Genomic DNA, 144,179 nt, shown 5'->3' on the forward strand with positions numbered 1-144,179 from the left:
GAGTATTGAAATGGGTGCAGGGCCAAGGTTGGGCAAGGCTCACTGCCAGGGTCTCAGTGGGATGCCCTCCTTTCTGGGAGCCTGCTCATCCCCCTCCTGGGGCCCCGGCAGGGTGCAGGGATACATGGTCAGTGCAAGACGGCTCCATCTGCCCCACCACTACCTCTGTCCCCGCTCATGCCAGCACCCTCATATCACCTGCTCCATCGGCACCTTATGGAAATGACCTACTGCTGCCCTGACCTAGCTGACACACATGGCTCACCTTCAGCATATGCCGCCATCCATGGCTTCTGTGTTTATGAATGGTCCAGGGCACTTGGAGTGTTCTGCTTCTCTGTTTTTTCTCTTGTTAAAGTATTTGCCATTCTAACACAAAAAGAAAGTAAAAAAGTTAAAGCTATAGTCCATAACTTCTGTTGCTACGCATGAGAAATTATTTACCTATAACAACGCTGTCGGCACATCAATATGAGGTAAGCCTTCAGTGATCGCACATGGATTCTATTCCATTACTCCCTGTAAATGCTGCCCTTCTGCGAAAATACAGAGATAGTTTTTTTGTGTTAAAAGGCTTAATTGACTTTTTCGTTTACTTGTCTGGCGAAGGCTTGATTGAACCGACATTCGTTTATGTAAAAAAAGAAACGCAGGATAGCTTTAAGTTAGGTCAGAGCAATTTACATGGAAATCACATTAACTTTGAGTACAATAAAAACTGTTTATTAATTGCTTCCCTTGCAGCTGTTAGACATGAGGCATTCTTTCTCACACTGGCAATGTTGTAAGCGGGTTCATGCCACTTACCAAGTGAAATGTGTGTCTGATGTGGTCGAGTGTTGTGGCCGCAATGCAGTGCTACACAAAGAAAATGTGGAGTGGGATTCTAGAAATAAAATGCCCTGTATTTGTATTTTCGACAAAATGCCAACACCTTCTTCAAAAAAGCCCAGGTGTGAAAAAGAGCACGGCACTTATAGCGACTAAAGAGGTTCTGAGTTGTATGACATCGGCAGTAATGTTTTTGTGGATCTTAACACAGCCATAGTCTTTTCTAAAATACTGCCTTTCAAAACCACTTGCATTTGGTGCCAAACGTCTTCATTTATCACTCTTACATCTATGGGTATTTCCCTTTTTTGGGGGGCAGTGTGGTGAACAGACATGGTGTACTGGCTTTAATAAAATATGTGTTCTCATTGAGAGGTGTTAAACAAAGCTCGGCTTGAAAAGGAGAAGTCTGTTGTTGGTTTGACGTATACTCTTTCCAAACTGCAAGTAAAGAAATGCTGGTAGTGTTTTTATTTGTATTGACTATATCATCAAGTAGTCACTGAAGATCTTTCTCTTCATTTACTATTGAAAACTTGCATCTTCTCTACTCTTGTGCAAGTGTCTCAACAAAAGTAAATCAAATCAAATCAAATCAGTTTTAATTGTACTGTATAGCCCAAAATCACAAATAGACATTTGCCTCAGTGGGCTTTACATTCCATACAATATGATACAATATGACACCCTGCCCTTACACCCTTAGCTCGGCTGAGAAAAAACTCCCAGTAAAAAACCCTTTACCGGGATTAAAAAATTGGAAGAAATCTCAGGGAGAGTCGACAAAGTAAGGGATCCCTCTCCCAGGACGGACATACTGCAATAGATGTCATAAGTAGAGAAAAATCACGAAGGAATTTGATCATTGACCAGATGTTTACATGGTAATACTAAAGTAAAGTGCGAATAGTGTGGCTGCAGGAAGACTTCAGATGCTGCCAGAGGGGGGACCGGATCCACACCGTCTCGTCTCCACCAGGGAAAACTAAGGTTTCCAGTGCCGGGATTACATCACAAGTAAACGTTCCCTTTAGCCTCTTGTTAGCTGCATGTATGGACTGTGTACAGTCAGTGCATGTATTAATGTGTAGGTATAAATGACTGACAGACTACATATATCTATAGAAAACCAACATCTTTTGATGATATTTTACACCAAAAATCAATAGGAATGAAGAGGTTTGATCTTTATGATCTGAGCACTCCTTTAAAGGACAAAACAAAACGAGGCGCTCCCCTCCATGCCTCTACAAATGGGGCAGGCGGTGCTCTCTATTGTGCTGCTTTGGCTGCCACCATTCTGAATGGGCTGAATAGGGAGCAGTCGTGCCCTCTGTGTAGCCTCAGCTGTCTTTGACTGATAGGATGGAGGAGGGGGGGAGGGGGGGGGCGAGGTGTAAGGAAGTTGGGAAGGCCTGCAGGTTTACAACAGAACTGAACAGGCTGTCGTGTTAGTCATCCTAACTAACCAGCCCACCAGCCAAAGCAGTGGGCTGCTGCGTTAACACCCAGCGCAGTGGGCTCAGAGCAAGCTAATTAATGCAAGCCAAATGAGATCAGCGGCAGAGGCCCAGGCCAGGGCCATATTGCTAAATAGCTTCCTTCAGTACCGGCCTGTGTGGCATAATTACCAACAGGCCACCCGACAATGCCGCCTTTATGTCCCACTGAAAGTGATTTCATGTCCCTCATTCCCCTATTAGCGGCTTGTTTTTTCAAATGTGATGAGAGAAGTCTGTCAATGGTTATTGTCTGTGTTGGTGTGAGAGAGTGCCAGTTTGCTTTGAACATAATGGACAGCTCGGTGAATGTACTGAAGCGGACACATGTTCTTTCGGCGCAATGAATCCGAGGCCGCAGCCCACCAACGTCAATTATATGAAAGACTAATAAACATTAAATGATGATGATAGCCTATGATTTGCTTTCATGTTTTTACAGTAGAGAACTACATACAAAAATGTAAGGTATGTTGCTGCAGAAACAGATCACAAAACAGAGAAAAGGGGATATAGGATGTGTGAATGTTATTTCTTTATTCAGACATTCAAACATTAATTTACACGTTTAATTATCTCTATCCTGTAATCCAAAAGAGCAATTTGCTAATTTTACCTCATTTGGCTTATTTAGGAGTTGATTAATGGAGGGAATAGCTGTCAGTCACACTTCCATATAGGTTTCTATGATTCATGTTGTTTTTCTTCTATGAGGAGAACGTCTTATTCTGTCTCTTTTTTTATTTAATTTTTTTCACAGCTATATAAATTTAATTAAGTGTTTCTTATAATAAAATGAAATAATAGCCCTATGAAGAAAATGATTCACCATTGAGGTTTAACTGAGTGTAAATGAAGGGCTAGAAGGGCTATGCAGTGGGACCAGAATATAAATAAATTGCCTAGTTGGTCGTTGTGTCTCCCATTTTTTCTTCACCTCCATATGCTGCGTCTGTCCCCCGTCATAATCTCCCCAATTCAAATCAGCATGAATGCAGACACCAACAAGCGTTTGGTGTGTAATGTAGCAGAAGCATCGAGCTGGTGGCCACTATAGTGCCACCCTGACACTGTCAAAGGTGCCACGTTTAGCCCCAGGCACTACTACTCAATCACTGGCTGATTCACAGCAGCAGCAGGGCCCACTAATGCTTTACTAACCCCATCACCTTCTCTGTTTCCCCCTTCTCTTCTCCTCGTCGGGACATGCAAAACCAGCAGGTCCTTGTGGATGGAGCCCTAGGCATGAACAATCTGAATATCTTTTATCTGATGAAGAAAAAAAATATGTATTTGTTCGATTAAGATGAGTTGTCTATGACTTCTCTACCGTCCAACGTGTTGTTTTTCATGTGTGCATTTTACATTGTCACGTTTAAGCAATTTTGTAGGAGCTACGTATGAAATATGAACATTTAATATATATTTGAGGTAAACATACAGCTCCTTTCAATTTGAACACTACATTTGGGGGGGAAAGAGATAAAGAAGAGAGGCACAGCATGAATGGGAAAAGAAGAAAAAACTATTACAGAGAGAGAGCGAGGATATTGTAGACAAATAAAAGTACAAAAAAAAAGTAGACAAGAGATGAGAGAATAGTGGGGAAGCATGGCCGAGCCTTATAGATCACATCCTTTATTCACAGGTCCAGCTGGTTGGGAGGTGAGAATCGAGGGTCAGGCTCTGACACGACTCCCTGACTCCTAATTTGGAGATTCTCATTTTCAGCTCCCGAAACCGAGGGCAAGAAATTGTACCTGTGAGAAGCCTTCAGGCAGAACAGGGAGAGGTGTGGAGGAATCTGTTTCTGTCGCAGAGAGAGGCTGCCTCAAATACTTCGCATTTGTTCCATCTGTGCTTTAACACAAGTGCACAGTTGAGAGTTGTTAGTTTATGCACTTGGAAAACTTGGGGCTGAAGTATTGCATGCAAGCTAAGTGCATAACCACTTTCTTGACTACAACACTTTGTTGAAGGATAAGTTGTTGGATGAGGGCATATTCTTCATTTTCTAATTCACATCCAGGACCATAAAAACCAAGACAAACAGTCACAAAATTGATCAAGAATAATATTTGTATTTTAAGACTCAATTATTGTCAGAAAATATAATGAAAAATAATTATTATTATTATACATTATACTGGACACACTGTTGTCTCTTTTTCATAAAATTCACAGACGGATAGGATTGAACAGAGTTTGAACAGTTAGTTTTGGTCTTTAATGGGCTTTGTTGAAATGAACACATAAATACAAATACAAAGCCCATTCTTAATCTCTACGGTTAGGTCACGTTAGGTTCAGGCAACTAAAACTAAAAGTAGTCTAAGTTTAGGGAACAGATGTACCGATAACTTTGGTAAATTTGTGTATAGTAACGCTAGTTGTCATAAAAAGGGGGCGGCGTTGTCATGCTGTCGTCATCAAACTGAGTTGTTACCCATCACAGACACACACACACACATTTCGCCACTTTCAGTTCGAAATTTGCAATTCACTCACAATCATGATTAGCTGCGTGTCATGTCACACCTGCAGGATATGCATGCAATACCCTCCCTCCCCCCCTTCACACACACATACACACACACACACACACACACACACACACACACACACACACACACCCCTCTTTTTTGATTAGCACACCCACACAGTGAGTGTGCTAGGTCAGTGTTGTTGGCCTCTGATACTGTCATCTCAGAGTTTAGATGATGAGGTCATCTTGTTAAAGAAACAATGGACACCTTTTTCTAAGATGATCTTGTTTTCAGTTCTGCATTATAGCATGACACACACAACCACACACACACACACACACACACACACACACACACACGCACACACACTCACACTAAGGGGTGTTTTGTTAACGGATACTCCACCACTGCACCATTTAGGCTAGCTATCTTGCCCTCTATTAGGGTAGCCTGGAAGAGAAGCAATCAAGCCGTTAATAAAATGATTATAGTGATTATATAGAGTAAATTACAACAATTCTTTAAAGAAAATAAATAACATTATCAAGTTAGTTGTGTTGTACTAGTTGGCAGAGTTATTTAAGTCTGACTTCTAAGTCAAAGTCAAGTCTACAGCTTGCATAAGTTTTCTATTGTTTTGCTTTGCAGTCTACTTCACCAGGGACTTTTTGTTCTGTTATTTTAAATTGTAAAAAATTAGATATGTTTTTTTTTCTTTTTCTTTTTTGTATCACCCCACAGCCTCAGTATCTTTCTCTTTTTTTTGTCCTGTTATGTTTACCTCAGCTTAAATTGCACCGATACGTATCTCTTCTCCTATATCTTGTTCCTACAATCCCTTGTCTTAAAGCCGGGACTTATACTGCCTGGGCAGGTGTCAAGGGATTTGGTTTGTCTTATAGACTTTCAGAAGACCTTCCTCTCCTGTTAGCCATATACGCTCTGCAGGGCTGAAGGATTCACTCAAGCAACGACATGACATCTTCCCCTTTCCACAGAGAGCACCATGTCTCTCTCCCCCGAAACCTAAGAGACACAACGTAGAGATACACACACACACACACACACACACACACACACACACACACACACAGGCGCAAGTGTCCCCAGCCACAGACACTCTCTGACCCCTTCCACCCAGAGTCCTGCTCCGTGTACTCCCCTCTCCCCCCTCTGCGGAGAGGCGCTGTATTGAGCGGGAGCTTGAAACCATGCTTGTATTGTCAAAGGACTTGCCAGCACTTACCTCCACTTGAACATTTAGTGCTGTCTTGCTGGGCCCGGACAGAGAATAGCACTTTTGGGTCACAGATGAATTCCTATTTCTGGAAAAAAAAGGGATAAACACACTGCTTTGTAGGGATTACCCCCCCCCCCCCCCCCCAATCTGTGGCGACAGAGCAGAGATTTTTTATCATCTCTTTGTAAAGTCCAAGTTATGTTTATGTGTGTGCATCTGGATTGTTGTACTTGGAATATAAGATCTGAAAGCGGTACCATTGCGACAACCAATGATTTGATTTAGTTATAGTAATCAATTGCCAATTGTATTATGAAATGTCGCATTTGAATTGCTTCAAACTGACTTTGACCTACAATGCCTGGCCGTATTCGTGATCAGTGCGTTTGTAATAATATTATAGAAATACACTATCAAAAATAATCGTATGTGCTAAATTTCCTGCAGGGCATATCATTTTGTACCAAGACTTAAATCTTTCCACATGTGTTTTATAGTTTTTGTTGAGTGCGTTACTGTAAACCAACCAGGTAACTGGAACACACATGTTTCTTCATTGGCGATGTTACCGAGGAAAGTGTATAGATTAGATTGACTATAATTTCTCCATCCAAGCACATGCAACACTTTTTCTTTTTCACCCAAACTTGTGTCAATAAATGATAACTAATTTAAAACCTACTAACATCAAAAGTGCTACGAGGAACTTTAAAATATTTCCGAAACAGTATCAGTTTTTCTTTATGCCTTTGTCATGGATACGCTCACCCAGGAACTACAGCTGGCGTAGAAAAAATATTACTAGGGGGTGCAAGAATTAACACAAACTGAAAGTCCCTTTGGAGCACTTTTAACATAATTAAATTATATATTTTTTTACTATATTAAATCTGGCGCTCTTAAATATTAGGCTATGATTATAGTCAATTCTAATCATGCAGCTAGAAATGCCGATTGTTTAATGCCAGTTATGTTGCTTAAAATAATTATTATTCCTGTTGCAAAATTTAAAAAATTAAGTTTTGAACTGCAACTTTTGTAGAATCCGTTTAAGCAACATTTAATTTTTGTAATTTAATGGCTGATACATTATGATGTATAGTTGTATTAATGTATTATTAACATTATATAAAAGATGCAATATATAGATAATACAGCATAGATATACAGCATAAATCTAAGCGAAAATCTTTTAGAATTTAAAGTTGAAGTTAAAATGGTTCAGTGGTTGCAGAAGTGTTTTGTTCAAACAAAATCTTAAAATTAATTTCTTATGTGGGCTTAAACTAGCAACCTATGAGAGTGTGTGAGACGCCCTAAACAGCTGTCACTGGGCATGTGTGTGTTCTGCACATGTGGGTGTCTGTGCATTTTAATAATAAGGTGTTGACTGTGCCCTCTAAGGCTCACCTGTGGGGATTCCCAATACTGTGCATTTCGGACCAGTGTACATGTGTGTGTGTAGTGTGTGTTTGCGTGTGTGTGTGTCAGTTTGGGAAACACATATCTGTGCACCCCAGCGCAACACCTGCCAGAGGCTGTGGCTGTTTATGACAGAGGCTGTGTGAGCTGGAGAGGACACCATGGAGCATCGCCAGTTCTACGCAGGCACGCGCACACACACACACACACACACACACACACACACACACACACACACACACACACACACACACACACACACACACACACACACACACACACACACACACACAAACACACACACACACACACAAACACACACACACACACACAAACACAAACAGGGCACACAAAAAATGCTGTGATTTTTTATTGCAATAATTCATACTGTACCAATACAAAATTCACACAAGCAAACACTTCTAAATGGCCAGACATCACACCTACACTGTAAAAACTATGGAAAAAACCCTCCCCTTTACAAACACACACACACACACACACACACACACACACACACACACACACACACACACACACACACACACACACACACACACACACAAACACACAGGTAAATGTAATAACCACAGGGCCGGTGTGTCTCTCTCCCTAGGTCTTGCTGGCTGTGCAGGTCCCCAGCAGCTCCTATATTACAGCAGAAGGCAGGGGAGCCTGGCAGAGGCCCCGGCCTACAAAGTTCAATATAAACGAACAGTGGGATCTCCCAGGGACCTGGCAGGAAAAAGCTTAGCAAAGTTAAAGCCTCGACAGCCCTTCCTGGCTGCCCATGCCAGTGTTACAACACACACACGTACAGATACAAGCCTGTACACACTCACACACACTGAGAGCCCACCTTTTTCCCTTGAAAGGAGTTGAAGGGCTTTGTTGCTTTACCAATAGACCAGTATTCATGTTTTAAAGATAATATACCTTGTGTAGATTTGTGAATTTTGTACAACTTAACTTTCAAATTGAAATAAAAAAAATAAGAATAAATTAAGAAAGACCGGCGGGTCGACACATAAGTAAGAGAATATAACATTTGATAAATGATCAGAGAAATACAACATATCAATGATACACACACTAAAGCCGAAACAGAATAAGTTAAAGGGAAACAACAAATTCCTTCTTATTGTCTGACATGACACTTTTTTAATGAATGAGAAAGATGAGATAAGATGAGACCCAAGGGAAAATATTGTGCAGCAGTCTGCAGTACAAAGCATAAGTGTTCTTGGAGTGCTCAGGACAAAGTACATATTATGATCAAAATAGGTATCCATAAATAGGTATCCATGTAGCAGCATGCAGAAGAAAAATGGGAAAAATTAATAAAAATGAATACACATTATAATCCATTTTGTCTATATTTTCATATTTCATTTTCACAGCAGTGTCCATTGTACAGTATAATTGACATCTTTCTTCAAATTATTTGTTGGATTCGTGAGTAGAAATCACTGCCTTTGCTGGATTACTCTCTGTGAAAAGGACAGAAAAAAAACCCAATGTTCACTCCCTGACTCTATTATATCCTCCTCCTCCTCTCTCCATGCGCTCAGCCTCCTCTCTGGCTTGCTTTGCAGGGTTGCTCCTCTCTTCAGATGGCTGTGGACGCAATAATGACCTAACAGATGGGTTTATTAAAGGGCGGTTAAGGCAGCCAGCGGGTGGTGCGTTCAGGGGGCGAACGAAAGAGCCCGAAAAGCGCCAGCAGCTCTGGGTGAAAAGGAGACTGACGGAGAGCCAGTGACTCTGCCTCTCTCCTCAGTTGTTGATCCAATAGGATCCAAGAGTCTCTTCCCTGGTAATGATCTCGGCCTCCAATTCTTGTGTGTAGCTGTCCTTGTGTATTGTGCGTTCTCTGTGTCACACCCACACATATGTGCTCCCTTGCTTACATAATGCGTCCACGCTTTTTGCATTTGTACATTTCGGTACACATGTCTCCCCCCCTGAAAGCATGTGTCGGGGCTTTTTGACATGTAAATGAGATCCAAGCCGGCTTTGTTAGCTACCTGTGTGTTAATGCTTGTTTAAGATGTCATCTGTCTCTTTTTCTTGCCTCTCCATTCAGCGGGGCGGGTGGTGTGCATTGTGTCCCAGGTGTCGAAGGAGGTTCTTCAAACCCTCGTTAGTGTCCTAGAGTGTTTGTGTGTGTGTGTGTGTGTGTGTGTGTGTGTGTGTGTGTGTGTGTGTGTGTGTGTGTGTGTGTGTGTGTGTGTGTGTGTGTGTGTGTGTGTGTGTGTGTGTGTGTGTGTGTGTGCGCGCGCGTGTGTGGTTGCATTTGTGTGTGTGCACCCTGCTGGAGCATGCCTCTGTAGATCACAGGACAATACGGCCCTCATCAGATCATACAGAGAACTTATTATTCCCTCTGTACTTCTAGGTCTCTCCAACACTTGTCGGCTCAATGGAGTTGATTTAGCAATCAAAGGCGGAAAGTGGGACATTAACTCTGACATATGGATGGGATTGCGCATTCAATGAGAGGGAAATCAATAAATTAGTGTCTAATTAGCTGATTAAAAGAAGAGCAGAGGTTTTGGTTGCAGTTAATCATTGACAGTAGAGGACAAAAAGTTGCCTTTTTTTATTAAAATTAATCTAAATTCTTAATTTGCTGTCATCTATAATCGCCATTCATAGAAAAAGAGATGTTAAAAGAAAAAGGTAGAAAAGCACTATACAAACAGAAGTGAGACATTCAAAATAATTAATTAATTAAGGAATTAAATACTATAAAAGTATAAACATGTGATGAGGTCTGTCATTACAGTACAGTCCAAAGAGTAACATGATGGAAATCTGTACTATAAACCCAGCTGTGCAAGAGCAGTTTGAATTCTCATGTCCATCCATCAGCTTCTTTTAAGGAAGTAAGGCATTTGATTTTAGAACAGAATATGAAGCATGACTATGTAACTTTAAGATTAAACAAATGAAAACGGAAATGAATGAGGAATAAAAAGCGCTTCGCTGCTACAACCTAACTTGATATAGTATGACCAGTAGCTTATGGTGGCATATACAGTATAAACTAATGTTTGCAAACTTTGAATACATTTTGCTCTAGTGGCTACTGAGTCACTTTGCTGTTGCACTACATTTTAGCGTTTGCAATTATGCAATAAATGCGAAGTGGCCACAGTGGCTGCTGTTCAGCTAAATTTACACAGGCTCACTTCAAGGTTTTACTCATTACTTTTAAAAGGACTCTTCCGTTTTCGGCACACACCGTTTTCGGGTGTTTTTGTACCCTCATATACCTGCAGTAAAATTCAGTCCAGAATTATAACAATATCAGATTTAGCGTTTGCTTTCAGGACTCTTAAACTCATTCACATCCTTCCTTTGGAATTCATCTTGCTACCTAGTGACACTAAATTCTATTTATTTTTATAAACTTGCATTTCTGCATGAAGTGGTCGTCTTCATAATACATTTTTATAACACTTTTCATCTTTGTCTGGAATATGTGGTTATGTTATAGGCTACTGTATTTTCCACATTTTAATTCCTGTCCTGACCTTATTATAAGATAAACTCATCAACACACTATCGACATTGAAGAGATTTTTGTGAACGCTCCTTAATGCTCATCACACACAGAAGAAAATGCCTCGGAGCAATATAATATTGCTTGCAGACCGCTCATCTGAGGAGTGTAATGCACACGACACCTGGAGGTAGAAATCCAATGCATGTTATGGCTCGGTGGATGGCCCTTCACGGTCTCTCACCTCCGAAAAAAACCACAGCCCAGGACCACCTCAACCCCGCCCGGATACTGGTGACCCACCCACCCACCCCTCCCCTGTCCTGTATCCTCCTCCCCTCTCTGTCTCTTTCAAAGGTCATCCCACCCTGCCCACTCCACCCCCTAAACCATGGAGAGACACACAACCAAGGATATGAACACAGAGCTTTTAGCCCCTTCTCCTCTCTGGGGGTATATCTATCCCCCTTTGTTGTCTCAATCCAACAATGGTGTACAATACACCTCCACCGTCCATCTATCATTTATGGACACCATGTCCTTATAGAGTATGAAATCGCTGCACTGAAGAGTGAGCTAGAAAAAGGAATTATTTACTTTCCCGTGCGTTAAGGGTTACAGTCAAACATGAGTCATCTTGATGTAAATGATCTATTATTGTGTTGCTGTTATAGAGCTTTATTACGTGCCTATCATTCCTTGTGAAAATGTCATATTATACATATAGTGCTGTTCTTACTTTGCAGTTTCAGATTTGATACAGAAAAATATTTATTATCAAACCAATTGAATATCCAAAACAATAAAATATAGAGGTATTTCTGTAGATTAAAGCATCAAACAGCAATTGAGACGCAGGACTAAAACGCTGCTCCACATGAATGCATGAATATGTATAATCTTGTATTACTTATCCCATTAATGCACAGATAAACACACTTTTTTTCAATTTCTTTATTGACACACGCACATACACACCGCATGGGCACCCCTGCTGCATGCACACAGGCAGAATTCACCCATGTCTGTCATTTCTGTAATCCTCCTAATCTGTCTCCATGATGACCCAGGGTAATGCCATGTCACCACAAGTGTTTGGCTTGGCTTTCCACTCGGCTCATGTTGACACCCCGCACGTCTCCTCAGAAAACTCTCGCTGACCCTGGCTGCAGCCCTCTGGCCTCCACCCTCCATGCCAGACCACAGCTCCTTCTGCCCTGTCTCAAACAGCTACCATCGTCTCAGCCACAGTTTGGCCCGGAGCCCACACCACGCAGTACACAGCGACCCCTCGTTCAGGTGGTGTAAATATAGCCCCAGCCACTGACACTGAGTGGAGGAGGCTTTACAGACAGTACACATGCACCTGAGATGTAAACAAACCAAAGCATCAAAAAAGGGGCCTCCCATGCCCACAGCAATCTCTCACTAAAGCTTATACGATATGATATCCACTCATGACAAAAAAGACCATGCCAGAATCTCTCGCGTCTCACTTTTTGCCTCTTACTCTTTCTTCGCGTGACATGGGGGCGTTTGCACCGAGCGCCAATTGGCCTGACAGTGTGACCCCCCCCCCCCCACCTCCCCCCACCTCAACTGTTTTTTTTCTGCTTGTCCCCAACATCTCATCCATGGTTCTTCTTCCTTAGCCCTTTTCCCCCCTCATCATCCATGTCACTGCCTGCCCCCACCCCACCCCTTCTATCTCTATAACTCTCACCCACACACTCACGCTTTGCTCTTCCCCTCAATGACAATATCCCGGTAATGGTGTGGCCTTTGTTTTTCTTGGCACCAGGCGCCTGGATTTGTCAGGATGCATTTCCTGCCCGCGGACTGAGGGGGGCTGCTGCTGCGTGGCAATCTGGGCTCACTTCTCAGGCAGCTAAACCCTTTGACACTGTGCTTTTTAATTAAAATTACATTATGATTAATCAGGCAGAAGGAGGGGCCCTCCCCCCACCACCATCACAACCACCTCCTCCTCCTTGCTCAGTTTCCAGGCAGGTTTGATTACAACCTGTGACGGACGTTCCTCACTGCCAAGTCGCTAAAGATGTGCTGGCAGATGCGGTGGCCTGGCCAGCTTGTCAAGCCCCGGGGTTGCAGGCAGCAAGGGGAGAGAGGGAGGGAGAGAAAGAGGAAGGGAAGGAGGGAGGGAGGGAAAGAGTGGGGAAAAGAACAAGAGGAGCTGAGATAGAAAGAATATGGCAAAGAGAGTGTGAGCAAAGAAAGGCCAGGTATGTGACAAAAGAGTGGAGAAAAAAAGAGAAATCAGGAGGGGTTACATACAGAGACTTAAAGGTACACTATGCAGTTTCAGGATAAGGGGAATTTGTTTACAGCTGCGGAGCCTGCAGTTAGTTTACGAAACATATTTTTTCTTCGTGTAATTCTTAGTATTGAATAATATTAAGAATTAAACTATCATCATTAATCAAGAAATGTTTTGTCTAAACCTAAGACTAGAATATGTTTGCAAACAAAACTGTGGGCCCAGCTTTTTTTCAGTAAGCTTTCTTTACTTCAAACAGTGTTCCAGTGATGAATTTTCCCTGTGAAAAAAAGGATTGTTTATTCAGTTATGAGAATATACTTTAGGAAAATGTCCAATTCTCTGACACACCCAAAGTTGCATAGTGCACCTTTAAAATCCTCCAGACACTCCAGAGACTGTGACAAGCCACCGGGCAGATTGACAGACAGAGCTTGTGTATGGCCGTATTGATCTGGACAGCTCTGTGTTGTGGCGCATTCACTCACTCACTCACTCACTCCCAGGACAGAGGAGGAGACACAGGGCCATGAAGCGGGGAAACATTTCTCCCTACAGCAGTACAAGGCACCTGGGTACAAGAGCCCCATACTTAACTCCAGTGTCTTGGCTGGTACTCTGGGTCCTTTATACCACAGGTGCAGTAGTAGAATGTAACCTGGAGGTGTGTGTGTGTGTGTGTGTGTGTGTGTGTGTGTGTGTGTGTGTGTGTGTGTGTGTGTGTGTGTGTGTGTGTGTGTGTGTGTGTGTGTGTGTGTGTGTGTGTGTGTGTGTGTGTGTGTGTGTGTGTGTGTGTGTGTGCGTGTGTGTGCACTCTTACATGTTTGCCTACTCAGGCTGAAATAGTCATGTTCGAAGTATGTACAGACATAAAAAGAAAAAGGCCGAGCCAATGAAGAACATGTTCAATGAGCGACCACAACAGGCACAACATATGAGTACTTTGTGATATTCTGCATTATTTTTAATAATAAAAAAATAATAAAAAAAGCTAGTAAAACATTATATTTGAATGAACAATCTGGAAATAATTTTTCTCTGAATGTTTTCTTTCTGTTCTCTCCAGCATACAGCAATGTACATGATAAGAGGACTGCTTAACACTCAATGTAAATGAGGTCAAACGGCTGTCAGCATGTCCCATATACCACCATTAGCCTGCATGATCTACAGTTGCCGTGAATGAAATGTCATTTTGCGGATACGTCTCAGAGATTGAACAAGTGTGACTGTGCGTTCAAGTGCGTAAGTTGTTCGTTTTTTTGTCCTATTATTGTGTGTGTGTGTGTGTGTGTGTGTGTGTGTGTGTGTGTGTGTGTGTGTGTGTGTGCCGATGTGTGAGTGAGTGTGTGTCTGTATGTTAGAAAAAGGCATTACTGGTGATAAAGGAGTTTAAGTGTGTAAATGAGTCAGAATAGAACTCAGATAGGTAGATAAGTGTACGTTCAAAATGTACACTTTAATACATAGACTTGTACTATTGTGCGTTAGGGAGCCACTGTAGTGGAAAGAAATGCTACGCAGACTATAACAGATCATTTCTGACCAAATTGATTAGAAAAACAGCTTTATTTATACATTTAAAAAAAAATTTAATAAATGAAATGTTCTTGTAATGCACAATCAAATAGACTTTTGTTTCCCTTTTTCCGTCCCTGTCTCTCTACATAGCTCTCACCCATTCAGCCCCCTGAGCAGAAACAGGCATATGTATTGAGTGTCCTGTGGCCACATTGACAGGCAGTATTAAAAGCCAGTAGGTGGTCTTTCACTGTCACCAGGCAGAAGCCCCTCGTCACAGCACATTAATTACACACTCTCACCAGCTCAAACAAGCCTCGCCCGTTCATGCAAAGGAGATGGATAAAAGACAGGAGTGAAGTGTGTTTGAGTGTTGTTTTAAAACCTTTAATTTATGCCTGCTCATGTCCTTATGTTTTTTATTTATTATTTATTATTATTTATTATTTATTATTATTATATATTTATTGCTTTTTTTGTCCATGAACATACAGCGATAAGTGAGCAGTCACAATTCTTTTTCAAATGTGAAAACGAGTCAAATCAACTTCGGTTAACCTTTGTGATGGTTCTGGAGTAGGCTGGAGAGGAGGAACAATCTGGTTGGATAGGCAATTTTACTACTTCTACTTCTATAAATACTGGTTCTGTGGCTGCTATGAGCGAGATAAAATGTCAGTGACCTTTTTTCTGTCAATTCATCAATGATGTCGCTCCGTACTCCATGTGCACTTGTGCATGTAAAGATGTTGTGTGTGTGTACCTATGCAAGTACAGGTTTATTGTGTGTGTGTGTGTGTGTTTGTGTTTACGCATCAGTATGTATATTGATGCGCAGGTGGTTGCATGCAGGTGTGCACACATGCATTTGTGTCTGCACGGATAGCCACAGGATCCAAGAACCGTCGCCTTTTTCTTCCTCTGACCTGGCCCGGCCGTGAACTCTGTTGCCCTCTCGATCCATACGTATCGTTTACCCGATGCCCTCCCTGTCGTCTCGCCTAATGCACGGAGGCGTGAAACACCTCGTAATGCTCAATCACAGCGGGGCACGGCATGCTAGGAGCCATCCAGAGTGACAAGGGTCGGGGAGGGGAGAAATACTACAGCGCCCTTAGGGAGAGGAGTGGAGGGAGGTGGAGGAGGAGGGAGAGGGGTTAGAGGCTCAAAGGCATGGGCAGAGGGGGAAAGGGGTATTGAGGTACAAGACGGGGGTTAAGTTGATCTGTGTCCGGAGCATCATGATGCAGCTTCATTTGAAAGAGCTGTTTGCTTCTGTCAAAGGGTTATCAGATGGCCACTCGCCAAAGTTGCGGAACAGCTCCAAAGATCTATCTCCTCCTTCACGTTTTGTCAACAAACTTCAATTATTATTATTTCATAAGAACTGCTGTTTTTCTGACACTTTTGACAAACATCGTATAAACTTTGCCAGCAGGGTCTTTCCGGTCCCCTTCCACTTGAACCCCTTTCACACTGGCCAAAAAAACCTTCCTTAACCTTTTAACATCCGGCTTTTGTCTGAAGTGTGAATGCGGGCAGTCGGCATTCACTCCCGAGTCCAATGACTCTGCAGTAGACGCGTGTATTTATCTTATCGGCTCTGCCTCCGATGGGCATTGATGTGCACATCCAACCCGCATAAACACACTCATTTGCGTGATAACGTGTGTACCAATGTCTGCACGTCATACTGTAGAATTGAGCCCGCAACGGCGGTACTAACAATCACCCTAGATCAAACATATCTAGGGTGATTGTTTGATCTAGGGTGCAACAGGGATTTTGTTCTTCACAGTAGACACGTTTGAAAGAGGGACGAAAGTACAGGATATGGTAAAGTGACGTTGACCACCGTCTCACTGTCTTCCATGCTGCTTTCTGATTTACTACACTGTTTCCAGGCCTGTTCCACATCACTCACATCATTACATCAAACATGATGAACTGTACCGTATGATGGCGACAAAACCCGGGTCTGCCTGCAGTGTGAAAGTGGGCAATTGCATAATTTAAGCGGGTTTAAAAAAAAACACGTTTACATGCCAATTTTGTTGGGAAAAAGGTATTATCATATTTTATTTATTTAAACACTATTGAGGTGTTGTCAATGACGTCTTTCTCCTTTGTTGTGAGACATCTACTCAAACATGAAATACTGATTTGATAATAGGTACTTGCCAAACAAGGTCGGGACCCTGACAGCATAGATGTAAAGATACAGCTTGATGGCCACTCCTGTAATGCACTAGCACAGCTACACGTCGATACACAAAATCAGTAATCACAGAAGTCAATGGAAACACACACAGCATCTTAAGATTGTTAAGTGCTTAACCATGACAGTTGGAAACTCAGAAACGCCCCCCCCCCCCCCCCTTCAATTTTCTCAGTTTTTCAGGGATCGTAAAAGCCAGTATATGAGGCCAACAATCTGGATGCTGAAGATGTCTTGGACGGGTTCTCTGCATGGCAGAGAGAAATGCTGGGATTTAAAAGTGAAAAACATTTAAGGAAAAAGGAGGAGGGAGGGAGGGAAAAAAAGGATGGAGAGACACAACAGAAGGAAGTCACACTTGTGAAGTTGGAGGTGTGAAATGAAAAAGACTTGTTCATGTTTAAAGGCAGCTTTTTGGACTGCTGTTTTAAAACCCATCAATGTGCTGCTTAACTATCTTTTTTACACTTTATCAACAAACTTGAAAATGAGTCTTGTGAATATGATGAATCAAGTGTCATTTTGGAGTCCATTAATATGTTGTGGCCCAATAATTCAATTGTTTAGCTAATGGTAATATTGTGTACACACCATGAGACACATGAGACACCTTAACCATCATTGAGCGCACATTCTTCTGACTCACTGGCACCTCTTCTACTCTTAAAAACCTGACTATAGCTAGCATCTGCAGACTTTTTACACATACGTACATAAGCCTCAGAAAGTGTGAGACACTGATGTTGGCACGGGGATCCATCTGATGCAATGGAGAATACAACTGCTCGAAGTCAGCAGAATTTTTTTGTGAAATATGGAATGTAAACAAGAGGAGAGAGATCTGCTTCCATCCTCCTGGCAAAGCCTCCCTTGTCCTTGCCCATGCCCTGTGGACTGATGCCCAGGACCTGGGCCTCTCTCCCAGGCCAAGCTGCCCAATGGTCCAGTTAATCATATGCAGCGCCGCGAGGAAGCTTATGCCGGTCCTATGCCAGTTTGTGACTCCGTAACTGCGGGGTATCTAAGGCCAGAACCGCAGACAGACTGGCTTTGGCATTGGAGGGCTTTGGCATTGGATTTTGTAAGATGAGTGGACCCCTCAGAACCTGAGTTAGTCCCCCCTCCCTCCCTATGTTTCTTCCTAGTGTGTCCAGGTCCTGCTGTGGGGCCTATGACCTCGCTGACTGTGTGGACAGAGACCCCGCTGACCCACACAAACACTGACATTACTGCCTCGCAACAGGGACACACAAACTCTGAAGGGCAGTGTGAGGGTTTCTGTGTGGGTCATGCATGTATAAGCGTGTCACTTCAGAAAGTAAAAAGGTTGCATCAGGATGTCAATATATCCACAAACAGACCGTGCTACGCCTTATTCTTTATAACAGTAACGATATCACTCTTTTTTGTCAAGTTATAATATTCAAATATATGCATGACCTATACATGTACAGATTGACATTCATACACATACCCACAGGGTTGGAACAAGGCAGGCGTACATGAACTTGACCTTGGGCAGAATTTAAAAGCTGGTTTCGAGGAAACTGGAGGACATGGAGATTTCAGTAAGGTGGACAACTTATTCTGTTTGTTTGTTTTTTCAAACCAAGAAATGTCATGTTTTAAATTTAGTAGCGATGTAAACACGATACACAATTGAAAAACTGTGTTTGCGGTCCCATCTATTGTTGATCTATTGTAGTTAAACGTCCTTGCCATTGCCACTCAAACAAGAGTGAAATATTGATCATTATAATTACTGGAAATATTGTCATCCATTGAAAACTCTGGTAGCAGGGTAAAAAAAAGGCAAATTACAGTTTACATTCATTTCTGCAATTAAAGTGGACCTTGATGTCTACAAAGATCTATTTTTGGGCGCATGCCAAATCAAACAGACAACCCCAGCCCCCACACACAAACACAAACTATTTGTACACATTCTCGCCCATCTACAAGGATCCGTCTTCTAAACAGATTAGAGACCTTGTGTGCCTGAGCGTATGCTGTCACAAAGCACATCGGAGGTGTGAGCCTTTAATGAGACAAATAGAATCATACCTGCCTGCCTATAATAAACCCAGATCTACAGTTTGGATTAAGAAGCATTGGAATGTTTGTAATTTATACATCCATGCATGATTAGTTTAACCACCAATGTGTCAGAAGGACACACAAACACGCACAACATGGTGTAAATGAAAAGGTGTAGTGTAAATCGGTGAACAGATATTAAAGCATGAGTGCATTTCGTCTGGGTGTTCACGCGCCGCCACAAAAAGAACAGCGTGGATTGACAGTGCAGCGGGGCTGGCCTCTGGCCGACTGTGACCTTTGACAAGTCACTGTCACTTCTCACCTCTGCAAGACGAGCTCTGTCATACCAACGCGCGCAACATCACATGCCTCCTGCCCCCCCATCCTACCGTCTCTTCGATTAAAAGCTTAATGGATGTTTTAGTACTCTGCCACTTTGATGACAGCATGCTAATCTGCCACTGTTGGATCTCTGAGAATCTGAAGGAAGGGAGGGAGGCAGAGAGGAGGAGGGGGAGGGTATATTTTACAGGTTAGGAGGGGGGACTGACAATATAATCACAGTGAGACACTGCTGCATGAGGATTTTTTTTTTTTCTGTTTTCACACCAAGACCCAAAGGGGTGATCCTGGTCGGGGCATCTAGCCGGAGAGCCTGGTCTCACCTCGCTGACATGGAAGCCACCCTGGCTGTCACTTTGCATCTCCAACGCCTAGAGAGGGAGACCATGAGCGGACTGACAGGGGCAGCGGAAGGTGAGGAACCCAAAATGCTTGAGACACACTTGGCTCTGAGCCAAACTCTGTCCTTCCTTAGCTTTCTACCGAATACATCCCCCCAGCCCCCCCTTCTCTTTCTACTGACACTTCAGAATGTCTATGTGAACTTTTATACTTTATGATTCCTAATCTTTATGATTTCTAACCTTTAGATTTTTGGGAATCAAATGTAAAAGGATCTGAAAGACCTATTAGTTTCTTCTTTCCTGAGAGCTAATCATCAGGTTTTTAGACCATATGACAAGTGAGAAAAAGGTTCACTTCTATTTGAATATGCTTTGCTTTGGAAGGCAAAATCCACCAGGGCTATGTGTAATATATGACTTCCATGCAAACTTTTTTGTTGTTGATTAAATTGGCTAAATGAGAAATGTGTTGAATGCATAGAAAATGGCTTTGCATTGAAAGAATATAGGATCCTAATGCCACTGCAGCATGTTCTAGTGCCAAACCCAGGGCTGCCTTTACCTGCCACTAGGCCCTGGGGCTGAGAGGTTTGGTAGGCCCCCCCCCCCCCCCCCCCCCCCGGGCGGCGGTCTTACAATACAGATGCGTTAAAGCCATGTTTGTCTACACCATGAAATACAAAATCACTTAAGGTAACATGTACTTAAACTCCTTCCTGGTCTACTGAGTTTTAATAACGAAACACACATGGTTGGTTCCAGTGTTTTTCCAAGTTATTGTGGAGACAGCGGTGGGGACCCAGGACCTTCTAGGGGGGTCCGGGGGCATGCCCCCCCGGAAGAAAAATTTAACCTTTTAAAGTAAAATGCATCAATCTGGTGCACTTTGAGAAGAAAACTAAGTCTAAATCAACTGTGTCCTATGTGAGCTATTTTCTGGAATCATTTGGAGACACAGAAATACCAAAAAGCAGAAACAAAAATATACAGGTTTAAAAAATCCAGTCAGTCAGCATTCAATTTTTTTTTTAAATAATCCCTTATCCCAAAGCTACTTCTGTCTTTGAATTCTTTGTTTTGTTTTTAATGGCTCAACTCAATATAGGCCCTTGATCTGCGTTGCCCTGAACAATGTTATTTAAACAAAAATAACAAATTTACTGGTGAATGATAGGCCCCTTGATCTTCATAGGCCAAAAATAATGTGATTTTTTTTTTCCTTTTTCTTTAATGGTTCATGATGGGCCCCTGATCTCCGTACGCCCCCCCCCCCCCCCCCCCACGAAGATTAGGGGCCTATCATGAGTCAGTCAATAATCTATTGTTTTAAATGACAACGTTCGGGGCCTTCTTAGATTAGGGGCCTATATTGAGACAGAAAAAAATATATATATATTTAATTTTTTTTTTTTTTGAGAGGCCCCTGATCTTCGTAGGCCCTGGGGCTTCAGCCCAGGTAAGCCCGTGCATTAAGGCGGCCCTGGTCAAACCCACAACGAAATCCTTTTATCAGGATTCAAATTGAAACACCAAGCCTTATCAGAAATTCTAAAACTCTAACAAAAGCACAAAGAAAACACTTGTGACTCTGGAGCAACCCCTTTAGGACTGACAGATGTGAGACCGATGATTAATGCTTTGATACGTGTGTGTGTGGGGGGGGGGGAGGGGGCAGGGGATTCCACATCTCTTGCAAAACATCCTGAACTGCGTAGGTGCGTCAAGTTTTGGTTTAGATGTGATTTTTTTTCAGTACTTAAATGATCTGTAGCAGCGAAAATGCCTGCAGAATGGGAAACATGGCCCCATGACCCTGCGTTCCAAATTGCATACTTTCTGTTTTCCGATACTACTACATGCAGTTGTCCATAAAAAGTATACAAGTTTGCATACAATTGGGACAAACTGCTTTTTACATCTTGCTTGTATATCATAAGCGGTCCTTCTTTGTTCTGTTTCATTAGCTCAGTCGATGTGCTGTAGCTCCCACTGAGCAGAGGCTTGCATGCTGTACAATTACGACCTGGTGTAGTAGGACATAAGGGTATTTTTGGCAAACTGCATTTGAGATGCATGTTTTGGGACATCCTAAAACCTTTTTGTAACATATTATATAGCATTGGAGTTTGGGTATTGAAACGTACCCCGTGACATGAACATGTTTGGTTATGTTTTAAAGCTGATCATCGATGAGCTATAAAATAGTGGATGAAATATAGGGGAGAACGGGGGAATCTGAGGCATCGGGTAATGTGAGCCACCCCCTGTATCTAGACAACGGAAAACATTTGTGGTCATGTGAGATATATGTTTTCCCTGTTTTCCCTCTCATTTCCCCATGGCCCTGAAAGAGAGGACCTCATGGTGCTGTGGTAAGCATGTTTTTTTCACCAAAATAGGTAGTTTGCATGTAAAAGTAAATTTTCTTGCTGTCAACTTAATCAACTGTTGTGCCAAAGCAAATGTATTCACGTAGAAAAACTTCTATCATACGTGTTGATGAACTACCAACATATGAAACCATGTGATGCTGAGAGGTAGTTTTTTCTCAAATTGTGGTGGTGGGGGAAAGTGAGCCAAATGCTGTGGGGGAAAGTGAGCCACTGTCTCACTTTCCCCCACCATAAGGCACAAGTTAAGTTTAGTCTTAAACATATTTTAATGTAATATTACATGACATATGTTTTATTTTAATGCCATACACATTGTAGAAAAGCCATCATGCCAAGGAAATACACCAGGAAGACGACTTGGGGCATCCACACGGAAAGAGCACCTTCTCATTTTTCCCTCTAACCTTCAGGGCTGGAATGTAGAGTAGGCCTAGTTGTAGAGTATGACAGGCTGATGTTATAATCCAGTTGGGTCTTCTCCTGTGTTCTGAGTCCCAGGCTGTTCTCGCTGGTTCTGATTTTCCTATGCTTTGACCCCCAGACACTAGCTGGCTCTAAGGGTCCTGTGTTCTGACCCCCAGACTGTGTTCTAATCTAACTGGTTCTATCTTTCATTTGAATCTTATTAAAACCTTTTGAATTATAATATGTTGTATTTGATTTTGTTCAGAGTTACTTTCAAGTGTTTAGAAAATTTGCTTTCCTTAATTGACCAAACCCCATCATTCTTTTACTAGTCCGACATTAGTTCTGGAATGTGTGGCTAGCTTTCAGGATTCTTACTGTTACAATATGTGTTGTTATGGTAGTTTCAGAGTGGAAAAAGTAAGTGGATCAGTTTACCCCACAGCTGGGGTAAAGTGAGCCACATGACAACTTTTTTTAAAACAATCATATTTTCACAGCCCTTTGTCTTGAAACAATTCTGCTAATGCCCATTTCTAGGAAACATCCTGAATTAATGGGAAATGTGTACATTTGAGTGATAAATCATTTTAGCTCGCTTAGAGGGGAGCAAATGTAAAAAGTGGCTCAGATTACCCCGTTCTCCCCTACTATAGAAATAGAAAAACTTACAAAACATTTGTACCATTTGCTTTATTTAGGTTGCAACTCACATAAAAACATAGCAAAATAACATAACAAAGTTATAAAATAATGTAATAAATAAATAAATATCGCCTATCAGGTTCAAGAAAGAAACAGTAAAAAATATATAAAATAATAAAAATAGATTTGCCTCTAAATGCTTAAGGAGTTTGTCTTTCCTAGATGGATTAATTTCTCCCAAATGTTTTCTCAAACTCCATATCAACTTCGGGATGCCTAGATTTGTTTTTGTAAGTTAAATCAAACAGTAAAAACAGTAAGAGTGAAGAAGTCTTCTGAAAGGGTGACTTGTTTTTGCTGCATGCGACACACTCATCTGTGAACAAAATGAGTGGTAAGACAAAAAAGAAGTGTGACTGTTGCCTCTCAGGTCTTCACGGCAAGAGGCCTCTTGAGACGTAAACAAGTTGAAATAAAATTAAAAAGTTAACACTCTGATACAGTGTTGCTGCGTCTATCATAGGTCGGTGCTGTTCAGCAATTTCTCAGGTGAACGAGAATGTGAGACCAAGGCCATTTAATGTGATGCAATCCTTACATGTTCTAAATATAGGTAACCCAGTAAAGCATCTTCATCTGTGGTGTTATAGTGAAGGCGGATGGGCAAACTGTAATAGTGACATCATAGTAAGAACAAGAAAACACCACTCAGAAAGGATTTTTCCACACGTCACAATGTAAACACAGTCATATGGCATGTTTCTATTGAGGCAGATACATTCAAATGGTTGGGATGAGTTAGGGTTTACATGTTTTATCTGCTGTAGTAAGGAGCATTTTCTTTTTAATTCGGATTCACTGACTGCATCTATGATACCTGAAAACGGACTATATGTTGAGATGATATGGCCGTCTGAGATTGTGTCGACTCATTTGGTGCCTGGTTAAGGTTAAAGGATAAACCACAATCGTGGTTGAAGAAAACTAACATATCAGTAAAACACGAACAGTGTTCTCCCATGTTAAAAGTCTGACACTATTTTACCCAATAATCGACCCTGACCTTGTCCCCTTGTCACCTTCCCTCCTTTACTCCAATCGGGGTCATGATCCATATGGTCGTTTTGACTGGAATGTATGAATGTATTTGGCCCAAGAGGTCAGCGCACACATGGGTGGGTGGGTGATTTCTTTGGACAGATGACAAATGTTGTTATTTTTGGAAAAAAAAGGATTGAATATACCTAATCAACCAATATCCAATGAATCCCCACAAATCTGAAAGACACAGCGCTTCCCTCCATCCACACTTTATTGCATCCATTCATACATCTGCATGCCCTGCCTTCTGATCCCGGCATACTGCGTTGCACAGCTGAACTTGTGCACCCTGCCTTCTTGTTGACCTCCCTGGCAGAGTGCTGTGAACCTAGTTTCCCCCCCCCCCCCCATCCACTAACCACCCCCCCTCCCCTTGTTCCAGCTCTTTCAGTACAGCAGACTGCAGATCCCGCCTGGACGCCCCTTGCCGTCTCACAGAAGTGCGAAAATAAGATGGCATTGGATCTATTAACACATTGGGCTGAGTGTTAGTGAGGGGGGCCCCAGCCGAGACCACTCTCGACCGCCATTCTGCCCCTGCTCTGGCCGGGGGCATGGTGGAAGGTTGTGGGGGAGGGGGTGGGGGTGTTTACGCAATTAAAGATTTCTGAGAGGTTAAGGAAGAGGTAGCAATGGAGCCTGAGTGTTCTGTACTGGGCATGCTGACACTTGTCCACTTGACCAATTTCACCTGTTCTTCAACAGCCCTTGTGTCAATTGATGGATTGATTGGTGCAGTGATCAATAGCTACATGTCAGGACTTGTGTGCTTAGACAAACAAGAATCTCTGCACTCACCGACAATCCTGGAAAGTGGGAATCCGGTGTCGGTAGCATAAAAAAACAAAATTTGTGTGATACTGTGATATATATTTTTTATAAATAAAATTAAGGTGATATAGAGTGTCTTTTGCATGGAGAGGGGGGGGTGTGTCAGGGTGCATGTCTTCACACGAGGGTCCCTGTCTTTCACTCGTGTGGAAGGTGTGTGTTTGCGAATTGCGCATGCACCAAACCGCCCTCAATCAGCCAGCATATTTTCTATTCAGGAAGGTAAAACATAAACTGACGCATAAACTGCCATTTCTCAGATAACCTTGTTCCAATGTTATGATGACTTTACATGTGCTCGAATCCGCAGGATTTCACTCCTGAACTTGTTGGCACATGGAGATGTAATGTGTGTCTCTCTCTGAGTGTCTCTACCTCGGCGCGATTGCACGCCCACAGATCTACCAGCTCCGTCACAACAGCAAGAAAATAAATAAATGAAAACCTCACAACTTTTTGTCACACTTCAATCACATAACATTAAGCTACCGCATGTTAGAAATGAATAGATGTGGTTGCTGCTATTAGTATTTTCGCGACTTATCTCTTTTAAGCAAACGATGAATGAATGCGCAAGCAAACACAATTGGAAGACTAAGAAAACAGAAAACAACGTTTTAATATATGTCCGTCTGAATTTCTTTTCACATTATGTCCCAGACCACTGTGTAACATTGTCGTCTTTTGTGTTTTTCATCCTGGCATTGAGGGCGAATTCCACCATGGCTCCTCTGCAGTACTACAGCATGTAGCCCTCCCTCAGAGAGGGGCTGGTTACCAAGCAGATTAGACAAGATATTTACAGGTGTGAAAAGATGCATTCTACTAATACAGTGTGAAATGCTTCTGTTTTAGTGCGCTCTGTCCAATAAGCCTGTTCACAATGGGATGAGAGAGTGGAATAGATAGAGAGGGACATAGAGAGAGACATAGAGAGAGAGAGAGAGAGAGAGAGAGAGAGAGAGAGAGAGAGAGAGAGAGAGAGAGAGAGAGAGAGAGAGAGAGAGAGAGAGGGAGAGAGAAAGCAAGAGAATCCAAGAAGCGAGTTGTCTTGTGTGCGTTTTTTTTGGCTCTGTATTTTAAAAGGAGCTGAGGCGTATAGCTGAGCGCAAGTCTTAAGAAAAAGTGATAAAATATACAGTGCGAAAAGCTTTCAAAGTGTCTGGAAATTAAAGCGCGGTGCAGCAGCAGGGCGGGGGACGTGGGTGGTGGGGGGGTTGTCGGTTGTCGGGAGGAGGTGGTGGTGGTAGAGCAGTGTTCAAGACGACGGCAATCTGCTTATGTGACTCTTTGGGGAGGAAACGGAGCAGTTGTCCTCAGCGTGCTTAGCATTTTCCCACTGCATTCGTGGCATCACCATCAGTTGGACGATAACATTCAGGGTAATGATAATTTCTGAGCAGACTACGGAAGAGTATTAGGGTCATGGGACAGGTCAAAAATGAGAGGAGCTTTATTTTTTCATGATGCACTTAAAAAAAAAGAAAAACCAAGAATAAAGTGGTAACACAATGTCAAGAATAAACTCTACAGGTCAAGATGCGGAACATTTAAAAAAGATGTTGACAGATTTGAACTTCCGGTAACTCGTGAGCATAACTTTATTAAAACACAAATGATGCATCTTTGTTACAAACTCATTTTATTAGCCAAAATCAGACTTCTCTAAACTCGACTTATCACTGCACTGCACTGTTTAAGAGGGGAACTATAGAATATATTTCGCTTTAGTGTTCAGCGCGCTTATTAGACGGTCCTTGCCCTCAATAGCAAAGATGCATCGTTAGTGTTCAAATAGCATCTGATTTATGATGCCGGAAGTACTAATCCATCAATACCTTTCCTACTCTACCGCAGTCTTGAACTGTCGAGTTCATTCCGGACATTTTATTTCCACTTTATTCTCAACATTTCGACTTTTTCGAAGTGCATAATGATATGATTCGTGGCCCTAATACTCTTGCGTGTGTATCTTACACATTCTGCAACTTTTCTTTTTTTGGTGCAATTCTGAGAGGACATGGCAAGTTTTCCCTTTTTTTAGTCGCGTGGCGTTACCCTAAAAGCTCTTACCTTACGAAGTAAACGGAGCAAAGAGGAGGCTAGTGGAGGGAGCAGCGGGCAACTCAGTCCGTCCAGAAAAAAATAATTAGCAGGAAGGAAGGATAGGAGGCTGAAGGAGCTTGGATCTGGGTGGAAGCAAAGGGAGTATGGGGGAGGGAGGGAAGGAGGGAGGTGTGGGGGGGGATGAAGGGGGCGCAGGAGTGTTGTGACCACACGCCCTCACCCGTCGAGCGTGGCTTGGAGCCCAGACAAGTCTGCGCTTGGCCCTGCCCCGCCTCACGCCGGAGAGAGAGGGTCATTCTGTACAGGAGTCAGGAACAGCAGTGCGGGGATCAAAAAAATTGTTGCCGCGCCAACCCTCCACCCTGTGAATAAACAAACAAATGATCCTAGGTGAAATAAATGAATGTGACTGAGCAGCATTTGCATCGATGAGGCTCAAAGTAGAGAACTAATAGGTGAAGTTCAGGGTGAAAGATGATATTCAAGACAACATAATCATTGCAAATAAGTGTGGGAAAAGACAACGTGTTAATTGTATGATTAAAAATTCAGTTATTTTAAATCATTGACACAAAATGCAATATTTGATATAAACTGTGAAAAAAGGTGAAAAACACAAGAAAGTGTGATGTCAAAAATGGCTGCTTTCAAAGAACAATTTTCAGCATCTGTCCAATGTTTTCCTATTTCTAAAAGTCAATAAGAAAAACTTGCTCTGTTCCTACCAAAAAAACGGTGTGATTTCACCAAAGAGCATTGTGCGCTAAAGCTCGTAGAACCACGGTTTCTTTTGATGCCTCGCTGATAAATAAAACTCTTTTATCCATTTTTCTGCCAGTTGTATTAGCAGCTTGTTAGGCCGGCGGCCTCTTCTTTTTGGCGGCCTCTCCCACCGTTTAGAAAAAATAGCAGTGACACACTGCTCGGCCGGGGCAATGGGGCAGAGGGACTCCCCTAATTAATGGAGGTAATCTTGCAGCTTTTCAACCAGCCTTAACATTTCTTTTAATGAAAGGATTAGCGCAGTGCATTAAGATGTATTTAACCTCCAGCACTAGCTCTGTTTCAGTAAGTATTAAACAGGCCATTACATGGAGTGGAGGGCTCAATTAAAGCAGACAAAGGCCAGTGCACTGAATGTGGAGTGAGGGGTGGATCCAGAGAGCTGTTTTCATTTAGCATCTGCCCCAACAGCTCTTGGTGAGCAGGAAGAGAAAGGGAACTGACCTGATGCAGCCTGCAGATGTACAGACACAGAATGTTGGAGGCCCATCCCCGGCAAAGAAGATTATAAGGGGTTCAGAGAAAAAGCATTTGAAATATAAATAGATATATAATTTCTATGCATATAATTGTCCCTTCTATTTGCCATAATTTCTTTCCTGCGTTCAGCTTGCTTGCTAAGGTGACATTGTTTAAAAAAAAATTGCATGTGGTCTAACCACATTGAAAGCGGGGGGCCAGAAATCTTAGAAATCTATTTTCTAAGTTGTTGATTTTACAGAACAATCAAGGGCCACCGTGCAAGCCGTGCCAGAGCCCCTGCTGAACAACGATGGTATTGTTCACTTGGAAAGAGAAGAAAAAAAAACTGGCATGGGTTGCTGCATTTATCAATTTTCCCTTTCTCTTTCTCGCCCACAACTTGTTTGTCGTGGCATGGAGAAGGCCCGGTTTGGGCCCAGCAGGTTGTCCTATGCGCATGGCATCCCCTAAAATTAGTTCAAGTCAGCGGTGGCCTTTTTACAGCTTTGCCACTGAGGATGTTTGCAGATCCAATGCTTTGTCTCACTCGCTTTTCATATGTGTGACTGTTTTTTTTTTCATTCGCATTCATTTAAAAATAGTACAAAGATCAAAACAACATTTATTAAATAAGTAGGACATATGTATCTGTTGTAAATAAATCAAATATCAGAAGTCCATATAACCATATTATCCGTGTAGACGTTAAAGAATACAAATTAGGAAATCAAGTCCCTGGATTGTTAAACTCCTCAACACAGCAGCAGACATGACAGCCTTGTAATGCACATAAGTGTTAATTAGTTTTTAAGAATCTCTGCTTCCTCCCCATCTATCTCTCCATCATGAGTGTATTGAGAATGACGTGGCTCACTAGTTAAATACATTCCCTATCGCATGTCATTAGCCCCCTCCTGCTGCAAGATGTGGCGGAACGGCTTTTTTTTTCTCGAGTTGTCTTCCACCGAGATGATTAGCCCGAAACTACATCTCAAAAGTGTTTGTCAGGGCGCGCGGCATGCTACAGTGAATCCGGGGAAACAGATGGATCCGCTTGTGGACGGATGAGAGACAGAGGGAACATGGTGCGCCTTTAAACGAGCACTATGTAACTCTGGCACAAACCTTCAGTCCACATTACTGTACCCTTTCAAACCCCCCCAAGCTTTTATGGTAGCCTGCAGGCGCGCATTATGGTGCCCTGTCTGCAGCTATAGAGAAAATGAGACTGACAACTAGCAGTGAGAGTGAATTATATGGGTTATGGCTGAGCAAACATTGATCGGATAACTCCAAGTGGAAATGTCTTATTTGGTAGATCTTTTAATGCTGGTGGGTTATTGGGCTTTGATCAAGCCCTTTAAAACTTGTAGAATAATTTGTAAGACTGTTTAGCAATAGAGCCGTCCATATCAAACAACAACAACAACAGAAACTCAAACCTCTCAATCTTAATGCGCTAAACCTCCCCGTTTGCGCATCAATTATCTCTCTGACTGGAGGTGTTATTCACCTGCATGTAATACACTGAAGGCTTTGTCCTAATTTGCGATCTCAAGATCTGCAGCAGCAGCAGCAGCAGCATGGGATGAGGTTGTTGCCATGGAGAGGAGGTGCTATGGAGAGGAGGGACTCTCCATGGTATATTGTAATGAAATCTATACTGTTACAAGATCCATTGATTGGTAGCTGTTTTCAGTCTGTAAAAACACGCTGTCTTTCTTAAATTTCGCCATCTGATTGACAAAAAGGAATGCCGTACGGTAGTGTGGCAGTGATGTTTCAATACGTTGTTTTTTTTGCTATCATTATGATTTCATTCAATTGGAAGTTGTTTTTCTAATTGAGACTGTTTTGCCATTAACGTCTGATCAGTATTGGACTGACACAGAGTTTTTGATTTACATTAAGGCCGTAGATTTGCTTGATTTTTTAATTACGACTAGAAAAATCAATAGAGGTTGGATTGACAGTCTGTTTAGAAATGCTCCAAATGGTACAGGGTGGCAATGGGAAATCAAGAGCATCACAGGTTTCTCCCTCGTATGTCTTCCCACTTTGACTTTCAGCAAGCTCCTTGGTAGACGTCAGAGAATGATTGTTTATTGTAAATTGTATTGATCTGTTGAGGGGTTGATTTCCACCACTTTCACAGCGTAGGTGTTGCCTGACATTCAGTGACTGTGTGAGATCGCCCAACGAGCACACCAACTCCATGTGACTTAAAAGCAAAAAACGTGTATAAAGTAGTGTTTAATATACTGTTCATTTCCAGCGAGATAATCATGAAATTTCAAGAGAAAGGAGTAGATCATCCCACTTGACACAGTAGACAACAGTCTTTAAACCAGTGTTTGATGGTAGCCTTATGATTGTATAGGCTATGGTCATACAGTGGCACCAGTTTGACCAGGTTATGTTTTACACGTTTTTTAAGTTAAGAAACTTAAGATGGCCTTGCTCTGAGCATAAATTTAGTTGTTTTTATGGGTGACCACAGGTCTCATTTACCACCTTAACCAGCAACAGACCATTTACTACTAGCAATAGCAGACCTATGTCCTTCCTGGGAGAATGACCAAAATGAAGATTGTAAAGTTAAATATTCTCAGTACTAGTGTAAATTAGAGGGTTGGATGGATGGCAACTACAGTCAATGGGAATAACGCTGAATACATTTAATGAATGTATAAACCATCTATGTTTTTATGTGTGTACACTTTTAATAAACCATAAACAAGTTTTTAGAAGTTTGGTTTTTGGAAACACTTCCGATGGAGTATACTCAGGAGTTGGCTGTTTGGAAGTGCCACAACAAGCGAACACCACTCCCGCTGTGTTCTTTGCACCCCGGTCACAGCTCTCAGAGGTAATCCCAGCCTGTTGAATCCCGGGAAAGAGAGAGGATCAAATGAGAGGCAAAGGAGGAGAGCGAGAACATATGAGAAGGCAGAGAGAGAGAGAGAGTGTGGGGACTTGGTAAGGAAGTCTAAAACAAAGAGATGAATGATGAGGTGAGACTTGCCTTGTGTAATGTCCCCTGCCATGGAATCACAGCTTCAGTCCTTAGGTCTGATTTTCTAGCTCTTTCTCTCCTTCCCTGAACACTATCATAAGTCATATGATCGTGTAAAAGTGTAAAGAAATAAAAAATTAAAAAGTGACTCACACAGCAGGGTACCAACTTTGTGTGTGTGTGTGTGTGTGTGCGTGTGTGCGTGCGTGCGTGCATGCATGCATATGTTCGTGTAAGAGGACTTTTCTTCTCGTCACTGAGGCATAAATATATTTTGTGGTGTTTTATTCTTCTATGCTAGCTTCTTTGAAAATGTTGTAATTTCCTTAAGGTTAAAAGTATTTTTTGGCTACACTTTAAAACATAAAACTAAACAACAGCAACAAGGACCTGATCCCTCACTGGCTTCTGGCCAGCAAACACTGCTAATTGTGTTATTAGATGTTAACAGTAACTGAACCCCTGCCTTTGTGGTGGTGGATGACACAATTTGTGAGACCTGTGCCCCCTATTTAGGACACGTGTTCATTTTCAAATCCATATGTCATATTCAAATTCATAGTATTGGCTAACAGACACTCAAGATCCTAGCCCATTACATAATTTGAGATAGGTATTTATTTAACCATGTTTGGAATAAGCCAGAGCCTAAGAGTGATTTTAATTATTGGCAACACAGACATTTAAGCATCGGCGGGAAAAGTAGAGATCTAGTTAGCACAATAAGTTGATACTACAATCTTTTTTTATAAAGCAAAACACAACAAGCGCTATTATATAAGTGTTTGGAAGAAAGTAAGTTTGAATGTATATTCTGTGCAAAAGTGTCGTGTTTAAACTAGGATGAAACAGACTATGAAGTTCTATGAACTCTGTCAAAGCTGACTGGCTTCCCATTGCGTCACTGTGTTGAACTGTAACAAAGTTGAAATGCCCCAAGCCAAGACTGGAGGCCTCAGCTGTGGCTGAGTGGAGCCAACGCATGGTGAAGGCCTTCACTGGGGTGATGAGAGCAGGGAGCAGGGAGCCAGTGCATGCTAGCTATAGCTAGAACGTTTGGTAAAAGTGCAGACAGCTTGGGAGGTGCTAATGAATGCCGGGCATTGCTAACCGTACTGTACCCAGGCTCCGGGCGCAGCCTGGCAGCCTCCTGTCCCTCCTGCCCGTGCGAAATGTGAAAGATCAACCGGTTGGAGGGAGCAGACGGGAGCAAACACACACACACACACACTTGAGTGCACATATACTCGTTCAAATGCACAAACACAAAAGTGTGCACAAGTTGATACACACACCACTATGCATACGCACATAAAGGCCTACACAGACTCACACTTGGGGACAAACACACTCGAGCCTGGCTCACTACGTTATCACTTCATGAGGGCTCCAGCCAGGCCAAGCCATGAGGCCTCAGCTGAGATGAATCAAGATCCCCCACTGGGTCCTCACTCAACAAGCCAGGTGGAGCTCCTCACCACAATGACAGCACAACTCTAACACTTCAAGCTACAGCCTCTAAATGTGGAAATAAATGTGAGCTAATCAAAGCAGATTTTTGTACGAGTAATGTATATTTTGAAGTTATTATTACAAGACCAGTGTTTAGAAGATAATGATGGGGGGAAAATGCACTTTTTAAACATTTTGAGGACTGATTTATGCCTACATCTCACATGATTGTATAATTTTCATTTTTTTTTAACAAAACGTAACCTCACATCTATGCTGCACTGTACATAAGACAGGTGATAGTGGCAGGGTTGTGCTGCAGACTCTCCTTATTCCACTGCTACTGTCAAAATCATACACTCGAATATTGTTGAAAATAAATTTAACATTTTAGAAACAAATATTATTGCTGTATGACCAAAAATGTTATCTCAGCAAAGCAGTTGAAAAATAGAAAGTTGAGTAGTTAAACTTACCTCCTGTGGGGACACAGCCTCAAAGAGCATCACTGTGAAAAGCTGTGAACTCTCATCAGGAAATACATGCTGATAATGGAGTGATCAGCAGCTCAAATATGTAAAATACATGGTGCGTTTCAATTTTTTTTTCTCTTCCCTGTTTTGACAACCTGGCAGTAAGTCTCTGCTTGGCTCTGCTCTATACCCAGCTGTATAGGATGAATCATATTTACCTTCTTTTTTTAATGAATATTCATAATGAATGTTTTGCATATATAGCTTATTTAAAAAGATAAGAATGCTTGAGGATTTCAGTCACACTTACAATCCGTGTCCCACCATCTGTAATGTCATTCGATATGATTACAAATGGATGGGATTATGTTTAAGTTTTTATTCAGTGTGAAAAGAAAAGAAAAAACGCACATCATCAAAGTGTACAGGCAACATTGAAATATGTACGGTATATATGAAGCTCTTAAGAGCTCGTCATTGAATTTATTATCTTCAAAATAGTACTGCATTATCACATTTTAATATCTAACACCCACCTGACTTTTAGGTACAAAATGTAATGCCTCTGATTTTCCTCCTCAACTTTCTTCCTCCCAGTAACAGGCATTCTTGAGCAAGTTGTATCTCATTAAATGTTCTTTGCGAGTTGGCTGGAGATGTATCTATTCATTAGCTTCAAAAGGGTGTCATGTGTATGAATTATGCTAACAGGATCTAATTAGCAGATGCAAATGAGGTTAGTCAAAATTTTACTGGAAGAGAGAGAAGAAAAGCTCCATGGGATAGTTGGAGCTCGACAGCTCACCAACCGCCCCCACGCTGGGCACCAAATGTGATGGTTTGCCCCTGCTGCTGCTCTGTACAGGAGGCAGGGCTGAACCATAAACACAGAGGTGGGGAGGACAGCTGTTCAGAGGTGTTTTTTAATCAAAATCTGTGTTTTACTTTAAAATCGGAAAAACCTAGCATTGGGTAGCTACTGATTCATTATAGGTTGATAGCATGTCATTGCTCTGGATGGAGGTTTGTTCACCCAGCTTCGCCTGGAGCCAAAAGTTAACCCCGAACTCCTCACGCCTCCCCTCTTTCTGAAAACACACACACACACACACACACACACACACACACACACACACACACAGAGGCAGAAATATGCCTCCCCATCTCCGTCCCACAAGAAATAAGTTACACAACCAGCTGATGGAACTCCAAAATCCGGCGTGAAGAGGACTCACTAATAGCAGCCGCCTACAAGCTCCTGCCATTCTGACACCATGGCCCCAGACTGTGGAGAAGTTGGCAGGTCTCCGGGAGCATGCCTTCTGGCCTCGGCAAGGAGGAAGGCCAGCAGGCTGCTGCAGTGTAACACACATATGCACGCACACACTTCATCCTGCAGTGGGACTCAAACGCTAAGCTATAGTTCATATGCACAATAGGGTTAGAGGAGAGGAGGGAGGCAGCGAGTAGTGACCCCGTTCACTGTAGGAATCAGATAGTCTTCAAAGAGCGAATCGCTGTTACTATGTATGAATCGTCTCCTGCCTTATACCCTCTTGTGTTGAATCCTGTGACATGTCGGCCCTGCCAAGATAAGTCAGAATTTGAGGAGTAAGCAATGCTAACTGGTTTTCAAAACTACAACATTTCAGATTTACTTGAATTCTGTATCTGATCATACTTTTTATCTCACCTTAGATAAAAAGAAAAAAAAGTAGAAAACTAGAACTGCAGCCTGGTGGTTATATGACTCCGCGAGGCATAATATAGCCAAACAGAGAAGATACAGTGGTGGTAGGCAATGCATTAAAGAAGGTAAAGCTCCTAAGTAGCTACAATATCGTCACTGCATTTTGGAATTTGACCTACAAAATCTAATCAGTTCACCCCTCGAGTCCAAGTGTACTGTAAGTAGGCTATGTGCTAAATTTGACCAAAATTCCTCAATGCATTCTTAAAATATTGTTCTCACAAGATTTAAGGTTACAGTGACTTTGACCTTTGACCTCCAAAATGTAATCAGTTCATTCTTGAGTCAAAGTTTGTTCCATTTTGACCAAAATCCTTCTAAGCTTTTCTTGAGATAGTATAAGATTTTCATGAGATGATAACCAGTGACCTTGATCTTTGAACCCCAAAATCAAATCAATCTATCCTCAAGTCAGAGTGGACATTTGTGCAAAGTTTGAAGAAAATCCCTCAAAGCGTTCTTGAGATATGACATTAACAATACGCAAGGTCACAGTCGCCTTGAGCATTGAGCTCCAAAACCCAAAGAGTTCACCCTTGAGTCACAGTATGAGTGTGTCCAAAATTTGCAGAAACTCCTCTAAGCGTTCTTGAGATATTGCGTTAATTAGACACGATATCTCAGTGACCTTGACCTATGACCTTCAAAATCCTATCAGTCCATCCTTGAATCAGAGTGGACATTTGTGCACAGTGTGGAAACAATCACTTAAAGTGTTCACAAGATATCATATTCACAAGAATGGCCTGGACAGGCAACCCATAACTGTGAAGGGTGCCCTCATCACCAAGCTGTCACGGCACAGATTATGAACGGCCACGTCCCCACACTGTAATCAATTTCAAGTTGGTTAAAAAATATTATATTTGTCATAGTATGAAAAGCACAGATGTAAACAGCCTTTTCTGTTTTCTGTAGTTTTCAGCACCCGAGAGCAGATCTCATGATGTATGAAAACTGCATTTGTTAACTGATAAAAAACTGAGATACACTTGCTACACTTTTCAGTCTACTATCACCACAATTTAAACTTTCAAAATACTACTGAAGTGATTTTTGATAAATGGATGAAATCCAGTTGAGAAAGTGAAAGGGAAAATAGCTTTACGGTGCTACCACCCACTCACATTCTCGGCAGCTCTGAGTGACTCACTGCCAACCAATGCTAACCACACAGGTTAGATGAACCCTACACTTTTGTCTCCGACACCTACATGGATCACTTCAAAGTAAAGAAATAAATTGTTTAAGTTCTCATGAGTTCTACACTGATTTGTGCCCCCTTACCCCTACATAACCTAGCAAAAATGTCCCTTTTTACATTGTATTTCTTGCATTCTTGTATAGCATACTGTATGCAAACATATGTATGTAATGGCTTACTGATGGATCATTAAAAAAGGGCTGTGTACACCAGGGCTCGATCAATGCATATTCATGCTGCTAGGATTGTTCTTTCCACAGTGGGACCCTTAACATTTATGGCAGCTGACAATTAACAACTCTGTAGGCAACTATAGCAAAACCAAAAAAGCCTAACAATAAACATGATTAATTGAACATTTCACAAGACGTGAAAAACAAAGCAAAAGCAGTTTTCTCCTTTGTTCATTTGGACTGCAGCAGACACCCTGTCTTCACACCTCCCACATGGTTTAACGTGTTGCATTGTCCCCCACATGTACACACAGCCTCAAACACACAGATACCCACACACACACACACACACACACACACACACACACACACACACACCACAGCAATACGAAGACCACATCTGCCCGGGGCTCCCCTTTTTGTCTGCCTCTGCACTAAAGGTGTGATCGCTCATTGGGCTGGTGAGTAGGTGGGGGACATTCTCCTAACTAAGAGGGGCAGGGAGGGAGGGGGGCATTAGACTGGTGTTTCCTCCTCCGCCAAATCATATTTTGAAATTAAGGTTGGCCATCGTTGGGGATCCCCTCTATGACCCCATAAGGGCCGTCAAGGACTGTTACCAATTCACAAACCACACACACATGTGATTCCCTGCTCTGTCACAGGTTTGTGAGATGGGTATTACCTTGTTTGGGTCCCCCTCCCCTAGTTACCAGAACCTCTAAAACTCACTCATTAACATCTAATAGTTTGTATGTGTTTGCAGTGTTTATGCTAAGCTAAGCCGACCGGCTTCCAGTATACAAAGGACGTGAGAGTGCTATTAGTCTTTTATGTCAAACTATACCTTTAATATGTGGCTTTATAACTGATTTCTCAAATAGTGTGAGTCATACTTGAACAGCATTGTTATTTTCCATAAACCGTTGTGAGGAACTTTTATCTTTTGCCTGATAGAGCCTCGAAAGCTCTACATACACCAGATTTTTTAAACGAAGTCTGGGTTTTTAACACTGGGTATGAGTCCAGCATATCTCGGCTGGTCTATTCTATCAAGGTCTACAACCACCGGAAGAACCTCCAAACAAGCGCTCCCCTGTCAGACAGAATGTTTGTCCCATGTGTCTAGACCTCCACCATATCTGACCCGCCAGCACAGAAGGACACGCAAACACTCGACAGACGATCGTAAGGAACAAATACAGGCGGGCTCTTTCCTTCCACCATGTGACTTGGATATGCATGCTCACTGCTGTTCGTAATTTCTTATCATTGACACCCACCCCTCCACATCCCCATATACACTGTGTCAAATATGACACCTCTACCCACAAGTAACGGACCAGGTTCTCAGCCCCCTTCTAGAAAGCCTCTCTAAACTGTCCCACCTTATGAGTGGGCCTTCCCCTAAACGCCAATGACGTGTGCTTTGGTCTCAGTGCTCAAACAGACAGGGGGCCTTTTGCTTAGTCCTTTACATGTCTCCTCTGTTCTCTAGTCAGAGAAGGAGACCAAACCATGGACCACTTCCATGATATGTGGGAGTCCCTGCTGTTTCAATGGCAGGCAGCCTCTTCCTTCAAAGTGTTTGGATCCATAGCCACGGGAGCCCATCTGATGTGGTCCCCCACCCATCTGACTAGCAGCTCTCTTCCCCAGGCCCAGACGGCTGGAGGGACAGAGCAGACGAAAGGGGCCGCAGATTGTTGTAGACCATTTACATGTAAATACAGAGACCAGGCCTGGGTCTCCATTCAATATTGAAGGTGTCCGCTGCACTGAGGTCCCTCTGTGTGTGCATATATGAGCATGCGTGCATACACACCAACAAGTGCATATGAATGTGTGTGAGCGTACACATGCGTGTGTATGTATGTATGTGTGTGTGTGTGTGTGTGTGTGTTTTCATGTATGTGCATGGCATGATCCAGTACATCTAAATTATACAGCTGCCAAATGGCTGCAAATGTTTTTATACAAAAGCATTCTGTGGTCTCTAATTATATCTAATGGCTGCTGGATGCATTTCTCCAGAGCTGAAACAGGAGGCTTTTCAGTGAATGATTTGGCATTGTATCAACTAGTTTAATTTTTATCTAATTACACAAAGCAATGACAGGAAATGATAATATTGATTTAAATGTGTCCAGCATTCCTATTAATGAGGCCTTAAAGGAATAGTTCAAAAATATTTATATTTTTAGCTTGTTGTTTCATGCTCGGGTTTAAGACAGGGCTAAAGAAAGCATCCCTTTAACTGTGCCTACAATTCTCCATTAAATAAAAGGGGCACTCATCGCTAGATAGTTTAGCTCAAATACTGCTAGTCAATAGGTAGTGTAAGCCTGCCTCCGGCGCCAGTCAGAAGCGCAGTGCGACTGCCTCAGCCTCTCTTCTCGCCTGCTCCGCATCCAACATGTATTCTGGTTCAAATAGATATGGTTCTGGCTCTGGACAGCATGGATTTTCTTCTGGTATGTATATGACTCTAAAATGACATAAAGTGCAAAAAATTGCAGTGCAACATAACGTGGTAAAAAAAAAAAAATCTCAACAAGCACAGTGCTGTTTATTGATGCTGTAAAGTTTATCTTCTGACTATCGGCATTGGCAGGCTAACGCAACCTATTGTCAACCAGAAAGGAGCTGAGCTAACTAGCGGTGAGCGACCTTTGCCCATTTCTTCTTCAAATATGCACACACAGTTAAAGGAATGGTTTACGTTGCCTTGTCTTGAACCCGAGAGTGAGGCAACACGCTAAAAATTAAAATAAATTAACTTTAAAGGGGGCTATGATGATGTTTTTTTTGTTGGACAGAGAGGGGCACCTGAAGGGCCTCCTAGCACTGTGGATGTAGGCCCTGCTCCCAAGAGGAGACTGAAGACGCAGAGGCAACATCCCCGTTTCACTGGGGGGTCAACCTTAAACCATTATTCATGTCTACATAACCTCCCTCCCACTAGCATATGCTTATGGCTGGTACACAGTAAGTCAGTTAGGGCTTTCCTCTGTGTCGCTCTAGAAGCTTTCATACCGGGAGAGAGAAGTGTTAAAACTCTACATTCTCACTTCTGACTCACTGATTTAACCACATTGAGGCAGGAGCAGCGGCGGAATACTCCTGTGGTGTAAATCTGTGAGAGTTCCCTGTCCAAAAAAAGAAAAGAAAAAAAAGACAAGTGGAGAAAAAAAATAAAGGGTCCTCAATGCAGTTTCTGAGTCAGGGCTGGTGAAGTGATAAAAGCCCAGCTTGTTTGGCAGTAATAGTGCTATGGGAAAGGAAAGGGAACCAGGGGTGAGCTTGGTTGGGGCGGCTGTGTCGCCGTGGCCGTGGCTGGTTGGTCGAGGAGCTCAAATGTGGGGCTGTCTCCCCCCCCGCCCCCCAACCCCCTAACCCCTCCCAGGATCACCCCAACCCTCCCAGGCCAAGAGAGTATGCCTGTTAGGGAGGGCATGTTATTGTGGGGGCTTAATGCCGAGTCGATAGAGCTGCGCCACCCTCCCTTACACCTCACGTTCCTGGGAACACGTATATCCAGTCTGTGCTGTCAAACTTTTAGCACCTGCTATTTTGCTCTGGTCCCTCATGTCAATTCCTCCAGTGTTTTCAAGAGGGACGGGGCCGGGAGAAGTGGGTCAGCAAAGGTTGATGCTAAAATGGGGATGAGGGTGAGACTCAGGCCATCAGACTACACCACCATCCACTGTTAGCGTCACAGGCTTCATGTTCCGGTCGTGATGACACATTGAGTGAAAGTAAAAAGGTGGCGGTGTCAGAATCAGTTCACTCATCTGCTTACCCGATTCAAAGAAGAAAAATATCTCTTCTTGGCCTCATGGCACATTTTTTTCTTTGTTGAGATAAAAAAAATATATATTTATACAGTATATATTATGTTCATGTATTTCACATTTTCCCAACATTTGGAAAACATTACCAGACTTGGAGACATTCGACATTGCCTTAAGCATTACAGTACCTGGAGATATAGTATTTGTGACAAAAAAATAAGAGAGAGAATAAATAAGAGGAGCACCGATACCTGAAACTCTGCTGCTTTCTCCCACAGGCCCGGGGTGACACTTTCTATAATGCAGTAATCCAAAAATCATGTTATCATGCCTTTGGGAATCAAATACAGTGAGTGCAGCTTCAATCCTATTTCCCTGAATGCAGTCACTACACCTTATTTTTCTTAAGATGTATCTTAACACAGTGGATTATCATTGCCCTCTGAAAACTTGTGCATCGCAAAAGCATCGAGGCTCACATATCCCAAGATACATTTCTGCAATAATCCACCGCTCCTTCCACAGACCAGACACACAAATCAGGCAAACAAACACACACACACACACACACACACACACACACACACACACACACACACACACACACACACACAAATGCACGCATGCAGCAACATGCTGACATTGAGACTTATCTATAGAGATATGGCGCAGAGTAGCACACAATTGTTTTTATGCAATCTGGCGTGTTTTAATGTATTTGGAAGAATTCTAACGTACTGCATATATAGAGAGAATTCCCACGGGTCTCACTCACTGACTGGTTGCAGATGGAAGGGAAAGATTCCCATTTCAGGATAATTTGCTCTGCCGGAATGACATCTGAAATAGTCTACATGACATCAAACATGAATCTACATATTCTAATCTTCTTTCAGTGGGTTTTTAAAAAAAGGAAAAAAGAATTGCACGTTGACAAAAGTAGGAAGCTCTTATTTTATACAAATACATTTTGTCCAGTGTAGAAGGGGGAAAGCTTGCGCTGTTTAAATCATGAAGAAACCGGTGGAGACAGGGAAATAAGAAAAAGTGAAAGTAATTGATGAAAGCAATATGCAGCCCGAATGGAAATTGATGAAAGCTGTCACCTTGGTATCTTTGAAGACAGCAGCATGTCTGTAACATAAGCTCTCCTTGCGTAAAAGACTACGGCTTTGATTAAATGTTAGCGATTCCTACACACTGGAAAATATACTGGGGGGACATCTTTGATAAACTTGCGAAATAAATTCTTTCCAATAAAAACGTTCTTGAGGATGATGATTTGCGGAGGAGCGCGGCGTTGACATGGTGCACATTGCACTCAGTCCTGTTCCCAGCACCCCTCCCTCCAGGGGGCTCGGTGGAGAGCATCTCTAATGAGACTTGCGTTATTAATCCTTGCAATGGGGTACATGAATTCACTCAGGAGCAAAGGCTTCAGCAGCCACCTTGGCCCATAAAAGCTGGAATGTATTCCTTTCATGTGCTCTGTTGATGATCTAAACTGACAACAATATGGTAAGACTTCCCTTCCCCTGTCGCGCGGGCCCTGGCCTGGGGCCAAAGAGGGTCATCTCAGACACACGGACTTTTATAGGTGTTCAAGAAACATGCTGACAGGTCACAAGTGGGAGCTCCTTTATGAGTATGACTTAAACATCCACCTCATTTGGAATTAGTTTATTTATAGGTGGCCTGTAAATCACATTTATTTTGTTTTCTGAGTCCTTGGGGTCATTTTGGAAAACCAACATACCGTACGTTGGACCACGGCTGTTAACCCAACAGCGTTAAATGTATTTTAACAAGCTTTTCTCTCAATGGGCATGTAATTATCTGTGAAACATAGCCGTAAAGTGCAATGATCAGTTGTGAAATAAAAAATAAAATCATTTATCTTGACTTCTATCTTGATGAGATAGTAGGATCAATGAGGCTGGGCCAGTGCAGGTGGCATAGCCACGAGGCAATACTTCCCTCAACATAATTTATCAGTAGTTTGCTGATTGTGCAAGGGACAATTAAACAGGAAAAAGCTTTACGCTCAGGGTTGCACTAATGGGGTGTTGACAACTGGGGTGTGAAATGTTTGCCTTTCGTTCAAATACGAATGCAGCTTCCTTTGAACTATAGCTTTTCCTTTCTAACAATTAGAATGACAGACTGTAGCAACACTGCAAGAGAGCAGCACCTTTGCTGTGTGTTTATGTGTAAGAGAGAGGGGTAAAGAGGGGGGGGGGGTAGGATATAGACAGACAGAATTACAATAAGTCTATTATGAATAATCCTGGATCAAGTTCACAGGCCCATGATGATCCATGCATATTTCCAGCTTGTGTTAATTTTGCCTTTTGCATCCAATATTCACTCGAAACAGATTCATAGGAAAAAAATGCCATTCAAAACAGTAGCTTCTCTTGATTTTTCTCAAATGGAATTAATGACTTAGAGTCACTTTATCCATACAAAAAAATCCTGTCTATAATATAAAGCTGCTGTGGTGGCATCGTTTCACAACTTCCCCAGAGGAATTCAGCATTTGTGACAAAGAACAGAAAGGAGAAGGCGTGAAAATCAGGATTTTGGATACGCCGCGGATAAGTGACACTCTCTGTTGAGAGATTGGTTAAGATAAATAATAAAACGGGTTATTGAGTCATTTAAAAAATAAAAATATAAAACGTTTGATGTCATTTTTCAAATTTTGGGTGTATCCACGTGTGTGTGTGTGTGTGTGTGTGTGTGTGTGTGTGTGTGTGTGTGTGTGTGTGTGTGTGTGTGTGTGTGTGTGTGTGTGTGTGTGTGTGCAGCACTCTGGAATGGGCCCTGGGTTCTTGATTGACAGGTTTTGTGCGGTATGCATGTAGCTCTGGTCCCCTGATGGCCCAATAGCCAGCTCTCTACTGTCCCATTATGACACCATCCAATCTGCCTCCAGCCGAGAATCTCCCTCAGCTTTTCACAGATTTGTATCCCCATTTTCCCCAAATTCATCTCACCCCTTTTAACTCCCCCCTCTAGCTTACTTTAAGACTCACACATCACATGCACAACAACTGCCCACACACAGGCACACACACACACACACACACACACACACACACACACACACACACACACACACACACACACACACACACACACACACACACACACACACACACACACATGGAAACACAGACACAGGCTGAGTTCATTGCAGTTGAAGATGATGTGAAGTGAGATGCAAGTGGACGAAAAGTAAGAGTTGACGGCCCGGCATGCAGCTCTCTACGGTGTGAAGTTACTTGGATGTAACCAACGATGGGGTCAGTTGCCCTGTTATCCTGATCCGTCGCTAGAGAGCGCTGTCCCCGTGTCACTCCCGAGAAATCCCCTCCGGCATCATTAGGCCTGGGTACAGTATGAACGGTGTTGTTGTGCGTGCGACATATTTCTCTGATTTTTAGGGAGCTTTCGATTTCTCTCACTGCATGGCTCTCTTTCAGTGTGTGTGTGTGTGTGTGTGTGTGTGTGTGTGTGTGTGTGTGTGTGTGTGTGTGTGTGTGTGTGTGTGTGTGTGTGTGTGAGGATATTCGTATTCCTGGGCAAATTGCTCAATTTTCAATCAACATGTTTTTTTACATTCAGTATTTGAATTGTTAAACTACATCTGTGATGATATTCTTTATTTATTTATTTTTTATTCTGATCGTTCCTTCGCACTGCGTGCATGAAGACTGAACGTTATTTAAAATTTCAGTGGCTTAAATTGATGGAGAGTAACCACCATTTAAGCACGGCAGCTCACCTCCTTCTGAGGCACGCCGATAATTTAAAATACAAATAAAAAGATAGAAAAGAGACTCCATCAAGTAGCTAGCTAATCAATATCAATATTAAATGTAATTTAAATATTTCAAAATCTGATTAACCTGGGTTTACAACAGTTTCATATTTTCATTTGAAGGTAAACTAAATTAGAGAGTCGATCTGATTTGTTAGTGGTTATTTTAATGTAAGCTCTTTATAGCCTAAATCGTGTTTCTGCAATGTAACATTTATTTATGTATGGTTGGTTTGAGGAGGAAAAAACACAAACTCCGAAAAGAGAAAGAATAAAACGAAATAGTAAGATAATTGAAAATATTTTTTTCTGTTTCTGAATGGAAATGAAGCCTTTGCAATATAAATGTAGCTTTGCCAGACTCTTGAGAAAAAAGGTAATACACGCTGTCCTTAATTAAAGTCCACTCACTTTATTCGACTTTTTTTTTTCTTTTTTCTTCAACAGAGATAAATAAAAATGATAAGAGTAATACATTAAAAAAGCCTGTCTTTTAAATTTAATGTTTTTTTGACGGTGTTTAATATTTTAACGGAGCCTAATCTGCAAACCTGGAAGTGGAAGAGATGACGGAGGCCAATTATAGGAAATAAGGTGCACATGTGATTTTTTTGTTGTCCCTGAACGTGTTCTGTTGTTTGCATGGGGAGGAAAGGGACTCTCGGTGTTTGCTGTTGATCGAAGAGAAGTCCTCTCGGTTGAGTGGGTGGGGGTGATAGATGCCACCTCTCTAAAAAAAAATTTTTAAAGCCGAAGTTTAGAGGTGAATGTGAGTACGCGTTGGGGAATGCAGGGCTGGTGACGGTTGGGTGACGAGTGCGACTAATGTGGGCCATTTTCTGTGTTGCGTAAAAGGTAAACTATTATTATAAGAAGTTAATGAATTGTGCCTGTCATTTTTTGTAAAGCCTCTTGAGAAATCCTTTTCCAATCATATTTAAAGTCAAATTGAAGATTATTGACCCTTAACATTTTTGATTTGTGTTGCTGGTCACATGTATATGCTACCTTGTATTGGATATGATAGAGAAAAAACTAACTTAAACGACAGTCAGTACAAATCTTCTCTTTAATATTTCTACCAGACTCTTTCTAATTAAATTAAGAGTAGCGAGTAGCGCGGCCATTGGCTATGGAGAGGGCTGGTGCCTCTCCAAAAAGCTCCTCCCCTATCGCTGACAATCAGTTTGGGTGTGTGGAGGAGAACTACATCTTATAAGAGCCGCTCAACAGCCCATGTCCAGCCCACAATCTGATCCGAATATCCGCAGGTGAGGAGACGGTCTAACCTCCTTCCATCAATCGATTAGGGAGGGGAGGCGCGTGCAGCAGATACACAAAACAAACCAGGGCGCCGGTGGCAGTGCATGCTGTCGCCTCTCCTTGGCTTGAGATTCACTTCGAATTCGTCCTTTTTGATTGATTTATTGCAAGATCTTAAACAATGCAGTTGGAGAACATCCTTCCCAGCGCTAGCATCAATTTACCCAAGACTTTTTACAATCTCTCGTCATCGGACAGCGCGAACAACAGCCCGAGGCCATCGTCGCAGCAACAGCTTGACTATCAAGAAGTCGAGCGGACGGAATCAGAGTCCAGCAGTAGCGCTCCTAAGAAGTACCTGGGCGGGATGCTGGGCGAGGGAGAGGGGGACACTTTCACCAAGAGCGGGCCCGACGGGAGGAAAGGCTCTTCCCCGGTGGCGGTGCTCGGGAGCGGCGAGGACGAGTTGACGAGCGCTCGGCGTTACAATATAGACGAACTTGGCTCTGACAGATACTTCATCTCGTCGTCCCATCAGGCGAGTTCCGACATGGCAAGCCCCTGTTCCCTCTTCCCCTACGCAGGACAGACCGGCTCAGTTTACACCACCGGCTCCAGCGGCTCCAGGTACCCGGCCTCGCTTCATTACGGATCGGTCCTGCCGCCAACGGGCTTCTCCTCGTCGTCCGTGTGCAGCAGCCGCAGTCAGTTCAGCAGCGGCGGGTACCAGTTCAGCCAGGGCCCGGGCTGTTTGTACCCGTCCTACCCAGGCACGGGCACGGGCATTGGGTCCATGTCTCTGCCGGGCTCTGCCGCAGGAGCCAGGGCGCAGGTCTATCTGTGCAACCGGCCTCTGTGGCTGAAGTTCCACCGGCACCAGACCGAGATGATCATCACCAAACAGGGCAGGTAAGCAGATTGCGCTGCCGAAGTGGCTGAAAGGCCCAATTGAAATGTACATACAGTCAAGTGCAGAACGAGATTTAAATTTTTTGGTCCGTTTAATCATATTTTTCCCCCCAAGCCGGCCATTTCTTTTACCACATTTTACGCACGAGCAAGACTTTACGCACACGATCCACATCTTCCTTTGAAAACGGTTTAACTGGTTTTGGAACTTGTAAATTGTACATGCACAATTACATAATAGGCAAAATATAACACTCATTAAATGTACATTTATTTCGAATTACTCCTGAAATTGTTATGCCAAATGCGAAAACATTCGAAGCAAAAGTTTTTTGTTTTGGAGTTTATTTTGTCTGCTTTTATGATCACAGCTGTTAATTGATCCTGTTTTTACTTTTCTTTCTCCCCCAGACGGATGTTTCCATTTCTCAGTTTCAACATCACCGGACTCAACCTCACGGCCCATTACAATGTCTTTGTAGAAGTTATTTTGGCAGACCCGAACCACTGGCGCTTTCAGGGAGGAAAGTGGGTCACTTGTGGAAAAGCAGACAATAATATGCAAGGTGAGTTGGAGAATGAACAAAACCCTATTTGGCTTCGGAATTAATATTATTTTTGAGTTCATAAATATTTAAAAGATGTATCGCAAAGGGAGAAAAAAAACGATGTTGCATTTAAGTCACGACACCTCGATGGCACGAGAATAAAATCTCGGTGGTAAGACTCATTGTTTTAGAAATGCATTTAGTTTTTTCTTCAAATATTAAAACAATGGATTTGATTTTGATTGTTTTTAATGCAATTATTTGGTCTCCTCAGCACAGTTTTATTATTTTTTTTAAAATTTGAAATGTAAAGTGTGAAGTCATTTCGGGGGACCAACTGAAGCCCAAGCATAATCCTTTTTAAATGATTAGTACTCTAAAGAGCTATAACCTTTTAAATGAAATCGAAAATATAAATTATTTTGATCATTTGATCAAAAATAAAGTTTAAAGAAAAAGCAGCACTCTTTGCTTCTTTTAAAGCAAAACTTTAAGAAATTCCATCAGCCCTCTCTAAATGTATTTTTATTTTTTTTATTGAAACAGTCTATACGCTTTATTTTATTGTTTCACATATTTCATTTTACCACAATTTTCCCCTAAAGCTCCAGGATAAATACAAATATAATAAGAGTAATGTATTAGCCATTGGGGGAAAAAAAGGCAAAATGCTGTTTGTGATTTATGTTTGTAAAATTACTCACCAGTATTATTCCAATTGTAGGTAACAAAATGTATGTTCACCCCGAATCTCCCAACACCGGTGCTCACTGGATGAGGCAAGAAATTTCCTTTGGCAAGCTGAAGCTGACAAACAATAAAGGGGCCAACAACAACAACACACAGGTTAGATATTGATTTTTGACATGCTTGAATTCACCATTTTGCCAAGAGGACCGTTGTCAATATTTCTTCAGATTTTATGTACTGAAAATAATCATTTTGATATTGTCACATTTCCAGTGTGACTGCCATCTTTTTAACAAGATGAATTGAAAAGTAGACATTTTATTGTTGTTAATTAATACAAATGAATTCATGCAGCCTGTTTGAAAAGCACCAAATTGCATTGTTCTTATCACACATTTTTGTTTCCCCTTTTGCAGATGATAGTCTTGCAGTCGCTTCATAAATACCAACCGCGACTGCACATTGTGGAGGTGACAGAAGACGGAGTGGAGGACATGAGCAACGAGGCCAGAACTCAAACCTTCACCTTCCCAGAGAACCAGTTTATAGCCGTCACTGCCTACCAGAACACAGATGTAAGCCTTTCAATAAAATAAAAAAATACTTTGTTTTGATCTAAGAATGTATTTACTTATTTAGATCATTTACACATTTTCCTGAATTTCACATATTGAACCTCATTGACTTCATTATTGCTCTTCAGTCACACAATGCAGTTGTTTTGCTTAAGATGCTCATTATTTATGCAGCGTTTCTTTTGTTTGTTTCAGATCACACAGCTGAAGATTGATCACAATCCATTTGCAAAAGGCTTCCGGGACAACTATGACTCGTACGTATCTCGCACTTCAAGCTGTGTGTGGTCGATGTGTTTCTTCCTGTTGTGTCGGACCCTGAATTTGCTTTGCAACTAATCATTTTTTCTTTCTCTCTATGCCTGTTCTCTTTCTCCATATGCGGGTACAGAATGTACACGGCCCCAGAGAGCGACAGGTTGACTCCCTCCCCTACAGACTCCCCACGCTCCACCCAGATCGTACCCGGCGCCCGCTACGCCATGCAGCCTTTCTTCCAGGACCAGTTTGTCAACAACCTGCCTCAGAACCGCTTCTACGCCAGCGAGCGGGCCGTGCCCCAGACCAACAGCCTGCTCTCCCCGCAGACCGAGGACGCCAGCTCAGCCGCCGCCTCGGCCCAGCGCTGGTTTGTGCCCCCTGTCCCGCATCAGCCGGGCTCCAACAAGCTGGACCTGTCCTACGACAATGACTATTCCACCAGCAGCCTGCTGTCCTACGGCATCAAGCCCCTGTCGCTGCAGACGTCCCACCACGCCCTCAGCTACTACCCGGACTCTGCCTTCGCCTCCATGGCCGCGGGCTGGGGCACCCGCAGCTCCTACCAGCGCAAAATGACCACGGGCCTGCCCTGGTCCCCTCGGCCCAGCCCCCCGGCCTTCCCAGAGGACCAGCTGGGGGTAATCAAAGACAAGCTACCTGAGGAGAGTGCGCCACTGCTGCCTGCAGCCTCCACCTGGATCGAGACATCCCACTCACTGAAATCAGTGGACTCTTCTTCTGCAGATTCGGGCGTGTACTCGGTGGTGTGCAAGAGACGCAGGATGTCTCCCGGGGGCTCGAGCACAGAGAACTCCCCGACCATCAAGTGCGAGGACTTGACTACTGAGGAGTACAACAAGGACAACCCGAAAGGCATGGGTTATTATGCATTCTACACCAGCCCCTAAAAGACTGTATTTATTGAGCCTTAAAAAATCTGAATATTTTTATTTTCTTTTTTTATTATTGAGTGCTCTTCATCCATTGTTAATGTATTTTTTCTCTTTTCTCTAAAGGTGCCAAAGCTTAGTGTCTCTCTCCCCCCCCCCCTCCTCTCCCCAAGCAAGCTGCACAAGGTTATTTTTCCCAGGCCAAGCCCCTCACATACCTGAACAGAAACATGCATAATGATTGTTGTTTTTGAGTAAAAGCATATCCCCCTTTTTATTCATCAATCTTTACATAATTTTATTTTTATTTTTTACAAATGTGATTTTTATCCCCCCCTCCTGCGTATTTAAATCATTCCCGTTGTACAGTATTCGTGCACTTTAGAATGTGATGTATCTTGTACAAATTGTCTTCATGGAGGTGTTATTAAGTGGATAATAAAACTGCTTTTCACAAAGCATTGTCCAAATGTTTTTCTCTGTATGTTTTTTGTTTCTATATTAAGGCCATGTGATATTTAGGCAGGCCAGTGGCAGTTCTTACAATAACCTGATCAGCTGTAAATAAAAAATACATACACGCATACAAACTTACAGTAGCTGCTGCAGGGAATGAGATAATTGTGTCTGATACATTCTCAGTGAAATGTAAATAAAAAAGTGCAAGTCTTGTTATGCAGTGAATGTAATTGAGTAGTGGGACTTTTAAGCCTACGGACTTGTTATAAAGGCCATGAATTTGGGCCTCTGTTATAGAAGGCCCTGAGTGATGCTGATGAAAAACTAATCAATCTAAAAAATACAACATTTTCCATAGGTCAAAAGAAAATTGCATATTTTTCTTGTTTTAGAACAAATACAGAAGTATTTTAAGTGTTATCAACATTTCTCATGTAAGCAATGTAAAATAGCTACAAATGAGTATGAGACAACTTGTCCAGCAACATTATTTTAAAACATCGATAAGCTTCTGCCACTTTTGTTCAAATGTCCTCCTGATCTCATAAAGCATATTGTGCATAATTATTTTCAAACAAATATTTCTTTAATATGCAAACTCTTATAATCAGGTCAAATAAATATAAAAAACCATAAGTCCAGTCAATGAAAACAGAAAATTATGAGGGTGCAGGGTGGCATGTTGGAAGGCCACATTCAGTGAGCGCTAAGGAATTTTTGGTGAAGGGTAAAAAATTGGTGTGCTGTATGGAGATGAACTTGACTTGTGACAAATGTTGATCCATATTTCTTATGCTATATTTAGGTTGACTGGATATGAAGATATATAAGTAAGGCTTTTTTTCTCATCATGTAGGGTAAATGTGTGTTGTCAACATATGTTTTGCTTTGATTTCCTATGATGTAAATTTTATATGTTGGGAAATCCAAATAAAATCTTAAAAAGAGAAAAAGGTGGTTTATGTTTTCTTGCTCTTGGAAATAAAAAAGAAAGAAAATGAGCTGAGCTATTCATTCAAAAAGCTCCATACAAATGTTACAAAATAACGCACAGCTCACAGTTCAAGTTGAGCAAAGTTAGATTTACGTGTCTTTCATGACATAACATAAACCCAATTAGGTGAATATACCACAAAAACAAATAGTCCTACTATTCCGTCTGTTGTTGCCATGGTATTTTCACACATTTTACCTAAGTAACACAACTGCCTTCAAGGCGTGTGTCCTTATAAAATGTGAACACAGGAAAATGGTCCGTCAACCATCCAACTGAGGGCAACGTACAGCTCAACACCTTTATTTATACTGCATATCTATGGCCCCTCCGAAAGTAGATTAGTGGAGATAAAACCCATGAAAAGAGAAGTCATAATATTCTCACACATACTTGGCTCATGCTATCAGCACCTGTTTTTCCCTCAGTGAAAATACTTCAAATCCTCCCCCATAAGGGACCCAATTTGAATTGATTTACATACTCGAATTCTAATTAATTCTGTTGTCAGACTCCTTGACAAAGTGAGGAGTCTGCCTAACTCCAATTAACACCTCCTAACAAGGTAGAGTGCTTGATTGCCCCGGCCTCTCCGGAAAGCTGTAAGAAAAAGGCTCCTGGGGGGAGTTTGAGTCTTGAGAATAAAAATGTTTGCACTTGCACGTGTCAGCAAATAGTACTTCATAAGTAATAGAGTGTCTGATGATGTTGTTCTTGTCCTTTTCATGTTGTCTTGACCTCAGCGCACTACGCACACCTATGAGCTTCTGTGTTTCTCACAGAAGCAATTGTAATGACTATTTCACACCAATCATGGGATAAATTGCATTTTCTAACTTCCAATGTACATAATGATAGCTGGAATTTATTTTTTCCTCAGAGACCAAGTAACACGTGTCAAGGGTCAAGGGTGCAATCACTGTCTATCATCCTGTTTAAATGCCTTGTCAAAATGGCAATTGGGCATGAATATTGGTCACATTCACGCATTCACAATAATGTAATACAATGTCTTGTCAATAAAGTAATGACATTGATGTGTTTTTAAACTACAAGTCAACTCATCTGCAGCCCTGCGTACCTCCTCTCTCATAATTTATCTGGTGGAGATTCTGCAACTTAATAACCGACCACCTTAACAAAAAGTCGATAGATTGTGTGTCCTCCTCAACCATTCATGCAAGAAGCACAGCAATCAATAGACACCTCTACAGCATGCTTCCACAAATTCAGATCATGTTGACTTAAAGGAGATAGGCGCATTGGGATGAGACCTGAAGAATTGACTACCGTGCTCTGCTGCTGTTGTTAACATAGCTACGTACAGTGTCTGTAATTGTCTGAGTGTGTGTCAGAAACACAAGGCCCAGGAGGACCAACCAGTGGTTTGTAGAATGTATAGTGTGTTAATAAAACTTCACTTGTGGTTTCATGTGTGCGAGCAGCCGTGCGCCATGTGCCCTTACCTCAGGCCGTCCATGGGTGACCGTGTTGAGAGTTCATGTAAGAAAGGCCAAGGAGGCTACGGAGACATTGTAGCCAAGGAGGGCTGACATCTAAACACAGACCAGGGCCTGGGGCCATTTCCTCACCTTCAGTCACAGACTATTACTGCTCTCACTGACTAAATGCAGCCACAGGCAGACGCGTGTCTGGGTCATGATTCTTTAGACGCCCCTTTTAAAAAAAAATAAAGTAACCTACAGATGAGACAACCAAGACTCAGGCGATTATGTTTCCTCTTCACACTATAATTCCCCCTATGATGTGTTGATAAATGTCACCTCTGTTAAATGATTCTCAAGCCAGTTAGAATTACAGTAGAATTGTTCCCCAGGGACGGTCTCAAACAGCCACTCTGTTGATTGGTCATAATCCTAGTTAAAGGCGGAGTCAGCAAATCTGGCGAATGCTTGTTGTCAAAATCACTTTTCGTCAAAATCAGTGAATATCTCCTCACGATAAGCTACCTACGTGCTGTGTGTGTGCTGTGAAAAAAATCCCAGTGTTAATACAAAACATAGGCTCTGTAAACGGGCATGTTGCTCCCTTTGTTTACATACCCTTTGTTTACATACTAGTTTACAGAGCCTAGCCTGTGTATTAACACCAGTTTGTTTTCAGTGCGCACACAGTATTGACAGGTAGCGGATCGTGAGGAGAAATTCACTGATTTTGACAAAAAGTGATTTTGACAACAAACGTTCTCCAGAATCAATAAATCCACCTTGAATGACTTTCATTTGACAAAGGATTTTGATGTTTATATCTTGACCTTTTTATCATTAGTCGACATGAGTAAGATACCGTCTTTATAATTGTATCTTAAATAATAGACAGTTTAATTCGGTGACTGCATGCACATTCCCACACCTACTCCATGGAAGCAGGTCCCGTGTACTATATCATATATTTTACCACCCTTGGGGATAACTATGCTACACAGTTGTTCATATAGATACTTTCTGGCATCAGTCACATGTTGTGCGATATTCATTTTTATGTTTAATGACCGTATGTTCTTTGTGTTTTTAATTAAGTGGAGGTCATGGACATTGGCGGTCCTGATGATGCTGACAAAGGATCTAATTTTAGCTCGCCCCAAGGTGTCTATGTATATACACAACACAATGCTTTATTTAATCTTGCTACCTCTTTTGGCCCTGATTAACGAGCAGTTAAAAAGAGTGGGTGCGGGGCTGACTGACTAGAGTATATACGGTTCTGATGCTCACAGGCCTGTTAGAGTGAGACCCGGGTGTGAGATGAGTCTCAAGTTAGCGGGGCCACAACTGTTTGGAGAAGGGCGTCGGGTGTTGGCAGAGAGCGTGGAGAGGTGAGAGGAACCGGAGGCTCGGTAGAGGGCCATGTGTTGGTGCCCCTTCAGAAGGCAGCATGTGCAGCGGGTGCAGGCCAGGCCAAGGACCCTGACTCACCGGTGCATGGATAATGTAGGAGAGAGTATCCCGCGGCTAAGCTGCACTTAACAGCACATTGATTTCAAACCCCCGTGTTCCCTCTTGAGGGCAGTGGGACGCACCTCAATTGGTCGGACCCCCTCCAACCTTCTTCTTTTCCCCCCTTCTGACCGCCGCCACCATTTACCAATCTCCACAACCTACCCCCCTTCCTGCCATCTACCCTATCCCTTCTGAGTCGATTTGGGTACAACCATGCTGCTCACTGGCCTCCTATACCCCCCCCCCCCCCCCCCCCCTCGGGAGTTTCCCAGAGGAGTTGGACAGGATTGAGGGGGCACTAAGCCTCCTACCTCAAGACCCCCCGGTCTTGAGAGCCATGTTTTGGGTTAGGGCGTTGCAGTGCAGAGGCAGCCGCGTGGAAAAGATTTGTGGTCAAAATCAATGCATTGGCACTTTGATGGAGCGCTGCAACAGATTTGGGAATTTTACATATCTCCTCTGTCTCTCCTGGCACCATGGAGAAGGCCTCACCACTGGAGAAAAGACAGCAACCACTAAACCTTCTGGGAAAGAGGGACTCATCATTTGTACAGCTTGTGGGACAGTCAATACTCATTTGGTGGCTTGCGCCTAACATGTTACACTCTCAAATCTGTCGCCCCTTGCTGCTCAAAGCTAAAAGAAAAACACATATTTTAACCTTTGCATTGATTCAGTAGGTTCTGCAGCCATGCCTCTACTACTGGATATGACAAAAGAAATTAAGAATAATATTCATATATGTTTTAATTAGTGTATAATGGCTTGAAAATAAACGTTTTTGTTTTTTTCCCTTAGAATGAGCCTTTTATATCTACTGTACATAGCAGCGGGTGACCCTTCACGGAGGCCGCCATGTACACTAGCAGGGAACGGACAAACTTAACATCCAAAATGAGTTTTTATAGTCCTGGGGAAATGCACCTGTTTAGAAGGAGTAGGCTACTATAGTAGAAATAAAATACAAATTCTCCTCATCACTTGACATTGATATGACAAGGGTTATAATTATTATACAACAGTTAGTTCTACAACTAAACTCTTCCTAATGATCCCCCCTCCCCATTCTCTGTAGCTTTGAGAGAGAAAACTTTCTTTCTCATCATCGCCACACCTTGCACTCTGCATCTTTTTATGTGAGTCCCAGCACAGGTTGATACCAGTGTGGTGCTTCTTCCACTTGTCTAACTTCTGACTCATCTCCCCTGCTGCATTATGCGGATGCATGTTTTCAGGAGCAGCACACAGCACTCTTCGTTTGTGCGCTAATGGGCTCTCAGCATCTTTAAGACTCGGGGTACAATTAAGAGGTGATAGTTTGATCTCCCACCTCGCAGTTCTATTTCGGAGCTGCCGCGTGATTATGCTGGAGGTTGATAGGCGGGTGAGGAGCGGGCTCTATTTAAAGGCAGACGAGACACCCATTAATTCCACTGAAAGAACAGACAACTTTTGCTGTTTGCACCTTTCTGAATTTGATCATAGCCGTATTGTATTATGACATGATCTAAAAGTGATCCTGTAAACATGACTAAGGGTGTTCATTCAATTATGGCAGAAGTTAACTTTTCTATTTTTCAGAGTCGATGCTAAACCACATACATCTGGTAGAAAGAGTCCTTAAATTGCTTCCCTGGCTAGATCATTAAAGGTAACTGTAAAGGGCCAAGAGTATCCCATCCTGTATCTACACACCAACTTGACCTGTCTAAAATGCCTTAGTCCCTCCAAAGCTTTATCTATGATCTAGCAAGATTTTTTTTCTATTGGTTTAAATAGTCAACTTATTGTATAGGCTATTACAGGCTATTTCCCTTTTCCAATTATGTAGAATAAATGACCAAAAATGGGATTTTCATCTCTAAAGTGTGAATAAGATGTGTTAATATCTGGAAGCCGGCTTAAATGACTAGAGAGAAATGGTTGATACAGCATTGCCATCTGCTGGTGCAAATCAATTATTACACAGTAGTTGTAATAATTTAAAAAAAATGTTAAGCAAAGGTGGGTTTATAAAAGATGGGTGATAAGCTTATGTCAAGAGGCTGTAGGATAATAAAAATAATGTAATATCAAAAATGTGGAAAAAAATTGTATTATCATTATAAGGCTTGTAAACCGACATCATCCCTATTTCTCACGGATTAAACAGTAGACAGTGATGTTGACCTCCCACTTCAAGAAAAAAGGTTTAGGGGTCTTTTTTGCCTGTCAGTTTTGGAAAAGCCTATACTGGTGTTATCATATTGTAGTAGTCCATTTCAGGCCACATAAACCTCAGGTTATAGGCTAACTAAACATCTACAAACAACGTACAATTGATTGTCTTAAGATGTTTCTCTCAATTTATTGAAGAATACATTTACCTTAAAGGCCATACGAAGCCATTGTTGACTGTTTAAATTACAGGTAGGCTATATTTGCACATTACCGTACATTTTGTGTCACACATATGGGTAGCCTATTTTCTTTACTGCTGTATTTATTCTAGTAGTGTAAACAAATATCTAACAGCACCTGAATAGCTTACACGTAGACGTTGTCGTAGTCCTGTTGCTTTTGTCAGTCAGTTTGGGGACAGTAGCAGGATCCCTTCCACTTGTTTTTTTTTAATTATAGTGGTGGCTCCTACATTTCCATCACAGACTTTTGCTTCTGTAGCTTTGAAGGAAAAAAGAAAGACATGTGATATAATATCACATATAGAGTATATCTCCTGTATGCATGTTTCCTAATCTTAATTTACTAAATTGTGTTACAACACTTCGAGCCTTTAGATAGGCCTATAACTTATTATGGCTTCAAGTCGTGATAACTTCGGGATCATCTTGACTGGAATTGTTCATTTAAAAAAAAAAATATATTCTCTGTATTTAAGCAATTCTCATTTGGCCAGCTTACATTTGAAATGATGGAAGGTCAAATCGGCCGAGTACAAGAAGTTAAAAATAAATAATACAAAAAAAAAAGCCCGCTTGGGACTTTGAGAAATAGCCCCCGCCCCCATCGCTACGTCCATGAATTTGATTGGCTGAAAACACCGGGCATTGAAAGCGAATTGGTAATCAATCACTGTCAATCAGGTGTAGGGGCGTGGTCTCGACGTTTCGTTGGGAGGAAATCACAAGTTGTCGTCACAGTTCACACAAGTGTCACCGGCACAGTCTCCTCCACACATCAACCGGCGAAAAAGAAAAACAAGAGAAAAACAAAAACAAGAGAACTCACGGTGTGTAGAAGACCGGCGGTGGAAATGGACGAACCTGAGGAACAAATGAGGCCCCTCCTGAGAACAGTGAGTACCCGCACGAAACAGTTAACCGTTGGCCCACAATTATAGCTTATCTGTGCGGCTCTTTGTCCGTGTTTTCCCCTTTGGAAGTAGCCTGCTACAGAGATGCTTGGGAGTCAGACTCAGTGAGGCACCATCCGGCTGCTATTGTTAGCCGGCTTTCTGCTTTTTCTTGACACGTGGCATGGGTACACGTTCTGTTTGAGTCTCTTGTTAAAGTCAGTAAAAAGCTTTCATCCAAATATATCATTTCAAAACAAATAACCGCGTCCCCCCTGCCCAGTTTGTAATTGTTGAACTCCATCTTCATTTGTTCTCAGATAGTTCTTGCTAACGTAAATGGGTTAGCCATTTGGGCAGGATCAGAGTCGAGCCTGTTCACTGAAGTTATTATACGTTATTAACCGTAGTTAGAAATGAAAACATGTCCCGTTAGCTTGCAAGTTTGGAGATACGCGTTTGTTAACTACACTATCTAACTAAAACCCTGCAGATAACTACACGTGATAAGCCTTTAGGTGTCGCCTGAGTAAGTCTGAGAATAGCCTGTAATCACTTTACGTTACATGGCTTTGTACCTGCTTGGAAGCATTTACGCCTCATGCAACAGGTTTACTCGTCCGTTACTTGACCATGTGCACCCAGCTAGTCTGTTCTGTTGATAAGATGTACTGGTACACACATAAATATTTGTCTCATTTACATACAAAACGCCCCCCCAAATAGACGCGCACTATGGTGTGACATTTATATGTCAGGAAATGATGCTCATTTGACTGCGAAAGCTTGTGCAACTAGAAAGGGCAGGGGAAAATAGACCTGAAACTGGAAGAGAAACGATGAAGAAGAAAACACATTCCGACACGTGTATTACAGTAGGTTAGATCCACCAACGGTGTGTGTGTGTGTGTGTGTGTGTGTGTGTGTGTGTGTGTGTGTGTGTGTGTGTGTGTGTGTGTGAGAGAGAGAGAGAGAGAGAGAGACAACTGAGATGTAGGCCTACAGACCCACATCCTGTCGGTTCGGTGTAACTTTACAGTCATGGACGGATGAGATATTGAGCGTCAAACACTAACAAGCCCAAAAAAAGAAACTGGCTGCAGTGCTAAGTTTAAATAGATTCTGACTGTCTGACATCAATGCTGGCTTAGGGTTGTCCACTAGTCTCTTTGTGTGTGTGTTTGACCTGCGCACACATGTGCATGTGTCTTAGGAAACTTGACCCTTGGCTGACCAATGAAAAGGAGTTGCTGGAATCATTCCTCAGGAATAAAAGTCAATGCATGCACTGTGACACTGCCACATGATCCTTCAGGCAATTATTCAACTGGCTGATGCCTTATAATGGACATATTAACTTCTAACACATCCAACATTCTCCACCCCATAGAACGTGCTATTATGAAACCTACAATTTTTTTATTTTCAGGTTTGCTGCTTGAAGCAAATGCTTTTAGTTACATCAAAATGTCACTTTCAAAGTAAAGCTATAAAGCAAATGGCTTGAACAGTGAGAATATCATACCAAGAATTCCACATGATGCCATTGGGTGGCCATTGTTTTGTTGCTCTCTTGGCGTTGGTAATCCTCTTAGGCCGTGATTCTTAGAAGGCTTTCACTATATGTGACGTATTCTCATCAGTGAGACATGAGCCAATTACAATGTTATAAGAATGATTTGATGGGCAATTGCTTATCTGGCTATATTTTGCAGGTTAAGCCTCTACTATAACTGGTGGTGCTACAGTTCAATTGATTGTCTGGTTTCAAAGCATTACCGTAGATGAGTGTTATTATTTTGCCTAACTCAGCCTATTTGTGCCAACAATGGCTATACTAGGTTTCTTTTCTTTCTTGAGGTTGATGAATTTGTGTATTTTATTCATAATGGCATTTAACTCTCACAGACCATGCCCTGTTGTAATGGCTTTAATATGGTCCACCATGTTCTCTTCATGTTTGTTTGGTCCATGGGTCACATTGTGACAATCAATACACACTTTCTGTCACTGGAACTCAGACTGAACTGTGTCTGTTTATCCACTGTACTAACATGGCTCTTCTCTACAGTATGAACTTTCATCGAATTGTATCTCAGGTGTACATCAGCTTGCCAGGAGAAGGTTTAAGTTCACCCAGTGCAGGCGCTGAGTCCTGGACTATAATTGGCTCAGGAGCACTTAACTGCCAGGCTTAGTGAGTTTTTCATGTTACACACTTACTCACTGTATGATACAGAATATACTGCTGCAAACAACCAAAGTTTCCAATAAATAAAATACAAGTGCAAGTTCCGCACCGCAATCAAAACAAGCCTGTATTGTGACGGTTCACTATGAATCTGTGTATTGTTACACACCTAGTAATTACACAGAATGATCCTCCTTCTTTGCCAGTCTGATGGTGTTCTGTTCTCTTCCGATATACTATTATGATAATCTGATAAAAATAATGAATTACTTCAGTACCCAGCTATAGGCTTATAAGTATACACAACAGAGAGCTTGTTTCTTTATATTATACGAATCTACTTTCTGTAAGTATGAAATGTACTTTCAGCAAGTAGGATGTGATAAAACGGTACCAGAGGCCACCAGACACTTGTTTGTTGTTGGTGGGCAGAAGCACAGTTACTTTGGGCCACTGCTAATAAGTCAGCATGGGTGTCACAGAAGGGGGACGGCATAGATAAGTAAAACCATTAACACAATAGTTTAAATGCTGGGTCAGTCCTTTTATATCCTAAATCGCAGACTGCACAATTTCCTAATTGCATTGTTTCAAATCGCGATTTTGATTTTAAATTAATTCAGTGTTCAGCTCTAGTCTGACTCTTGAATGTATTTTATTGCTGAAGGAAGGCTTAGGTCATTTATCGAGAAAAACTGAATACATTTGGGGTTTAAATTGGATTGGGGAGGAAAAAACAACGTGGTGACAGATCTCAGGTTGTTCAGTCAAATCTCTGCCTTTAGATGTCACTATTTCTATTTAATATCATGCAGATAATGCCTTCGCCATCAGTGGGGTCTTTATTTTATGATTGGTGTCATGTTTGCTTTTGTGGTTAGTCTATTGGAACTAATTGTCCCGGTTACGGATGCTACGTCCGAAGTGTGTATCTCTGGGCTGTGATCAACAGTGTGTCCTTGAATTACAAAATATTTACTGCTCAGTATTCATTTCATATGTTCCTTTTTGCCCCTACCCATGGAACAGTTCTTGTTGTGGACAGGAAACAAAAAATGACCCACAGTTCTTTGTAAAATGACAGGTTGTTGAAAGACATACACAACCTACAGGCTACGGTAAGGATTGTCAATGTCAAAGACATGCATGTGCAATCTTAATGAATACACCGCTATCCGTCCTTTTTTTTTCGATTCGTGGCACCCTCTGAAGAATGCCAAGCCCACACGTGCTGCTTGTTTCTATTTATCTGTGTTGGGGGGGTGGCTCTTGATTTTTGACCTGAATACCTTAGCGGGTGAGCATTTGAATGTCCTCCAAATGTGTGTGCGCACGTGTATGTCCTGTCCTCCATGTGGCGGCTTGTGTGTGTGTGTTTTTTAGGCTCTTGGCTCGACGAATGAAATATTCATAGTGCCATGGCGGGATTGGCTGCTGAGCAAAGAGCGGGCTGACGGAGTAGAGCAGACCGCTGTGTGTACCGAAGCAGCCTGCGAACCCCCCCCCCCCCCTCTCTCTCTCTCTCCTTCTCCCCGTATAAAGAGATGAGCTAAGGCAGAGGGACCAGACAAGTGCGACAGTTAGGTCTCTGTTAGGGCTAGGCTTACACACACACACACTGTACAACAGAGACGACCGTCAGAAGGAAGGAACTGGCTAACATCTCCGCTGGCGCTGCTTTGATGTTTTAGTCTAAATGGATGAACAAAGCGAAGGGGAGCATGTGCCTACGGTACGTCTAGTCTTGTGTGTGTGTGTGTTTGTGGGTGTGAGTCTGATTTAGGCTAACAGACTATCATTGCCTGGACTTAACCAGGATCCAATGGCTTTGTGTGTTTATTTTGGTTTGTCCTCTTGTGTTCTACTGTGGCACACATAGTGATTTGTGAGAATGAATAGGGCAGGTGGTCAGTACATTTGTCCAGAAGGAAACAAGGCACAGGTGTGAGGATGAGGGAATAAAAAGGTGAAAAAGGAGGTTAAGCTCCTTGAAATGGAAACGTTTCCTTTCTGCTCACGTACGAGACAGTTATGGCTGCTGCAGGCAGCGGGACAAGGAGAACAGGAAGGAAGAGAGGAGAGGGGTGTGAGGGAGATGAGGATGAAACATTGGTTCACCAATATAGCTGTATCCAAACAAGGCGCACACTGGCCATACAAATGATAATGCCTTTTGAATAAAGTGCAATAATTGCTTGTTTTCAGCACAAAGTGACACAATTACTATGGCAAGGAGAAGCAGGTGCGCATGTAAAGAGAAAAATATTTGGGAGGCAGAGAGAAAAAGAGGGATGGTTTCATCTTTGTGTTTATTTGTGTCTGTCTGCAAAGTCTGTGCGTGTTGTTTGTGTATTGATTACATCAAATGGAGACTGTGATTTGATATCTGTATATTGTTTTCCAAAATGTCTGCTGTGTGAATGTCTTCACAGCTGTTTTAACTAATGGATTAAATCAGGAGACTCAAGACACAGGGCACCAGCTCCTGACTGCCTTCTTTAGTTGAGCCCTGTTCAAACGTGATAAGGCTCCAGGGGAGATAAATAATTGAATGGCTAGTCAGCAAAAGGCAGCAAAAAATAGCTGCCTGATCAAATTATATTGTTATATCTTTGTTGATGTTTTACCCAGCATCAAGCATGGATGTTGATGTGGCCTCTAGAAAATAGTATGTAATAAAAGTATAAAACACATGTAATTCACATAAATCTAAATAAAATCTAATGTCCATCACATGATTAGCAGCCATCCATAATTGTCTGTTTCTATTTTCTTTCTGTTTTCAGGCATTGTTTAATTAGTAAAACAATTTAACATTAATTGGCAGTAAATAGATGTCAAAATTATCCTCGGTAGTAAAGCAATTGTGCATTTGGCAGTAAGAGATATTATTCAGTAATCTCAAGGGACAGGTCTCTCACTATGTAACACATCTCTTGCGTCAGCCCCTATCGATTGGACCGGGTCCCAGCAAGGCTGGCAAGGAGCTGAGATTAGAGGGAACCAGGCCTGTTTGGCTAGTTGGGTCTTTGGTTGTTTCATCCACTGTCTGTTTAACTGATGTGGTGTTTGGCTGTTGTGTTCTTAAATGAACCCCATGCAAACATTGTTACAGATGTGAGGTCAACCTATGTGATGTCCGCGAATAGGATAAGAATTTTAGCTTGTAATGAATGTATGTTGTACTGGGGAAATATTTTGTATAAAGCTCAGTGTTAGGTTCAAACAGTGTTTCCCAGGCTATTGGATGAAAAAATGGTAAGCCTTCTGTTTCATGTGAACTTTAAAGCACCCCTACCATCCTGTGCATAAAACTCAGCACTTTGGGATTATACCACCTGCGTTGATGTAAAAGCCACCAATGAAAATCCTCATATGCAGATGGATTTACAGTAATTGTCATACCAAGCTTTTATCTTTCATGGGTACAGCACTGCAGAAACTAATGTGGATAGTGGAAAATGTTGTGTTTGTCTTTTCTTTGTGTCCATGCTTGGTCCCCTTATCTGGAAAAAGCACACAATAGGTCGGTCTGTTTTTATTAACAGCTTCATTAATTATTGAGCCATTCTCTCCGATGAACACTCCTAGAAACACTTTTCTCCAGTATGTTTAGTGTGGATTTTTATATGCAGCTACCACTTCATTGGCTTCCACCAAATTATATCTGTGTCTGCTTCTTCAAAACAACACAATTGAACAAATAAAACCAGCATTTGTATAACCTAGTTTGTCTAAATGTGTCAATGTATGCTTTTAGCCTGGTCCTACCAGACTATCATACTTCATTTCATTTGTACGGAAGGTCTGGAATCGCTCAATTGACAAACTTTAACTCACTTGAAGGCGGGTGTCTGTTGAAGTTTAAAACTATTGGATCTGCCAAGTGCCACTCTGGATCTGCCAACCAATCGCATAACGTTTGGTCGTGACGTCACGTCATGCGCCGGCTTCTGACTACAACTGAAACTGGCGCACAACTTCAACATCATTGTTCTCAGCCACTCCCTCTGTTCGCTGTTTGGACCTGTAAAAGAGAAAACCTGCAAATAAACCTCGGACCCAGACTGACTACTGAAGGGAAATGAAAATTGAGCGGAAGTACATGTAGGCGGGCGGAGCCAGGCTAGTATGCTATGGTGGTTAAGCCTAAATGCAACATGCTGCATGTCGGTGGTTTCATATATAAAATTATCTTTTTGTGGAGTATAATGTATAACAACTATATGACTAGGAGCAACTGGGGTCATTTTGTCCCACTTGGTATCATTAATCTCTATAGACTATCATATAAGATTTCTACATATTTTTGTTTGCTGACTGACTGATGTGGTTGGGGGCAGATAAGTTAGGTAGATTGTAAAACCCCCCAACATGAAATCGTTTGGAAAAAAATTAACAATGAAAGTGTTTTGTGTAAGTGAATTTTGTGTTACCTGGTACGGAATTCCCACGAGGCACCCATGTGATAAAGAATAGAGGATGTGGGTGGGGGCAGGGTTTGGAAATAGAAAGTTGAAAAAATTGTGAGAAGTGACACTTTTTATGATTCGATTGTGTTGGCACTTGACAGATTGCCTGCTGGTTATGCCTACCTCCCTTTTGAATGTCAGACTGAGCTTATTCTGCACCAGAATCCATAAATGCTCTCTTACTCAGACTAGAGGTGACAGTATGTTACCTGTTTTGCCTGTGATTCGGGGGGGCGGCAAGAATGTGTTCCAGCCAATGAGTAATGTTTCTGTCGTGTGGTGGTACACATGTCTCAGAGGACACTCGAAGGCTGCCAGGAACCACTGTGCTTACATTCAAGTCTACAGCTCTTACCATGGCTATGTTAGAATTCAATGTATCCATCTATATCTTTTTACCTTTATTGCTAGCTCAGCTGACATTTATTAAGTTTAGTAACTGTCTAGACCTACTTGGATAATTTGACCTGCAGGTTTGGATCACTCAAGTCACTCATTAGTTTCAAATAGGTTTGTTGGTGGCATATTTAAAGGTTGTGTATGGTCATTTTCTGTTTCAATTTATGTTTATACCAGAAAATGTTTTCATGGTTTAGTTGTGTCTAAAAAACCTTTATATTTCTCACGGTGACATTGCTGACTCTCCTCTTTTCAACCTCTCTCTGAAACGCTCTGTTTTAGAGTAAGTAAGTAAGCTTTATTTATATAGCGCCCTTCACAGACCAGGGTCACAAGGCGCTTCACAATACACATTTTTTATACATACACTCAAACACCGATGGCAGTAGCTGCCAAGCAAGGCGCTGTCTGAACCATCGGGAGCAATTTGGGGTTCAGTGTCTTGCCCAGGGACACTTCGACATGTGGGTAGGCGGGGAATCGAACCTCCGACCCTGCACTCCAGAGGCAGACTCCCTACCTACTTCGCCACAGAGCCCGTCTCTTTAAGCACCGCCTTCCAAAAAAAGCCCAATCTGCTCTGATTGGCCCTGAATCTAACTGCAGGGTTGAGTCTAGCCGCCAGTTAGATCCAGGGGTGTGGCTTATCACAGGTGGAGGTAGTCCTAAAATAGGTTGGTAATGAGGGTGTGTGGCTTCTCCCTTTATGATGTAATAAGGGGGAGTGAAAGCTGACAGGGTTTTTTTCAACAGGTTAAGTTAAAAAAAGTTTTTTTTTCATACATTAAGGGATTCTCTAGTTCTTCTGAGAGAAACATGAAAAGCGGCATTTTGTTTAATAGCTGTCCCTTTTAAAACAAACATTGTCGAATCATTATGTTCACAAAGACAGACTCACCTGACCTCAGTCTACAGCCCTCTATTGATACCACTGTGTTGTAGTTTTTCCTGCTCAGCTGGCAAGCGTTTAGGCTCCAAAGCCCTCCCCACAGCACTGCTCCTGTAGCCCAACCACAGCTGTGCCTTTTGGGCATAATGGCCAATCACCTCCGTGGCCAGGGGGACAGCGGGTGACAGACAGACTAGGGTTTATTTTGGACTGAGCTATGTGACAGGTTGCATCATGGGTTCCTAAATTGTACCAAGCAATGTGTTGGTGGAGGTCAGAACAGACTTTTAACATGTGTATATACTAAACAAGCATGACGACAACATTCATTCAGGGTAATTCATGATAATAGATGTTTGTACATAAACATGTTTAAACACAGAAAAGAAAAATGGGGCAGATTTGTGAAAGTGGTATTTTAAGAAGCTTAAGAATAAGTGGATACTCATGAAGCAGGAATAGTTTAACACTAGTTTCCTGTGCCCTGCTTGTAAACATTGGTTAATTTGATTCCTGCAGACGGAACTGTGGCCAAACTGTTCATAAACCGGCTCTATTAAATGATTACAATTCTGTGTCAGGGGGCATGTTTTTGCTGAAAGCAAGTGGTATTTAAATATTAAACGCCTTGTTTTGACCTTCTTAAAAACACAATTTTATGTTTTATATATACAGCAAGTTAAAAGGTTGTTCATATTAAAAATATAATAATTACGCCACACTGCAATCTAGAAATCGAGTGCAAATGCTAGTTTTTTTGTCCTGACTTGACGGCAGCTGAACATGTGTTTGATCATAAACACCAGTGCCCGTCCTGCATGACCACATGGAAACGTTCTAGTTTTAGTCAGCTGTACAGACTGTTGAGGCTGGGTCAGTTGTGCTCGCCCTTGGTGTGATGTGGGGGTGACGAACTCAGGTTACTAAAGAGACTTTAATTTATGGCCGCTCACTTCTCCCTCTTTGCAGCCGAATTATTACCGCTCCTCATCAAGGCACTGTCAGAGAACATGGCGTATTATCATGCAAATCCAGCAGCAACTGAAACACACGAACGCGCACACACACACGCGGACACACACACACACACACGCACGCACACTCTAACAAATAAAGGCTTACAAGTACACACACAAAAAGACAATCGCAGATGGCATCATTCATTGTAGGTGGAGTTCGAACAGTGAAATGATTATGTTAATATGTGTGTGGAAATCTAAATGTCATTGAAGACGTAGTCTTAGTAGTAAACCACTTATTAAAATGCCAGAGCAGGGAAGGACATGGAGTGTGTGAATGAAACTTAAGTCTGGTCAGTGGAAGTACTGGCATGTTGGGGGGTGAAGACACATTATGACCTAATAACTTCCACATATCAACTATCCTTTCATAACGTGGCTAACGTTGTCACCTTTTGTTTCCGCTCTCTCTTGCTTGGCCTCTCTGTGATTGGTTGAAAGCACTGGTAGATAGGATCCTCCTATTGGGGATTGTGTTGCATCAAAGTGTTTGTACATGAGGTAGGACAGCAGCACATTATTTGTAGTTGTTGAAAAGTGGGCTGATCATGTTACATGGCCCATGACGTTAGAGAATGGATGTTAGACCTTTAAAGATTCATATAAGTCTAGATCTTTCATCATTTTGGGCTCAGTTGAGATTTGTATAACATAGTTTTAATCTTTTACACTAGTTTAATCCATCTTTGTCAGCCTGGCAGAGCCAACATTAGCTCACTGAAACCCTGTGGTATTTTTACACATGCTATATGAATGTGTGTCTAAAATAAGCTTTTCCTTCCTCCTGGTCACAGTACATCATAACTAGTTGAATTGCAAAGTGATCCTCATGGAGCCAAGCTGGCCTAACTTATAATAATGATTATTTCATGGTGAAATCTCTTTGTGGTCATAAAGAAAAGCTTTCTTCTATAATTTCTCCTCCAAAAATGACCCCGGCCTGCAGTGTGTCACAGGTGTATTGATGGAAGTTATAACACACCATGGCAGTGTAAGAGTTTAATTGTATGTATTTGTTTGCTTGTTGTGTTTGGGACTGAGGGCCTGATGTAATCATGATGTGAAAATAAGCCAATAGATTCTGATTTTCTCATTATTTTTTCAGCTTTTTATGTTTGTCCTTGATTAACATCTGTATCAGTTGCTGTATTCTTTTGGCAGACCTGCAATGACCCCTTCTAGCACATTTAGTTATGTTTTTCTTATAGCAGTAATTGGAGAGTGTCTCTGTGGCGGCCTTTAAATGTTCTGGCACTTAAGGACACGGAGTCCGGTGACCACTATTACCAAGGTTGGTAATTAGAGATCATTGGTTTTGGGTTAAAGGGATAGTTCAGTATTTTTAAGTGGGGTTTTACGAGGTTATTATGCATAATAAGTGTGTTACCTTATGGAGATGGCGATCAGTGCAGTAGCTATAAGGAGTTTGGAGGATAAGTCGCTGTAGCAGAAGTCAGCCTTGTACTGTTGAAGACAGGGTCAGAAGGAACTAAAACTTGTTTCCTCACATAGAGTATATAAATGCTTTGCTTACATAAAAAAAAAATCCGTTCAATTGTACGCTAACTTGAGATATTATCACAGCTTTAGTTTAGCACTAGGCAGCAGTTTATTTTTGCACTTTTTTTAAGCGTAGTTCGGCCATGTATTACTACGTCAACTCGCACCGATATATTGCAGCTTATCACTCTGCCAATCAGCTCTTGAATTAGCCGTGATAGCTCTGAGTTGAACAGCTGACAGTGGTACGATGCGCTGCACAGGCGCGAGTTGGCATGGTAATATCTATCTCTTTAAGAAGGTTTGGTTTTTGTCTGTCGCTCTCTGAATCTCTGAGTGACACTTTCTATTTGAGAACAAGGTTTGAGTTTCAAACTGAACAGAATGTTTTACATTTTCATCGGTTGGTTGAGTTTAATGCTTCTTCATCAATGTTTACCTTATTGTGCACTGCTGATGGTTAAGGCTATGCTTTGTGGCTGAGGATAAATGTCCTCAAAAGTGTATACATTGTATGTGTGTGTTTGAATACTACGAAGTATTGTATCAAGGCTATATAAATTGATAAAGTATATTAATATGTACATTTTCTGCTACGTATTCTGATGGCGCTAAGTCTCCTCTAATTGAATCTTCCTATCTCCAAATGTTTCCATGACATTGATATCAGGCTAATTATTTTCACTACGGTCATAACCTCTTTTTTTAAATGACGACAGGCCTGTTGATGTTGATATGAAACTCGACCTTTATCGCATGGACAGTACCATGAATATAATTTCTAATAAAGACTCATTTCTTCCTGGAAAATAGCACACACAAATAAACCCTCGTAAAAATGATACCTTGCTGCATTATACAGTCGTTCGGGAGAAGAGAACCATCGTCTGTTTATCTGCTTGATAAGCTATGCTGTTATCACATCATTTGCTAAATTTAAACAGTTTTTCAGTGCATGTGAGTAATTTGTTCTGGGCTACATTTCAAAAGAGATGTATTTTCACAGTCTATTAATTTTTAACTATCTCATCTTTTTTCATGTCCAGATCGTGGTTTGAGCAGTTTTTCTTGACTGCCATGTTTAGGTGGTGTAGAGAAAAATTATTTGGTCAAAATAACTAACAGGACTCCCTTCACACACCTGTTCACTAAAAAACCACAGGTGATTAACAGTTGGAGTGTTAAAGGAAATGTACAAACCTCCATGCTGTGTTACCAACAGTCTGATCACAGCCAAGCCCATCCTGGCCAAGCTACTACTGCGTAATGCCAATACTACCTGCAGTCTTAGTAGGGCCCGCATCAGTTTCTCTGCACTGTTTGTTGCCCACATTTTCCCTCTAAATACAGACTCACTACTACTACATCTCTAGCTGCCTCGCCAACTACATCCAATATGCAAGTCCTGTTGTGACAGTTAAAGGTGCTGTAAGCGGAATGGTTCTTTTAGCTAACTTCCTGTCAGTTACTGCAGTTAGCAGTCCCCTCGCTCGTCCTTACGTCACCACATTAATGCACTGCGGTCTTCAAGCAGCAAGTTATCTAGCATCATCTCAGATCCATAAGTGTGATAAAACATGATAAAAACCATCAAAACAGACATTGGGAAGGATTTTTACCTGCTCTGCCAAATGTAGGCGCATACACATTCACCCATCTGTTGCTCTGGCGTGCACCGGCAGTGAGACCATGGAGTGTATATAATATATCTGAGTGAGACGAGTGTCGGTTTGTAGCATTCTCTCTTCTGATTGGATAAAAATTTTGGGATACTCCAATAAGTTCATTTGACGATTACATGCAAAGCAGCTGTCTGAGAGATCGGCTTTATGAAACGCGCACATTACCAGCTTTGTTCTCTTCTCTTTTGTGATGCCAGTCTGTTGGAGGGAAGTCTTTCTCTAATATTGAATTCAAATATTTTTAGTTTGTCAGTGTTTCTGACAAGTTTGACTTTAAATGAATACTAACAGCTTATAAAGTCAAATGAACCAGTGCATTATCTAAGTGGAAATTGATACATGATACTGCATCGTCTTTTCTTATACCTCTTATCCTCTCCTGTTGTTTTCAGGGTCTAGACGAGGAGGCGTTAGTTGACCACGGGAAGTCCAGCTTCACCCCTCTCTCAAACTACGAAACAGAGGATTTGGAAAGTAAGTTCAAACTCAGACTGAAATGTATATCTTGTCTTTTGAATCTTGTCTTTTGTCTCGCCTTTTGATCCAAGTTATCTTGACTTCTGTTAAGCATCATAGAAAGAGTATGTCCCTTCACCAGCACAAATCAAGTAGAAGTTAGACTTGATAGTTTTTGAAGGATTATTTTGTGTGTGTATTTTCTGTTTAAATTAACCTAATGTTTCATTTTATTTTCATTCATTCACTCATTCACAAGCTGATGATCAGGGTAAGTCTGAGATACTAGTCTGAATAAACTTGAGACACATTCGAGCCCTTATGATGTGATTTTGTTTCTTTGAGATTCTATTGTAGGGGTTTGAAATAACTTCCAGTAAAATCACATAATAAGCAATTAAGGTTTCTAAGATACATGCAATTAATACCTAACACAATTAGTTGCTGTGTGAATATTTACATAATATTAAACTGAATTGAACATTAAGTGGATTATTTACTACCTTTAAAATCATCATCTTAAAGGTGCACAATGCATCGGGCAGGGGAGGGGGATTTGTTCACATTTACAGAGCCTGCAGTTAGTTTACAAAACATATTTTCTCAACATGCAATTCTTAATATTGAATAATTCTAAAGTCCAAAATAAATTATTTTGAGGCACCTGGAATTAATCGTAAGACTAGAAACTGTGGGCCCTGCTGCTGTAAACAACAACAGTGAAACAGAAACTTTTCACTTCTCTGACACACCCAATGTGACACAGTGCACCTTTAATGTTCAATTCAGTAGACATACTGTGCGTGTGTTTTGAATGTATATTCATATTACCATATTGATTTTATTCATGTGATGAACTTCTAAATCCACTGATAAGAGGATTGAGTCTATCATCTAATGAAGTGTCAATGCTGTTCACATTTAGGAAAAGTAGCAACACCAAAAACGTTATTACCACCACAATAACATCCAAGTGTTACTGCTCGTCCCTTTGTCCTCCCTCTCCAGCTCTTTCTTTATGTCGGTCCAACACATTTCATATCATCCATCCTCCAGTCAATAGCATCTCCTTCTCTCCCTGTATGACATCCCCTGGAGCCCTCTGCTTTCTGTCCTGCTAAGCTGTCACTTTTTTTCTCCCTTCGCTCTGTTTCATCTCCTGTGTCTTTTCTCTCTCTCTCTCTCTCTCTCTCTCTCTCTCTCTCTTCCTCTCTCCCTCTGTCGCTGCTATGTTTTCTCTCCATCTGTTCAGCTTGTGTATGTCGCCTGTGCGTTCCTCTTGAGTACTGCATCTTGGTTTCACCCCCTCTGAGTTCCTTTCTCAAATCAAAGAGAGATGACTCATCTGTGAAAAATGAGTATTGGCAGAGAATCTAGGGCAAAATAGGGCGTTTACATTTCAGAACACTGTTCCTGTGTGGCAGTAACAATAATGAGGGGAAGTAGATAAAACACTGGAGGAGGAAGGGTAGAAAAAGTCTACTGTTCGACTCTGGTCCCCTTCAAGTTGGTTATCTAGAACACATTGTCAGTTTCACAATGTAATGTCAATTTTGAAATTCTTGCATTTGGAATTCCATTAATGTTGTCCTTCTGGGAAGAATTTGACTTTTGACTGTCTTTGTTGGTTTATATAAGCTTTAACCGCCAACAGGCAGAAATGTGCTACAGGCAGATTCTTCTGGGCAAAATATAGACAAAGTGGAAAATAAGATAATACAGCATTATAGATGGAAACAGTTCCACATAGACTGAATCAGTTTAGTCTGACTGAAATGTAAACTACATTCCGCCTTGTAGGCTATTTTAACAGTCTTGGTTTAAACAAATGCTGTTCCTGCTTTCTTATCCCCCCCTCTCCCTTCCCATTTGTGTGAATGTATCTAAAGGAAAAAGGTGTCTGAATTGGTGTTGCATTTGTATCTTTCCCCCAGGCCACAGAGCGGTGTATGTAGGCGTCCATGTTCCTCTTGGAAGGGAGAGCCGGCGGCGGCATCGCCACAGAGGACACAGACATCACAAAAAGAAGAAGGAGAGAGACTCCGAGGAGGGGAAGGAAGATGGCAGAGAATCCCCCAGTTATGGTTGGAAAAACTCATCCAAAATCTCTTAATGCTGCCACACCTCACACCACAGTTTTTTAAAAATATATTAATGTCTCAAAACGTCTCTCTTTACTGATGTTCTATCAGATAGGACTGCTTCAAAGTTAATGCAGTGTACTTTTGAGAGCCGTCAACTTTGTTTATTCTATCTCCCATGACTCGCCTCAGATAATAAACAGAAATCTGTTTCTGCATTCCAAAAATAGATAGACTTAGCTTAGACTTGAAATACCTTTTAATGGTGGGATCATTAAAGTGTTTATTTCACAGTACTCTTAGATTATGTGAGAAAAAAAAATATTTGCAATAGTTTGCAAAAACGTACATGATAATAATATAGTCTATATTGCATTGCATGGACTTTGAAAGCAAGAATACATGTTCCTTTGAAACATAGGAAGCTGAAGTTACTTGTTACGTAATTAGTGTTGGCTAAACAGTCACAGGAAAGCTGAGGGGGACAAATGTGATCTTATGGTTTAACAATGCACATATTGCAGGGTTAGAGCACCACTCTAACCTGCTTAAGCTCTTCTCTCTCCATCTTTCCAACAGTTCTGAATAAAAAATTCAGTTTTAAAAGGCATTAAATGCTGCTGGCTGTGGCCTCTGTCACTTGTCTGAGGGCTGTGACATTTTAAGCGATCTGCACGCATTTGTGTGTGAGGTTGCTGCATCACCTCAACTGCAAATCTCGGAAGCATCCTAACAATGTTTTGAGGGCTTAACTAGTCCTATGGCACAACACCAGACAAACACTATCCGTCCTGTTTACATGTTGAGCACTGCCGCGCAGAGCGTCACGACCACCACACAGTGTGTGTACAGAAAATGACTCCCCCCTGTCTTTCGAGTCCAGCCTCCCTGTATGGGTTTTTAATCTGCCATATCTATTTCCGTTTTCTCCCTGGTTCCAGGTATCCTGATATCTGCCCTGTTATTCTATCAGACAATAGAAAAGAAAATAGCTTATCCTCTCTTGCACATTTCTCCTCAAGATTTCTAAGCATCAATCCAGCAGATGTTTTCCCTCGTATGTAGCAGAATGAAAAGCTGTTTTGGTACAGGCCTGTGCTGCTCTCACTGTACCATGACCTAAAAAACATTCTCCCCAGTTTCAGAAGACATTAGTGCAGTTGCGCCGGCCAGTCATTCACACACATGCTTTCTCATATGGACTCAAAATAATTCTGTTTCATTGCTATATTTTCTTGTGCTAAGATTATATCTTTGCTTCCACAAGACATGTCCCACCATCATTGTTCCTGAGATACAGCCACTTAAAAGATTGTTTTTCCAACAAACAAAATCTACATTGTGTGTATCCTTGAGATCTATCAAACAAAATCCATTTCCTTCCCCACAAAACAGAATCTTCAAACATTTTGTAAACAGCATTGTTTATATCCATGTTTATTAGCTTATTTCAGTCTTTGTCCCTGTCTCTGCTGGTGCATTGCTGGATTTCTTGGCGTGTTACAGCCACCCATAGATCAGTGGAATGGTGTGAAACCGTTAACAGGACTGTGTATATGGCCACACGTGTGCAAGGGTGAAGAAACAAGATGGGAACCCAATAAAAAGCACTGCTAAAAAAAACACAAGGACATGGCAATTGAAATGATACTGTTGTTATCATTGTAAGCGTCATAAATATGACCTTTGAGCTTTGCCCGTGCTTTGTGCAGACACACCATCCCAGCGGGTCCAGTTCATTCTGGGCACAGAGGACGATGACCTTGAGCACGTCCCCCACGACCTCTTCACTGAGCTGGACGAGCTCTCCTTCAGAGACGGCAGTGCCACTGAATGGAAGGAGACTGCCAGGTCAGAAAGACATTGAAGGGGCAACAATATGGAGTGAAATCACTAAATTACTACATAGATGATAGATCTGTCTTTTCTTTTTTTGTACAAATACCACTTTTCATCCAGGCTATTAGCCTTACTGGCTACATTAACAGCACCTACATGTAGGCATTACTGTGAGATACTATAAATCCTATAAGGCAAGCATCCATATTAAAGTTATTTCTTTCTTTTCTGTATTGGGAGAGAATTGTAAACTCCTGTGAAGTTTGTATTTGTTGCTCTGTTTAATGTTGTCTTCAGTCCTTTAACATTTTACCAATGTCTAGTATGTGTCTCTCAGGAGATATAGACTAGACTCCTACTCAGCCTCAGGTCACAATACTTCAACAGGTTTATTTTAGTAAGAACTTAGAGTTGAAAATTGTAACTGAATCCACTTGTCAATCATTTCAGAGATGCAATGATGAAACGTGTATTGAAGGGACAGATTTGGAGCATGAGTCACTCAGTTTGCAGTATGCACTCTGAAGAGTGAGATTCGAATTTCTCAAGGGAAAACTGTAGCTTTTCATAGACAGGATCTATGAGCGGGGAAAACATATCCTTGAACTACGGTTCAACCCATATACGTCTTTGTTTATTTGAATCCACAATTAACATCATTTTGTTGCGTGTGTGTGTGTGTTTGTGTGTGCTCTCTTTGTGTTTATTGACAGATGGTTGAAGTTTGAAGAGGACGTGGAAGACGGTGGAGAAAGGTGGAGTAAGCCCTATGTGGCTACCTTGTCACTACACAGCTTATTTGAACTCCGCAGCTGCATACTCAACGGCACAGTCATGCTGGATATGAGGGCCAACAGTATCGAGGAGATTGCGGGTACATTTTACAGTACACGTTGCAATCACTTTTTAATATACATGATGCTCATAGTATTTTATTGAATTACTTCTGCACCATTGTGGTAAAAACAAAAAAAAATAGATAAAGAAGCAAATAAAGAGTCATTACTTTAGACTAGAGCTCTATTTTTAAATGCTGCATACCACATTCCAGTTTTTTTCTTACTATGTTTATGTCCCTTTCCTGCCTTCCTATGACTCAGACATGGTGATAGACAGCATGGTGGCGTCAGGCCAGCTGAAGGAGGAATTGCGCGAGCAGGTGCGGGAAGCCATGCTGAAGAAACACCACCACCAAAATGAGAGAAAGCTCAGTAACCGCATCCCTCTGGTGCGCTCCTTTGCTGACTTAGGCAAGAAAAATTCTGACTCACTCTTGCTTGAAAGAAACGGTGAGATCCTACGCACTTGAATTTCTTTTTCCCTCAATATTTTCCACCACTGGGGAGCTGGTCCTAAAATGAAATCCAATGTTCAAATTTCTCAATGCCAGCCTAGAAGCTGGATGGTAAAAGTGAGTAAAAAAATCTAGAGAATGGTCTATCTTGGAGAAGTCGGTCCCCTTTTTACTGAAAGAGAAATCTGGGTGCTGATGATTGTGCTAACCTGTATGGCTGGCCTGGCTTTGGGGTTTGAAATAATGACTTGTTTTCACTCCCTAGGATGACACTGAGGAAATAATGCTTTACCTGCAACTGGAGTCAGCATTGCGTGTGTGTTTTTTTTTTGACTGGGCATGCCCGCAGTGGTCTTGATGTGTGGTGTGCATTTATCAATCTTGGGTGCCAGCCAAGAATGAAAGAAATATCACATTGCTCACTCCTGTGCCTCTGGTTCTCATTGGGCTTGCATTTTAATTTTTATTAAACATGAAACGCTCAGATGAAAAATGTATGGTTGGTGATGGAAGTGTGAAAGAATGTAAGTCCTGTGCCAAATGTGTATGTACTGTGTAGGATTTTACGAGTGGTCTGTTGTGGGGGAGCACATGTTCGCTTACAGTGCACTGACATCATGCTAACTGCATGCAAGCCTGTCTCAACTCAAAGAGTTTTGCCTCATTACCTCGGTCATGCTGTATGATTGGTTTGTTTTAGAGTTGAATGAGACAAGTTGTTTGGCCCCTTGCGGCCCCTCCTACACCCCTCACTGAATCATCCTCGGGTGTCTCCTGCACACAACCAATGCTTTTTCCGCTTGCGTTTAATGAAAGCACAAATCTCTCTTTTAACTACACCTCCGTAATGCTATTGCTGCCCACCCCCTTTTTCTGGCTTTGTCTCCTTCCAGATACCATTTCTGTGTGTGATGTACTCCCTATACTTCATTGTGTTTTTCCTCTCTGCTCCATCCCTTTTATTCTTTTTTTTCCTTCTCCGTCTTCCTTTCCCTCCTTTACTATTTCCCTTTTCTCCCTCTCTCTCTCTCTCTCTCCTCCCCCCTTGTGCCTTTTTTGTTTCCTCTGTTCAGGAGAGGGCTTGTCCTCTTCCCGTCATTCTCTCCACAAGCCCGCCTCTGTCACCAACCTCTCCCAGAGACGAGAGTCCAGAGTGTCTGTGCTGCTCAACCACCTCCTGCCCTCGTCCTACTCCTCCGGCCCTGGCTCTTCCTCCCCAGGCCCCTCGCCCCACAGTACCCCTTCTTTCTTCCACTCGTCCTCCTATAGCAGCCAGGGGGCGGGCGCCGGCCCTCAAGGCATCCCTGAGGTGGTGGTGTCTCCCCCAGAGGAAGACCAGCCGCCCCACTCGGCAGAGGATGACACAGCATCAGCGTCGCCACAGCTCAGTCGGCGAGCATCCTCGGCATCCCAGGGCCTCGAGATGCTGCCCTTAGAAGGCAAATATCTGTGTAGCCTGCAAGTGTGAGTCACGGCTTGAACAGAGAACACTAGCACTAGCATGAAATCTCTCTGCCCCCCGCCCACCCCACCCCCATGTTAACTTCCAGCTCTGCGGTCCATCTCATCAATAACCCACACAGCAAGGCCTCGCTAAGACGCTCTTCCTGTATTTATCCACCAACGTTTTTTGACACTACACTTCCTTTCCCGCTCATTGTTTTTGCTTCCTTTCCTTCTCTGTTCATACCACTCTCCTTTTTTCGACTCTACTAATATGACTTGTTCTTGCTGCACTCTAAACTTTAGTTATGTTGGCAAACACATTTTAAAGACATTCTTCAGCATCTATACCTTGCTTGGCCCTGTCCCCTCTCACACTTCCTTTATAATGATTGCATGGCTGCCTTCCAAAAGTTTTGTTGTTGTCTGTCCCTCCTATATTGTGTTTTGTGTCCTGTGTTGTGATATTGCCACGTTTAGCCATCTACCCCACCTCACTCGTCTCGGTAGATGTTTCATCTAAGACCAATTATAAGTGATGTGCCAATCATGTTTATTTTACTTTTGGCCACTGTTTATAGTCTATCGACTATTACTATTTTATGTAAAGCACAGCTACAACATGCAGTTTGTACAGTACAAAGATAACCTCAAGAAGGCCTACATTAAATCATTTAAGCCAATCCAGATACATTTAACATCGGATTTTACAATTTTACTTGCATCATTGCTCTCTTATTACAGCTTTAATCTTATGTACTGATAGTTCATATTTACTTTGAGATGCAATAAGGTGAAAGTGTGCAACATTGTTGTGCTTATTTATTTATAAAAGGTCAACATATACCAATGTTCCTTGATCTTACAGATAGGCTAGGGACAGAGCTGTTAAGTCCTCAAGTTTCTGTTATTGTATATGCTGTAGAAACCGGCATTATACATCTCTAAACCCTTTTAGCTTTAATCGGTATGTGTTTTTATCACCCGGTGACAGCCCCATTTTAAATACACACTGCAACTTGTGCTTTTCCCATCGCATCATTTGGCATGCACGGTCTTCCTTCTCATCAATTCCTAAGTATAAATATTCTTTTACCCGATGGAGTGGGGTAGCGAAGACAACATGTGCCAGCAGCTTGGCTAAATATAAGCCAAAGACCAGTGTGGGAGTCTTGCTACTCTATGTACTTGTGTATCATATTGGCACCTACATTGACTTTTTGTTCTTCCCAAACCAGTGTCAGCTTATAATTAGATTGTGTGTGCGTGAGAGTGTTTGCGTCTGTTTGTCTCACTGTGGGAAGGGCTCCCTTTCCGAGTATGGGTCATTAGAACCAGCGATCACTTGGTGGGAGCTGAATCTAAAAAGGTTGGGGTGGTCTAATTATAGCCGTCTGACGTTCTGTAATTGTACCCCACTCTACGAAAATACAGTATTTCCCAAGAGACAAGACCTTTGACATCAGTGTGTAGGTTATTATTTCTGAGGGGGGCTTGAAGCCTTCATCATTACAGTTTAATAACACTGCAGATTGTTTAAAGTGGTATACAACGTTGACCTACAATAGATAACCATCTAAGTATGTGTTGAACAGAGGTGTAGTGTTAGAAAGTACAAAAGCCCATTATGTGTCATTTGGAATATTTTGTCTGTATGCCAGTAATAGCTTGGCAGATGAAAAAATAATTTGCCTTTAATGATTCAATAATGTTTTTTAGACATGAACTGTGTTGGTATTGAGCTGACCACAGGCTATTTATACTTATAGAAGCCATTGACCTATTGAGTATAAAGTCATGGGTAAAAATGCTGGACACTGGGAAGCACTGAGACACTGTCCATGTTATTCTAGACCCTACTTTAGAATTCTTTGTTTTGTTTTCTTAATTCTAAACATTTCTCTCTCTCAGACAAACTGGTCCACCATTGGCCAGTTGTATGAAGCATAGACCATTTTGGGGCATCTGTGGCTCGGGAGATTGATGGGTCTTTCTTTGATCACAGGGTTGGTGATTCGATACTCGCCCTATTCTGTCCATATGTTTAGTCGTCCTTGGGCAAGACACTGAACCCCAAATTGCTCCCGAGCTTGCTGCCATAAGTGTGTGAGCTGGTGAATGAGCTATAAAAACCTTGCAAAGTGCTACTGAAGGAATACACTATACCTATATAAGTGTAGCCACTTTGTACCAGGTATCATTGTAAAATAGAAAAATGGTCCTAGCAAGACTTATGGTAACCTATTGTCCTTATATGAGCCCGGTATGAATATAACCGTTTGTAATCTCTTTGAGTCTCTTCACAGGATAATGTAAATTGTGAGAAGAATGGTATATTACTTACAATATAGAAAGCTGACACAACTACTGTAGAGGTACACATTAAATTAATACAACCTTCTTTTCACCATGTTATCAGAAAACTTCTGGTGCTAACAACCCCACACAAGACTCAGATAATCTGAATAAATTCTGTTATTTATGTTCCTTTTTGGCATATGAATGAGGCTGCGCTATGACGCCACTCTTTAACTGGCTAGCATGGGGGAACATTCCAGGGCTTAGCCTTACTGAATGAACTGTGTTGGCGGACGCAACCTAAGCTAATCCCTCCCTTATTCCAAGAGGCTTTATCGGGTATGTGAGCAATCACGCTCCTGTTCAGCAGTTGGCTACCCAGCATTCACTGGGGTTACTCTGGGATACAGTTCAAGGGTAAATGGCTCACTGGTCAAGCCATCAATACATTTTGTATTGATTTGGGATTAATTGTACATGGGAATGTGGCATACTGCTTTAGCCTTTATGATTGTGTTTTCCGTTTGACCTTGTCTTGATGACTTCCTCGTGGAGAAATATGTTGACTTGGAAAATGAGAGAAGAAAAACCTGGTAAAAGAAGTGTTACTTTTGAATTTCAGAGGATAGTATGCAATGCACATGCTATTCTTTGATAGAAATACATCACTCCCTCATTTCATCTCCTGCTCTCTCATGTCGCCACAAGTGCTAGCGTTTCCTGTCTCTGGTATGGCTCAAATCACATAAGCAATGTTGAAATGTATAGCCAGTTATGCACGGAAATACCAGAGCTTCAACACTTGAAGGTTATGAAGCCTGAGCAAGGTGAACTGTCAGCCATATCAAACTTAAATTATTTCAAGTTAAGCAGGACTGACTCAAGTGCCAGAGTAATGAGCTCAACAGACAAGGGGCAACTATCAGGTGGGCTTTGTGAAATACAATATATTGTCTTCCCTGTGGAGAGCCATGACAGGGTCGCAGCTCCGTACTAAATCAACACGTATAGCAATTAATAGTAGGTGATAATCTAGACCAGCGGTGGCACAGGAGTTATGGCTTCATTAATATAGACAGGCCAGCTAACAAGGGAGAAGTGCCTGCATATCGGTGGTTAATGTAAGTGTAAGGTTTGTTTGCCAAGAGCTCACCTCTTATCATAAATGATTTAAATGCCTGTTATATAGCCCCTCGTTTGATGAGCCCATGCCATAAAGAAGAAGCAATCACAGATTAAAATACTTTGACTTTTTTTCCCCCCACTCAAGTTCTTCAAAATTAAAATCTGGGTAGAGCAAAAAACCCATAAATCCAAAATGGCATTTTAATTAAACACAATAACAAATGGCTTGTCATGGACACGGGTGAACCACACTGCTATTCTGGAGCAGACCTTGCATCCCCACATACTTACACGGTGTCCATCACTGCTTTGTCTCCTGCCCATCCTCCCCCTGTCCCTCCTAGGACCACTGGTGTCTCCGCACTCGCTCCCAAACAACCTGTACGGCAACAAGGCAATGGAGAGGAGGCCGTCCAAAGCAGGGGTCAGTAGAGAAAGCAGCACTGTCGACTTCAGCAAGGTAACCTAACCACAGTACTGAGCAGAGCAAAAAACAGTCCACCCTTCTGAAGGAAGAACCATGAGTTCTTGTTTTTCTTCAGTTTCTGGACTTCAACAGACACTTCCACAGTGGTCTCTGTTGAAACCCTTCCAACTGTATTAGAGCCACCATCACATACCCATCAGCCTTTTCCCACTGGGCTTTTGTTTTAGTTTTTAAAAATTCCTCCTTCGCATGGCTCCCATTCACCATATTTTTGTTCTTCATCCATTAGATAAAAAGGCAGGCTTCCATAAATAGTTATTATACAGCCCTTCATTATGAATGCCAAAAAATAAGGTGCAGTGTTTATAGGAGTCAGGATAGAGAAGAGGGATGAAAGCAGCCTTTTCTATACAGGGATAACGAAGCTGTATTTAGCATTGCACATAATAACCAATATTTATTCAAGAAAATTATGAGAAGTGGACAGTCTTTGCTCAGTACCTTGTAGCTGTAGTTGTAGCTACTAACCTGCCCCCATCTATCATTCGATATCATAGCATCCAACCGACCTGCTGCTGTTCTTTATATACACTCTGCATCGGCATCTCTTTTTCTTGGATTTTCATCTATTCAATATCAGTAATTGTCTGTATGAACAGATGCTCCAGGTTCATTGGTTGTGTTGGGTTCAGGTGGACATGAACTTCATGAAAAAGATTCCTCCCGGTGCTGAAGCCTCCAACGTGCTGGTGGGAGAGGTGGACTTCCTGGAGAAGCCCATCATTGCCTTTGTACGGCTGTCCCCTGCGGTGCTTATCACAGGCCTCACAGAGGTACCTGTGCCCACCAGGTACAATAACAATACTTTTTTTATTCCAAAAATGTAATGTTCAGTTACCGTTGCCAACTCGTACAATTTCGTATACTCTGTTGTTTTTCTTTAAATGGCTTCCAAAGTCATCTGTCAAATCCCTACTCACATGGGACTAATACAACCTTGGGATTTACTGTGTTTCTAAATGTGGTTGTGTGCCAAGAGACCCTGTGCATGTCAGCAATCTATTAAGTAACAGGACTAAGAGTCTATAGCCACTTAAGTCGCTCTAATGCGTAGTACACACCAGAAGACAAAATAGTGGGCTCAAAACATGGAGGGATAAATAGGTTTCCCTTTTGTGTATATCTATATATAGGTCAGTCATAAGCTGCAAAAGACCCGCCTTCTTGGCAGAAGGTTTAGTCAGTGTGTTTGACAGACACGGTCATAGCACTGGAGGACCAAAGTAACGGACATCTAGCTATACCCAAACCTAGGTCCAATTTACATAAAAATACCATCACTTACAGATCAATCTCATTATGTATTGAACTACCAAAAAACATAACTTCTAGCATAAATAGCTAATACAACTTTAAAAGTCTGCAAAGAGGGCTCTCGTGGTGTAGTGGTGAGAGCTGCCTCCAGTAGAACCTCATTCCTCAGAAGGAGCAGACCACAGGTTAGAATACAGCTCGTGGTCGTTCTCTGCATTTCATTCCCCTCTCTGCCCCATTTGATCTCTGTATCCTCTAACTGTCCAATAAAAAAATACATAAAATGCCCAAAAATAATGTAAAAACAAACAGTACTCAAACATGGGATATTGTGAATGTACTGTATATGTTATATATAAATGTGGCTTTACAAAAGTTTTATGAGGAAGGAGATGCATTAAACATGTTTACTAGACCTCAGGGAAACCAAGGCCACATTTAGTGAGAAACAAAAAAAAAATATTGAACTGTTGACAAGAAAAACTCCTACCTTTTTAAGTCAATACAATCTACTTTTGTGACATGGAGGCTATACATGGTGTATTTTCATGCTTATTTGTCTTATTCAAAGGTTTCTTTTCCTGCTTTTGGGTCCTCGTGGCAAAGGACCCCAGTACCATGAGATTGGCAGATCCATGGCCACATTAATGACGGATGAGGTGAGAGAAAGAAAGATGGATCCCATTTGTAACTTGTCACTTCAGCTTGACATCTAACTTTTTATATTATTAAAAGACACGCTAAATGGTAACTTTTTTGTATTGTTTGACTCGCCATGTTTTGACTCGTGAACCATTAACATTTAATAACTGCTAATAATATTTATTGTGTGTAGATTTTCCACGACGTGGCATACAAGGCCAAAGACAGAACGGATCTCCTCTCTGGAATTGACGAGTTCCTGGATCAAGTGACGGTCCTGCCTCCTGGAGAATGGGACCCCACCATCCGGATTGAGCCCCCCAAGAATGTCCCATGTCAGGTCAGTGACACACTTAACTACACCTGAAATACTGTATATAGGTCTGCTCTCACAAACTCTAACCTAGAAGATTATGCTGGCTTGAATGACTTTTCTGTATGTATCATGCTTTACTACATGCCACTACAATCACTCTGACAGTGCCCCCTTATGGATTCAAAGCATCATGACAGCAAAATAATTGAAATGCATGTCACCTGCAGATGAAGAGGAAGAGACCTTCCCATCCCAATGGCGATGCGTCTCCATCTGGAGAACAGGAAAAGGAAGAGGACCATCACGTAGGGCCTGAGCTGCAGAGGACCGGCATGTGAGTTTAGCACCTTTTATTGGCTCACCATAGACGTGAAATAAGTATTGGACCTTATTCCAGTAATCTATATCAATATCAATATCACCTGTGTTATTTATTTATTTTTTCAAATATTTTGACTTATTTCGATTAAATATTCATGTATTTATTAATTATTACTGTACGTTTTTCCTGAATTAAAAGCTTCACTAGCACAAGTAGGCATGTTTAATACATTATGTCAATGCATATGGATTTTCCTCAAATAGCACACAGCAATAGTGCTTAACCTGTAAGGAAGTGTTTAATAAAAGGTTTTTTGATTTTTTTTAATGTTATTCACTAATTAATATAGAATATTAGAATAAGAAAACGTTTGAAATTTAAAAAAATTATAAACTTAACACCACTATGCTCGTTACCTGGTTCATTTTCCACTGTACTCTGTGACCCTCAGAAGCTGACATTTATGGATAACTCATGCTGGGCCTCTAGAGCCTGGGCCACACAGCCAGGAGAATGTGTTTATTTAAAAGCCCAGATAGACACAAACGCTCTGCACCTATGCACACACATCAGTTGGGAGGCACTGTATTATTTACAGATTCACTCTAGCTCTCACCGCTACTATAAAAGGCTCCTGCTACAAGGGAGCGGCTGAGGGACAGAGTGTAAGAAAGTGCAAGAAGCTCATGTAGAGAAAGCTATGAGAAACTGGGGCTGTATAGAGAAAGACAGCATGGGTTGTGGAGGCAGTCAGTCAAGGTTATTTCAGAGGTGTGGAGGAAAATAAAATGACAGCAACACATTACAGCAATTGGACAAGTGTCAGATAAAATAAGTAATGTAATGTAATGTGATTACTTGTCTGTTTAACTCACTTGTTGTAATAACTATTTGAAGATAACCTATTCACTTTTCACATTTTATATTATTATTGTGCATTACTACTTGAAAATGGCAATCATTAAAAAACTCCCTCTCTCTCCTATTCCAGAATATTTGGAGGCCTGTACCGTGACATCAAGCGGAAGCTACCGTTCTACTGGAGCGACATCAAGGACTCGCTCAATCTGCAGTGTCTGGCCTCAGTCCTGTTCCTCTACTGCGCCTGCATGTCCCCTGTCATCACATTCGGAGGTCTGCTCGGAGAGGCCACTAAAGGCAACATAGTAAGTCCCCACAGCTTTGCACTTAAAGGTCAGCACTTGGTTTTTATGAACCCCCCACAACCACCATGAACCCCTGGTTGTCCATGTGCTATGCTATACCAAATGATATATACACAGAACTTGCTGCTACCATTAGCCTATCGCATGTGAGTATGTATATTATGCCTGTGATTCTCGTGCTGGCACTTAATATAGATGTGGATATGGAAACCCACCTCTGACATATAGCAGAAAGCCCAGCTCCAGTATGCACTTTCATGGGGCTGGGCAGGTCATAAACCGGCCTATGCACATGTAGAACAATAATTCACAACATTACATTTGAAAAACAATCTATAACATTTAAATAAATACATAAGTACAATAAAAACAACTTCTAAAATCAATTATTAATCCAACTCACGCCATATTTTCATATATTATGATGGTGCATAGTACCTGGGTTGAAATTACGTCACAGTATTAATATATTAACTGAAGAAAAGTCACAATAACTTTTCAGCCACTTCACCCTGCTATCAAATTCTGATTTCTGTGGATGTCCTTCGTTATTAGGTCTTTATTTACTGTCCGAAATAGGACATCGCGATTATTCAGCCTCCGGTGCACTTATCTGTTATTACACTGCAAGCCATTATATATAGTGTCTCTTCTCTTCTTTTCTCTCTCTTTCTCTCTCTCTCTCTTCTCCCCCCTCCCCATATCCTTATTAGGACAGGGACTGTTGTAATAGGCACAGTCAGTGTGCTGGTGTGTGTGATGCGTCTGAGTAAACTCACCTGGCCAAAGGGCTAAACAGCGATATATGACTCTGGACAAGTCAACGGGCTGGAAAGATTCAAACAGTTTATCTAGCCTCTCAGTCGCAGCCCAAAATGTCTGCTTAATCAAAACTCTTTTTTTTTGTTCTGGTTCGGGGGTTTCTCTTCTTCACCTCTCCCTCCTCTCCTTCAGCCTTGCCCTCTCTCTCTCCTCCTTTGCATGGTTTCACCTCCGCCACTGGCCTTTTCTCATTCCCTCACAACGTCCCTCTCCTGTGTGTCTGCAGAGTGCCATAGAGTCTTTATTTGGGGCCTCACTGACAGGAGTGGCATACTCCCTCTTCGCAGGCCAGCCCCTCACTATTCTTGGTAGCACGGGCCCTGTTTTGGTGTTTGAGAAAATTCTATTCAAGTTCTGCAGGTACGTTCAGGCACGGTTGCTTTTCCCATGACATGATCCATACACCACTTTGTTTTAAAGTGAATTCATTTTCTAATGGATTCCAAAAGGTGCATCTACAGGTGCATCTCAAACAATTTGAATATCATAAAAAAATTCAATTCAAGACATTACACAAAGTGCAAAATGTCAGGTCTTTCTATTGTTTTCATTTTTATGATTACGGCTTACAGCTCATGGAATAAAAATCCAGTTGCTCAATACTTTAGAATATTAAATAAAACAAAATATCAACCAAAGCATTTATAATACAGAAATGTAGACTGTCTGAAAAGTATGTTAATTCTAGATTACTTTCAATGTATGTGTAATGAATCTAGAATGATATATGAAAGAAGCCTTACCCTTTTTGAATGGAATTATTTTACATTTCATTGATATTCAAATCGTTTTAGTTGCACCTGTAATTGGCCCTAATATGCATGTGTGTACACCTTTAACTCGTCTCCTCCATGTCCCCCTCCTTGTCTTGTCTCTCCCAGTGATTACGGTCTGAACTACTTGTCACTGCGGACCAGCATTGGTCTGTGGACAGCCTTCCTGTGTCTGGTGCTGGTAGCTACAGATGCTAGCTCCCTGGTGTGCTACATCACACGCTTCACAGAGGAGGCCTTCGCTGCACTCATCTGCGTCATCTTCATCTACGAGGCGCTGGAGAAGATCTTTCACCTGGGGGAACACTATGCTGTCAACATGCACAACAGCTTGGACAACCTTACACTGTATTCGTGAGTACTGAGATTTCAGATTTGATATTCAATTGTATTTAGTTGACCTCTTTAAAGGAATACTTCACCCATACGGAACCGGCGTTCTATCATTATGAAATCGCTATTAAAATATAATGAATGAGGTTTTTCTTCCCTCAGTCTTCCCTTGGCCCAGCTGTCCTGTTAATCCTAACCCTACATTTTTACAGAAGTGTTGTCAGATCTGTAAAATGTAGGGTTAGACATTGATACCATAAAACACTCTTTCAATACACCTTCATATTCCCACCGGTGAAGTAGGTCTTAAACTATAACATTTCTGGATAACTGACCATGGGCCAGATCTTTATACTCTATTAATATGCATTTATACATTGGTATTATAACAAAATGTTTTGTACAGGTTGTTGCGTTATATTTTAAATGAATGCCTGTAGCTTAAAAGTGTATGCTTTATCCTCTACTTTTTATGTTTATGAATATGAATACAGATTTAGTTTAGTTATGTATTCCATCTATAAAAAAAAATTCGATAATAAATCAGCTCTTGTTGCTGAAAAAATGAATTGCAGTACCTTGAGCTGGCCCCAGTACATGTGTTTGCTGGGGCTGAATGTGGGCATATGTGTTACAGCCTGTGTTTTTAATTAGCTGAGAATTAAAGCCAACTCTGTGTTTAACCTTTTTAAGATAAGCACATGCACTTTGCTCAGGATTTGTTCTCTCATCCCCAGGTGTCAGTGCTCTGAACCAGTCAACGCCACAGAAGAGCTCAGGCAGAGCTGGAACCAGACAGGATACAGCCCAGACTCTGTCCCATGGAGCAGCCTCAATGTTTCCGTAAGACCCAACACACACACACACACACACACACACACACACACACACTGATCTCCATTCCGATAATGCAGGAATCCTAACCCACACTCACCTCTGTGGAATGTGTCAAATACAATGATATCATCAGCAAATATCCTGCTTTGTTTATACATTCTCAATCTCACAGGAAGTCCTTATTTCAAACAGATTAAGTCAATACCATAACATGACAATATTACTGTAAGTACTGGAACATCCTATCAACATTTATATTACAACGCTAACCTAATACCTTTTTTCTATCTAGATGTGTAAACAACTCCATGGGGAGTTTGTGGGTGCTGCCTGCGGCCATCATGGGCCATACATCCCAGATGTTCTCTTCTGGTCCATCATCCTCTTCTTCACAACCTTCTTCCTGTCTGCCTTCCTCAAGCAGATGAAGACGGAGAGATATTTTCCCACCAAGGTCAGATGTGTGCAAGACGTGTGTTTTGTTCAATAAAAAAATGAAAAAAAGTCCTTAAAGATCTCTTATTATACTACTTTTCTGGTCTTAATTTCTTGTTAAAAACTGCTATAGAGCAACCTGACACGAATCACATCACAAAAAACCATGTAGATTTTCGGGACACTCTTCCTCTCACCCTAGCGCGCACAGCAGTAACTCTCCACACTCGGCTTTGTGCTTCTCCGCCCCCCCATCCCACTCCGTTGTAATTGGTTACCTTCCTTCCGGAACAATTTCAGCAGCGCACGGGTAGATTTGTTCGCAGGAAGGTGGGGGCATCATGGCCGGAGCTTGCCTGAGCAGCACATTACCATACATGGAAAAATCCGGAATCGTGACGACACAATGGCAGGAAATTTGAACCGATTTGAACACGTGATTTCTCGACCGGCTGCCCTAGTGTTTAGTGCTCTGCACAGCCACCCCAGACGGTCAGCAGGGAATACGTCTAAATGCATGTACGTCATTATTTGATACGCTATTATGGTTAAACATGACTATAAATCATTAAAACAACGTTTATAGGTCATAAAAGTCGAAAAGTATAATAGGTACACTTTAAATGTTTTATATTCATGGTTAAAATATAATAATAGTAATTATTTTTCTACATATCTGTGTTTGCAATAGTGTGTAGATCCAGCTCAAAGCTTTTCACACAATGTAAATGTTGACATAGTGTCAGTCATTAGTATGCATGGGTCTCATGTTCACAAAGAGATCTTGGTGCTTCCTCCCACGCAGTACCAGCTTGTCTGTTATCACTTGCTGTTCTGTGTAGGCGTGCCCTGGTATTATCTGAATTGTTATGCTGCAACTGTTGACACAAATGTAATTATTACTGTGATGGATCTCAGCAGTGACTTGAAGTAAAATACTGTGGCTGTATTGGAACAGCATTTGTTACTGTGGGCGTATCAGTGACAGTTGAAAATAGCAAGCAAGCTCATATGCAATCCCTAAATAAAAAGATGAATATAACGTGAGTTTTTGTTGTGTGTGTGTTTTGTAGGTGCGATCCACAATCAGTGACTTTGCTGTGTTTATAACCATCATGATCATGGTGCTGGTGGATTATCTAATGGGGATCCCCTCTCCTAAACTGAACGTCCCCGACCGCTTTGAGGTAGGCTTCTATTCCAGCAGGGCCGTCTGTCTTTACACATGCATGTTTAAATGAAAAGAGGACATCACTTAACCTCAGTATCGTTCTACTTTACATAACTAATTTATGTCTATGTCCTATAATATTCTCAAATGATCATTCAAAGCCTGATTTAGTCATTGTACCTCCCCTGTGCTTTTTCCCCTGAAGCCAACTTCAAAGAATCGCGGCTGGCTTATGGACCCACTTGGAGAAAACCCCTGGTGGACTCTGCTGGTGGCGGCCCTTCCTGCCTTGCTCTGCACCATCCTCATCTTTATGGACCAGCAGATCACTGCTGTCATCATCAACCGCAAGGAGCACAAGCTCAAGGTCAGACCTGCCTGGGGAGATTTATTTTCATTGTTATATCTTAGTGCCACACATCCTTTTTTTTTTTTTTTAAGTATCCTAGACGTCACTTCTATTTTTGCCTGTGGTTCCAAAACTGCAGAGTCAGAATGGGTCTCTTGGAAAACAGTTTTTTTATCCCCAAATGTGGTATTGTGTTACCTTACCTAGAAAGAAACAAGACAAGTATGCCCCAGTAATTGAACATGACAGAACGGAGCTACAACATTTGAACTATATTAGTTCCAGTCTTTTCTATCCTTTTCTTTTATTTAATTTTAAGATTATGCTCAAGAAAATAGTTTTTGTCATTGTACTTCTACAACTTGCTGCCTAGCTGGTTCTCAAACTCCCTTGTATGTGTGTGTCTTTGTCTCCCCTGTGTCTCCAACAGAAAGGCTGTGGCTATCACCTGGACCTGCTGGTAGTGGCCATCATGCTGGGCGTGTGCTCCATTATGGGCCTGCCTTGGTTCGTGGCTGCCACCGTCCTCTCCATCTCTCACGTCAACAGCCTGAAGGTGGAGTCTGGCTGCTCGGCTCCCGGAGAACAGCCCAAGTTCCTTGGTATCCGGGAGCAACGGGTCACTGGATTCTTGATCTTTACCCTCATGGGTTGTTCTGTCTTCATGACCTCAGTGCTCAAGGTGAGATGACGCTGGAATAATACATCTTCACTGGTCTCTCATTTTAAATCAAGTTCTAAGTTAGCTAAATGTGCCAACGGGGTTATCTGTTAAATATTGCACGTTTGAACTATTTTGTATTCATAAGGTGTCCCAGTGAAGCCATCGAAGGGCCAATTTCCATGTTCACCTTTCCTTTCCTCACCTCTCTATGCTGAATTATGTATATTGTTTTTATACTTACTTATATTACTTTCCTTTTTTTTACAGTTTATCCCTATGCCAGTCCTGTATGGAGTCTTTCTCTACATGGGGGTCTCTTCCCTCAAAGGCATTCAAGTAAGACTCCACTCTGCTGCTCTTTTGAAGATAATATGCCCGTTTTATTCCGAGCAGAACCGCTTTCATTAGCTGTTAGTAATGATACCTCTCTCTCCCCAAACCTTTTGATCCTCATACAGAAGCCTTCAATGCTTTTTTATAATGAGTTTCCCCCTTTTTCTTCTCTCTCTCTCACACGTCTTTTCTCATTTTCCCCTGTAGTTCTTTGACAGAATCAAGCTGTTCGGCATGCCCGCCAAGCACCAGCCTGATCTGATCTACCTGCGCTATGTGCCGCTGTGGAAGGTCCATGTCTTCACCCTGGTGCAGCTCACCTGTCTGGTGCTGCTCTGGGTCATCAAGGCCTCTACAGCAGCTGTGGTGTTTCCCATGATGGTAGAGACCTCAAACTTCAAAGACTCTCACACATTTTGTCACTTAACACTTATTTGATATGTTATAGGTGCTCCGAGGAACTTTCAGTTTGGGCGAGACTGTTTCAGAAATATTTAAAAGTTCCTCGTAGCACCTTTTAAGCTCAAAGAGACAAATTCAGTGTGTTTCAGCAGTCACGGGAATGTAATCAAATGTTCTAATATCATTAACAGTAATATAGTAGAATTAATGATCATTATGTTGTCAGATGATGATACAATATTACACGGTTAACAAATGATATTTTTATTCTGTTTGAATCTATTTTGTGATGTTAACCCTGTTGACAATAGATGGTTTGTCTGTGTCCAGGTTCTGGCATTGGTCTTTATCCGAAAGCTTCTAGACCTTTTCTTCACAAAGAGAGAGCTGAGCTGGCTGGATGACCTCATGCCAGAAAGCAAAAAGAAGAAAGAGGACGACAAGAAAAAGAAAGCCCGGGAAAAGCTGGAAAAGCTGGTAAAGCTCATTTTAAAACTTGTTTTTCTTGTTGTTTGTTTGTTTGTACATTTTCACTGAACCAATGAAAATGTACCGTTGAATAAGATGTTTACCAGTGTGGTACCTCACTACAGTCGTGGCTGTTTTCTGATGGCTTCTTAAACTGTTTTCATTCAGGAAGCAGAGTCCAGACTGCAGGAAGTACAAAATTTGGAACGGAAGGTCAGCTTTGAAGACTCAAACCTGCTCAAGATCCCAGTGAAAACCCTCTCCGGGAAGTGAGTAGTGCACCTTGTGAAACATACTCCGACGCCCAATTCTGGGATGAAAAGCAACTTTTCATTGCACACGCATAATGAGGCATAAGGTGTACCAGTGCACAAACTAAAGGGAAAATGTAGATGTAGCTTTTATATTAGATAACAAGTTCTAGCTGTCAGCACTTTTTCTGATGCATCATGCTGTCATGTACAACTTGATTGTGACACTGGTCGTCAGCTGTGTGTTATTATGTCCATCTTGAACAGATCATACAGCATAGGACTAGTGACCCACAGCCTCCCAATGGAAGACGAGGTAGCAGGGCTGTGTGTCTGATGCAAAACATCTGACCCACATGGCTGTGTTTTTAACCCTGCTCACACAAACACTGCCTTTTTAAAACACACCGCTTTGGGTGTTGTTGTGTTCTCTTTTAATTTTGACAGTAATTTGTCTGTGTTGATGATTGTCTTGTTGAAATAATCGTACCCATGGCTTACTAATAGAACTTAGACAATCAACTCATTACAAATAACTTTTGCTTCTAATGCAAAGGCCTACATTTATCGATACATGTTAACATGAAACATACTGTATGTGTCCTGTCTGGTCAGCTTTGATTTCTATGCATGTTTGTGACTGCTTGTTTGACCTGTCCTTTACTTCACTCATCTTCTCCCGCTGATCTCATGTCTACATGCCTGTTTTTCTCTTTGTGTTTGTGTGTGTGTGTGTGTTTGAATATCTGCATGTAGTTGTAAATATGACCCATTGGTTTTCAATATCTCTGATGAAATGGCCAAAACCGCCGCGTGGAAAGCAGTGAACTCGAGTGCAGATTCATGTGCCCAACCTGTGAAGCGTAGCGAAAGGTAGCTATGCAATCCTCTGGAGTTTCCAGAGCCCCTCCTCCCAACTGCATTATTTCAATATGACTATATAACTTGGCTCCAGCGAGTTTCCAGCCTCTGAGATCAGTTCAAAGGTGGAGTCAGTGATTCTGGAGACTGTTGTCAAAATCACTTTTTTGTCAAAATAAGTGAATTACTCCTCACAATCCGCTACCTGTACGTATGTGTGTGTGCACTATTCCCTGATTTTGACAAAAAGTGATCTTGACAAGAAGCATTCTCCAGAGTCACTGACTACAGCTTTGATATATGTAAAGCAGGTTATGTTGGGTATCTGTCTTAGTCCGTACAAGCAGAGGTAAAGGTTAATTCTTTTGTCATTTGGCTGTTAATTGCTGTTTAATACAAAGTCCTCATTTAAAACCTGTCATAAGCAAGGTGTACTGTATTCTTTATTCTAAGAATACTGATAATCGAGCGCTATCACTCCTCTCCGCCTCAAAATCTCCCATTTGTAGTTGCCCTCCACCCTTAGCATTACCATACATTTTCCGAAGCGCTAAACTGGCCCCTCTGTCTTGTTCATCTGTGTGTACCAGCCAGGAGAAGGTGGCCTGCGTTAGAGTGGACAGCCCAGAACCTCCAGGAGGGGTTTCCAGTGCCGAGACCTTCCTGTGATAAAGGGGAGTCCCTCCTGCCCTCCCTTCACACCGTTTTCCCCTTCCCCTTTCCCCCTGCTGACGGGCTCCCTCTCAGTGGCAAAGGAAGGGGCGGGGCATAGAAATGGAGCATCACAATCTGCCTGCAGGGCCCCCTCCTTTAGGGCAGCAGGCCAGCTCTCCACGGGGCTCTGAGTCCTTCTCCACTCATGTCTTGAAGGGTGCAGCACATGTACAAATGGCTGCCGCGATGTACTATAAAAAAGCGCAAATGTGCAAGGAATGAAGCAACTCTGCTGTCACTGCCCACCGACACTCACTGTTTAGGAACTGTCTAAATCTCGCAATTTGTCAACCAATTTAAACCACAGATGCCAAAGGTGGGGACTGTGTGAATTGAGTTCTACTTTTAACCCACTGTATATTTTTATTTATATGTTACTCTTTTTTGTTTTAGCCGGTCACAGTACTGTACGTTTCTGTTTCATCATAGCTCATACGCAATGAGTTGACGTGCACTGTTTGCTTTCAAGTAGTATTTCTCCTAACTACACCAGCTTCAAAACACATTAGATTAAACCCATTCAGGCACTGTCAGTGCCAGCTTCTTTTACTTCATAACCGATCTGCAATAATACATGACACAGTCTAAAACAGAGGTACATTCAGATACCACTACACCACACTACTAACGCATACAAATCTTGGTAAAATTTGCTCATGAAACACGACTCCAGTCTGTGGGGGATCACTCACGATTGATATTGCTGCTCAGAAGTTGGTCAGTAGTTTTCACTGTAAACCTCACTGTTCATATTGTATGTGATATAGAACTATCATTATGTATGTACTGTATGTATACTGTGTTATTTTCATTTGTAACATTATAATTAACCTTCTGAGGCCATATGAAGTCTGTACTGTACAGTAAGCACTTTGCCAGTATAGTTTCTTATCGAAGATGGGATTAAAGTGTATTAATAAAAGGTCACTTCTCCTCCAGCTGTATCTATACATAGCTGTTGTTCATAAGTCAGTCAACCAACTCAGGAATCTTGAATGATTTCTGACAATGGGCACTTGATCATTTTCATCACAAGGCAGTGATAATTAACTGTCCACTGTATTCTTTGCATCGCTGGTATCACAACTATTTTAGTAAATGCTGTAAATCATTAAGTATAGTAAGGTGCAAAATAAGAGTATTTGTGACCCAGTTAGTTGCACCTGTTTTTATACTGTCTGTATATTTGTTAGTGAAAGTTTGTGTGTATGTGTGGTGTAAGATAATTTGTTATGTTTATCGTTGCAAGTCATTTTATGCAAAATATTTCTACAGTAAATGTACAAAAGAAAACTATTATATTCTATGAAGTTGTTCTTATTTTGTTAAGTGCAGTCCAGTTTTAGCAATAAGTATTCCATACCGTGCAATGTATGGACCCTATGAACCTAGCTTTCTATTCAGGCAAAGAAATAATTGGTGAAATGAATATGTTGTGTCTGTATCTTTGTCTGTGCGTAGCTACAGTGACTATATAGACAATAGCTTACGTGCCTTGTCAAAGCTCTTTCTGTGCAACTCTTGTACTGATCATTTTAAATGTTCAAAACAGATGAACAGGTTCACACACAGTGGCACGGAAATGCCAAAGACACACCACCATTACTTTCTACAAGCGCAAACCAGTTCATAGCTCATTTTCAGAAGCTTCTGTCTATTGTAGCGTTATTCCAGGTCTGTGTGAATGTGGTAGCCTAAGCCACCCACTCAAAACGATGTTACTGAAATGTATCTTCCTCTTTCAAGTGTCACTCTCTCTCTCTCTCTGTGTGCTCTCCTATCACAGCTCTAGTATTTGTTCACAACTTAAAAGCTCTGTAATCGATATTAAGGTACTGTGTTTTTGTTATTTGAAATGATCAGTGAATGTCAAATTATTGTACATCAAAAATGACGTCAGTGATTTTTCACCTAACATCTCCTTTGTAAAAACTAAATCTTTTAGTTTTAATTCAAATTGTTCCCCTACACACGTGGACCATTTGATATTTAAAAAAAGAGTGTCGGTACAAGTGACATCTGCTAACCAGGAGGCGTACTTATTATTACACAATAGTGTTTATTTTGATGAAAAATGCCCTATTTTCTCATTACATTAGTTCCAACATAAATATATTGGCTCATAGTGGTGGATAAACTGTAAACAACAACAAAAGGTTGGAGATTTTAACCCTCCGTTGTCACTCCAGCATCACTCAGTAAAAATTTGTTTTTGTGATGTTCAGACACGTGACATCAGTGAAGCACTTAGCGTGAAGCACTTAGCATCCTGTTGTTAGATTGAATGATGACTACTGACATGGCCCGACCGATGCAAAGCAATAAAAAGTGAATACATGGTGATTCTCTTCTGTCTTCATTTAAAACCTTAGAGGGGTTCTCTCCTCCACTTATGTTTGAGGTCATTTAGAAACATGTCTACATTGTTTAGTTTTAAAGCACTTCAGATAGAAGTGCCCTGTGCCCAGTACATTATCTTATTTAAAGTTATTTTATAACCAAATTTTGAAAGAAAAAAAAAGGTTTAGCCAAAACAGCCCATACTACCAGCTGGAAAAACCTTTTTATTAAGGCACCTCCAGGTATCATTCAGAGTAGATGCCCTTTTAGGTTAAGGTGCACGAAGGACTGCTGAAAAATGCATCCACCTGTTTTTCTGCCAAAAATATGGTCAGGGTAATTTAGTTTTGAAACAAGATGGATACAAGACAATTAATAAAAATGCAATGGGGTGCAACACCATTAAATATAAAAAAGGCCATCATAGGATACAAAGGATAAGGGTATCCCCTCTAAAATAATCCTGTGTTGGTTGAGCTGTAGTCTAAACCTTCCGTCTGTCTAAAAGAGGACAACTCTAATGGATTCATGTATAGAGACCTAATGTGAAAGTTTACGATTTAGAAGCAGCTTGGGGATGTTTTTTATTTTACAGACTAAAGGTGGCAGCAGAGATCTGTCCCACACACTTCACTTGTAGAGTACTGCAGAAACAAACACATCTATTTTTTCTGCATCATCCATTCGACATATTCTACTCACTTTATTTCCTGTCTCCTTTAACACTTGAATTTATAGCATGTGTAAAGGAATGCCTTGGACATTTGATGCGAAGGTCAAGTGTTTTCAAGTGTCTTCTATTGGTAAATGCGTCAGCATGGGTGAAGTATCTACTTCTATAAGACAATATAAGTATATAACCAATATAAGTGTTGCACCCCATTGCATTTTTATTAATTGTCTTGTATCCATCTTGCTTCAAAACTAAATGACCCTGACCATATTTTTATAAGATGAAGTATCCAGATACTTCATCTTATAATCATTCCAAGGACGACCTTGATGCTGAATATTTTCATGCAGCATGGGCTCATATCTATAAACGCAGAGATGTGTTCAGCTCTCAGCTCCCAGAGCGGAGCTTGCAGTGTAGAGATTAACTGATCCCATAGAATCCAGGTCTCCCACCCAGTCTTTATCACAAAGTACAAGATATGTTGTCAGGATTATACTTTCAGAGCCCAAATACTAGAAGTATAACTTGGAGGTGCAAGTTATGCATCTTACCCAAATTCTGATTTCTAAGGAAAGCTGTCTTTCTGTTGCCCAGGATAAGTGCTTGTGTTCATGTGTTTGTGCGTAATTGAGAATCTAGAGAAAAACTCAGTATCTAAAACCACATGACAACATTACCATGAATGACAGTTTAATAAACATGAACATTATTATTTGTACACAATGTGTTAAAAGGTAACAGCAGCAGCCATTCTCACAAACTCAGAAGAGGTGTAAGTATGTTTCCTACATGATCTCTGAATGAACTTGTGGCAGTGCTTTATTTAACATTGGGAAGTGTCTTGTCCGCTCGATGCCACGTGACTTAAATCCCATCAACACACAACCCGTTGGATATTCCATTAACAGTGGAAGATCAACTCTTTTACCTCACTCATTCTATCAGCCTGTCAGAGAATTAGTGGTTCATTGTTTCACTTATAGTAAAAATCACACTTCTGTCGCCAACGTCATTGGAATATACAGTTCAACACTGTACAAAATGTGTTCAGACACAATTTATCAACGCTTGGGCCGAAAAAATAAAAATCACTCATGCAACTTATCACAGGTATTATATGAGTCAGGATTATTCACGCAAGTTCAGTTTATGAACTAAAGTGGCCACTTTTGAAATGCCTAATTTGGGTACAACCGAGAAAAAAAATTGTATTTCGATTGACGACTATCGCAGCTTCTTAAAAAGAAAAAATATAAACATTTTGGGTTTTTTTAAGCACAAATAATGCTGTGATTATTTTTTTCCATAAATGTGCCTATTTTATAAATTGGCACTGGACACTGTTTTTATTGTACAATGTTGAACAAAGGCTGCACTAGAAATCCTTTGCATGAGCAGTTTTAAATAAGGTTAGTGTCATTTGACAGCTCGAAAAAATAAATCTTTGTATTTGTGTCAAGACAACAAAATGAATTCAGGTTCAATATCAGTCATTTGTCTTTTGGCTCAAAGTCTTTAGATATGTAACAAAGTGGACTACTGGGAAACTATAACACTGCATTTCAACAGAAACAGTCTCCCTTAGTAAGTGGTTCAGTTAGCAGCGTTGGGCGGCCCCTCTGGGATGAGTGACATGAAGAAGGTTATGATGAACGACCAGGTAGTAGACAGGAAGCCCGCGTTGGGAACACTGTTTGGATCCTCTGCTCCTTCCTCTCCACTCTCCCCTTCATCATCCGAGCCATCGTCCATCCCTCCATCCTATAAAAGAGTCAAGGCAAATTAGAAGAGGACAGTCGATTGAGATACAATATCAGTCACACGAACATGCAGCGCCATAGGTTACACTTCAAACGGTGACTTGTGTCCAACTGAACTGAGTGAGATATCCCCTATCTAACCTTGAGCAATAATGCAAAGTTACTCTGAACAGTTCAGATTCATCACATGCAGATGCAGATAAAGTATCTTAAAGAAGTCAAGGTCCATTTTGTTCCATGTTAGCTTGAACCGTGTTCTTTTGCTTTGTCAAGGGCTGCCAATATTATTTAGTTTAATTTCTGATAAAATAATGGACTATTTGTTCCTTAAATGAAGCCTTTAAGTTAGAAATGTCCAATAATACATCATAAAAAGATTATAATAAAAAAAATTCTGTCAAAATCCGTGACACAGGCACCTGATCGTCAGGAGATATTCACAGATTTTGACAAAGTGATTTTTACAACAAACGTTCTCCAGAATCTCTCACTTCACATTTAATACATACGCTCCCACGAAGGGGAGGTTTTTTCTTGCTTCGATTCATTAGCATTCCGATAAAAGCAATGGCAGACACAAGAATTCCTAAATAGGCCCTTAGCTATGTTTTCTGTAAAGCTGAGAGGATAAAGAGGCAGCTACCAATTCCTGTAAATCAGGATTTTGTAGCTCCGCCTCCATTTCGTCCTGATTGGCTCCGTCTCCAGGAAGCTGGAGCTCATTCTCCAGGTTGAAGGGAAACCAGCCGGCCTGATGCCTGCAGACACAAACAACAAATACAGTATTTTTCGTCCTGCCAATACCATGTAATATCATTATCCATTCATTATTCATTTCACTTCTAAAGTAATCTGTGAGTTTTAGTGGACTTTAACATAAAAAATAACAAATGCCCTTACAGAGCTCTAAGTAATGCTTTCAAAATGCTTGTTTTTACTCTAGCAAACTTTCTTCAAAGCTTAAAGGATATTCTTTATGAGACACACTTCTAATCATGATATCACCGAAGCACTCACAGGTAGAGCACCAGCATGGCCATCATAACCATGACAAAGCGGCTGAAGGAGGAGTAGAAGTAGACCACGCTGAGTAAGATGGCGGCGCGCGCAAACGTGTACACCCAGTCCAGCCAATCACGGTTCAGCTCCTCCTCGTTCAGGATCTCCCCTCCCTGGGCGTTCATCTGGACCTCCTGGTTGCCACGCCGATCGGCCTGAGGTCGCTGGCTCAGCGGATCGGGCTGGTTGGACTGAGCAAAAGGCTGGTCTGTCCTGAGGTGCTGAGCGGAGGCAGCCAGTAACTGACTAAGAGAGGAGGGTGACACTTTGATTAAAGCCTGCACAGAGGTTAAGTAAACACTCAACAGAAAGTAAGATGAGACAAGAAAAAAAAACACGTGAGGACTTACTAATGCATGAAGTATTGCCGGGCGTACAACTGCTGCCACCACATTACTGTCATGGGGTTGTAATAAGCGGGCATGTTTGGAGGAGTTTGCTGTGAAGGGTAATGGTTCCAGCTGCTACAACAAAAAAAGAGACAAGAAAAGTTTCCTTTCACCTGCCACACACACACACCCATACTATATGTCTTTCACTGTAGGTACATTCAAATTAAAAGGTGGAGTCAGCGATTCTGGAGACTGCTTGTTGTCAAATTCAGTGAATATCTCTGTACGAACCGCCACATGTAATGGGCATGTTGATAGCTACGGTGGGCATGTTGATATAATGTTTACATACCCTTTGTTTACATATCATTTTACAGCGCTTAGGCTGTGTAATCATTTATTTATTTATTTTTCAGCGCACACACAGTAACTGCTGTAAAGGAAAGGTACAGATCGTGAGGAGATATTCACAGATTTTGACAAAAAGTTATTTTGGCAACAAACATTCTCCAGAATCGCTGACTCCACCTTTAGCATTTGTGAAGAGTTATTACTGGTTATGGAAATCAACTAGCAGCCAAAGTCCCAATAGCAGCACTGTATTACTATAACCCTTTTCAGCGTAACAGCTCATCAGCTTCATCTATCAGTCTAGACAGAGGCGCATTAAGGATTCTTGCGGCTTCCTTCAGACACGACCGTGGGGAGAGCAGCAACGTTGGTGTGATGTTTCAAACTTTGTGCGTAACAGGGAGCACTGAGCTGAAAACTTATGAGGGAGGAAAAGAGTTATCTTCTCTCTCGAAGGCTGCATCACTGATAAGATCTGGTATTTTTCCACTCTGAGCATAAGGGACGCTCGCCCGCTCCTCACAGTGAATCACCAAATCCAGTTTTTTTGTGACATCTTCCATGTATTTGACAGACAACCATGCTGCATAGTTTATAATGTCACAAGCATGACACGACATTTACTGTACATGTTGCATAGAAGCATTATGTTTTTGGATGGGATGAATGAATCTGAAAACAGTGCTGCATACTGATGTATTACTAACTCTTTTGCCCTGCATGGTAAGAGGGGAGAGTCATTTTTGTAGACTGATCTGGCATGAGAAGATTTTCCTAAACAACGTTAAATCTGCTTTTTTGCAGCGTTTCATTAGCTAATAAGAATGCGGTTGTGACCTTTGCACAAAACAGCCACAGTAATTCGGTTGTAATTCAGACAAGGGACCAAAATTGTTAAATTGCTGTCACATTTATATAATTAGAAGCATGTCTTAAACAAACTCAAAGCCTGAGTGCATTTAATAAATACATTTTCCACTTTAAGTTGATTTTTTCTATGTACTATTGAATGTTAGATACTGAAGTGAGAGTGCACTTAAAGAAATGTAAAACTCTGCACAGCGGTAGTTATCAAGGCTTACCTGTGCATAAACTGTGGATACATATGGTGGTCAGGGAAGGCTCCAGTTCTCTGTCTAAGTCCATCACTGCTCTCTCCTGTAGATGACTGGCTATGTTGACCAGTGGAGGGACTGTTTGAGTTCTGAAAAATAAGTTCTGAATGTTAATAATGGTTTAAAGGTCCACCTTGACAGAAAGGGAAGCCATCTTTTTTAAATCCTCGGGGGAGTGTAGATTACAGCAGCGAGCTGGCTGATGTAAGGAAATCTGCTGCTGATGAAATTAATGGGAAGTGTGTAACGTGTGTAACGTGTGTGCGTGGTAGACACACCGTGGGACCGGCCGAGTTCTCCTGAGGCTTGTTACCGCGGCTACAGGGGGGCTTCGGGGAACTGGGAGGGGTCCTAGAGGCGCACACCAGATGGAGCATGTGGTACTCATCCTGCTGTAGAAGCCAGCACAGTTCATTATCAGACATAGGCCAAGTATTGCATGTTCAAAACTACAACAAAAAAACTTCTGAGTAGTTTAAACAATACAGAAAATTACACAAGATCTAAATCTAAGGACATTTGCTTACGTAGTGGATCATAACAATGCCCCCTAACCAGTTTGGGAATACCAATAATCTCATTTTAAAATGTTAAAATAAATTGATAGTGAACAATGCTGTGGGCCTGACGTGCATCACATTTAAAAAATATAATCAATTCAAAGAACAGAGCATAAACAAACATTACTTGATGGTTAATTTATTGGCCAGAATGTTTGCACCTACACTATCTATCTCCTCTAACTTTTGAATACAAATTCCATTTTAATGTGAACACATGTTGAAGACCGCTGCCCCCCATAGGAGGGTGTGTTCGAAATTAAATCCAGTTTATTCATCAAAACAATTAAATGCAAGATCTTGCTCAAACCTTCTCAGATACAGTCCAAAAACTGTGTTCGACATCTAAACAAAGTATGTGGATGCACATTATTACACACATATGTCTACGTAGCATAGCATAGTATGTTACAATTACAGCCTCAACTGGAGACCCAATAGGTCGTTGGCTTTCCAGAAGGTTATTCTTTTCAAACATGGCTGCAGGGATTTGCACCAAATCAGAAAGCATTAGTAAAGGTCAGCCAGTGCTCTGTGCAGGCCAGTTAAAATACTCCTGACCAAACTGGCTAAACTATTTATTTTATAGACCTCAGTATGTGTATGGGGGGATTGTCGTCATCTTGAGCTCATGTGCTTCTTGCTAGCTTTACAATTATGAATCTAGAATCACTCTAACAAATATGAAACAACTCTCCAACAGAGAACCTTACCTTTCTGAGAACATCTTTTAAGGTGAAATGATCCAAAAGCAGCTTCCCAGAATACACCAGCCTCTGGTCTTTGGAGCTCTAAAAATAGAAAAATGAGAATGATAATGGGGTATTTAGTGTATGAGTAATGAGGATGGGATGGTAGGAAGCTCAATCAGGATAAGTGGGTCTTAACAGTGGATTAGAGTAGCTGTACAACAAGGTCAGCGTGTGTCCCCTTGTAGTATACATTCACAACATACAACCAGGAATTCAGGAATTTAAATTGCCTATTTCAACTTGCAGCTGCTAACCATTTATTCTGGGTTTATTCTGCCTCACTCTATTCAGTCTGCCACAGTTCATGTCCACTCTGCAACCTTAACAAGGGACCATGTGTTTACAATGATTGCATCAGACCAACTCCCGAACACAGAGGCAAAGCGGAGCAAAGTCAGATCAGGTGAACAAAACAATACAACAGGAATCTAAACGTGACGTCTAATCTAGAGACTCTAAACTTTAGAGTCTAAAGGCTCGTTGGACGACTATGACTGAGCAAAAAAATAAACTTTTTGTCAAAATCAGTGAATAATATCCCCTCTCGATCCGCTACCTGCCCGTACAGTGAGTGCGCTGGAAAAAGAAATCCAGTGTTAATACACAGCCAATGATCTGTAAACGGCATGTTGCTAGCTACAGTTGTTAACATACCCTTTGTTTATATACCTATGGTTGACAGAGCCTAGGCTGTGTGTGTATTAACACCAGATTTATTTTCAGCACACGCACACAGTAAGCATTCCGGATCGTGGGGAGATATTAACTGATTTTGATTTTGACAACAAAGATCTCCAGAATTGCTGACTCCACCTAAACAACAGTCATTCAGGTCAACAATGCTTGATCCTGTCTTAAACAACTTTCTTCTCTTCTTTAAACTCTACCAACATCATAGATACCACCTTATGCAGGGCACCACAGTGTCACAGTACCCATCTGGCTAAGCACACCTGCTATTAACTGTTTGTGTGTCGGGCCAGGATGAGCAATGTTTCTGTCATCAGTTTCTCTCTGACCACATGCTCCATCCTGTCACACTACCTGCTGTCAATCAACACCCAACACACACCGGAAAACAACACACAGGCTGTTACTCCCCCTTGGGATACAGCAAAGGTGATCGCCATGCTTGGGTGACATAGAAAATCAGGATGGGACCCACAGAAAGAGGCATCAGGTATCAACAAGTAATTCATGTCCTACTCCCCACAAGCAAAGATACTCACCGGTTTGCTTGGGTATACATCTGACAGGTGTGCTTTGAGCTTCTCCACCGTCCAGTCCTGGTAGCAGTTGATTGTCTGGTCAGTGTACTTTTGGTTGGGTGCCTTGATGACCAGGATGACAGGACCTTCCATAACACCTTGTTCCATGACTCAAAACCATTTGTCTCCAATGGAGAAAAAAAGATAAATAAAATAAAATCTGGGCTGGTAGTGGTTATAACCCTCCTAGTAGTTTTCTAGTGGTCTCTTGCAAAGCTTTGACGTCATGTGTAGTCTGATATTGTGATATTGCTAATCTTCTATATCCTGTAATTGTGTGCAGACGGCACACTGCTGGGATCAGATGAAAAAAAGGGGAAACAAAAACATTAGTTTAGCTTGACCACAATAACATTCCAGTTACATATATTACCCTTGATACAGTCACGCGAGCATAAATGTGGCATTGCATATCCCGTTACAATAATAATTAACAAATTACAGGCTTGGAAGAGGCACGCACTCATATTTAACCGGGCAAACTTGTAATGACAACTATTGCTACACTGTAATAACAATCTCTTAAAACGTATAAAGAAGTAAGGGCATGCACGGGATAAAATACAATTTGCAAACAACTTACTAGCAAACCCAGGGTATTATTTGTATTGAGCTGGCTACGCTAACGTTAGCCTCTGTAGATTTTCTGCTACTAATGACAGCATACTCATGCGGGCTAAATTGTTAGCCCACCAAATTAAGACGTCCTAGATTTAAGACATATATTCGTGTCAAATAATAATGTGACATGTCCTTGTTTACCTGTTCAGTGAGTGAAAAAAACAGCCGCTTGTTACTTATATCCCGGACTGAACCTGGGTGTTGCTATTCTTCTTTGTTGTATTTCTGCGTGTTGTCGACATACACCGATTCTGGCTCTTTACCGCCCCCTACAGTGAGGAAAGTCAGTTACAGCAGAAACATAATGCAATTTCAGGAGATAGTTATCTTATACAGTCTTTTTGTTATTGCGTAATATAGGAAACAATTCAATGAAACGAATTAACATAAATCTCCTCATTTATATTTACTGTATTGACAAACAAAGTATTAACTTTTTCTCAGTTTCAACAGAACCACAATCTAAAGCCTAAATAAAATAACTAAGTTGGGAAGCTAATTTGAAAGCATACTTATGCAAACTACCAATTACTTTAAACTGGAAGAAGTTGACCTACAGCCATGCTACCCTAGGAAGTCTGGTCCAAGGAAAAATACTTTAAAACATTTCCAAAAAGTAATTTAACTACTCGAATCACTAGATACATATGAAGGCTAGTTGAGCAGAAAGCTACCGCAAAATGTAATTGAACTCCTAAATTGATTACATGTGAGCCTATTGCAATACTCCCCTACACTGCTCAGCATTAAAACCTTTATAAAAGTAAGATTTTTAATTTAAAAACACCAAGTAAACAGCTGAGGGACTTTTTAGAGGCATCTTTTTTCAGAATGTATTTATTTTATTATTTGACCTTGGATGAGGAAAAAGAGCCCAACAAAAACTGTGTATTGACCAACTACACAAGGATTTGCTGATTATTACTGGGATGTGCAATGTGTCATATGGGCCAAGATCAGACTGCCATCTGATGGTGGCACAGTGTAACATCCCTGACTTCATTTACTATTGTGTAAACAGTACATTTACTATATATACAGTATGTGAAGAGGTGATGATGTAGGCCTACTGTTGAGTGAGAAAATCCATCAACATGTTCCACTACCCGTAGCATTAGTATGGAGGATGCACAACTGAATTAAAGGCACAATCTTTTGCAAATTAATTCTAATTAAATTATCAGATACACATGAGAATGGGGTTGTCATATGTATGTACAGCATGGACACATTTAATCATACATTTAAAATATCAAGCCAAAGGACAACAGGAAGTTCTGCATCTTAACTTTTGTGTTCAACCAGCTCTGAAAATGGGTCAGTCTACTTCCACTTGATTCTCAAAACTCAAGAGATTTTGCAGGTGTGCTTGTGTGTGGTAAAGGTTCCTGGCTACTGTTTCCAATTATGTATGTGTCATACTCCTGCTGCTTGTGTGTTTGTTACATTGCATCTCTCTCTCTCTCTTTTTTAAGATGAGACTGTATTCTGTATATTAGAGGATGACACAAGAGTGTTACTGCTCTGAAATCAATCACAAATGTACCATAGCAAAGCAAATTGTACCAGTGATTCCACTTTGATGATTAATAGTCCACTTCTTGACCCAGATTCCCTTCCAGCTGCTCCAGTTTTCTCTCACTGTCAAAACACGTGCAGGTGGGCAGAAGCAAACACATTGCCAAGTGTGTGGACAACACAACCATGGTGGGTCTCTCATCTCCAACAATGATGAGAGCAACTACAGGAAGGAGGTCAGCCAACTGGCTACGTGGTGCAGTGCAATATCAACCTATTCCTGAATGTGAACAAGACCAAGGAGGTTATTTTTTTATTTCCGGAGAGGCCACTCCCATACATTTCTTTAGTTTCCTGTATACTGTACATTATGTTGTGTATGCAAATAAGAAGGATTATTTCCATAGACATAATATTATTATTAGGGGTGTCAAGCGATTAAAAAAATTAATCTAATTAATTACAGGCTCTGTGATTAATTAATCTAAATTAATCGCATACTTATATGACACTTGTATGCCTGTTTATAAACAACTGTATAGGTTACCGTTCGTCTCTCTCTCTCTCTCTCTCTCTCTCTCTCTCTCTCTCTCTGAACTACTAGCGCCGGAAAAAAAACAAGCAGGCTAAATGACGACTGTCTATCTCCCACAACAGACAGCGCTGCACTGCCTGCCACACAGGTGTGCATAGCCTATGCCGCCTAATGCTTCTTTCTTCACTCTTTAATCCCGTGCAGCTCCGCTATCGTCTCACCTCTTTTGCACCGGGTCAAAGGGCAATATAGAAGTGCGATTAATCTGCGTTAATTTTTTTAATCGCGTTAATTTTTCTGTGATTAATTAATCGAAATTAACGCGTTAATTTGACAGCCCTAATTATTATATTAATTATGTCTATGATTATTTCTGCTTATTTTGACGTAAATATGGTATGCTAGAAGCCCTTACGTTACATATCATACATGGACCAATTAAAATCGAGATATTAATGGATATTTACGCAGCTTAGGCCAATGTCATTACGCCGGCTAAGCTCATTCATGTTACCCCTGCGGATTTTAAAGTCAACATTGCAGCTGCCATCCTTGCCCGCAGATATTTCAGACTGGAGGAATTTTAACAAGTTGGATTATAATTTAATAAGGAACAGACTGAATAGCAACAGAAAAGCCTGCGCCAGCCTTGGACGGTTTACAGCAGCAACAGGGACAAACAATGTTTGAGCGTTTCAAACGGACATGAACAGAAAGAGCTAGCTAGCTGTGCTATCAGTCAAACTGGATTACTATCGGCTTGCTTCTTTCTACAGCCAGGGAGTCAGAAACTCTTTTGGCATTTATTTAATAATAAGGTTGGATGAATTGATGCCGAGTGCAAGCCATTCTGCATTTTAAATTCAATTGATTAGTTGTGTTTTCATTGTTGCTGATGGACAAAACATAATTGGACACTGTGCATTGTGGATAAAGAGATGCTTGCATTCTGATGCTGGACAGGTACATGGGACATATGCTGGTACTTTATCTATTAAGATAAAGTTTATGGAGTTGCCATTAGTTATGCTGTAGTCCTACAGAATAGTGAGTGCTGTCTTTTATTTTGAAGCTGAACAGAAGTAGTAGTTTGACTCGTTCCCCTCCGTTTTTTCGGCCCTTGTGTGCTTGTTTGTTGTTTATTGTTTTTGATTTAACAATATATAGGTTTAGAGCAATCTGGATTCTCAGTGCCTACCCACTCACTGACCTCACCTCACGTCACTGATTTATTGTATATATTACTTTTCTTTTTATCCTTTGTAATTATTGCACGGTAGGTCAGAGAGAAACATATATAAAGTTGAATTGCCCTAAAATTGGCTTTTGCATACATTTCATTTCTTGTTGCTTTCCCTCTGTGTTCCTGTGCTCTCCCTTATGATAAACTACCCTTTTTCATATTGTATATGTCTGTTTTTGGTCAACATTGCTTGTTTTTAAGAAATCCCTTCTGCAAATAAACACTATGAATTATACTTTAACTTCATTCTAATTCCTCATGAGTTACACAACCATTTACGGAGTTCCGGCAATAAAAGCGCTCTCTCATTAGGAGGGTGAGGTGCTCTCCTTGTGACGTCCAACATGTTTGTTTCGCTTTGTTAACACAAAACTCTCTCACCATGTTGACAAGTGGATGCAAAGTGTAGCAGTGATACGCATGTTTACTTTTAATCTGCAGATGTCCAATTTCTTTCATTTCCCTCTCCCTGTGTGTCTAACCATCCATTTCCCTGCTTCACAGAGGACAGCTTTTTTCCACACTCTGACTAAATTGATTTAGCAGCGGGTGATTTTGTAACATGGGACAATTCTTCTGACCTGCTGTCACCTGCTGTTTGGGAGATTTTAAGGGGGTGAAACTATATTAGCGTTAACTGAAAATATGCTGTAACTTTCCCTTTCATTTATATAAATAATTATGTTAATTTAATGTCATGCTCTCACCAAAGTGGAACTTTCGATTATCATAGAAAATTATGTTTGATTATTAAAAAAAACTTGATTAGTTAATATGCATAATTTGATATAGGCTACAGTGGTTTCAATCAGGAGGAAGGGTGGAATTGTGTGTGTGTGTGTGTGTGTGTGTGTGTGTGTGTGTGTGTGTGTGTGTGTGTGTGTGTGTGTGTGTGTGTGTCGAAGATGATTATGTGTTCCCTCATTGATTGCATCGCTGTCACTGCTGTTGTCATCGTTTTTGTACTCAGTCTGTTCAATGGACTCATGCTGAAACCACATTGCCTTTATCGGATTTTAATAAAACCTGTATTTCCACAAGTTTAGGCTTCATGCTAAGTACTCAAGTAAAGACTTGTTTGTGAGCTTGCATAAGGAAAGGATGTGACAAAAACATTGTTCCTTCCTGATTGTTTTAATTGAATACCTGGTGCTGATTAAATTAATAGAACTTTAGGTAATGTATAATTGATTTGTCTTCATACCTTGACCCAAGAATCAACAACACTTTATTTTAACCCCTTCATTTTGGATTCATGAGCAGTACATTCAAGATGATATAACACACTTCAATGCAGTCATAAGCTCAAACAAGAGTAAATGTTTTTTAATGTATTTGTCAACAACAATGTAGCATCCATATCCAGCTAATAAGCAGTTAATGAACTATCAATGGTATATTATAACAAAGTAGTACATTTCCTCACAATTAATTAGAAAAAGTGTTGTCTTTTATTCTTAATATAGTAATTTATTGTAACCATGGTAGGAACTATTTGTTGTTTGACTAAAAACACCCCAAACACCATGTGATGAATCTATTCAAGATTTGGATATTTAGTCTTACTCATATTTATATTTATGGAATTGATACATAAAATATTAAACTTCTCATGAAAACTTCTTCTCTATTCTTCGTCTGAACAGAGAAAAACTCAGATGAAGGCCAAGAGATGTCGCTCAAAGCTGCAGAAGAAATTCAATTTAACGAGTGGAGTGGATGAGTTCTTTCCAGTGTCAAAAAGAACCTTGAAGCTCAACATTTCCTCATGAGATTAGATCGCATCTATTAACAGTTTGCAAATGATGTGATTTTTTTTTAAAATACTTATAACTGTCTTAGGGCTGTCAAGCGATTAAAAAAATTAATCTAATTAATTACAAGCTCTGTGATTAATTAATCTAAATTAATCGCATACTTTTATGACACTTTTATACCTGTTTATAAACAGCTGTATAGCCTGCTACAGTTTGTTTCTCTCTCTCTCTCTGGCTCTCTCTCTCTCTCTGGCTCTCCGTCTCACGTAACTTCTGTCTCCACAACAGACAGCGCTGCACTGCCACAAATGCCTATGCCGATTCATTCCCCATCATCGTACTCATAGGCAAAAATAGACACACACACACACACACACACGGGGCGGGTGTCCGTTTACGCGGGAGACGAGACAGCTAGCAAACAAAATTGTACACACGGAGGAAGATTGAGAGATACTTTTGAACCTACATTGTTGCACCCACTAAATCAATAATGCACAGACACTGCGGAGAATAAAGTAAGATGTCTTCCTACCTTCATGCTTATTTGCCCGAAGCATCCCATAAACCGTCCATAGAGCCCTCGGCCCCGCCCTTTCCCCCAGCTTCTCTCTTTACTTTTCTCCCTTTCACCCGTGCGGGCCGTGTATGCAAGCTACAGGTTCAGCTCGGTGCAGCTGCGCACCACTTTTGCACCGGGTCAAAGGGCATTATAGAAGTGCGATTAATCTGCGTTAATTTTTTTAATCGCGTTAATTTTTCTGTGATTAATTAATCGAAATTAACGCGTTAATTTGACAGCCCTACTTATAACACATTGTAAGCCAAGGATAAGTGTAATCTTAGATAATAAAATATGACTACAGCTTTGTGTTAGGGATCATCCATTAACCTTTCATACATCAGCCCCAGATTCTTGAGCTACGAAGAGATTAGTTACAAAATATATCATTGTGGTGGTAATGTATTGAAAGTGTTCAAAGCATCCAGTATCTTCCTTTCATTTTTGATTATTATAATCCAGCTCATAACTGCAGAAACATTTTCTTTTTTCACATATTTTTTCTTACTTTTCTCTCAATCCAGTAAAATGTCAGCCAGCTCTCAGAACCCTCAGAGAGCTTTCTCTGGCCTATACTATTACACAAGGATGCCACTTTATGGAGGACACCCCTTCATAATGTATGTTATGTCACTCTATTTTAAAAGGGGCAGGTAGAAACATGCTATATAAAATAATAATAGTAATACAAGAAAGTCATATGGGGTTTCTTGGTTAAAGGCAAGTCAGTGGAAGGCTTCTGAGCAGCCATTTTTTCTCTAGATGCATTACGCTTTATTATTTAAAAAAAACAAAGGAAAGATGAGACATGTATTTCCCTTTCAACATGAATCTGCACTTTTAACATTCTTGCACATGGACATGTTTCCGTAGGCCTAATACACAAACAGGCTGGGTAAGATTGAAGACATTAAGAGCCTTTGGGAACACTTCTCCTTCATTACTTACTTAAACATTAGGCTACACTCAGTTGGCCTCAGTGGCCATTAGAAGGCAGTGCAATGTCTATGGATAACTGAGCTGAGAACATTTTCTCTTAAAGGACATTGTTCAACAGTGAGTCTTAATCGCTTGAGTAGCATTTGCCCTTTGACATAACAATAATCAAGGCAAGCGAAAAATAAATAAAACGTATGTATTCAACAATGATACAATGAGTTTTTTCCTTTCTTTAGTGATTCAGAGGCCCCCCGTGCCCCCTCTGTTCATGATGTGACTCAGCAGTGTGTAAAGGCCAGCGGCTGGAGGAGGTTTTAATTAAGCAGTAACAATAACACATTTCCATCCTAAGGTCAGAGTACGGAACATTTTTTAAAATATTTTCATTGTGGAGCTATGAATTTTTTTTGTTATCTTTAAAACCCATAAGGACCCACGGTGACATCCAGGTCACACACACTTTGAATGTCCCCAAATTTACTCATTAAGTCCCTTAAGGTGCGAACACACTAGCCTACACGCGTTACCCGCGTAAGATTTACGTGTGTAACGCAGCTAAAATGTTGCTTGATCATTTTGTGTCAAAAATGGTTCTACGCGCGTAACGTGCGTATAGTCTCCCTCCCGATATTGTATTTCCCCTAATTAACCATGGCTGCGATCATACCCGACCCGACACAACAGCGTGCATGTCCGCACAAAAACAACAACAACACGGCCAACAACTGTGCCAAAAGACAAACTGAACAGCACAAATAGCCTAGCATTAAAACAGCATTGCATATTCACGGCAGCTACATAACAAACACAGTTACAGCAGCATCGGTGCACGGCGGCACAACATAAAGCCAAGTAGCCAACATTACCCTACCTGGCTGTGACAGGGGACCGTGGCTGGCGTAGATCAGCACCGGTGCTTCGCTGTACTTGTTGTGAAAGTCCCCCGGACATAGCCGTCATGTTTGGGTTCATAATATGAGGCGCTAGCCGCCCACACACAACCGCGTGAGTTAACTAATGCTTTACGGCGCTAACTTGTTTTATCGGCTAAAGCACAGCCGCACATATTCACTGAATTAACCAGGAAGTCCATTCTCCTGGTTTACTCTCCCCACCATAGACGTCGATTACGGGGGGGATGGGGGGTACATGTACCCCCCACTTTTCGTCAAGACTCATTTTGTCCCCCCCACTTTTTAAGCCGGACATGGAGTGCGTCCAGCCGTATTAAAACACAGCGTTAAGGTCTCTCGCTCTCTCTCTCTCTCTCTCTCTCTCTCTCTCTCACACACACACACACACACACACACACACACACACACACACACACACACTAGTTTGCGCACCAGAGAAAACATGCTCCGAAGTCTCCGCTAGTTTGCACACCAGAGAAGACTGATGCATTTCAATCAGCAGCAGAGAGACAACGGCGAGTGGCTTAAGTGTCCCGTTGTGAAGTGTAAACTGTAGGGATTACCATCCTCTATGCCCACTAATGACTGTTAATGTAGCGGACACTAACAGCAGCTTGTGTCGGCACATGGATACTGACGATGTTTACAGTGACGTGCAGTCAGGGTAGGCAGGGTAGGCAGTGCCTACCCTGGCGCCGTGTGCAAAAAAATAAAAATAAAATAAAATATTTTTTTTATTTAATAAACTTATATGTGTATTATTACTGTTACTGTTAATTATTTCGATCTTTACATGTAATCCGCGATTACTTTAAAAAAGTGTGGACGTTTTGATTCGAAACGTGGCAGTTAGTAAGTTATGCCAAAAAAATATTGTGCCTTTGCTGTTTCCCATTCATTGTGTACGGCAAAGAATCAGTGCCTTTGCGCCTATTCATTGTGGACGGCAAGAAAAAAGTTTTCGCGCATGCGCACTTGATTCTGTATTATTTAACATGTACGCAAATAAGCATAATTCTTTGTGCCTTTTTTACGTAAATGGTATGCCACATAAGCCTTTACATTACATATCATTCATGGACCAATTAAAATCGAGATATTACTAGACATTTACGCAGCTTAGGCCAACGTCATTACGTTGGCTATGCTCATTCCCGTCGCATTACCCCCGCGGATTTTTAAGTCAACATTGCAGCTGCCGTGCCCGCAGATATTTCAGACTGGAGGAATTTTAACAAATTGGATTATAATTTAAAAAGGAACAGAATGAATGGCAAGAGAAAGGCCTGCGCCAGCCTTGGACGGTGTACAGCAGCAACAGGGACAAACAATGTTCGAGCATTTCAAACGGACAGGTAGCCTACATGAACGGAAGGATGCTAGCTAGCTGTGCTGTCAGTCAGACTGTCACTGGATTACTATCGTCTTGCTTATTTCTACAGCCAGGGAGTCAGATTGGTGAGTCAGAAACTTTTTGGGGGTTTATTTAATAATAAAGTTGGATGAATTGATACCGAGTGCAATCCATTCTGCATTTTATATTCAATTGAGCAGTTGTGTTTTCATTGTTACTGACGGACAAACCTAAGCTCTGCAATGTGGATAAATGGTTACATTCTGATGCTGGACAGGTCCATGGGGTATATGCTACTGGTACTTTATCTATTAAGATAAAGTTTATGGAGTGGAGTTGCCATCAGTTATGCTGTAGTCCTACATAATGATGAATGCTGTCTTTTATTTTTAAGTTGAATAGAAGTAGTACCGGTAGTTTGAATCGGCGAAGGTTTGACTTGTTGCCTTACGTTTTTTCGGCCCTCGGTGTGAGGGACGGGTCCGTTAAGTCGATGGATGCGATGTTTAATCATTTAGACCAAACTACAGTAGGCTACGGGCAAACCTGAAGTCACCGTCGTGACATTTCATATACGTCCCGTCTGTGTGTGTGAGTGAGTGAGTGAGTGAGAGAGAGAAAGAAAGGGAGGAACTTATTTGAAATCGGCCGTGCGTGCCTGTTTGTTGTTTATTGTTTTTGATTTAACAATATATAGGTTTAGAGAAATCTGGCTTTCAGAACTCAGTGCCTACCCACTCACTGACCTCACCGCACGTCACTGGTTGTTTATCAAGAAGTAATTGAAGCTGATCATGGCTATGCTACTAGCTAGGTTGCCATGGAGACCGAGGCGGAGTAATATTGTTGTGCGACAGTCCAGCCGTGCTTCAGCTCGATGTGCTCAGTCGGAACTACCTTCCCAAGCTCCTTTTGTTTACGTCATGTTTGGTTGGGCTACGGGGAGCAGCTAGTGGCTCATATGTCCGCTGCTTTTTGAAAATGCTTTTTTCATCAAATGTGTCAGACATCAGTGTTTTGTATACATTGTATTCATTAGTGAGCGGGTATGCCGTCTTTCAGAACCGTTCATTACCTGCACTAAAGAGAAAAAAAGATGTTTCCTCATTGTCCCCCCCACTTTTGAAAATGCACTCCAGAATGCCTGTTTGTCCCCCCCACTTGTTTAGCCAAATCGACGTCCATGCTCCCCACGTCTTCTATTCCCGAGCTGCTGTCATACCGGCTCGGCTGCCTGCAATACATTTTCCTCCTCGGTGTCTTCAGCCTCTGTGTACAGTACACTGTTCTCCGACCGTGCCAATGTGACGTCGGGTCAAGCCCAACGCTGATTGGCCAACGCGGCTAATCGTCACGCGTAGGAGCGGCAAAAGTAAAAAATTTTGAACTCCGCGCGTAGCTGCGTAGGCGCGTAGGTACGTATACGTGGCTCATACGCGGCTAAAATGTTGCTTTAGCGCGAGTGACGCATCTACGCGCCATGTACGCGCGTAAACCAATGGTTCCCTATGGAAAAATAGCCGATTTTATACGCGTCTGTACGCGTGTAGTGTGTTTGCACCTTTAGTGACATAGGCCTCGTATTGCTGAGCGCACAACAAAAATACTGCAAAAATTATGTGCGCTCAGCAAGCCGAGCGTCATAATTGCGCAGCTCTTAGCAAGACGGCTCAGCTGTATCCCATTACAGAGACCGCATCCTTGGAAGGACGCGGTCTCGCGGTCTATGAAGGCCGATTCCAAGGCCGATTCCAAGGCCAACGAGCATTGTTAAACGAGACGGTCTCCGCAGGTCTCCGTTTCGCTCTGTTTACGAGCATTTCCGGTTTGCGTAACAAGCCGTTACCTTGCGTGACGACTCGCCGCTCCTGTGCTGCCTAGCAACCCTGATTGCTGCCAACAGAAACAGCCTTGTCAACGGAGGAAAAAAGAAAAAGAAGTTGCCTACCAGACGAAAAGAAAAAAGAGTACAAGAAAAAAAGAAAGGAAGATAAAAGTTAAGAAGATGGAGCAACACGTTGCTGTTTTGTTATTTTTTATTTTATTTTATGCCATCTCTGAAAAAAACGCAATGAATCTTGGGATATGTTGGGCCGCAAAGGATACATCTGATGCAGCCTTCAAAACCGTGAAACGAAGGCTGCATTTCTCGGCCGCATATGAGGAGCCTTGCAAGGAGCCTTGCAAATGGAACAACCTTTGCGTGCCGCTATGACGCAATCGGTCTTCAAATGCAGCCTTCGTAGACCGCAACCCCTGTATTGAGATTTGTCACTACACGATCTGAAGAGCCTGCACGATATGAGGTGCGCGTGCGCAAAATGGCCGCCATCGTTGACAGCCCGTTTAGCTTATAGTGTTTTGGAGAGCCACAGACTGCACTAAAAACAGACTGTAACTCGCTCAATTCTGAACCGATTTTCAAGAAATAGTTTGTTATGAAGATAGAACAATTAATCATGCTACTGATTACGTGTTGGAATCAAATTCAGTTGAGGGGCCGCTGACCCACGGACTTTGTGTGTGTATGTTTGTGCTCACGGGGAACTTTAGGAGGGGGCGGGGGTGAGGACGCTGACGTGCGTTTCCTAGGCGACTGCAGGCTTTCCAAGATGGCGGCCGTTCTGCGCATGCGGTCCTCATATCGTGCAGGCTCCTCAGATCGTGTAGTGACAAGATTCACCCTATGTCGAACGAGGCTATTTACTCAACATCCTTCCAAATCTCTTTCTTTTTCTTTTTACTACACTACATACTAAAGTACAGAAGAGTTTTAGGGCCACAGACAGGAGAGATTTTTTTTTTTCATTATGTCACGAAATGTCAAGAATAAAGACGAATACTCCAAAATGCTATTGGAGTTAGTGGGGCATTTATGTATTTTCAGCATACTGCAATTGATGTGCATGTATTGGGACATCCTAAATCTTTTTCTGGCATACTAAACAGTAGGGAAGTATGGGGATTGGAACCAGAGCCGGCCCAAGCCTTCAGGGGGCCCTAAGCAAAATATGATTAGGGGCCCCCCCTCCAATGTTAGCGCTGCCGAAACTATAGATCTTTGTTAAATATCATTCACACACCCAGTGTTTTCCGCTAGTGCCTCCACTGTGTAGCTGTGCGAAAATATTAGACAGCCGAGATTCAGACCCTCCTAGGGGGGTCCGGGGGTATGCCCCCCCGGGAGATTTTTTTAACCTTTTTAAAGTGAAATGCATGAATCTGGTGCACTTTGAGAGGAAAATTAAGAGGCTAAATCTGAGAAATGTTGTGTGAACTAATAATTTGGAGACACTGGGTCAGATGAATTATAAGCTATTGAAGAAGGACACATGGATTTTCCATAAAAATATTAATATAAAATAAAATATTATGGAGGGTCCTCTGGGTTAGCTCTTTTTCTTTTACGGGACATATTTCTCTGTAATATAATGAATGCATTTAAATGCAGTGAGAGGAACGAAGCAGAAGAACTCTTGTCCAGCTATCTTTTTTTCCACAGACGAGGCTGAAATAGGCTATAGACTATACACAGTGCATGGGAAACTGAGGGCAGCCCCATTTCCAATTGTTTTTAAATAAACTCAATACACACTGTGCATGAATGTGAACGTGACATTATCAGATAATTTCGGATTACCTCCCAGATTTTTAGGCTATTAATTATCTAGACCAAAACATTGTATTCCTTTTTGTATGATAACTCACATTTGCATGATATGATGTTATTATCAAACACATAAACTTAAAAAAAAAAAAAAAAAAAAAAAAATTTGAGGGGGCCCCCCTGGCGGTCGGGGGCCCTAAGCGACCGCTTAGTTCGCTTATGCCTCGGGCCGGCTCTGATTGGAACACAGGGAAAGTGATTTTGACAGCAAGCATTCTCCAGGATCTCTCCCTGCGTTCCAATACCCGTTCAACATGCCCTCGTTCACTTGCCCTAGGCACTTGCCCTCGGGGGAATCCCCGTCGCCATCTTAAGTGTCGTTCCAATTGTCTGGAAACTGAAGTGAACTTCGTGATATAGACCCTCGGAGGGCTGAGTGATCAAGTTAACATCCATGGTCACTCCGAGGTGGATATCACCCACAGTGCATTGCAGTTCGTCTTCTTCTTCTTCTCCTTTTATTTTCCGGTAGACTGTATGCTTTTAGGGACATCGCGGCCACCCGCAGGACAAATATATATATATAAATATATTCCAAAACGCCTCAATTAGGCTATCCTATTTCCATAGGAACAATCCAGTGAATGTATTGCAGTTTACACATTGCTGCTATAACACCGATGGCTGCCAATTAGAGGACTATTTAAAACAAATGTTTTTGGTTGAAACTAACATAAATAAGAAAATATGTCGGAGCAAACAATTTACATGTGTAAGTAACAATATCTTGATAATCTGAGTTACCGTGTCGAAATTCAATGTTTGTTATGCTATGGAAATGGCTTTCTGCAACATAGGCTACCTTAGCAGAATGTTATAATTCTGTATTATTTGCATTCAGATTTACCTATGTAACTGACGGTCCATTGCGACTACAAGGGCAAGTGGGTTCCATTTAAATCCTCCGCTCCTCCCCCGCCCAGTCTCCCTCCGCTCTCCAAGTTCCCTCCGTGCAACGTATGCTGTTACGTCATACCAAGGGCTGAGGGTAAATGAACGAGGGGAAGTGCAACTACTATTGGAATGCAGCTACTGACTGCACCTTTAACTCCAGACCAGGGGGCGGGGTTTAGCGCAGGTGGCCTGTGATGTCATCATTCCTCGACAATGTGAAGAATCAAAACCATAGACATGTCTATGATCAAAACGATGACGATGCAATAAACTGCAATAAACTTTTTTCTTTAAAAAAAAAAAAAAAAAAAATATTTACTCAACATCCTGGTGTGGTTGTCATGTGACAGCCATGTGACTGTGTCAGGAAGTGACTTCCCAAAGATTGCAGTGTGACAGCTGCACATGGAGAAATTAGCAAATTTCAAAAGCTTGTTTTTTGTTACTAAAGGTGAGTTAAACCCCATTTAACACTTCTAATGCTTTAATATGGTGTCCTGTATTACATTTAACCTAGTCTGACCATATTTCATTAACAACTTTATAAAGAACAAGTTAGGTAAATATCGCTGTGACGTATACTTTACTTAGTATTACCATGTAATCACCTGGTCAATGATCAAATTCCTTCGTGATTTTCTCTACTTATGACATCTATTGCAGTATGTCCGTCCTGGGAGAGGGATCCCTTACTCTGTCGACTCTCACTGAGATTGTTCCCGGTAAAGGCTTTTTACTGGGAGTTTTTTGTCAGCCGAGTTAAGGGTGTAAGGGCAGGGTGTCATATTGTATCATAGTGTATCATATATCATATTGTATGAAATGTAAAGCCCACTGAGACTGTGTTTCATTTATTTTGAATTAATATATGTTCTTTTGCTAAATTCAAAGTACATTTGAACAAATTTAAACTAAAATTAATGACAACACATTATAATATTAGGGTTAAAAAAAAAAGTTTGGATAATATTTTGGATAAAAACAATTAAAAAAAAGTGTTCTATGTGGTCTACTTAGTCTGTGTTCCATCCCTCATATTTTTCCTATAAGTACAACTGGGTCCGGGTTCTTATGGGTTAAGTTGGAAAATAACATTTCAGTAACAATATGAAGGGACTGAAGCCATAAGGAAGATACATTACATTTAGAGAGACATGAAACTGATTACATTACTGCTGAACACAATTGTATACAAAAGCATAGATAAAACATCAACATACGTATTTTACCTGAATATATGATAAAATTAGAGAGTTTGTCACATGCCGACATTTTGGTTAACCTTTATCTGTATTGGCAAATAAAAGAAATACATATATTTTCATCCTCCTTTGCCAGATGATGGGTTGGGATGGTTCTTCCGCACACTGACATTGTTGTAAGCTAAACCCTCAGGAGGACTAGCTTGTACGTCACTTTGGTACGGGTTGACCTGATGTGAATGTCTGTCTTACTGGCCCCTGCTGTGTCCAGCTCACGTTTGATGCATGTATTGAAAGATTTATAGCGCTTTTAAAAGTTGAACCATAATACTAAACTGAGTGAAGGGTTGGGGGTTTGGTAGGATTTTTATTATTGAACTGATTAATATGTTTTGCCTCACGACCATGGACCACTGTGGGGAAAACACTTAAATAAAATGTACCCAGTGCTTAAGATTTCAAATAAAAATTAAATGAATTCAAATGATGAATCCTTTGAGGACACACGACACAAGTGTTGTAGCTTGTGTTCTTGACATTTGCCCTTTGAAATGTCCTCATCATCTGTCTCAAACAAATAAAAGAAAGTAGTTCCTATTTGTTAATGATGTCACTGTGTCAGTTTTGTTGTTTGTGTTGAATAGATTCGGAAGCCCTTGTGCCTCCTGTGTGTAACTCATGAATACATGCCTACAATTAGTGACTCACTGCTGGTGTAGAAAAAGTCAGAGGACGGGTAGGGAGGGGGCTGTAACTGCATCTCTCTGCTCCGGTTTTCACTGTGTTAAAGACAACCTGAGGATTGTTTAACCCCATACTGATAAGTGAAGCCCTTTCAGTGTTCCATTCACAGAATGTCCTGCACCCTGAATGACTCGCTATATCATCTTTACATAAATATGGTGCAGTTATCTGTGTATTATATAATTACTTCTAAATTAGTATTAAATATCCTGTAAATTACTGTAAATAATTTTGCAAGTGCGGCTACTTATGACTCTGACACCTTGTCACAAACCTGTTGCTTACACTGGGTGGCACTATGCATTCATTTTTAATATTTTTTTTAAATAAAGCCAAAAGGATAATTAACCTGTTCCGAGCAGCATTTCCGTACTTCCTGCACCTAAAACTGCAGTGTGTCTTCACAATAAGGTTTTAAACAAATATATTGCAATGCTTATAACATTTGGCAAGTGCATCCAAGTCTTGAATGGTTGTTCTCGTAACTGACTGAATGTGTTACTACGTAACAGAAAGCTCAACCTCTTTGCACTAACAGGTCATTGATTAATTGTAGGGAAATTTAAAAATCAATCTTGCATTAATAGCTCAAAGTTTCTCAATATGAAAAAAAAACTTTTCTTTTAGAGCAACAACACTGTGTTATGCACACACACACGTCTAGCCATTCTACAAGACAGACGTCCCCATGGTAACAGGTTTTCTATCTGCAGTATAGCTCTGTAAACAGATTTCCTGAAAGAGAGGGAGGGGGAGAAAAAAAGAGGGAGAGAGGGTAATATTCAATACTGTTAGGTCTGTATGATCCATGCCTTATCAACTAAGTAAAATAAATAAAGTATATGCACATACAGGTCCTTCTCATATAATTAGCATATTGTGATAAAGTTCAATATTTTCTGTAATGTACTGATAAACATTAGACTTTCATATATTTTAGATTCATTACACACAACTGAAGTAGTTCAAGCCTTTTATTGTTTTAATATTGATGATTTTGGCAAAAAAGTAAAGAAAAACCAAAAATCCCTATCTCAAAAAATTTGCATATTTCATCCGACCAATAAAAGAAAAGTGTTTTTAATGCAAAAAAGTCAACCTTCAAATAATTATGTTCAGTTATGCACTCAATACTTGGTCGGGAATCCTTTCGCAGAAATGACTGCTTCAATGCGGCGTGGAGGCATGGAGGCAATCAGCCTGTGGCACTGCTGAGGTGTTATGGAGGCCCAGGATGCTTCGATAGCGGCCTTAAGCTCATCCACAGTGTTGGGTCTGGTGTCTCTCAACTTCCTCTTCACAATATCCCACAGATTCTCTATGGGGTTCAGGTCAGGAGAGTTGGCAGGCCAATTGAGCACAGTAATACCATGGTCAGTAAACCATTTACCAGTGGTTTTGGCACTGTGAGCAGGTGCCAGGTCTTGTTGAAAAATTAAATCTTCATCTCCATAAAGCTTTTCAGCAGATGGAAGCATGAAGTGCTCCAAAATCTCCTGATAGCTAGCTGCATTGACCCTGCCTTTGATAAAACACAGTGGACCAACACCAGCAGCTGACATGGCACCCCAGACCATCACTGACTGTGGGTACTTGACACTGGACTTCAGGCATTTTGGCATTTCCTTCTCCCTAGTCTTCCTCCAGACTCTGGCACCTTGAATTCCGAAAGACATGCAAAATTTGCTTTCATCCGAAAAAAGTACTTTGGACCACTGAGCACCAGTCCAGTGCTGCTTCTCTGTAGCCCAGGTCAGGCGCTTCTGCCGCTGTTTCTGGTTCAAAAGTGGCTTGACCTGGGGAATGCGGCACCTGTAGCCCATTTCCTGCACACGCCTGTGCACGGTGGCTCTGGATGTTTCTACTCCAGACTCAGTCCACTGCTTCCGCAGGTCCCCCAAGGTCTGGAATCGGCCCTTCTCCACAATCCTCCTCAGGGACCGGTCACCTCTTCTGGTTGTGCAGCGTTTTCTGCCACACTTTTTCCTTACCACAGACTTCCCACTGAGGTGCCTTGATACAGCACTCTGGGAACAACCTATTCGCTCAGAAATTTCTTTCTGTGTCTTACCCTCTTGCTTGAGGGTGTCAATGATGGCCTTCTGGACAGCAGTCAGGTCGGCAGTCTTACCCATGACTGCGGTTTTGAGTAATGAACCAGGCTGGGAGTTTTTAAAAGCCTCAGGAATCTTTTGCAGGTGTTTAGAGTTAATTAGTTGATTCAGATGATTAGGTTAAGAGCTCGTTTAGAGTACCTTTTCATGATATGCTAATTTTTTGAGATAGGAATTTGTGGTTTTCATGAGCTGTATGCCAAAATCATCAATATTAAAACAACAAAAGACCTGAAATATTTCAGTTGGTGTGCAATGAATCTAAAATATATGATTATTGACAATTATTATCATTACATTATGGAAAATAATCAACTTTATCACAATATGCTAATTATATGAGAAGGACCTGTATATGTAGAAAAGTGCATCTCTCTTATTCTGGTTTAACCTTTATATTGCACATGCTCATGACTCACCTGCTAACTTGACGCAACTGAGATATTTTCTGATAGCACTCAATCCATTAGCCTCAAGTTTAAGTTTTTCCCTGTTCAAAGACAGGATGAATGAAAGCAAATATCAGGCCGACATTAAGAATGACTCAACTCCGCAGGAAATTGAAAATGTACAAATTTGCCATTGCCAACTGGATGCTAAATCGGGCTAAAGAAATACTTTCTGCCAGTGTTTGAAAATTAAGGTAATGATAGGAGGCTCCCATGGAGGTTCTTTATAAGTTGGTTTACCCTGTCCTCTTGAGACTGAATCACAGGTACAATGAGTCTGTGCCAGGTCCCCACAAATAATGATGCCTGTGCCACATGTGGGTCTGTGTCATGCTGCCTTGTGTACATGTTATTTCTGGCCAGCTCCTAATTGTCCCATACAAAGCATGAGCAGCCTACTCAGAGACACAGTGGGTGTGTACTGTTCAGTAAAAAAAACATCTTGGCAGAGACATGGTGATCAACAACGGTCCCATGGGGCTAAATTATTAGCCGTACGGACTAAAAATAGTTCCTCGGATCCACGCCGAAGCATTAAGATAATAACAGCTTTTGGTGTGCAACCAGTGGCATCATTTCAAAACATGTTTTTTAAGGAAAGTCTGATCTAAAATGGAGGACGCTGAAGCTACAAATAGTCTTTTGGCCAAAAAAAAAGATTAAAAAAAGATAACTACTTGCATCACAAGGTGTTTTGTCCGGAAGATTAGGACATAGAGTTGTAGTCTCGTTTTAAATTTAGCAAGTAGAAAGGAAAAGAAGAGGACCTCAAGCAAAGAAAGAACAAAATAAAATAAATGGAACAAAGCAATTTGATAAAATGTTGTTTTTTTATTTTTTCAACAGCAAGATAAATTGCTTCATGAAAGTGATTCATTTCTCCATGTTTCTGCCAGGAAGCTATAGCATGTTCATTCCAAGTTCTGCAGCACGCTCAATAACTACGACTACACAGCTTCCTCCCAGTGCTGGCTTCCTATTGAATTTAGGATTTAATTATACTTCTTCTTATAACTTTCAAGGCTTGACACTATTTGACATCAATGGACATACAGGTCCACCATGCCTGTGGTCAGTGGTTGTCAGAACAAGGTTTCCTGTTTGTTCTCTGCTTAAAGTTCAAGACTCATGTTGACAAAACCTCTACTGTAATAGCTGTAGGCTATGGAACAGTGTCCCTCAAGACCTATTTTATTGATGCTCCCTTGCCCTAAATCATTCGTAATATTAATCAAATCTTGCTGGTATTTTATTTTTAGTATTACTAAAAATACTAACATATTGTTAGTATGAAGCATTTTTTTGTAAACCCTGATTTTAAAAAGTGACACGTAAAGTTTGATTGACTTACAATGAAGCTTTATTTCCTTTGATATTAGTAGAATGAGCATCGATGGTTTGGCATACTGGCATAATAATGACATGAAGAAAACATTTGACAGCTCAGCCCACTTAAACACAATGGATTGTTTGTTCTCCTTGATAAGTGTCAAGAAGATTTTGTTTTACCACACACTTTGGAACCAAATCAACAGCAACTCTAAAAACTTGATGGCATGTACCTTCTTAAGATTCATTTTCAGAACTTCTTAAAAAGTAACTAACCTAACCTAACCTGTTTCAGACACTTTTAATGTTATCCGTCTTTACCGCATATATCCCCAACGTGGACATAGTGTGACCGTGCGGTTAGTTCTGCACAGATGGCGTGTGTTGTGGCTTATTTCGAGGGTCATTTTACCCAATCACTTGATTTACACAAATACTTTTTTCTACATTACTTTTTTCTTCAGGTGAGGGGCCATTTGTCTAAAGTTGTGGCTTTTTTTGTGGCAATCTTGGCAAATCAGGGTTTGTAATCATGGCCCCCTAAATTGCTCCAATGTAATGCTTCCTTTATATCCCTCATTAGGCCTCAGCAGGAAGCACACATCAACATCCAAACATCACAACAGGCCCCTGCAGGGCCGACGGACTGGGTAGAAAAGTGATACAGTCGTGGGGGGGGCCCAAGGCAGAGGGGGGCCCATAATTTTTTTTTTTTTTTTTTTTTTTTAACAAGCTAAATGTGGGGCCCCGATCTTTGAAGGCCCTGAACAATGCCATTCCAAAAAAAGAAATAATTGACTGGCTCGTGATAGGCCCCTGACCCTTGCAAGGAGATCAGGGGCCTGCACATGACTAAGCCATGTATGCGGGAGAGTAAGCAGGAGCAAGCCAACATTGAATTGAACTGGTGGCGAAAATAAACGCAGCGATGTTTCTATGGGGATATTTAGCTGTACAGAAATAAGTGCTGGCAAAGCTAGGACAGTTTAAGACTCCACATCACTGTGGCAACACAACCTATCTATCAGCTCAGACAGCGCAAAGAAAAGTCTGATGAATACATGAGAGTGATGGCCCCTGCAAGTTTCAGTAAGTTTAAAGAAGTGCCACACTGTTACTGCCTTTGAAATGCATTTCGACATTTTAAGGGGAAAACACATTGTATTTATTATTTCAACTATTGAGTTATTTGTAGAACAGCATGCTAGTGTAGGCCAACAAGATTGATTTTCTGAATTTTCAATGCTGCTTTATTTTTATGTTTTAAATTGGGAAAGACATGTTCCAAAACAACCTGTATTTAAAAAGAAATCAAGCAAGTAGGCTAATAATAACCATTAATTAATTATAGGCTATCGCATCACAGTAGGCCTATTGTCCACAATAATCACAGCCCCCCATCCATAAAGGAACTTTAAAAAGTTTAATTTGCACTTGATGTGCCTACACAAGTGTATGGTCTATTATTTGTATTTAGTGTGTCTGCATAGTATTGCACAAAAACAGTAGAAGTTTTCTTTAATTGTGTTTTGTACTGTCTGTAAAATTATACTTGCACATAGCAAACAAAATTGCACATCTGTATTCAAATAAACAGTTGTTTATTTCTATAGTGCGCATTGGCATCTTTGAGCAAAATACCCCCAAAATTTTCGCCGCAGCGCCTCCTGTGACCCTGCCCAGTGACCACCTTGACTAAGACATATTATGGGGGAAACACCGGTAAAAGTAATGATTTGGTCATTCATCAGATGAAATATTGTGGAGTTGTCTGGCTCAGAGAGACATGTGTATTGTAAGACCGCTTTTCAGGGGGCCCATCAGGACTTTTTGTATAGGGGCCCAGAATTAGGTGCTACGCCCCTGGGCCCCTGTGGTGGCCCTGGCAGCTTGGTTTGAAGCAGAGGGGGGCGGGGGGGGGGGGGGGTTGGCACTGAAATACAGTATGTTAAGCAATGGAATATGAATCATAGCCTGACATGTTAATGGTATTCCGGGGCACTACTTCAAATCCCATCTCCGTTTTCATTTTCACTTCTCAATCCAACTCTAAAATTATTTCAAAATGCATTATCACCTTTTCAATGAAAGGATGGGTAATAGTGACAGAATATTTAAAGGAATATTGTAAAAAAGTATAACTTTGTTGTGTCAACTCGCATCCCATTCATGTTAACCCCCGTACAGTTTGACTTCATAAATAATATTATGCAAACAAAACATATTTACTGTCATCCCACTGACAGGTAAAGATAAAGCTTGAATGAAGCAATGAATGCGTTAGTTGTGTGAGACATGACAACTAGCAAACCTCCCTCCTCTTAGTCCTCCTTTTCTACAACCCTAAGAGACAACTCATGAATGGAGGCACAGACTCACACATGTCAGCACTGTCAATGGACTTGACTACTCATTCAGAAAAGAAAAAGAAAAAACCTTCCAGTGTCTATAAACTGTTGAAAAAACGAGTCTGTCTATCATTTTGCTTGTCTATCAACAGTCGGGTAATGGGTGCCAGTGAGGCCCCTGCAATGGGGGAGTTAGGCGTAAAAGCTGCACTTAAGTGAAAATGCTGTGCAATGCTCAAAGTGTGTTGTATTGAACAAAGTTGGCACTGGAGGACCCGTTTCCATAGCAACGGGGTTCATCAGAATGCAGGACACGTATAGTCTAACTCCACTTGAGATGTGAAAGAGGGGACAAGCAGGTGGAATTGATGCACTCTGCACAGTCCCAAATGATAGGGTTAAGTTCAATTAGCTGGCGTCCAGCCAATAACTTAAGGCTTTTATGATTATTCCTAATGGTTTTGTATCCCACAAAATACCAAAGTTACTTCTGTACATCTGAAAGTTAAGTACATGCTATACCAATAATTAACATAACAGGGGCTTTGGGGGTTGCCTAGTTGAAACAGAAGAAAAGTATTCTGCTTGCTTGGATAAAGGGTTGCAAGGGAAGAAAAGTTGCTATGCATTAAAAAAACAGCATGCATATCCAATTTTGCAATATGTTGTTCACTTATCTCTTGGTTTTGACAATAACAATTACAACATCAGAATCCCCCTGCCTTCCTGCTAAATGTTAACATATTGTTTAGGTTAATGGGAACCTATCATCCTATTCCAAGAGGACACTGACAAAGTCCTGTACGTGGCTGTAACACGCCAGTTGCTGCCTTGTTGTTTTTGACAGTCAGATGTCAAATTGGTGAAGACATTTTCTTAACTTGCTTGTGTTTTGTCTATTTGTGTTTTTTTATGCTGCAGTGCGTTGAACTCTCAGGATCACCATATGCCTGATGTTAATTGTGAGGTATGGAATTTGACCAATATGTATATATACCCTAGAGAGACCGGGCTGACTAATTACATGAAGCCAAAGTTGTTAACCTCTTGGGTCGCTAGTTTAAGAAAGCACTTTGTTTGTTGTTGTATTTGTTGAACTGAAATGCCCCTGCAGCAATTGACCTTTACATGCTCCTATAACCTCCCCCCTCCCTGCGGCCCTTTGCAGGTCAGTGAAGCCCTCAGCAGTGACTTCCTCTCAGTTCCAGGCAGAGTGTCTGAGCCACTAGAGCTGCTCGCTATCAGAGCGATTTATTCAGCTCAATTCTCTCAACTCCCCTCAAGGGCAGCCAACTTCCTGTTGCTGGGTTACACTAATTTCAGCATTAGTATTCACTATTGAGCTGCTGCCGGAAGCTGAGGCTACTCCAGACACCGATGGCTGTTGTAATTACACCGCAGAGACCTGTGTGTAGTCTTTGTCTGAGTTTCTCAAACCCATGCAGCTTCTGTTTTTTTTTTCAATTACTTTTTACTGACCCTTTGGTTAAAGGAATACATGGTTCATATTAACAGTTTCCCTCTGTAGGCCACATTGATATTGGAGTTGTGCTTTTTAATGCAGGACCTCTTGGTCCTAAGAAATGTTTCGGCTTAATTTGCAATGTGACATCAAACAAGGAAATTGTCAGTTAGACTAAAAGGAGGTTCAGTTTTTTAACTGGCAATGTGTGTGTAACAGGACACAGCTGTATTATCTACAATATGAAATCAGACACAGTTTTAGATATTTAGATTAATTATCAAAATTATCAAATATAAGGTCTGCATGTTTATCCCTCATGCTCATGTTTTTTCTCATACTAGCATACACTCTGTGTCTATGTGTGTGCATTTTTTTTATTGTAGATAGGATCCCTCTTATGTTACTGAACGCTAATTTGAATGCCATGCTGCAGTCTCAGTTCACACTCTTCTTGTCAAATTCATGTTGTGTATTCCAAGGACAGTCGTCACCACAGCTTAACTAAAGCTTGGGGTCCCTTCATATGTCTAGGCTCAGTTACCTTGACAACATTTTTTTGCTGTGAAGTTCCAGCACAGAGGAGCTCCCTGCATCTTGATGAAGATAAATAGTCATAATGGATTCCGGGAAAGAAAAAAATTAGGGATTACCATTTGTGTGAAACACATTAATTCAAACGAGGTGTTTTACTTTGGGCAGTGATCCGCTGTAACAAACAGAGCATGCATGTGCTCATGCAGAGTGTATGTTTGTATGCACATGCATGTAAAAGAGTGGTAGTGTGCAGAGGCGTGGGCGGTCATTCAACATATCAAGAGATGTTGGTGCTCACTCAGTGATGCAGGAGATCTTTGACAGCCTGCGTTCAGCTCTGAACTGCCCAGAGAGGATTTATGTCAGAGAGTGTGAGATATGTATCAGACATAAACAAGCAGTATTTTAATACTTGCCATTTAACCCATCGGCCATGTGATCTTAACCTATTGCAGTTGCTGTTGAAATTGATTTAGACTTCAATTGCTGTTATTTTGTCCTCCTGCATTAATGGAATTTAAAGACAGCACTGATCCAGCATAGGATGGATTTCCTGTTGTTTATTTTTTCAGCTTGATGTGCGTCATAATACCAGTGTGAGGTTAATCTTTCTGCAGCAGCATCTTATCAGATGGAGACACTAGCTAGCCTTCCTACGGCTAAGTCATTGCCTCTGCTTGTCAATGTGAACCAAAGGCATAGATTGACATGAAACAGTTACAAAGGTGAAGAACATTTATATTATTTCTGTACTCAATCAGAAGAGGGCAATATCATCTCATTAACAGCTGGAGGCAACTGGCTGCAATAAACAAATAGTCACTGTATGTTAAATACAGGATATGTTATGCTGTGAGGAGAATATGTGTTTGCATGTGTAGGGTTATGGTATGCAATGCAATCACTGACAGAGCCAAGTGAGCAAATCCTTTTATGGCAACCAATTACAATCAACTGCTCAAGCATTTCTAGAAGTGACTTAGCTTCAGTCACATTTTATGGTTATTGAAGGAAAATGCTAACCCAACAGAATATAATGTATATGAATTTTTAACGTGAATCTGGTGTAATGGACAGATTATTCCTGCTGGCTTTACTAAAAACATAATAATGATTTTATTTGACTATTTTGATATAAAAACATGAACAGCACTCTGTCACACATTAAAATACATAAAATAGCCAGGGATAAACACAAAAAAACCCGAAGGCTTATTTCAATTGTGGTCCCTGTACACAAAACATACACAAAATCGCACTACTAGTAACAGGTCCAGGGACAGGGTCCAGAGATTTGACAGAAAGGATAAAGTCCCTTCAAACACACAACAGAGCCTACCATTCCATTAACGGAAAAATTGAACAACCTAGCAAAGTGGCAGGCACACGTATAATCCTTTCCCTCTTGAGAGGCTAAGACACACTCAACGTGTCAATTGTATTAATCTGTTTTTTAAGATCCTTGAAAAGTGATGCAGCTTCATCAGAAGTTTGCTGCAACAATTAGATGAGGACACTTTGTGCAACTTCGTATTAGAGGTTGTTGTAGGTGAAACAGCAGCCTGTCTCCTTGAGCATACTGTAAGAGAGTGTTTTGTGAGAGGCTTTCACCAAGATGGTTAAAGGTATGCTATTTGTAAACAATGGCTTCCTTGAATTATGCACACACCCAAGCCAAACTGCAAAAAATTGCTAATTCTACTGCTAGTTCAGTTCAATTACTCAATACTTCAATGGTGACCTGGCCCAGACAGGCAGCACCATAATGATCACATATTTACAGACAAGAAACACACGGGGACAAAGTTGATAGAACTAAGATAAAGCAAGTCAATTCACAGTACATCAATTTAAAAGACCCATTTTTTAAACAGAAAAAAAAAGTAAAACACTGACATCTTAAAGAGTCTGCCTCAATTTATTTCATTTTGGACTTAAAAGCATTTAACAATACCACTTAAACAAGTCTTGAGTCATTCTGCAGCCTATTCCATGCAGAAAGGGCAGAGTAAACAAAAGCTTTTTTTCCCGGTTCCCTGCCCATTGGGGACAGAAAGCAAGATTATGTCTTGAGACCATAAGAGGTTGGTCTGCGGACAGGTTAAAAAACCAAACCAACTTTCGGAGGGAGAGAGAAGAGGGGTGATTTATTAGGGGAACTTCATGAATCCCCACTCCTGGAACATTTCATTATGGAGTGTCCACTGCGTTTGAGATTTCATTAAATATTTCACTTTGTCTTTCACTCCGTCTCTTTTCACTGTGAACATTCAGTGACGTCTGTTTCAGCTCAGGCCACTCAAGTGCTGCCATTCATATTGTACTCAATAGCTGCAATCATCCCACTCACTTTGCTTTTATGTGTGCTGTGTGTGTGCGTGCGGGTGTGTGTGCGGGTGTGTGTGTGTGTGTGTGCATGCATGTGTGCGAGCGAGCATCTGTGCATGTGTGCACAGCTAATTTGTGTCTGACAAGGAATGAAAGGCTCAGGGAGAAGTCGTTGAGGCTAGCCTTTTTTTCTGTTTCTTTTTCTCTATAATGACAGGAGGCAGCACCTTCAGAAAATTAACACCTACAGCATCACTTTCTTGGAAGTATCAGCTGACCAAGGTAATTCAAATGAAAGGATGCGTGTCAAGAACAGACCACAACAACAAAAAATGTTACAATTGTTTGCAGCCTTTGTTTCACCTTTTATGACTTTCCCTCTGTTTAATGATTTTCTGTTTGCAAGCTACAGTAGTATTTTTTTTTCTGTTAACATATCCAGCCTGGACTTGTTGCACTTGTTGTTTAGGTTTTAGCAATAATTGTAGAAACACACAGTAGACCTCATGCAGCTACTCACAATGGTATCAAACACACTGTTTTAAAAAAGAAAAGTTGATCTCATATCATGCTGCACATGCCACATGTCAGCAGTGCACAATAAAGTTAGAAGTAGTAGTGCTACCTATTACAAATAGGTAATTACTGACTGTAAATTAGCTAAAAGACCATTGCTAAGCTGGACCCAATCATTGCACCTCAGAATTGCTGCTGTTTGTGGAAATAATATATAAAATCTTCATTTCTGAAAAAACAAGTTCTATAGATTTCTGCATCAACAGACCGAGTTGTATTCTTCATCTAGAAGATGCATCATCAATCAATATCCCTGGACACTAACTATTCAAACAGGTCATGGAGCTGCCTGCTGAAAAGTGGGAACCTTTGGCGAAATAGAAGTATAGAGGCTCCAAACCCCAATGAGATATTTTGTTAGCTCTCTGTTTAATCGCCTCAAAGTCTCAACCTTTTAAAGGCATAAATGTGAGGTCAACAGATTCAGTGCACAGATGCCAGAGAAGTTCCCCAGGGGATACAAGGAGTCAGACGTGCAGATCAGCAGGCAGACGGTGAGCTCTCCACAGCGGAAGTGACCATTAGAGACCCAAAGTGCTGCTCAGTCTGTAGGAGTTATTTAACAGCGTCAGCCGCTTCCTGTCGGTTACACAAACAGGCAGGTGAAGGGAGATCAAGGCAGTCTGCTCACATAATTCTAAGCCTCCATAAAGAGCCACTGAATCATTTGTATTAATCTTTGCGTAGACGTTTAGCATTTCACCCACAGTGCAGATATAATAATTAACCCATCTGGCTTTCATTCCAATGTTCTTGCGCTCATAAAAAGCTGTTATGCCTCTAAAAGAAACTTTCATCTGCATACAACCAATGCGGTACAAACCCCTTAACAGCAAGAATCATAGGCACACAACAAGCTTCAAATAGGCCAAACTACAAAGTACAACATGTGAGTGCAATTTTTTTTTTAAGTTTACCGTAAGTTTGCCCTCATCTCCTTAGCCAAGTTACTATGAGAGATGTGTTTTTAGCTTGCAGCAGAAGTTGTGCCAGATAAGCACTGATGCACACAGTGCATGGTCCATAAGATTGCAATAGAACCCTTAAAATAGTAAATACCTGGACCCATTTATCCTTTTCTAAAATTGCACTTCCCAAACCACTCAACTGTTAATCAACAGCACTGGTTTAAACTGCCAAAAAGCTAAACGTTGCTGTTTTATAGCTGATAGAAAATGAAGAAAAACAAATAGATAGAACAATGCAATTCAACTCACAATACAATAAAGCTCAGTTATTCATTTAGCTGAACTTTATAACAGACTATAATGGCTTTTTCCTAGAAACTGGGTGTTGAAATAAACCATCTCTTTACTAGAGAACCCTGTTATCCTGATAATGCAAATTGACTGCTTGTTGTGAAGACATCTTGGGGCTAATTTACAGTTGTACTCCCTACTAAGCTTGGCTCATTTAAATTCTCATCCCAGTAACTCAATGTCAGAGCTGCCGCCTGAAGCGAGTCATTACGACAAGAAAAAAGTATGCGAATAAACAGACACTATCTCATTTAATATTATGCCAACATCGCTGATTCGATCAACGAGTGCCTTCTGAACCGAGACATTGACGTCAGCACTTATTGAATTTTCTATATGGGATTGAGTGGACTGATATACTGTATGTCAATATCACCTCACTTGTCTGCCTCCACTTCCTGTGAAATAGAAACAAGTACACACTAGTAGGGAGAAAAGATGTTCATATATGTGCACACAATCTATTTTGTCAATACTTGGGTATGGGTAGTAGTAGAACAGAAACCTGGCTGCAGGGGGGTTTAATCAATTATATTTTTTGGAACAAGCTCCTAAAGATTAAACCAAAAATACTAAGCTGTCGCCTAACGATTGATTTAGACTTTCCCCAGGGGAAGCAGAAATACATTTTAATAGTCTGCCGTGTATTAGTAGGGGAGAGTGGCCTAAGTTGTGCCGGTGGGGAAGTTGTGCCACCCCTTGTTTCTAGAAAACCGTGGAAAAAATTGAAAATGTGACCACATAAGAAGAGCCATCCATTTGACTCATCCTGTAAAGAAGGGAGAAACATGGAATAAGATAAAAGCACATTTAAGCTAAAAAAAAACAGTTTTTTGCCTTTCAAAGTAAAATTTCCATGATCAAAGTTTTTTGATTATTGTGTCCGAACAATTATAGACAAGTTTGAAAACATTTGACACATGTTTTAGTGCTTTAGTATGCTACACTTCTATACAGTCTATACAGTTAGCACGATGTCAGCCCTAAACTGCTGCATCATGCCTATTATCCAAAATTCTGGGGTTGGGGTGATTTGTGCCAAAGGGCCTAGGTGAGTTATATGTAAGTAAGTAAGTAAAATGTATTTATAAAAGCACATTTATGACAGTTTGCACTGTCCAAAGTGCTTTACATAGTGCATTCAGTAGGTAAACAATGAAGATAAAATAACAATAACAAAAATAAAAGACATAAAGCCCATACATCCACAAATATAAACAAAGATAGTAGTGCAGTGGTAAGATAGTTAATGGGGAGGAAAGACCAGGGTGTTCAGATGGGTTTTGAGCCTTGATTTAAAGGCAGAAATGGAGGGGGAATCACATTTGTCAGGTGGCAGTCACAAGCACAGAGCAACTAGTGCGAAGTACATTTCTGAGAGTTGTGCCAGTGGCATGGCTGTATACGCTGGTCACCAAAAAGAAAGTGATTGTCTACAGTAGCTCAGAAGAGACTGACACCTCCATTCCACTTAACGACACCACTGACAAGAGTTCAGGGGCCTGTTTCAGGTAGCTGGTTTTGAGGCAACCCAGAGTTTGTTCGCTCTGAGTTAGTGGAAACTCTGGGTTTTCCGTTTCAGGTAGCAGGTTCAGCGCAACCGAGAGTCAGTTACTGCGGCAACATATACGCCATGGGTCTAACCTGCTCGGGAGGTGGTTAGACCTACCCTGAGTTTGTTTTCACTTTACGCTGCAGCTCCGACTGAAGAAAGAGTGTCACTGTCACACGCGTCCCTGTACAGTTTGAAGCAAAATCACTCCATATAAATCTCCATCGGGATGTTTTTATCATTTCCTGATGATTTTACGTTTGACCGATCATTTATCTGATCAGTAGCCTTGTTCTCAGCCCTCGGTCCGTTCATATATGGCGGCCACCTTACACATCGTGACATGCTCTACATTCAGATTAATAAACCTATTTGTATTGTATGTTTTTTAACGTCTGTGCCACTGAACAGATTTATGTCAGGTGGATTCATGTAACGCTGCGGCTGCACGCGATCGTTACTTGTGCGATCCTAAAGTCACAGACGAGCCTCGTTAAATAGCCTAATATGAATATAACAATGATATAATCATTTAAACTGTGATCACTTGAGGAAAATGGATCTGGTAATAAATCAATCAGGCTCTTCAATGGAAACTGTCACCTAATGTGTCTGATGTTAATGTCTTTCACTCCCCATTTAAAAGAAGCGACAGTCTGTTCTGTTTACTGCACAGTAGGCTATTAGGCTATAGCTTGCCAACATATTATACAGTGAATATAAAACACTGTCAGCAATGCTGTGCCGCGCCAGCTTTATTACTTTACAGCTGATATGAGTAACTTTTTAAAATAGACAATGGCTTCTCATACGGAAGCGAAATGATTATCTTGACAAAAAATGTTTGCTCTGGTTTTTTTTTCTGAATTGCCAAGGAGATTAGATCAGAGTTATGAGACAATATCCCGTTAATTCTTCTCCATAGGCTACCATAAGATCATTCGTTAATATTTCTAACTCAGTGGGAGGAGCGGAGATTTCTTTTTTTCTTTTTTGAGAAGTGGAGAAGTGGGAGGATCAAGCATTTGTTTCTTCTGTTTCCATGGTGAATCATGTTATCAGCGATCCATTGACGATGGCTTTTACGCACATGCTCCACCCAGAGTGAACACGCTCAGAGTTGATAAACCCAACGCTGATCCACTGTTCTGAAACCGAAAACCCAGAGTTACTCATCAACCCTGCGCTCTGAGTTTACCAACTTAGAGTGCAGGATTAAACTCAGAGTATGTAAAACCAGCTACCTGAAACAGGCCCCAGATGGCCAGAAAGATGATGATGGTGACTTTGTCATTGTGAGCTTTGCAGGCAAACCACCTAGATCTGCTAAGCCTTGTTTAAGAAAATTGACCTTCAATCTTTGTAAAATATTTACTTTATTTACTTTAAATAAACCTTAAATAAGTAATTGTCTTATGGATTTGTCTTGCATTGCAGTTTATGAGATATATATCAATGGCACAATTTACCCCATGGTATTCTCTCTTGTGGCACAACTTACACCACACCGGGGGCAAGTTGTGCCACAAGACAACTTTTTTTCCGAAAGCTATATTTCTTAAACAGTTTATTTCAGATCCAAAGTTTTTGTTGCCAGGGATGCACAACATCCTGAAATATATGTACATATTTGAGTTGGAGACACAAATGTCAAGGCCTCACTTTAAAATCACTTTGAGCAAAAAGTGGCACAACTTAGGCCACTCTCCCCTACGTTAAATCAAAACTTTAATTATGCATGGCTGGATCTGGTCATGAATATGGACGAGGCGGTGTAGGGGAAGGCCTGTGCGTCATCGTCTTCCTCACTGTGTTTGGGATCGGATGGGGTCACAACCACTTGCTGTGTACAATTTAGATGACGAACAAAATCAGCCACCTGACGCCTCTACTAGGGGTGGGAATCTCTTGGCACCTCACGATTCGATTCGATTCCGATTCAGAGGTCAACGATTCGATTCAAAATCGATTTTCAATGCATCTCAATGCAAAACATTTTTTATGTACATACCCATGTGTGAATTTCAAAAATATATTTATATGCACATCTGAGTTTGCTACTCAGAGTTTGCTAATCACTTCCTACTTTTGTGATGATCATTAAAGACAATCAACAGATGAATTGCCTTCTCTAATATTGTATTAGAGAAAAAGCTTTTCTTGTCACAAATATGACTTTCTATGAACAGTGCAATAATCAATGCAGCTTGCATTTCAACACAATATGGAAGTATGTAAAAACTAAACCGATTCAGTTTTATTTTATTTCTAATCTCGTAAATCATGTTTCTATAGGATTTCTATTCTATTATCTATTATTTTCTATGTCATTTCAACACATTGTACAAAAAGTATGTCTTGGAATTCAGCTCTCATACAAAAACGTAAACAGAGATAAAGCCGGTGCAGGTCATGGGTTTGCTGCTCTCAGACATTTTGGAGCCACTTTGGAAACAACTCGCACATGTGTGGTGTGCATGCGCAATGGCGCATGAAGTATTAGTATTAGTATTAAAAAAAAAAAAAAAAATTATAAAAAAAAAAAAAATTATAAAAAAAAAAAATAAATAAAAAAATCGATTATTAACTTTTCTGAATCGATTCAGAATCGTCCGAGAGAGAATCGATATTAATCGGAAAATCGATTTTTTTTCCCACCCCTAGCCTCTACTATCGCTGCCTACACACACACACACACACAAAAACACACACACACAAAAACACAAACACACACACACACACACACACACACACACACACACACACACACACACACACACACACACACACACACAAACAGTTAAATCAAGCTTGCATGCAGAAAAAAAATCACAGATAAGCATTTATTGTCATTGTACTGAGACATCTTATTTTGGATCTAGATCTCTGCTGTGCTTGTTGAAATCAAGTTATACAATTAAAATAATATTTCTGAATGATCATAGAATGACATTTTTCATCTTGACATTTTTGTTCTTATTTATTTCTATATTGCATAACACATAGTGTATAAAAAAGAGCGGACACAACTATACATTGCATGCATTGCACTCTATTAGGTTGGGCCAGACTCTGAACACACAGGAGGGATAACATACTCTGGCTCTCCTGTTAATGACTTATGATTAATTTACTATTTACCTTTCAAGTGGGACTCTTCCAGGGAGCAGGCACAGCTGATAAGTTCTGTTGGTGGCAGACACCAAGTTTGGATGGATGGATAGAGACTTGCTGTAGCGGATGTGTATTTTGTTGAGTGTTTTCATCTTTTTCTCTTTTTTTTTACTAAACAATAAAATCTCTCTTGAGTGTGTGCAAAATGTGTGGAATAGGAATATATTTGATATACTTGACATGTTATGTCGTCTCCCAGTGTCTTTGATTGATGATAATTTTTTTGTTTATTTTGTTAATAACAGAGTGGTCTTGCTGGTTACCTGCACCTGTCATCATAACGAAGGTTAAAAAAATAATTGACCCAATGTAGATCCGACTCTGATCCAAACATTAACCATCTAAAATAATGTGTGGTTAGGAGACAATGTTCACTTTTTCATAAATATGCATCATTTCATATTTGAAACTTCTTTCCATTATTTTTTTCTTTTTCAGTTGTGTTATGAGTTACCTATGGCAGTGCTTATACTGTATGTTATCTACAGCCCTCTGGGTGCTTGATTGTGTATTTTACTCACAGAGTTTCCTTCAGTCAAATCACCTAGACAATAACACAGGGCGCCTCCTCAAACACAAGAAATGTCATAGGAATTCCTTTAATAGTTGATGTCAACTATTAAGTGAGGTTAACATTGAATTGAGGTGCAGTACCTGTCTGACATGCAGTTCTGCACATTAGCAGTCAGGAAATCCTGGCTAATTGAATTCCCATCGTACACACAGTATTGCAGACAGCACAAGTTCAAACTCTCAGCCTTATGCAATGTGTTTGAAGAACATTGAGTCAAATAAAAAGAGGTTTCAGACAGTCATGAAAGCAAGTCAGTAAAAGGGCATTTAGGGATGAAAGCCTTTCATTATTGACTTCAGCAGTTATGGGAGTGCTTTTAAAATTGGAGGGTCGACTAGAGAATCTGTTTATTAATTTCCCATTAAATTGTATGGTGCCTCAACGGTGCATTTTAATCAACCATACTTCTTTCCTACATAATAATTATTTTGTGCAACATCGGACTCAGGTAATGGATACAATCATTATCCACTGCAAACTTTGTAATGCTAATAAGTTAATTACAGTTTAAATCGGAGGCCAAAGTTATGATGACATTTTTTTTCACAGTAAATGAATAAATAATGCAAATTCACATTCAGTTTGAGCATGGAATCACAGAAGCTATGAAACAGAGAATAGCTGTAACTGTTCAGTAAAGGCTTCATGAGGCTATGACACAAGAGAAAATCACCATTTCTCTGCGTGATTGACGATGACACACATTTATCCTGTTTCCTCTGTAATTTAGAATGATATTGTTGCATCTGTTTTTTTATGGATTTGTAGGGATGGCAAAGTCATAACTCTGTTTCTTATAAACACAAAATATGGTTTGCACTTCCTAATTGCAGTCAATCAATTGTCAATTGTACATTTTTTTGTATACAACCCCATATCAGGGAATCACAAATTTCCCTCAAGTGGCTTACAATCTGTGTAGGATATGACATACGACAAACTCTATAGGAACTTCTTCAGAAGATGACAAGCAACTTCAGGTGTCGCAAAACGGATAGGACCCACGAGTCCCATGAAGACAGAGAGGACAGACTACACATAAACACACATGAGACAAAGCTCAAACAGAGCATTCACACTGAAATGAGAAAGCACAATGATATTGTGCACACATCCAGCAGGTTTTAATCCTCTTTCTAATCTACCATTGTTTAAATGTGTCTCATGTTTGAAACTTTCAAGTGTGCCCGTAGCGAAGGACTAAAAAATGGGACACTTATCACGGCTGGAGACGTTGCTCCCCTTGAGATAAAAGCCCCCGCACCGCACTATTCAGAAATGTGGACCAAACATTGCACTTGTCAATTTACATGTGCCTGTGAAATCACATGACATGGTAACTACGGTGGAGATCACAGGACATATATTATATAGCCAAAATTTAGTTTTTCATATGTCTGTTTCCTGATTCTAAACCCTGCCACTCCCTCCTGCTCTGCACTAGCTCCTAATTACATTCACCTGGTCTGCCCATATTCACCTGCTCCCCATCAGCTAATCAGTCCCTCAGTATACATACCACTCCATTTCCCTCAGCTCTCTGCCAGATTGTCTATCGTGTTCACGTAGTGCTCCAGCATTCCAGCCTATTCTGATTATGTCTGTCTGTCTGTCTGTCTGTCTGTCTGTCTGTCTGTCTGCGTTTTGACCCACCCTTTGGACCTTGGATTCCCCTTTTGCCTGCCCCTACTGGACTTGTTTGCCGTGCTATCCTACTACCTGGTTTGACTTCTGATCTTTATTAAAACTTTGTTGCTGCACCTGAACTGTTGTCTGTCGTGCTATTGGGTTCTTGCCTGCCATTGCCATTTTGTGTCAACCTGACACTTTTTTTTTGTGTGTGTGTGTGTGTGTGTGTGTGTGTGTGTGTGTGTGTGTGTGTGTGTGTGTGTGTGTGTGTGTGTGTGTGTGTGTGTGTGTGTGTGTGTGTGTGTGTGTGTGTGTGTGTGTGTGTGTGTGTGTGTGTGTGTGTGTGTGTGTGTGTGTGTGTGTGTGTGTGTGTGTGTGTGTGTGTGTGTGTGTGTGTGTGTGTGAAATAGTAGTGAGCATTTGTGAAATGTTTAATAACACAATCTTTCAGACAGCAAATTATACATGTATACATGCAAGTTCTTAGCACAGTAAAATATATGTGGAAATCATACCAAACAAACCCTTAGCGTATATAAAAAAGTAATAAGACAACAGAATGTTATAATCCCATTGTTCGTATTGCCAAATAAAATTTTCGATGAGGTAATGATTTTAACCCCGTTTATACAAATGTGACCTGTTTTCCTGAGTATTTTTGTGGATCAATCTTCTCAACAAGAACATTGGCTAAAAAGAGATGTCTCAAAGTTTGACGGAGAAAAATAATGTCCTTTTTTTAACATCAAATATACTTGTTTACAGTGTTTGAGTCTCTTAAAATAAAGCTTCACGTCATTCAACTGTGCTATAACCGAGGAGAGTGTGTACAACACTAAATATAACAAAGTGAAAGCCTTCTTTCTTTGTTGAAAAGAACCTTAATGGAACTCTGGTCGTATTGATTACACACACACACACACACACACATGCAGATCATAAAGGGCCAAACTCCACATCTGCATGAATAGACCAACTGAACTCTTCTCTACCGTGCATTTCATGTACAGCGAATCATTGTGGGAAGGCAGTTGAACTGGATGTAACCAGTTGTGTGTTTTATTTGTGTTTTCCTGTATCCCTTCTGGTTTCTCAGAGATAAAAAGCAATCATTCACCTCCCTTCCTTTGAAACACAAGCCGATCACCTTCTCCTTCAACAGTGGAGAGCTCCTCTGCTGGTGGACTCCATTGAAGCGTTGAGGGAATACGTCACACATTGAGAAACTCAACCCCACAGCACCACTTTGACCTCATGCTGGCGTAGGTTGGAAAATGTGTAACTGTCTGTGCGTAGGTATCCCTCGGTGCTAATGCAACAGTTGATCCAATGGTGGTGGCAGGGATACTCTTACTGTGCCTCAAAGCCTGTTTGTCTCCTGGGTATGTATGTGGGCGTGTGCTCCATGTGGCACATGATTCAGTTGCTCTACTTTTAACCGCACTGTATATGTGCATTCGCATCATAGTGTGCGTAAGAGTGCTGACACAGTGCCAAGCCTAGTGTCTCTGTTGTGAAGGATTCCTCCTACGTAATCTCAATATATAAATGTACATCTCTGCTTGGTTCTTTTTAGGTGGTTAACAAGATTTGATCGCTTAGATTTATTTTTTTCTTTTCATGCCTATGTCAGCCCAGATTTTCTATTATGTCCCCACATGTTGTATTCCATCTTCTGAAACAAGAAGCACATGTGATACATAAGGCCAAATATACATCAGTAGCCCATAGGCTTTATGTCTTTCACCAACAGCAGTGTAAATGTGTGTTCCTTTCAGTGGAGAGCAGATGAGATGAGACTTGTTATCATCCTGGTTCTGGGTCATCCTGAAAAGGCCACCTAACCCAATCTGACAAACCTGTGGAAGCTGTGCATTTGTTAATTGCTAAATTTGCTATTGGCTGGGATAGACAGCGTGTGTGTTCTTGCAAAGTCAGAATTGAATAATGCACTGTGCCTTGTTTTCCTTTTCCTAAAGTCTTGCTGCTTTATTAATAAACATCCATTGTCTTACTCTATCAAAAAATAACATTTTAACAGGATCTAATTGCAAACACTTACTGCACCTATAGTTTTATTATGTTTTATACATTTTAATTATAGTCAAATGAGCAGATAATTGCAAAGAAAAAATGCAAAGGAACATCAACATATAGTCAAAGATGAAAAGAGAAGAGTGTAGAAAATACTTCATTTCTGTTCTGTTTTACAACCTAACTTTAAGAAAAACTGAGGTTTAGTTTGTTGCAAAGTTTTAAAAAAACACATTAAAAAAATTATAGACCAGATAACAACATATAATTTATTGTTAAATCAGTAAAACTAAATGAGGTTTAACTGACAAATTGTTTGCCTAAAGCCATAAAGACGAGAGAAGGTTTGGGCGACAGACAAAATTAATATTGGTTCATCCACAAAGGAAATCTGTGGGGGATTGTCAAGGTCATTTGATGTCTCACTTCCTCGACTTGATGAATTCAGAGTGAATAAGAGTGAGCATGAAGGGGCGATACCAATGTCGTCTTTGGTTCCTCAAGACACATCATTAGCAGGTTCAATTTCAAAGGAAGCTTGACGCAATTTCCGATGCTAACTATAATCCTCGCCATTGCTGCGATACTAATGCATGATTCACCCAAAATTGTTCTGAGGTTTGGAAGTCTTTTGATTAAGGGCTCTGAAACACCTACTGTATGTCATAATGAAAAGAAATGCCCGGAAAAACTATAAAGACAGAAATAACTGATTGTGAATTTGATCATTCCTCTCACATTCATCTTCATGGTGACAAGAGAAAAAACAAATGAACACCATAGCCGGTAGCAATACAGACTGAAAAGCCATCTGACGGCACAAGAAATTGATCCACCTCATTATTGCTGCGTTAAGCTAGAGGCCATCTGAATTATTTCTGACCTAAAAAATCAATTCCTATGAATTGACTGAGAATAACTGTCGATGTCAACATTGATGATTTGTCTCAAGCTTATATAAGAACTGTAATTTCTCTGAAAAGGAGAGGACATGTGATTGAAGCTTAATGTGAAAAAGCTTGGCGGCTCTAACAGCACAGGTCTGCACATAATGTATTGCTCACATACTGTAAGAGGTACATCAGATTCCCATTTTTAAAAATCACAGAATGGAATTATTGGAGCAGGACAATATTTTAAAAAATTACAAACATTGTGAGGGGCAGTAACTGTAGTGTGGTGGCGGATTTTGCATATGATGTATGTCTGGACTCAAATGTTAGAATGCTTATTAATGAAATAGGAAACATTTGCTACAGGCCTGTATAAAACATACATTGACTGTGTTTTAGTGTAAACTGACTAACTGAAATGTAGTTTCAACCATCCCCCTCAATCTCCCGAGTGGAGCCAGCCTGACTATACATTTGAAAGGTGACAATGATCCTGCAGACAGCCTCCTGCTGTTCTGGGGCAGCCTGCCCCACCCACGATTATAATATGAATGTATATCTCAAGCCCTGTCTGTCTCCCAACCTGTCTTCCCCTCCTTCCCCTCACCCAGCCTACCTGTCTGTCTCTCGATTACCTGTCCTTAAATAGTCCATGATTTTGAGTGAACTTTGTCACTCTTTGCTGCACGTTACATGTGTTGGAACTAGTGACCTCTCCGCGGAGAATTCTTGCTATTCTTGATTGAAAATAAACCTGATGCTATACACTATATCACCGTTTGCTTGACTTTTCTTACCACAGTAATTGGCGAGTTAATTCCAGGAAGGAGAACACCGGCAGAGGGTCCACGGGAACCGGACAACAGACTGCAAGAAGATTGATCACCTTTTTCTCAAGCCCTTCCATTTCGGGACAGAGAGGACCTCTGTTGGCCGTCCCGTGGGGAACTCTGTCATCTCCTCCGAATCGGTATGTGAGAATATGTTTTGTTTTAAAGCAACAACAATTGGGTAAAAGTGTTCTTCTAGCAGCATCTCTGTAGGAACTTTTTACACTACAGTCGGAGCGAAACTCTCCCGTTTAAATTTACTTGGAAGTGAGCATGAACTTTAATTAACCATTAATGTAATAAAGCTAGAACGCCAAAGTGAACAGCCACGAGTTAGCTTCGGCCCGGGTGCTTTGTGACTGTTAATGCATCTGAATGGCCTTCCGCCAAGCACGGGACTGGAATTGACGAATTAGTCTTATTTGTTCAAGTTGAACTGAGCAGGTTGAGAGGAAGGTTTTAGGTAGTTTAGTAATTGGTAATGTTACTTGTTCGGTTGACGGACCGGGACAAGCAGTTGGACAGTGCTTTCATTTGTACTAATTTTTCTTTTCTCCAGCAGGTTTTAACTCCTTTAAAACTTTTCCCTTCTTGTGAACATAGCATAAGGGCAGAGTTGGCCCTCTATTTTGGTTGTTTTGTTGACAGTGGAGAGTTCTGTGTTTTACAAAAAAAAAAAAAAAAAAAAAAAAAAGAGAGAGAGAGATTTTAGTTTTCTTGGAAAGCCTGAATTATTAAACAGGTCCTTCTGGGAGATTAAACTAGAATTGTTAACCCTTTTACAGACCAAGATATTTGTGTTAGTGGGGCTTGTTTTCGATCAAATAGCAAGAATTTTGAAATTTCATAAGTGTTTTATTGTTTGTCTTTGTTTTTTGTATTGTCTTGTTGTTTTTCATTCTGTTTTGCTTTGTGTTAACTAGCCACGGTACCACAAGGAAAAGGTAAGAAAATTGTGGGCTTATTTCTGTGTTTATAACAATGGGGATTCAGCTGTGACACAGATGCAAGATTGGCATCGCTTTGGTTTCCCAATAGGGGGTAGTTTTAGCGTCGCTCAGCTCAAGCTGCTGAAAGCACAGTTACAAGGAGCTGAAGAACAAAGTAGTCACAAACGGAAGTCTAAACGTTTCCGGGCCGACTGGCTGGCATTTACCCACTGGTCTGAAGAGGCTAATCGGCGGGCAAATAAGTGTCAGCCAGCCGTTGAAGATAAGATTAACTGTGTCTCCCAGTGCCTTAAATTACAGGACGCTTCGAACCATTTACTTTTAGCATTCAGGCCTGTAGCCTTAGGATATTGAGGCATCATATGTCTTTTAGCTACCATTTAATTCCCTGTTCAGATGGCCTTGCCATTAACTTTGTCTAAAGCTAGCTGCCTATCTGTTTTAAATTCCTTTTTGAGTTTGGAGTTGTCCTGTTGAAGGGAACATTGTGCAAAGTCATTTTCTGTGGCTGAACTAGCCACACGCAAAAACAGGAGCCGGCCTTCGGGGCTGGTTGACGTGTTTTCACTTGATTTTGCTAGTGTGTGATTTCTTTCAGAGGCTTTTCCTGTGGGCTCTTTTGGCTCCATGTTCATTTCCGCTGCTCTCTCCAGCAGAGGAGCAGCGTCAAACACTCTTCCAGTTGGTAAGCGACGATTCCCTAGGTCACTGTTGTGAATGTCTGCTCTTCTATCTAGCCTAGCTTATGGATATGCCTCAGTCGAATGTAGGCTTTCAGGTTCGCTATTTTACCAATTTACTTTTAAACACTTTTGGGCCAACCAAGGTGCCCATTTTTACCTTCTGCTTAGAGTATTTCTCTTGTTATTATTCGTCTGCTATGGCCCACTTCCAAGGTGTGGTATCCTCCCTGTGTTTTGCTTAGTTCAACCATCTCATCATTTGCATCTTCCTTTTGTCTAATCCTCCGTCCTGACCATGGCCTTTTGTCTTGTGTTCACCATGTGTAAATTACTGGGATTGACTGTGTTTTCCCCCAATGTTTTTCCTGACTTTGGGGACTTTTGCTAAACTTGCCTGATTTAATGCTGTTTTCTTCCCATCTCTAAAATAATTTGTTCTGTCTGTTTTTCAGTCTCCCTTCAGCACGACAGGGACACTGCCACCTAAGTTGACTCTGTTAACAAATGCCTTTGTCTACACCTCCTGTGTTTACATGAATCCTCTGTAGCAAAAAGGGCTACTCTCATTTTTGCAGTCATGGCTGGACTAGCCTGTCTCCATGTACTTGTCACTTTTGCCTTGTTTCTAGCATTAATCTTGTTTACTACATGCCTCCTTTTAGAAAGAGGACTAGCCCATCTGTTTTTAGAAAATACTTGTCCTGGTTCAAGCCAAACTCCCTCATTTACATCTCTTTAAACCACAGATAAACATGCACAGCCACTCTTAAAGAAGCTGTATTGTTTTCTTGATTGCTCATTTCTTTTAGATCCCCCTTTTGTAGGCCCAGCCAACATGCCCATTTTACTTCTCAATAGCACAGAAACCCATGTTTTTACATTTATGTAAGTATCTCCCCCTTGTTTCACTATAGCCTTGCACCACTGTCGCTGTGACAATCACTTTTGCTGATAGCCCACTCACCGTTTTGATCGGCCATCAATGCCTTTAAAACATGCAATGCTAAACAGTTTTCACCTTTCAGACATTTATTTTCCGTTATAAATGAAACGTTTTTGGCT

The 144,179-nt window shown here is 41.1% G+C and overlaps 3 protein-coding genes across 8 annotated transcripts; 2 read left to right on the plus strand and 1 right to left on the minus strand.

Annotated features, from left to right (window-relative positions):
• Positions 1–45,548: 45,548 nt before the first annotated feature.
• Positions 45,549–49,258, plus strand: eomesa (eomesodermin homolog a; the record flags this gene model as incomplete). Its single annotated transcript, XM_080046031.1, has 6 exons — positions 45,549–46,276; positions 46,688–46,842; positions 47,549–47,670; positions 47,931–48,089; positions 48,285–48,346; positions 48,481–49,258. The coding sequence occupies 6 exons, from the start codon at positions 45,549–45,551 to the stop codon at positions 49,256–49,258; spliced, it is 2,004 nt and encodes a 667-aa protein (XP_079902157.1).
• A 7,557-nt stretch (positions 49,259–56,815) lies between these two features.
• LOC307263673 (sodium bicarbonate cotransporter 3-like) lies at positions 56,816–94,497 on the plus strand. Of its 5 annotated transcripts, none has more exons than XM_080044884.1 (25): positions 56,816–56,948; positions 69,490–69,571; positions 71,488–71,637; positions 73,347–73,485; positions 74,187–74,347; positions 74,574–74,762; positions 79,978–80,093; positions 80,753–80,910; positions 81,946–82,033; positions 82,210–82,356; positions 82,560–82,666; positions 83,646–83,820; positions 84,869–85,002; positions 85,524–85,769; positions 86,486–86,591; positions 86,878–87,039; positions 88,094–88,207; positions 88,397–88,558; positions 88,971–89,222; positions 89,472–89,540; positions 89,745–89,918; positions 90,270–90,416; positions 90,576–90,676; positions 90,926–90,985; positions 92,110–94,497. In XM_080044884.1, the coding sequence occupies exons 1-25, from the start codon at positions 56,907–56,909 to the stop codon at positions 92,186–92,188; spliced, it is 3,360 nt and encodes a 1,119-aa protein (XP_079901010.1). In that variant the 5' UTR covers positions 56,816–56,906; the 3' UTR covers positions 92,189–94,497. The 5 variants fall into 5 exon arrangements, with proteins under 5 accessions (XP_079901010.1, XP_079901007.1, XP_079901006.1 ...); XM_080044881.1 differs by having other exon boundaries at positions 90,926–90,974; XM_080044880.1 differs by lacking the exon at positions 90,926–90,985.
• Positions 94,498–95,969: 1,472 nt separating this feature from the next.
• Positions 95,970–103,280, minus strand: LOC307264303 (homocysteine-responsive endoplasmic reticulum-resident ubiquitin-like domain member 2 protein). 2 transcript variants are annotated; one of them, XM_080045687.1, is made up of 9 exons: positions 103,209–103,280; positions 102,408–102,740; positions 101,140–101,217; positions 100,145–100,258; positions 99,834–99,955; positions 98,419–98,532; positions 98,027–98,314; positions 97,653–97,767; positions 95,970–97,010 (listed from the first exon to the last, which is right to left on the minus strand). In XM_080045687.1, the coding sequence occupies exons 2-9, from the start codon at positions 102,552–102,554 to the stop codon at positions 96,843–96,845; spliced, it is 1,146 nt and encodes a 381-aa protein (XP_079901813.1). In that variant the 5' UTR covers positions 102,555–102,740; positions 103,209–103,280; the 3' UTR covers positions 95,970–96,842. The 2 variants fall into 2 exon arrangements, with proteins under 2 accessions (XP_079901813.1, XP_079901814.1); XM_080045688.1 differs by having other exon boundaries at positions 102,408–102,737; positions 103,209–103,273.
• Positions 103,281–144,179: the final 40,899 nt, after the last annotated feature.

The sequence above is a fragment of the Ammodytes marinus genome (genome assembly GCF_949987685.1).
Source record: "Ammodytes marinus genome assembly, chromosome: 17".
Taxonomy (NCBI): domain Eukaryota; kingdom Metazoa; phylum Chordata; class Actinopteri; order Uranoscopiformes; family Ammodytidae; genus Ammodytes; species Ammodytes marinus.

Excerpts from the sequence above, each read along its gene's own strand:
- LOC307263673 (XM_080044884.1), top strand. The coding sequence starts at position 56,907 with ATGGACGAACCTGAGGAACAAATGAGGCCCCTCCTGAGAACA. Across the intron at positions 74,763-79,977 it reads ACTCTTGCTTGAAAGAAACG|GACCACTGGTGTCTCCGCAC; the intron begins GTGAGATCCTAC and ends TGTCCCTCCTAG. Across the intron at positions 82,357-82,559 it reads CCAAGAATGTCCCATGTCAG|ATGAAGAGGAAGAGACCTTC; the intron begins GTCAGTGACACA and ends TGTCACCTGCAG.
- LOC307264303 (XM_080045687.1), bottom strand. The coding sequence starts at position 102,554 with ATGGAACAAGGTGTTATGGAAGGTCCTGTCATCCTGGTCATCAAGGCA. Across the intron at positions 100,259-101,139 it reads TAAAAGATGTTCTCAGAAAG|CAGGATGAGTACCACATGCT; the intron begins GTAAGGTTCTCT and ends TGGCTTCTACAG. Across the intron at positions 97,011-97,652 it reads ATCCTGATTTACAGGAATTG|GATGGAGGGATGGACGATGG; the intron begins GTAGCTGCCTCT and ends ACTCTTTTATAG.